Below are 124,644 nucleotides of genomic sequence, written 5' to 3'. Positions count from 1 at the left end.
CTATGTACCAGATACATACCCAGTGCCCATGGAAGTCAGATTCCTTGGGATGAGCTACAGATTTTTGTAAGCTTCATGTGGGTTCTTGGAATAGAACCTGAGTTCTGGAGGAACAGCCAGTGATCTTAACCACTGAGCCATCTCTCCAGCCCTCTATGGAGTGGTTTTTAAGTTAACATTTCATTTTTTATTTTCCTGAAATGATCTCACTCTAACACTGTTCACTAACTAGACCAGGCTTGTCTCAGTAGAGATCCTCCTGCCTCTTGATGGTGCTGGAATTAAAGGTATACACTACCGTGCTTGGAGGCATTTGACTTTTTTTAAATTTTTTTTATTGATATTTATTAAGCTCTTCATTTTTCTCTGCTCCCCTCCCTGCCTCTCCCCTCCCCTCTTCAACCCTTCCCCAAGGTCCCCATGCTCCCAATTTACTCAGGGGATCTTGTCTTTTTGTACTTTGTACTTCTCATGTAGATTATATCTATGTAAGTCTCTCTTAGTATCTGCATTGTTGTCTTAAGTTCTCTGGGATTGTGGTTTGTAGGCTGGTTTTCTTTGCCTTGTGTTTAAAAACCACCTATGAGTGAGTACATGTGATAATTGTCTTTTTGTGTCTGGGTTTCCTCACTCAAAATAATTTTCTAGCTCCATCCATTTTCATGCAAAATTCAAAATGTCATTTTTTTCTGCTGTGTAGTACTCCATTGTGTAAATGTACCATATTTTCCTTATCCATTCTTTGGTCAAGGAACATTTAGGTTGTTTCCAGGTTCTGGCTATGACAAACAAAGCTGCTATGAACATAGTTGAGCACATGTCCTTGTGGCACGATTGAGCATCCTTTGGATATATACCCAAAAGTGATATTATTGGGTCTTGAGGTAGGTTGTTTCCTAATTATCTGAGACATCGCCACATTGACATCCAAAGGGGTTGTACCAGCTTGCATTCCCACCAGCAATGCAGAAGTGTTCCTTTTTCCCCACAACCTCTCCAGCATAAGTTGTCATCAGTGTTTTTTATCTTGGCCATCATTACATGTGTAAGATAGAATCTCAGAGTTGTTTTGATTTGCATTTCTCTGATGGCTAAGGATGTTGAACATTTCCTTAAGTGTCTTTCAGCCATTTTAGATTCCTCTGTTGAGAGTTCTCTGTTTAGGTCTGTACTCCATTTTTTTTATTGGATTATGTATTCTTTTGGTGTCCAATTTCTTGAGTTCTTTGTATATTTTGAAGATCAGACCTCTGTCTGATGTGGGGTTAGTGAAGATCTTTTCCCATTCTGTAGGCTGTTGTTTTGTCTTGTTGACTGTGTCCTTTGCTTTACAGAAGCTTTTCAATTTTAGGAGGTTCCATTTATTAATTGTTTCTCTCAGTGTCTGTGCTGCTGGGGTTATATTTAGGAAGTGGTCTCCTATGCCAATGCATTCACATGTACTTCCCCCTTTCTCTTCTATAAGGTTCAGTGGCTTTATTTTGAGTCTTTGATCCATTTGGACTTGAGTTTTGTACATGGTGATAGATATGGGTCTATTTTCATTTTTATACATGTTGATATACAGTTATGCCACACCACTTGTTAAATATGCTTTCTTTTTTCCATTTGATATTTTTTGCTTTCTTGTCAAAACTCAGGTGTTGGAAGATGTGTGGATTGATATGCAGGTCTTCTGTTCGGTTCCATTGGTTATCTTGTCTGTTCTTCTGCCAATACCAGGCTGTTTTCAGTACTGTAGCTCCATAGTAGAGTTTGAAGTCCGGGATTGTGATGCCTTCAGAAGTTCTTTTATTGCCCAGGATTGTTTTGGCTATTCTGTTTTTTTTTCCTTTTCCATTTGAAGTTGAGTACCATTCTTTCGAGGTCTTTGAAGAATTTTGCTGGGATTTTGATGGGCATTGTGTTGAATCTGTAGATTGCTTTTGGTAAGATTGCCATTTTTACTATATTCTGCTTCTCCAAGAGCATGGGAGATCTTTCCACTTTCTGGTGTCTTCTTCAATTTCTTTCTTCAAAGATTTAAAGTTCTTGTCATACAAGTCTTCCACTTGTTTGGTAAGAGTTACTCCAAGATATTTTATGCTATTGGTGGCTATTGTGAAGGGTGTTGACTCTCTGATTTCTTCCCCAGCCCTTTTATCATCTGTGTACAGGAGGGCTACTGATTTTTTGAGTTAATCTTGTATCCTGCTGCATTGCTGAAAGTGTTTATGAGTTGTAGAAGTTCCTTGGTAGAATTTTTGGGGTCACTTATGTAAATTATTATATCATCAGCCAACAGTGAGAGTTTGACCTCTTCTTTTCTGATTTGCATTCCTTTGATCTCCTTTTGGTGTCTTATTGCTCTAGCTAGAACCTCAAGAACTATATTGAATAGATATGGAGAGGGTGAACAACCTTGTCTTGTTTCTGATTTCAGTGGAATTGCTGGCAGTTTCTCTCCATTTATTTTGATGTTGGCTGTTGGCTTACTGTATATTGCCTTAATTATGTTTAGGAGTGTTCCTTGTATCCCTGCTCTCTCCAAGACCGTTATCATGAAGGGATGTTGTATTTTGTCAAAAGCTTTTTCGGCATCTAATGAGATGATTGTGTGGTTTTTATTTTTCAGCTTGTTTATATGGTAGATTACATTGGCAGATTTTTGTATGTTGAACCATCCCTGCATCTGTGGGATGAAGCCGACTTGATCATGGTGGATGATGGTTCTGATGTGTTCTTGGATTCAATTTGCCAGTATTTTGTTTAGTATTTTTGCATCAATGTTCATGAGTGAGATTGGTCTGTAATTCTCTTTCTTAGTAATGTCTTTCTGTGGTTTGGGTATCAGGGTAATTGTAGCCTCAGAAAAAGAGTTTGGCAATGTTCCTTCTGTTTCCCTTGTGTGGAATAATTTGAGGAATATTGGTATTAGTTCTTCTTTGAAAGTCTTGTAGAATTCTGAGCTGAAACCATCTGGTCCTGGGTTTTTTTTTTTGGTTGGGAGACTTTTGATGACTGTTTCTATTTCTTCAGCAGTTATAGGTGTGTTCTATTTGTTTATCTGGTCTTGATTTAATTTTGGTAAGTGATATTTATCCAGAAAGTTGTCCATATCCTTTAAGTTTTCTAATTTTGAGAAGTACAAGTTTTCAAAATATGACTTGATGATTTTCTGTGTTTCCTCCGTGTCTGTTGTTATGTGCCCCTTTTCATTTCTGCTTTTGTTAATTTGGATATTCTCTCTTTGCCTTTTGGTTAGTTTTGATAAAGGTTTGTGTATTTTGTTGATTTTCTCGAAGAACCAGCTCTTTGTCTCATTGATTCTTTATATTGCTTTCTTTATATTTTGTCGATTTCAGCTCTCACTTTGATTAAGTGATTTCCTGCCAATTAGTTCTCTTAGGTGAGTTTGCTTTCTTTTGTTCTAAAGTTTTCAAATGTTCTGTTAATTCACTAATGTGGGATTTTTCCAGCCTTTTTATGTAGGCATTTAATGCTATGAACTTTTCTCTTAATACTGCTTTCATTGTGTCCCATAAATTTGGGTATGTTGTGTGGTCATTTTCATTGAATTTTATGAAGTCTTTCTCCCTTTATTTCTTCCTTGAACCATTGATGATTCAGGTGAACATTATTAAATTTCCATGTGTTTGTGGATTTTCTGGAATTAGTATTGCTGTTGACTTCTAGTTTTATACCATGGTGAGCATTCGACTTTTAATTAAAAGTTTTGGGTATTGGGGATAGAACCAAAAGCCTCAAACATGCTAGGCTAGTTCCACTTCCCCACCACATTTACACAAAGGTTTTAAGTATATGTATGTATATGTATGTATCTGTGGGTGTGTACATGTACCCTTGGAGGACATCGGATAACCTGGAGCTGGAATTAAAGGCAATTGGGAACCACACTCCTAACTACTGAGCCACATCCCCAGCCTCAACCAGGGCCTTTTTTATTTTGAAATAGGGAAATTGCCCAGGTTGGCCTTGAACTCTGTGTGTAGTCTTGGGACACATGGTACTCCTGTCTTTTTTGGAGTAGTTGGGATCACAGTTGTGTGCCACTAGGCCTGGCTTAGAAAATTACTTATGCACTATTCATAATATAAACCACTTTTTGGGAAAAATTAAGATACTTTACTCTGTAGTGTGTGAAGTTTTATTCTTTTGACCTTTTGGGGGCCCACCACCCAGCTCCCAAATAAGTCATAGAGGCTTATTCTTAGTTGTGAATGCCTGGTCTTAGCTTGGCTTGCTTTTTGCCTGCTTTTCTTAAATTATCCCATCTACCTTATACCTCTGGGCTTTTATCTTTCTAACTTCTATATATCTGACTTTCTTTATTACCCTGTGGCTGACTGCATAGGTGACCTCTGATGTCTTCGTCTCCTCTTGCTGTTTGCTCTTCCACTTGGATCTCCTATGTATACTCTCTCCCTGCCAGCCCCTCTTCTCCTTATTCCTGCCTCGCTATTGGCCATTCAACTCTTTATTAGGACCATCAGGTGTTTTAGACAGGCAAAGAATCACAGCTTCACAGTTAATCAAATGCAGCGTAAACAAAATTCCCCAACACTGTAGCCTAGGCTGGCCTCAGCATTTTTAGTGCTGGGATAAGTGTGAGCTAGACACCATGTCCAATTTTGTAATATTTTACTTATCTAAAATTCATACTTTTGCCGGGCAATGGTGGCGCATGCTTTTAATCCCAGCACTCGGGAGGCAGAGGCAGGCGGATCTCTGTGAGTTCGAGACCAGCCTGGTCTACAGAGCTAGTTCCAGGACAGGCTCCAAAGCCACAGAGAAACCCTGTCTCGAAAAAACCAAAAAAAAAAAATAAAATTCATACTTTTTAAATATTTATTTATTTATTACGTATACAATATTCTTTCTGCGTGTATGCCTGAAGGCCAGAAGAGGGCACCAGACCTCATTACAGATGGTTGTCAGCCACCATGTGGTTGCTGGGAATTGAACTCAGGACCTTTGGAAGAGCAGGCAATGCTCTTAACCGCTGAGCCATCTCTCCAGCCCCTAAAATTCGTACTTTTTATGCAGTGTATTTCTCAAATCTTCTGACCCCCTTTGCCTCCCAAGCCATAATCACGAACCTGCTTTTGTCTCTGAATTTGCCCATCAAACATGTTTCATAGAAATGCCACCATACTGGTGAATGCAATTATTTTATCATTTATCTGTACTTAGGGTTTCTCTTGCTGTGATGAACAACATGAACAAAAGGTGCTTGGGAGGACAGGATTTATTTTGTTTACACTTTCTCATCACAATCCATTATTGAAGGAAGTCAAGGTAGGAGCCTGGAAACAGGAGCTGAAGCAGAAGCCAAACAAGAATGGGGCTTATTGCTTCATGTCTCTTGGCTAGCTTGTTTTTTTTTTTCTTATAGAATCCAAGACCAGCTGCGCAGGGACAGCATTGTCTCTTTGTGGGTTTACCCTTATCAGTCTTTAATTATGAGAATGCCCCATAGGCATTCCAACAGCTGGATTTTTTTTTTTTAACTGAGACAGGGCTTCTCTGTGTAACAGTTCTAGCTGGTCCTGGAACTAGTGTTTGTAGACCAGGCTGGCCTCGAACTCACAGAGATCCACCTGCCTCTGCCTCCCGAGTGCTGGGATTAAAGGCTTGTGCCATCACCGCCTGGCTCCAACAGCTGGATCTTAAGGAGACATTTTTCAATTCAGAATCCCTTCTCAGATGACTCTAGGTTGTGTCAAGTTGACAAAAAACTTATCAGGATGGTAGTCCATCCCTTCTGTGGCCAAATAGTATTTTATTGTGCAAACTACATGTTAATAATGGACATGTGGGTTGTTTCCACTGCTCCCCTATCATGTCTGCACACATTACATGTGAACTTTTGTGCCTCTAGTTTCACTCCATCTCTCCGGGAGTAGTCTGAGTTGGCTGCAGTGAACCTGTCTGTCTGTCCTAGAGTAGTCTGAGGTGGCTGCAGTGAACCTGTCCGTCTGTCCTGGAGTAGTCTGAGGTGGCTGCAGTGAACCTCTCCATCTGTCCTGGAGTAGTCTGAGGTGGCTGCAGTGAACCTGTCCGTCTGTCCTGGAGTAGTTTGAGTGGCTGCAGTGAACCTGTCTGTCTGTCCTGGAGTAGTCTGAGTGGCTGCAGTGAACCTGTCCATCTGTCCTGGAGTAGTCTGAATGGCTGCAGTGAACCTCTCCATCTGTCCTGGAGTAGTCTGAGGTGGCTGCAGTGAACCTGTCCATCTGTCCTGGAGTAGTCTGAGTGGCTGCAGTGAACCTGTCCATCTGTCCTGGAGTAGTCTGAGGTGGCTGCAGTGAACCTGTCCATCTGTCCTGGAGTAGTCTGAGTGGCTGCAGTGAACCTGTCCGTCTGTCCTGGAGTAGTCTGAGTGGCTGCAGTGAACCTGTCCATCTGTCCTGGAGTAGTCTGAGTGGCTGCAGTGAACCTGTCCATCTGTCCTGGAGTAGTCTGAGTGGCTGCAGTGAACCTGTCCGTCTGTCCTGGAGTAGTCTGAGGTGGCTGCAGTGAACCTGTCCGTCTGTCCTGGAGTAGTCTGAGTGGCTGCAGTGAACCTCTCCATCTGTCCTGGAGTAGTCTGAGGTGGCTGCAGTGAACCTGTCCATCTGTCCTGGAGTAGTCTGAGGTGGCTGCAGTGAACCTCTCCATCTGTCCTGGAGTAGTCTGAGGTGGCTGCAGTGAACCTGTCTGTCTGTCCTGGAGTAGTCTGAGTGGCTGCAGTGAACCTGTCCGTCTGTCCTGGAGTAGTCTGAGTGGCTGCAGTGAACCTGTCTGTCTGTCCTGGAGTAGTCTGAGTGGCTGCAGTGAACCTCTCCATCTGTCCTGGAGTAGTCTGAGTGGCTGCAGTGAACCTGTCCGTCTGTCCTGGAGTAGTCTGAGTGGCTGCAGTGAACCTGTCCGTCTGTCCTGGAGTAGTCTGAGTGGCTGCAGTGAACCTGTCCGTCTGTCCTGGAGTAGTCTGAGTGGCTGCAGTGAACCTGTCCGTCTGTCCTGGAGTAGTCTGAGGTGGCTGCAGTGAACCTGTCCATCTGTCCTGGAGTAGTCTGAGTGGCTGCAGTGAACCTGTCCGTCTGTCCTGGAGTAGTCTGAGTGGCTGCAGTGAACCTGTCTGTCTGTCCTGGAGTAGTCTGAGGTGGCTGCAGTGAACCTGTCCGTCTGTCCTGGAGTAGTCTGAGGTGGCTGCAGGTTGAGGCCCTCCTACCTCAGGGACTTCCCTTTGGCCCAGTTGCTCCTACCCTGTGACTTAGGTACCCTGGGTTGCACAGCTACATTCTCAATCCTTTTTTCCCCCCAAGGCTGCTTGTCCTTTGGGAACCTATTATTGCATGACACCCTCACTGTTGAGACTGAGGTCCAAGGACTACAATCCATTGAGAAATGAAAAGGCAGTATTCCCCAAGAATTGGTACAGCTTACAGACATCCTTTTAGCTAGAGACTGGAGTCCAGACTTCTTGGGTTAGTTATAAGGCATGCATGCCAATCTGTAGGGTCATGATACAAAGTCTTTATGAGTTGGACATAGAGCCTGAGGCAGGAGAATGGCTGTCTCAGAAAAACAAACGAAGGGACTGGGAAGATGATTCAGTATATACGATACTTGTCACACAGTTATGTGTGGACTTGAGATTGAAGCTCCAATACCCCCATTAAAAAGGTGACTCCAATAATGGGGAGGCAGATCCCTGGAGTTTGCTGACCAGCACAGCTGAATTACTGAGCACTAAGGTCCCAAAGCTGATAGAGGCCATGGGTAGGATCACCTCAACATTGGGCTCTTAGCCACAGTTTAGTCTGTGTATGTGTGTTCACACTTGTGCACATGAGGGAGCCAGAGGTGCCCTCACCACTCTTTGCCCTTTGCCTTATTTTTTTTTTAAATTTATTTATTTATTTATTTATTTATTTATTTATTTATTTATTTATTTATTATGTATACAAAGCATTCCTTCCATGTATGCCTGCAGGCCAGAAGAGGGCACCAGACCCCATTACAGATGGTTGTGAGCCACCATATGGTTGCTGGGAATTGAACTCAGGACCTTTGGAAGAGCAGACAATGCTCTTAACCTCTGAGCCATCTCTCCAGCCCCTTTGCCTTATTTCTTTAAGGTAGGTTCTCACCTTGAACTTGTAGCTGGATTTTTTTTTTCCAGCTAATAGAAGCCAGGCAACTTCAGTGATTCTGTCTCCAGAGTACTGGGTTACAGGTGTTTGCAAGACCAGGCCTGGCTTAGTATGTGGGTGTGAAATCTGAACTTAGGTCCTGATGTTTGCACAGTACAGCACAGCAGTGCACTCTACTGAGCTGTCTGCAGGTCACAAGAGGGAACCTGATCGAATTACAGATGGTTGTGAGCCACAGATGGTTGCTGGGAATTGAACTCAAGACCTATGGAAGAGCAGCCAGTGCTCTTAACCTGAGCCATCTCTCCAGCCCCAAGCCCTCAGTTTTTTGTATACATCATATGGCCATAATATTTTTCTCTTTTAGTCAAGACAAGGTTTCATATTATAGTCCAGGTCTTAATCAAACTCTAGGCAATTCTCCTGATGCAGCCTTCAAGTGCTGGACTTTCAGATATGAGCCATTATACCCAACTTCTCTCAAATTGTTTTTTGCTTGTACATCATTACTGCTACCACGGAGCACAGTGGATTGCTAGGTCCCTCAGTTGAAGCCGGTCTTGGGTTAGAATTTTTCACTAACTTGCTGACCTTGGCCAAGTGAGTTTTCTAAGCCTGTCATTCCACCTGTAAACGAGTGTGGACCAGTAGGGTCAAGGTAAGGTCAAGAGAGGCAGTACCCGGACACATTGTAGTTACCGGAAAGTGTGATAGCTAAGGAAAGCTCTAGTGCGTGACAAGCACCCAGCAACTCTCCTTGTCTTGCTCCCGGAATTGTTTGTCAACTGCTGTGAGCCAATTAACTGCTTGCTCAGGCTTTTGTAAACCCGCTTATGGTAATGTAACAGGGAGTAAAAAGGACAGCTCTTCACTAGCTGAGGGGAGTGAAGCAGTTTCTCATTCAGGTGCACGTTACGGAAAAACACGGTAATTGTGGTCTCCACTTTCCAAAAACCGTTCCTCTACCCCCTCTTGCGCCGCAGGGCGGCACGCCTCCGATTCGGCGTTGAGGCCGTCGCCCTGCTAGCAGCAAATAATAAGCTCATTTAATTATAATTTGGGCGAGTCTGTCATCTTTCCCCAGTGGATTCAAGCTCTGGAACGTAACTAAAACGGACTCATCACTTTTTATGAGTCGCTTCATCCAATCCTGATAGCGGAAGCGCCGTTATTACAGCGCAAGCCGGCCCCCGTCTCTTTCCTGAGTCCTCTCCACGCCCACCCCCTTTCTGAAAAGCAGAGACAGTGAACTGCATCTATGCTCTGCAGGGTCTGCAGGTCATAGCATTAGGGATGGTCTCGACCCCGAAATCTCGGAAGAGAAGCGCAGCAACAGTACACGAAAAGACTGACCAACCGAAGACCCGCTAGGACTCAACACCAATTGGCTTCTGGGAACGAGGCTGCAGCGCCTGCGCAGTCGCCGGATGAGGGTGGGGTCGAGTTTGAATGACTGCTAGACTGCGCTGTCCGTACAAGTGGGGCGGGGTCTGCAAAAGGATGACGCGACCGCGAGTGCTGCGAGCAGCCGCGCAGACTCTGTAAGCCCGGGGGCGTGGCCCAAGGGGCGTGGCTTTCGGGGGCGGGGGAGCGTGCGTTCGCGCAGACTCTGAGACGGTGGGCGGGGCGTCCCGAAGTGTCGCTGACGTGGAGGGTCCGGGTTAGCGGGCGCCGCCGCCTGCGAGGTCCGGGAGCGACGTGCGGGGCCGGCTCTCCGGGCCCGAGGCGACTGCAGCGGCAGTATAAAGCCGGCGACGGGGAGCATGTAATGTCGGAATGCAGAGTCTGCGGCGGCGGCGGCGGGAGCAGCAGCAGCGACGACACCGAGGACGAGGGTGGCGGCGGCGGCCGCAAGGGCTCCGGCTCCGTCAGCCCGCCTGGGGCGGCGGCCTCTTCGGAAGGCCGGCTCCGCCGCGGATTGCGCGGCATCTCGCTCATGGCGCGCCGGCGGCCGGAGCTGCTGTGCGGGGCCGTGGCGCTTGGCTGCGCCCTGCTCTTCGCCCTCAAGTTCACCTGCAGGTGAGGCTGCCGGGTCTCTGGCTTCATGGCCGGAGCTCTGCCAGCCCGGCAGCGCGGGGTCAGCTCGGGGTCTCCGGGTCGGAGGTCATAGGTCTCCCGCGGGGAAGTCTGACTGGTCTGCGGCGACAGGCTTGACTCCCTGTGGGCCGCAGTCTCCCGCTGTCCCTGTTCTGCATGGGGGCTTTTCAGGGTGCTGCCCCTTATCAGTTTTGTACCGAGGGCGTTTGGCCGTGTTCCTGAACTGCTTCTCACCTGTTGGGGTCTGTCGGGGTGCACATGTCAATTCTTGCCGAGGCTATACTGTTTCCTCGTCAGTTCCATTTCCCTTAATGAATGCTTGCTGTGTAATGAGTTGCAAGCCACTTAGGAGTCTTAGTCGCTTTGGGGAATCCAGGCACGCATTTAACGTAATGACAATCAATTCTCACTTTCTACTCAGTACTTGTTAATGCGGAAGACAAAAATCCCTGTTCCCTTGAGTATTTTCATTGAGGTGATATACAGTAAACAAGCACTTCAGAGACCTTAGTAAGTGCTGTGCAGGAAATAGAAGGATGAGGGTAGAAAGGGCAGAGAGGCTTTCGTAAGAAAGTGGCATTCGAAGCTTGTACGAAGGAAAGGAAGGGACCAGTGCTGGAAGAGACTTTCTGTTACCGTACAGTTAAGTGCAGAGATCTGGAATCTGCACAGAGTTGGTATTTTCGGAAACTTGGGAGAAGCCCTAGTAGGCTGGAGTTAAGTGTAGGAAGAATGGACGCTAATGTTCCTCTTCTATGTTCCCATAGAACAGAATACATAAATAAAGAGTTTATATTTCAATTATACTTCTCGACAACAATTTCAGTTTATAAAATCTGTTGTCACTTAACATATCCTCTTGACCCTTCTGTCCAGTGGGTGTCTTATCTGGGCCCATATTGAGTGTAATGAACACAAGATGAGGTCCCTGTGGTCAAGGGTCAAAGGATTGAGGTTTTAGTGGAAAGAGACTAATTTTTCAGTGTTTGCCGTGGGCCAGGTGCTGTGCTACTGCGGGACTAAAGGTATGCGTCACCATGCCTGGCCTGGAGTTCGATTTTTTTGTTTTGAGATGTTATTTTTATTGTCTTTAGAAGGAAATACAGAAAGTATTTTACAAAGTGGAATATTGCAAGTTGGCACTAGGATTCAAATTAGGAAAACAGTCCTTCTCCCACTTCAAGGAGTTGATTCACTTCAGTTTGTCCAGCTGTGAAAACAGTGCTCAGTGTTTGATCTGACACAGCATATGACTTTAATGATCTTTAATGAGGACAGACTTAAGGAAGAATAGGATCTTTTTTTTAAATTTAATTTTATTTGTCGTCCAGGTCTGAAATAAATGACTGTCTTCTTCAGCTGAGTTTAGAGTGGATGGTATATAAAAAAGTAGATTTGGAGTTGAACCACAATGAATTGTGCATTTCTGAGCGTCTTATCTTTGCCCATATCTATTTATAGGCATTCAGTCTCCATGCATCCATTCTGCTTGCTTTCCTTGTATCCTGACTTTAAGGGAGAGATGTGTATGTGTGTAAAATAAAACTGCATGCTTGTATATATGCCTTTTGGAAGGGAGGCTAAGGTATAAGTTTCATATAAGATTGAGTTTGTAAGGTGGCAATAAGGCTTAGTGGCAAAGCACTTACTGCACAAGCCTAATAAGTGAGTTTGACCCTGGGACTCATAGAGGAAGGAGAGAACAGTTTTGAGAAGTTGTCTTCTGACTTCCTTGGGAATCCCTACACATGCACACAGACACAGTAAAGTTCATCTTCTTTGTAAACAGGCCTTTATTGTTCACAACCAACTCTTGATTTTTGTATCTGCTTTGAAAGATTAATATCTTAGGAAATCTCTTATTTAAATATAAGTTTTGAAAAAATGTAAAGCAAATTTTGAGAGAGACACGAAAACTAGAGGGACTGTGATAGAGCAGAGGGCCATGTTTCTCTTTCCTGTTTGTTTGGTTTGTGTTTTATCTGGATTTTAACTTTACTCTACACCTGTGAAAAATAATAAGTTGATGTCACATATTTCCTTCAGATTGCATTATTTTATGCTAAATACAGTTTTTTCTTTTGTTTTTGAGACTGGATCCCATTTAGTTCAGGATGATTTCTTTCTTTCTTTTTTTTTTTTTATAGATAAGGCCAGCCAATCTTACCTCTCATTCCCTTTTATTCATTTATTTATTATGTATACAGTGTTCTGCCTGCATACAGGCATCAGATCTCACTACAGATGGTTGTGAGCCACCATGTGGTTGCTGGGAATTGGACTCAGGACCTCTGGAAGAGCAGCCAGTGCTCTTAACCTCTGAGCCATCTCTCCAGCACGTTCAGGATGATTTCAAACTACTTTTACCTCTTAAATGCTGGGGTTTCAGATGTCTATAATCATGCCTGGCTTTAAAAAAAAATCTACATTATGTGTATGTGTATATGTATATGTGTGCATCTGTGTGGGTTTGTGTACATGAGAGCAAGTGCTCACAGAGCTCAGCGGCATTGGATACCCTGGAACTTGAGTTACAGGTGTCTCTGAGCCACCCAATATGAGGATATGGGTGCTGGGAAGCGAACTTGGATCCTTTGCAAGAACAGTGCCCATTCTTAACTGGAGAGCTCTTAACAAGCCCTGGCTTTGTATTTGAGTCAGGGTCTTGCTTTAACCCAGGCTGACCTGAACCTAACTGTTCTGCTTATCCCATCTGAATGCTGGGATGATAAGTGTGCTGCCATGCCCAGTTCATCACTTGATGAGTCATGCATTTGAATGGTAAGAACATCCACCAGTGAACAGTCTTTCGGATCGCTTCAGAATGTGCCACTTTTCTTCACAGGACCCTGTTCACCTCTGTATGGCTATCTACCTGCTTGTCATTCAGGCCGTAGCTTGAGAGGTACTTGATTACCACCTTGTCAGAGTCTGTGGTGTCCACATCTCCATACTGAGTTCTCCCACAGCAGTGTTCATTTTGTGTAGCTTTTATTACTAATTGTTTATATGCCTGTTTCTTTGCCATCTTCTTCCTCTAGGAAGGAAGTACCTTGGCAGCAGCCTTTGCTTGTGTTGGAAGGACAAGAGCAGTTGCTCAGGCAGATTTTTGAATAGTTGTGCAAGGATTGTACTTCTCATATTAGGGAAGTATCCTCCACAGGCAGAAAGCTCTGCAGAGGCCACAGTGAGGAAATGTTTCAATAAGTAAGTTTGAAGTCTTTTTTTTGGCATTCCATTATGGCCTCTGATATCTAGCTTTTTTTTTTTTACTTGGCATAATTATTTTGAGATTCAGTCAGGTTATGTATTAGGTTTTGTTTGCTCTTTCAAAAACAGATTTATTTATATTTTATGTGTATGAGTGTTTTCCTGCATGTATATAAGTGCACTGTGTGTGTGCATGGTATCTGTAGAGGCCAGAAGAAAACATTGAATCCCCTGAGACTGAGTTACATACAGATGGTTGTAAGCCAGCATGTGTGTCCTTTGCAAGAGCAGCCAGTGCTTTTCACCATGGAGCCTTCTCTCCGGTTCCTTCTTGTATTTTTTAAGTTACTACTACCTCAACATTATTTATTTATGTGGGAGAATGCATGACTGTCAGAGAACGTGCCAGAAGTTGGTTCTGTCCTACCATGTGAATTTCAAATTTTGAACCCAGGCCCTTAGCCTGGGTGACAGGTACCTTTACCTGCTAACCCATCTTGTTGGCTTTTGTTTTTGTTTCTCAGTTTTTAGTAATATTTAATTGTAAGAATATTTACCTGATGAATCACTTCAGCCCTTCTTTTTTTTTTCAAGACAGGGTTTCTTTGTGGATCTTTAGACCTTTGGCTGTCTTGGAACTCACTCTGTAGACCAGGCTGGCCTTGAGCTCACAGAGATCCGCCTACCTCTGCCTTGAGTGCTGGAATTAAAGGTGTGTGCCACCACATCTGACCGAATCATACCAACCTTTATGCTTACTACTGACATTCATTTATTTGGTTTTTGAAATTAGGTATCCTTATGTAGTCCAGCCTGGCACTTGTTCCTGCCTGTGCTTTCTGATATATTTTAAAAAAATATCTCTTTTAGGACTTTATTTTGTACTGGCAATCACTTTTTAGTTGAGTGACTTAATCTATTTTTAATTAATTGTGATTATTGATATGGTTGATTTTTCCTTGCTTCCTGTTTTCATTTGTGCCTTCTGTGTTGTTGTTGTTATTCCTTCTTTAGTCTTTTACTTTGTTTTGGGTTACTGTATTGTTTTAGAGCACTGTGCTCAGGGTTTTATGCTCTAGCATTGTACCCATGTGCCTGGTGGGAGAGTTGTGACCCTTCTGATTGGGAAGCTTCCTAGGTAAGGCTCTTGCTTTGTTCTTCATTCTTCGTCTTTCCTACCATTGGGTTATTATTTGTATGTGGAAGTCTATGTTAGTGTTTCTTTTCCCTGAATGCTTAGATATGTTTAGGCCAACTTCACTTAATAAATGATGTTTTCTAAAAGTGGACTCAACAGTAAGTGTCTGCTATAGGAACTGACTAGTGATGTTCTATTTGTTCTTTATACAACCAAATACCACTGCCTGCAGGAAGTAACCCAAAGGGTACTCACAGGAAGTAACCCAAAGAGTACTCAAATGAGTGAAATCTGGCAGACGGATGTGTTCCATTTTGTAGAATTTGGAAAACTAAAATATGTCCTCCACATCATTGATCCCTATTCAGGTTTTCAATGGGCAACTGCTTTGAGTTCTGCAAAGACTGATTCGCTAATCACACATATACTAAAAGTTTTGGCCATCATGGGTATACCGCACAAATACAGATAGCTCCAGCCTGTCTCTATGGATTCCTCACTTTTGAGCATTAGAGCAGGTAGCAGCAACGCTTGGAGATAAGTGACTTTTGTGGAAAGTCACGCTGCAAAGAGGCTGAACTTGGGGTTATGGGTAATGAGACCATAGATCATTCTTCTCTTAGCCCACACCTGCACGACAATACCCAACATCTGCACTGTCCCAGCCAGGTGTTTCCTTAGTGTAATGTATTGCTTTTTGTTTCAGAGCAGTGACTTTCAAACTTATTTTCTTACTCAAAAGAGGCCTTTAAGGGGAAAAAAAAAAGGCCGGGTGGTGGTGGTGTACTTAGAAGGCAGAGACAGGCAGATCTCTTGAGTCTGAGGCCAGCCAGGTCTAGAGAGTGAGTTCCAGGACAGCCAGGGCTGCATAGGGATACCTTGTCTTGGAACACGCTCCCAAAACAAAACAAAACAAGTCTTTGTCCTTCCACACAAAGCTATAATGGAAGACAAAAATAAGCTGACAAATCTTGTTTGTGTTTACTCTTTTTTAGTCGAGCAAAAGATGTGATAATACCAGCCAAGCCGCCTGTCAGCTTTTTCTCCTCGAGGTCCCCAGTCCTTGACCTCTTCCAGGGGCAGCTGGACTATGCAGAGCATGTTCGCCGGGATTCTGAAGTAGTTCTGCTGTTCTTCTATGCTCCATGGTGTGGCCAGTCCATCGCTGCCAGGGCAGAAATTGAACAGGCAGCCAGCCGGCTTTCAGATGAGGTAATGCATACCTTCTACCCAAGCAGCAAGTGACTGTCAAGTCTGTGTATCAGAGAGTATGGCCCCTCAGAGAAATTGTGCCAGACTGGCAGTGATGTCCAGGTGAACTCCAGGAGACCTTGTCAGGTAAAAAGCCTATGAAGACGCAGGAAGGGTCCTGTCATGATGGTCAGAGTGGCAAGAATGGGAATCAGTTCTTTGGCTTCAGAAGGAGTTGTATGCTCACCCACTATACCAGTCTGCATATTATAGCACACACTGAGACGGTAGAGTAGAGCCCAGGAGTCCTAGTAGAGCTCTCTGATGACTAGCTTATGTGGCTTGTTATCTCTTTTATGTTGTAAGTGGTTTAAGGTCACGGTGCAAATTTGGAGGTTAGAGGACAACTTGCAGGAGTCAATTCTCTCTTCCCTTGTAGCCAACTACTTAAATATTTATACAGGAAAATTTTATGTGTAATAAGACTAACAGTTGCTAGATGTGGTGGCACATACCTTTAATCCCAGCACTTGGGAGGGAGAGGCAGGCAGATAGATCCTTGAGTTCCAAGACAGCAAGGACTACTCAGAAAAATCATCTTGAAAAACAAAAACAAACACACAAACAAAAAAGACTAAAGGTACGTTTCACCAAGTTTGATGACTTGAGTTCAACTTCTGCCTTTCTGTGGTTTCTAGAAATTAAACACAAGTCACCAAGTTTTGTGGCAAGTGCCTTTATTTGCTGATCCATCTCACTGGTCCCTTGATTAATTAAAAAAAATGTACACACACATATATAAAATTTTATGTTTATGAGTGTTTTGTCTGCATGTGTATGGAGGTCAGAAGATGGAGTCATATCTCCTATAACTAGAGTTAGAGATGGATGGCTGTGAGCTACCAGGCGGGTGTTGGGAGCTGAATCCCCATCCTCTGAAAGGGCAGCAAGCGCTTCTAACTGCTGAGCCAGTTGTCAGCCCTACTTAGTTTTTGAGATGGTGTTTTGAGTGGTGAAGGCTGGCCTTGAATTTCTGATACTTGTGCCTCATTCTCCCAAGTGCTAAGATTAGAGGTGTGTGCCACTGCACACAGACTGAAAATGATATTTTATGATGCCCCTTCTGCCTGTGAGGCAGCTCATATTTGACAAAGCTTCCCTATTCATAGAATTTTAAAGTAATTTAGTGTACTAATTGTAACAGAGGTAGTGGGAAAATGGAAAAGTAACTTCTAGCTAAATCTTAGGTATTTTAGTTGTGGCTACATGGGCAAAGCATTATGCTTTATGTAGTCACTGTGACTGAGACAGTTACAGAAGTAGACCTGTGGTGAGAAGTGATGAGCTGGTGACTCCGATCCCACATTGACGTGATGACTGACTGTCCACAATAGGAGGCAGCCCCTGAAGTTCTGAACTAGATAGAGAGCTTTCTGCCTCAGTTTCATTCCTGAGACCTTCCATGAACATAACAGCCATCTTCACATGCAAGATGGGCTTAGACTCTGGGTTTGAAATGTAACAAACCAGACATTCCAGTATCAGTGCTAGGCAGGCATTTGAAAATACTGTAAGCTAACAGGTTGACTCTGGCACACATAGAGCAGTTGTGAATATTGCAGGACATCTCTCAGGAGGTTTGCCTAACTACTGTAGCAAGCAAAAAGCCCCGTAGTAGAAAAGCATGATTTGAGCTAACTTGGGTGGGTGAGCCACTGCGTTGCAAAATTCATTCAGAACTCTCAGTTGTTATTCCTAGAAACAAGAAATATTACAGATAGTGCCTAGGTGCCCTGTCTAGTAGTTCCATGAAGCCTTTAAAAAAAATTTTTTTCTTTCTTTTTTTTTTTTTGAGACAGATTTTTCCAGTAGCTATATATCTAGTCCTGGAACTCGCTTTGTAGACCAGGCTGGCCTCGAACTCACAGAGATCTGCTTGCCTCTACCTCCCGATTGCTGGGATTAAAGGTGTGTGCCACCACCGCCTGACTTAAAACTATTTTATACCTTAAAGTATACCATGTACATTTCTTACACTGTTCATATTTAGAGGTAGCGACAGGAGCATCTGGATAAAAATATCAATTTTTCAGAGAGGAAGCAGGAATTCTAAGGGAGCCCGGGGCAAGAATGCAGTTTATAAGCATGAAAGAAAGCACCACTTTCCCCATCACTCCCCAGCTCTCTGAATCGGAGAGCAGGGGTCTGTCTCCCTGTAGGAAGCAAAGGGGAAATCTGTTGAGTTTCATGTTAAAGTGGTGTTGTTTGTGGTTGGTTTAAGCAGTGTGTCCCGAATCATGAAATAGTAACAGCACCATTCTTGTGTGCCAGGTACCATGCTCATCTTTACAACAGGTTTTTTTTTTTTTTTTAACTCGTGCTTTTCTTAAACAGGGCCTCTGGCTTTCAAGGGCTTAGCAGTCTGTTAAGCTCCCACAGTGACACAGTGACCAGATGTGTTCTTTTCAGTTCCTCCTAAATTGAGAGCTTGTGGTTCTGTGTGCACAGTAGGGAAAAGACAGTGAGTTTATTTTTAGAAACAAGCAAAAATCATTTGAGCCATATTGCTTAGTCAAATTAGCAGATGGTAGATTGTGCCCTATTTTTAAGTGAAGAAAATGAGACGCCAGCCACAGGTAATAAATGTTGCTTTTTGTCCCTTAGAAATGGACTAATGGGCCAGAGAGGTGAGTCAGTGGTTAAGGGAACTAACTGGCTGATCTTCCAGAGGACCCTAGTTTGGTTCCCAGGGCTCATATCAGTTCTGTAAGTCACAATTGCCTGTACTGGCCTTCAGAGGGGCGTGCACACACATACACAAAACATACACTTACACAGACATAAATACATACATAAAAACTAAAAATTTAAAAAAAAGAAATGGGCCCTAAAAACACTGAAGTGTCTTACTAAGTCCCTACTTAGAAGTCCCTACTAAGTTGAGCACTTGGGCTGAATTTGTAGGCAGAAATAAGCAAAGTATTTTTGTTTTATGTGTATGCAGTGTTTTCCCTGTGAGTACCCTGTGTTCATAGAAGCCATAGGGCATTGGATCTCCTGGAACTGCTTGCAGATCTTGTGAGCTGCCATGTGAGTGCTAGGAACCAAACCTGGGTCCTCTGGAAGAGCAGTTAACTGCTGAGTCATTTCTCCAGGCCTAATTCTGCTTTTTGGCTTTTCAAGATATGGTTTCTCTGTAACCGTGCCTATCTTGGAACTCATTCTGTAGATCAGGCTGGCCTTGAACTCAGAGATCCGCCTGCCTCTGCCTCTCAAGTGCTGGGATTAAAGGCGTGTGCCACCACCGCCCTGCTCAACATCTACTTTTAAATGTATATTTAATCCATGTTTTTACTGTTTAGTACTAACCTTCTAGAACATGGCCCAAATGTTATCTTTATTACCCTTTAAAATAGTCATTGGCCTGGGCCTGAAGAGGTTGCTTAGTGGGTAAAGAAAGGCACCAAGCCTAAGGACTTGAGTTTAATCCCCAGGGCCTATGCGACGGGAGAACAGGTTATCCTCTGACTCCTCTGTCCTCTACAAGTATGCCTGTGTGCGTGTGTATCTCCACTCAAGGTCTTTCAAATGTTAGGCTAATGCCCTAACACTGAACAACATCCCTAGCTCCCACCTAAGATATTTCCTTCAGCTAGGCATGGTATGGACATGTATGTCTATATACCACATGCCTTATGCCCTAGGAGAGAGCACTGGGGTGGAGGTACTGGAGTTACAGATAGTTGTAAGCCACCATGTGGGTGCTGGGAATCAAATCCATGTACTCTGGAAGAGCAGCTACTACCCTTATGAGTCATCTCTCCAGCCCCCATTTCTCGTATTTGACATAAGATCTCATTCTGTAGACCAAGTTAGCCCATATGTAACTCATGACAATTCACCTGAGTCAGTTCCCTCACCCCCACCCCTCATTCCTATGCCCCAGTGTTGGTATTATAGTTATGAGCTACCACTTAGGCCTATGTTTTATTTTATTGGTAAATGTCACCTTAGAAAGCTTGAAACAGTCGGGCCTTGGTGGCGCATACCTTTAATGCTTGTAGTCAGGAGGCAGAGGCACACAGGTCTTTGTGAGTTCAAGACCAACCTGGTTTACAGAGCTAGTTCCAGGACAGCCAGAGCTACCCTGTCTTGAAACTGCACACCCTCCTCCAAAAAAAAAAAAAAACCAAACCAAAAACAAAAAAACCTGAAACAGAGCCTTGCGGTATATACCTTTTATTCCAGCACTAGGGAGGCAGTTTTAGGCCAGCCTGGTCTACAAAGCAAGTTCAGGACAAACAGAACAGTATACAGAGAAACCCTGTCTTGAAAAACTAAAAGCAAAACAAAAGTTTGAAACAGGGTTGGCTTGTTTTTTGTTTAATATTTTCTGTTCTGTTTCTACAGTTGTAAGGCTTGGTAACTGTTGAGTTGCTATTCATAGTCATATGAAACCTTTGCCTTTGCAGGTGTTGTTTGTTGCAATTAATTGTTGGTGGAACCAGGGAAAATGCAGAAAACAGAAGCATTTCTTTTACTTTCCTGTAATACATCTGTATCATCGAAGGTAAGGTATTGACTGAGTTTTCTGTCTTGCCCTGTTCCCACAGTCGTTTAGTCCCAAATAAACACACAGAGGTCTACATTAAATATAAACTGATTGGCCTATTAGCCCAGGCTTCTTATTAACTCTTATAACTTAGCCCATAATTCTTGTCTATGTTAGCCATGTGGCTTGGTACCTTTTTTGGCAAGGGAATCACACCTTGCCTCCACTCTAGACTGAGCTTTCCTCTCCCAGAATTCTCGTTGCCCCGACTCTACTTCCTGCCTGGCTACTGGCCAATCAGCGTTTTATTAAAATATGATTGACAGGGTAGAAACCATTGTCCCACAGTAGTAAGGACTTGCAATGGTATTTTCAGCCCCACTTATACTTATCAGTTTATCAGTGCACTTTGGTTAATTTTATGTATCTGTCTGTCTATCTATCTATCTATCTATCTATCTATCTATCTATCTATCTATCATTAGATAGTCAATGTAGAAAATTGAGAAAATACAGATAGGCAAAAATAAATTTTAAAAAATGTAAAGGGATTTGATAATTGTGTCAGCCATGAGCAAGCAGTGTGTTTTGATTGTCTTTTTCTGTGAATATGTATGTCAGCCCTCTAGTTGTAATGTTCTTTCCTAAATTGTTCTTTCACACTTTTGTGAGCATCAGTGTATGTTATAGCAATGTTTTTAAAAGTATGAATTATTCCATTGTATGGCTGTCCATTTTAGCTATCCAAAAGTGTTATGCAGTGTGGAAGTACACCCTGTCCCTCATTCTGTTAACCTGGGAGTGTAGCATGCTCAAGATAATAGCTTTCGCCATGTATGTGGTGGCGCATGCCTATAATCTAAGCTACTTGGGAGGCTGAGCAGGATGATTTTTTGAGACCAACTTGGACAATTTGAACCCTATTTCAATCAGCCATCTAAATAGCTGGGAATATTAATTCAGTAGTAAAGTGATTTTCTAACATAGGTGACCTGGGTTTAGTCCCTAGTACTGCAGCAAAAGGGGAGGGAATGTTGTACCAATTCTTTCAGTTAGAAAGAGAATTACTAGTACTCCATAATTTTATGTCTGCAACTCAGAAGTGACAGAGGGTAGAAACTCTAAAGAAAGTTTCAGCATTTTTTGATCTCCAGTTACGTTAATTTTGCTAAAAATGACAAATTACCTATGGTTTTTAGAATTTATTTATTTATTTTGTTTTTTGAGGCAAGGTTTCTCCGTGTAACAGCACAGGCTGTCCTAGAACTCACTTTGTAGGCCAGGCTGGCCTCAAACTCACAGAGATCTGCTTGCCTCTGCCCACTGTGTGCTAGGATTAAAGGTGTGTGTCACTGCCGCCTGGTGGTTTTTATTTTAAGCTATCTCTTGTTGTTTTTTAATCTTTATCTTTAGTTATGTATGTATGTGTGTGTGCCCTTCTATTGGTATGAGTGTATGTAAGTGCAGGTGTTCACCTAGAACAGTAGAGGGTGTCGATTCTCTGGATCTGCAGTTTTAGACAGTTATAAATTGCCAAACATGGGTACTGGAAACCAAACTCTGATCCTTTGCAAAAGCAGTTACATCTTAGCTGCAGAACCATCTCTTTAGGCCTAAGACTGACCTACTTACCTACCTACCTACCTGTCCGTCCATCCCATCGATCCATTGTGTGTGTGTGTTTGTGTGTGTGTGCATTTGAGTCTTTGTGTATGTACCATGTGCATACAGGAGCTCAAGGTAGTCAAAAGGAAAGCATCAGATTCCCTGGAACTACAGGACATTCTGGACCACCATGTTGGTGCTGGGAATAAAATCTAGCGAGGGAAGACTAGACAGTGCTCTTAACCATGATCCATCTCTCCAACCCATTTATTTATTTATTCATTTATTCATTAATTTATTTGTGGGGTGTAACAGGATCTCAATGTGCAGCCCTGACTTGTCTTAGAACTCACCATGTAGACCAGGGTTGCCTGGAACTCAGAGATCTACCTGCGTCTACCTCCCTAGTACTGGGGCTAAATAAAGGTGTTCGCCACCATGATTTGCTTTGTCGGATAAGGGGTCTCATGCTGTAGTATAGGCTGGCCTTATAGTCACTGTATAACCCAGTAACCCTGCTTCAGCTTCTCCTAAGTGCTCATGTAATAGATATATGTCACACATTTGGCTTTAAGCTGTTTGCTTTTACCATATATATGTTAATGTTTGGTTTTGCAGACATACTCAGACCCTAATATGGAAGTTAAGTGATGTTTGAAAAAATCTGAGTTTGGGCTATTTATTTAGAGGCAGGGTCCCATTATGCAGCCCTGGCTGTTCTGGAAATTAACTATGTAGACCAAGCTGGCCTTGAATTTAAAGACTGTCCTGCTTCTGCCTCCTTAGTGCTGGGATTTAAGGCATGCGCCACCACACCTAGTTATAAATTTAAATTTTTGAGACGGTCTCAATCTGTATCCCAGGCTAGCCTCGAATTGATGATCTTCTAATTTTAGCCTCCTAGGGCAGAAGATGGAATTTAGGTTTCATTCTCTGTGATTGGCTTAAAGTCTGAAAGGACAAGTGGGAATTGACTAGTGAGAGCTTTATTTTTAGGGTTTCCCTCCCTTCCACATGTCCCTCCTGGTCTTAGTAGGTCTCACAGCAATCATCAGCAAACTGGTCTCTATCCCATTCCATCCCAGTTCCACTGCTTTAACATAAACTGTTGTCACACAGGGTTTTATTGGAACAATTGATGTTATTTAGTCAAGACTACCTTTTCTGTCCTCAAATTTTCCATTGTATATCAAATGATTGTGGTTTAATGTTCACCTAAGGAACAAGCTATCTTCTCTTGGTAGCCATTTAAATTGCTTTGGATTTCTCCACTCTGCTTCTTGTCCAGTGGTTTCTTCCTCTTAAACATAAGGGACACTCCCAGTGACCATCTCAGGCCTGCTTCTTTCCTTGTAGAGGTCAGTAGAAACCATTGTGCTGCAGGGGATGGTACACTTGTTCTACTTAGGTCCCTCTGTCACTCTTTGGCTTTGGAAAAAGGACACAGATGCCCAGTGGGGTGGTTAAAAAACTTGGAGGGTGCCCGAGGTAGATATAACTTGATGTGACATTAAAATGAGCAGTCCCTTGAATTAGGATGGTCATTTTGAGATGTGTGATGAAAACACATGATAACACATGAGCTGTCTGTGTCCTCAACTTCTGTAGCCGTTAAAGTCAAAAAGTCCAAGCTAGGTGTTGTGCTGCATGCTTTTAAACTCAGAACTATTTAGGCCGAGAGGCAGATTGCTGTGAGTGTGAAGCTACCCTCAGCTACTATGTGAGATTCTGTTTAAAAAGGTGGGTACCTACCCAGTACCTTGGTATTCTGCATAGGGGCTTTGAAATGCTCACCCTTCATCTTAGCCTGATGCTTTGCCTTTCTGTTCATTTCATCATTTAGTATCCAGTGTACAGCAGTGCTCAGCCACAGGAACTTCCCAGATATACTTTTCCATGTTCTGAGAGTCTAGAGGCCTCAGTTTTATACATGTGCATACATCCTTATATGATTCGTCCATCAGCTGAATGCTCTTGGGCTCTCCTAGTATTCAAAAGCTTTTTCTGCTTACAGTGCCTGCACATGTCCCGTTGGGTCTCATGGCTGAGCAGATTCTGTTGCTGTTCATGTCCTTTGTTGCTGTTTGTTCTCACTTGCTGTAATGCTTCATCTTGTAGCTACTTAAACTAATGGTTTCTGCTTTGTGGGACAGACTTTTGGGGTTTGTATTGATGTCCTCCCAGGTTTGATGAAACAGAGTTTGGAGCATGGAAATGGGTTCTCACCCTGCTCACACAGGAGCTCTAGACCTGCTCATTCTACGCTGATGGCTGTAGTTTCTCTTTCTTCACTTTATGCCTTAAATAGATGAGATTTCTACATGGATTGGCTCTTTTTTGTTTTGTTTTATGAGACAGGGTTTCTCTGGATAACAGTCCTTACTGTTCTGAAACCTGTTTTGTAGACCAGGCTGACCTCAGACTTACAGAGATCCACCTGCCTCTGCCTCCTGAGTGCTGGGATTAAAGGCGTGTGCCACCAACTCCCAGCAGATGGGCTCCTTTTTGCTGGACAAAACATGTTATCAAATGATTTCTTTTTTTTTCTTTTCTTTTTTTTTAAATATTCACTTATTTATCATGTATACAATATTCTCTCTGCGTTGTACCTGAAGGCCAGAAGAGGGCACCAGACCTCACCACAGATGGTTGTGAGCCACCATGTGGTTGCTGGGAATTGAACTCAGGACCTTTGGAAGAGCAGGCAATGCTCTTAACCACTGAGCCATCTCTCCAGCCCCTATCAAATGATTTCTTGATTTTTTTTCCTCATTCATTCATTCCCTCATTCATTCTTTCATAGTATGTTTGAGACAGGTTCTAATGTAGTTGAGGATAGCCTTAGATTTGATACAGATATATAGATTACCTTGCCCTCCTCCGCTTTCTGAGTCCTGGGATTAAAGGTGTGCACTACCATATATGGCCTTATTATTTTTGTTTTTCAAATTAAAATATGTTGATAATTGATAGTTATGGTAGCAATTAAATTTATTTTTTAATTAAAAAATATTTTCTATTCAGCCCTGGCTGGCCTGGAACTCACTATGTAGAACAGGCTGGCCTCAAACTTATCTACCTGTCTGTGCCTCCCAAATTCTGTTTTGTTTTTGTTTTTTTTAAATATATATATATATTTATTATGTATACAATATTCTCTCTGCATTATGCCTGAAGCACTAGACCTCATTACAGATGGTTGTGAGCCACCATGTGGTTGCTGGGAATTGAACTCAGGACCTTTGGAAGAGCAGGTAATGCTCTTAACCGCTGAGCCATCTCTCCATCCCCCAAATTCTGGTATTAAAGGTGTGCTCCACAATGCCTGGCCTCTTGAGTTGGTGGAATTCTTACTTCTGTTTCCCTGCTGTGCTTACCTTACTATTTTCACACTTCTATTTCTTTGATATCATATTCTGTAGTGTGCACTGAAGAATTATGTTTATCTCATGTGTTTGAGTTTTTTTTAATTATGTTACACCATTGTGAGTACAGCATATATGTAATTCTTTCCTGAGCTCTGTGTATTGCTGCTGTGAACAGTAAACTTAATGTCAGTCTCTGTAGAGAAAAGAAAGGTGATGGAATTTCTGAATTTCACATGCCCCTCCCCCATCGTTCAGTAACATTTGTATTTATTGTGGGTCACTGAGAGACTTGAGAGACTTTTGATGAGGCTATTGAGGCAGCCAGGTGAAATTCTGATTAGCTCAGGAGGATACCCAAGTGGTGTTACTGTTTTGAGAGCCGGACCAGGCTCCTATTCATGCTGAGGCATAGCCATAAGGGACACCTGACTTCACCCTTGCCATTTTGTTCCTGTTGTAATGATACTTTAAACAGGTGTCAGATTTGCTTAGTGATCCCTTGTTTGTGTGCCTTTGGGAATACTAGTAATTACTTTTTAGTAGGGAGAGGGTCAGCTGCCAAAGTTTCTTATTTCAGTTTCTTTGAAAAGGGCATCTGCCTATGTGTGTTGAGTGTTATAGCAAAGATCCTGAAATTCTTTATCATGTGCTTAGTTTCCAAACCACCTTTTTCTTTTTTTAGTAGAAACTAAGTTTTTCTTCTGGAGAAGAGAATGATTTTAATTTGCAGTGGATTAAAGTTGACAGCATAGATGTGCTTGTTTCTTCCCCACCTAAAATGCTGGTTCTCTTTTCACCTTCTGAGCAAAGCAGGCTGCTTGCCTCTGAACCAGTTGTTAAAGCAAAGATGTTTTCATTGTGTGGTGTTGATGATTTTAATGCGTGGTGTATTGTTTTTATTTATTTGCTTGTTTGTTTTTTGGTACTAGTTTTGGACCAATCGAATACAAAGGCCCCATGAGTGCTGTTTACATTGAGAAGTTTGTTCGCCGGGTGATGAAACCACTTCTCTACATCCCATCTCAATCAGAATTGCTAGATTTTCTCTCAAACTATGAGGTACCTTTCTTTCTTATCTCCTCTGTTCCTGAGACCTTTTACTTGGTTGAACTGGATTGTTTATACTAAGTGGTTTTTAGTTTTTGTTTTATTTTGGTGTATATTAATTGTACAAGATAGTGGGTTTCATTATGACATTTTCATACTTTTAAAAAATATGCCTCCTGGATTTCAGCAGTTAAAAAAATTACATTGGGGGCTGGAGAGATGGCTCAGAGGTTAAGAGCACTGATTGCTCTTCCAGGGGTCCTGAGTTCAATTCCCAGCAACCACATGGTGGCTCACAACCATCTACAATAACATCTGGTGTTCTCTTCTGGCATGCTGAAGAACACTATATATGTAATAAATAAATAAAATAAAAATAAAAAAAATTACATTGGTGGCTAAAGAGCTGGCTTAGGGGTTAAGAACATGTAGCACGATTCTTTCAGAGGACCCAAGTTTAATTCCCTGCACCCTCCTCAGGTGGCTTGAAGCTGCCTGTAAGTCCAGTCCTGGGAGATTTCATGCTTCTGGGTTCCTCAGGCAACTGCACACACATGCACATATACTTCCTCCCATTAAAAATAATTTTTAGCCGGGCGATGGTGGCACACGCCTTTAATCCCAGCACTCGGGAGGCAGAGGCAGGCGGATCTCTGTGAGTTCGAGACCAGCCTGGTCTACAGAGCTAGTTCCAGGACAGGCTCCAAAGCCACAGAGAAACCCTGTCTCGAAAAACCAAAAAAATAATAATAATAATTTTTAAAAAATTACCTTATAGAGAAGCCCCGGCTAAAGTGCATCTTGAGATGCTAGTTATAAAGGTGGCTGCCAGGTGAGCTTTAAAAGACTCGAATACTTGGAAAATCTTGTCTGTGTTTTGTTTGGTGATTTTTAAACAAGTACTGGCCTTGTCTCATAGTTTACTCAAATATACAATTAGCTCATAGTTTCTGTGCAACTACTCATTTCTTTTTTTTTTTTAAAGATTTATTTATTTAGTATGTATACAACATTCTGCCTCCATGTACGCCTGCTGGCCAGAAGAGGGCACCAGATCTCATTACAGATGGCTGTGAGCCACCATGTGGTTGCTGGGAATTGAACTCAGGACCTCTGGAAGAGCAGTCAGTGCTCTTAACCTCTGAGCCATCTCTCCAGCCCTCATTTCTTTTTTTTTTTAAAGATTTTTTTTTTATTATGTATATGGTGTTCTGCCTATATGTCTGCCTGCACACCAGAAGAGGGCACCAAATCTTATTATAGTTGGTTGTGAGCCACCATATTGTTGTGGAAGAACAACCAGTGCTCTTAACTGTTGAGCCATCTGTCCAGCCCCTGCAGTTACTCATTTCTAAGAATATTCTTTGACCCTATAGTATTGCACTTTGAGGTACCTGGATTTTCTTGTCTGTTTTAGTTTAGCCCTTTTAAAACCAGCAAATATTGGGGGCTGAAGAGATGGCTCAGTGGTTAAGAGTACTGGCTGCTCTTCCAGAGGTCCTGAGTTCGATTCCCAGCAACCACATGGTGGCTGACAACCATCTGTAATGAGATTTGGCACCCTCCTCTGGCGTGCGGGCATACATGGAGGCAGAATGTTGTATACTTAATAAATAAATAAATAAATCTTAAAAAAAAAAAAAAAAGAAACCCAGAAAATATTGCCAGAAGGCGGCACTGAATTCCCTGGAGCTAGAGTTATAGGTGGTTGTGAATGTCCATCTGGGTGCTGGGACCAAGCTTTGGTCTTTTGCAAGTAGCAAGTGCTTTTAACTTCTGAGCCTTCTCTCTAGTGCCTAGGTTTTCTTTTTTTGCGGCAGGATTTCATGTATCCCAGCTGGATTTCGATCTCCTGAAACAGACACAGCTGAGTCTGACCTAGGGCTAGTGATTTCTTTTCTTAACCTCCCAAGCTGTTTTAGGATTTGAGATGGTGTCAGTGTTTTTATTTTCATTTTAAGGCAGAGTCTTGGTAGTAGGGTTAACAGTTACTTCTGACTGGCCTAGTAGTTATTTGCCAAGTAAGCCCAAGCTGTCCTCAAACCCACAGCTGTCTTTCTTCTTCAGCACTCCCCTAGGTTAGCACCTGGAGTCACTGGAGGGAGTTCTCCAAAATAGTGAAAATTTGATACCATGCTTAAGTCAAAGCTTGGGCTGATAGCTTAATTCCTTTAAGCCTTAATTTTTCTCATTTATAAAATAGAAATAGTCTAGATGAGACAACATCTCTAAAATTATACTAAAATTAAGTAAAAAAAAAATCTTTGGGAGCTGGGCTGTGATGGGGCACACCTTTAACACCAGCACTCTGGAGGCAGAGGCAGGTGGATCTCTGTGTTTCGAGGCCATTCTGGTCTATAGAGTGAGTTCCAGGACAGCCAAGGCTACACAGAGAAACCCTGTCTCCAACCCCCGCAATACACACACACACACACACACACACACACACACACGGGGGAGGGGAGGCGGAGAGAAACACTCTCAAAATATTATGGAGAGAGGGGAGAAAGTGGAAATTTTGAATGGTATTATTTATAAAGCAATAAAAATAAAAAATATGGAGAAAATTCTGAGCATTAGGATTGTTGTCAAGACTTTAAATGTCATACTAATAATACTGGGATTTCTTATTCATGTTTAAGAAATTGTTTTTATAATTAAGATGATAAAGTGATCTGCAAAGACTGACTCACACAGTCCTTCAGTTTTTCTCTATCGGGATGTTTGTAGAGTACTTTGCCCAATTTTTTATTCATATTTTCACTCTTTAAAGAGAAAGAAATGAGAGAGTAGCAACACATAGCATAAAGTTCCTGTGAACCTTCCAATACATATGTGGCAGACACTGATCATTTCTGCACCTGATAATAGGGGAGGAGGAAGGCAGTTTTGTCAGAGACTTATATCCAAAGGAAAGTTTTGTTTGTTTGCTTTTTGTTGTTGTTTATTTTGAGGCAGAATTTGACTCTAACCCAGGCTGGCTTCAGACTTTCTGTGTAACAAAAGATGACTTTGAATTTATGATCCTCCTGCCTCTACCTTCTTAGTTCTGGGCTTACAGGCATGCCTCAAAATTTTTTACATGTTTAATTACAGGATTTACCCAAGGCAAGCAATCTGCCAACTAAGTTACATCTCCAGCTTTCTGCTGCATTGATTGTATTTTTCTTTTAAAATGTTTCATGAGCCAGGCATGGTGGCACAAACCTTGCCGTGAGAAGCAGTGGCAGGTGGATCTCTTGAGTTCAAGGCCAACCTGATCTGCTGAGTAGTAGTGCCACTCCCTATGCGCCTATGAGGGACATTTTTATTCAAACCATCACATTGAGTTCTCAGCATTTATTCTGAGAATGGAGAATGGCCCATGTATGATAATTAACAAGAATGAGATGATGGGATCTAGGATTTTCTTCCTAGATAAACACTAGCACAATGCTGACTTATACCTTATGTGTGTAGCTAGAAGCTGCAGTGAACTTACCCAGGGACACTAGAGAGGAATAAGAGAGCTTTATTCATGTCCTTGCAAGCCTGTTAGATTGAGCTTCCTGAAGCTATTCCTACTTATTCTCAGATAGCTCTTCCTGCCTTTTTGTTTACAGACAGATGTGGTTTATTACTATGGACAACATAGTCAAACAGAAAGTGGGTCATAGTTATTTTGGTGCCTTGAAGTTGATTGAAAAAGGAGTAGGATGAAATTTTAACTGGTTTTATGTCTTCTAATTTTAGCGTTTCTTTTCTTTTTTTTTTTTTTAAGGTATCATCTCTCAGGTATTGGTCGCCTCCATATCAAGTACTTTATTTTTAAAGCTCATGAACAAAATAATTCGATTTTACCTTACAACCTTCCTACCAAATACCAACAGTATTGTTATTTAGCACTTTTATATTCTTCCCAAAAGAGTTTCTAAACCTTTTAGTGAATTTCTGTAATTAACTTAAGATGAATTATTTAGCATGTCTATTAATTTTATTTTGTGTTTTTTGGTTTTTTTGAGACAGGGTTTTCTGTATAGCCTTGGCTGTCCTGGAACTAGCTCTTGTAGACCGGTTGGCCTTGAACTCACAGAGATCCGCCTGCCTCTTCCTCCCAAGTGCTGGGATTAAAGGCATAAGCCACCACCGCCTGGCTCTTATTCTTAGAAGTTCAAAAAACTAAATTGTTTTAAAATTAAGTGGGATGATAAGAGGCCTAGGAATCTTTGGGGGTTTGTGTAGTAGGAGCAGCGGGCTGCGTTCCTGCCCAGCTCCCGCACGGCTAGCTTTATACCCGAAATAACAACACACAAATTGTATTTATTTAAACACTGCTTGGCCCATTAGCTCTGGCCTCTTACTGGCTAACTCACATCTTGATTAACCCATTTCTAATAATCTGTGTAGCACCATGAGGTGGTGGCTTACAGGAAGATTCTAACCTCCATCCATCACGGAGAGGAGAGCTATGGTGTCTGCCTCACTTCCCTTCTTCCCAGCATTCTGTTCTGTCTACTCCACCCACCTATGTTCTGACTTATCAGGCCAAGCAGTTTCTTTATTAATTAACCAATGAAAGCAACACATAGAAAGAAGACCCACCTACATCATTTCCCCTTTTTCTGTTAAAAAAAGGCTTTCACTTTAACATAGTAAAATTACATATAGCAAAACAGTTTTCAAGCAAGAATTACAGTTGCAATATTTATATCTATTTTATCTTTTATCATAACTAAGGAAAACTATAACTATCCATTCTTCAAGTCCATCAAAGACTCCAGAAGGATATAATATTACCTAAGTAAACAAGAAATAAGCAATTTCCAAAACTCTAGAAATGACAGCTTGCTGTCTGGACAGTCACCCAAAGTTTTTTTTTTGTACTGTTGGGGCATCTATCTTCAGCCTACAGGCCCATAGTATCCAGCAGACATTTCCATGAAGCAGGAAAATTCAAAGACAGTTCAGTCAATTTCCTTTGTGTCCTGCAGAATGTCTCGCAGACTCTTATGAATCAGGAACCCCAAAAGACCATCTCACCTTTAGGCAAGTTCAGCAGTCCTCTCTCTGCGGGTTCTTTGTATCCAGTTTATACAACAGTCCAGGCAAGAGCAGTTTCTTGCCCAAATGACTAACCAACTCCATAAGGAGCCTCTTCAATGCCCATCTTCCTCTCGAAGTAGATTGGTGCTGCCAGGAGCAGACGTGTCTCATTGTCATGAAAAGCCTAAGTTAATAAAACATTAAATGTCATATTCTGTAGTCTTTGAAAGATATGAAGAATGCCTATCTGAAATAAATCTATGTGCATCTAGAAAATCTAACTAACATGACTACAAGCTTGACTATTATTAATGATTATCCATTAACAACCTGTATACATTACATTTTTAAATGAACTACACAACCACAATCCCTTAATCAAGATTAGAAATATGCATACACATATAACAAAAGATCTTAAAATTTATATCAATAGAGTAAAATTTATACCGATGTAAATATTCATATCTATATTATTTTCCACTTTAAAAGAACATTTATAAACAATATTTGGGAATATGGACATAGTTATTTCTCTCCAAACTGCTTTGTGCTGATTGGGGCGCTGTTAATCAGATCTTTCATGGTGTAACCTGTGTGCCAGGTTCATATCAGTCGGCAGTTGAGTGAAGTAATTTTTTGAGGGTGTTCACAGCAACCTTTCAGGAGGGCGTGGTCTATCATACCATACTGGGATAGAAGCAATCCACAGGGTCTCATCCTCTGTGAAAACAAAAGAAGACCTTTTCCAAAGCATCATATCCTTAGATGTAGTAATAGGAGCGGCGGCGGGGCTGCGTCCCCAACACCCCAGCCGCCTGCTAGCTTATGCCCGAAATAACAACACACAAACTGTATTCATTTAAACACTGCTTGGCCCATTTCTATCTAGCCTCTTCTAGGCTAACTCTCGCACCTGGACTAGCCCATTTCTAGTATTCTATGTAGCACAGCTAGGTGCGCTTACCGGGAAGATTCTAGCCTACGTCCATCCTGGGTCGGAGCTTCATCACGTGTGTCTGCCCAGGAGCCAGGAGCATGGCGTCTTTCTGAGGCGTCTACTCCCGAGAGGAGAGCTGTCGAGTCTGAGCTCACTTCCTCTTCCTCCCAGCATTCTGTTCTGTTTACTCCTCCCACCTATGTTTTAACCTATGAGGGCCAGCCAAGCAGTTTCTTTATTTCTTAACCAATGAAATCAACAGATTGGTATATGACACTCCCACATCACTTAGACCCAAATTTGGAAGTCATGATACCTTTAGAACATTCATGTTGGATCAGCTTAGCAGCCCACACAATGAAATGTGTCTCTGTATTTAGCTCCTTCACAGTCAAAAAGTTCAAAGAAAATACAATATACAGAATCCAAACTCTCTGCGAATTTTCCATTTTTACGTGGCTTATTTTTCATTTCTTTTAATCTATAGCTGTCTGTACTCTGTCTCTTTAAAGACTTTACCCTTTTTTAAGGCATTTCTTTATTCTCTATATTCTTTTCTTCTCTCTCCCAAGCCTATCTACACTCATCCAACATTGTGATCCATTTAGAGGTCTTCTATGTCTGAATCTGTCCTATTGTGAATCTGTAATTTTTTACTATCCAGGAGCATTTTTGCTTTGCAGTTTTAAATCACTAAGCACTTAAGAATCTAAGCTGTGACATTCCTAGGTCAAAAACAGGCTTGCCCTGCCCAGTCCAACATGGCTGAGCCGTTTGTGCCTCTGAGCCTTGCACATTGCACCACTAGCATGGCAGAGCTGCTTGTGCCTCTGAGCTGCAGCACGCAATGTCCCCCTTTTAGGCACACAACGAGTGTAGTTGCCATCAAACAAATCGTAGCACTTTACTCCAAAACTCCATTCAAGTGCTATCTCCCGCAGGAGCCAGACAGAGAATGCGATGGTGGCACAGCCCAGAAATTCAAAACTGCCACTTTCTAGTAGACCTGATCCCACCCAGGCAGGAAGAGCTGAGCCACGGGCATGGTCTCAGCTACTTTGTTCCCAACCCCGAGTGGGCACACAAATGTCCAGGCCCAGAAATGCTTCATTGCCAGAGTTTGCTCCGGCAGCAGGGCCCAGGAAGGCGTGTTTAAAAAGGTGCGGCTTTTTTTCTGCCGCTATTGCTGAAACAGGAAATTTCTCTACAGCACGCCCTAGCAAACAACAAAAAGCTGTGTTAAACTCTTTGTGTATAGAATTACTTTTTAAGCCCTCTTAGGTTTTACGTGTAGTTAACCACGTTGGAGCGCCACTCTGTAGTGAGGAGCTGCGGGCTGCGTCCCGCCACTTAGCTAGCTTTACACCTGAAATAATTACATGGAAACTGTATTCATTTAAACACTGCCTGGCCCATTAGTTTCAGCCTCTTCCTGGCTAACTCTCACATCTTGATTAACCCATTTCTATTAATGTGTGTAGCACCATGAGGTGGTGGCTTACAGGAAGATTCTAACCTGCGTTCATCACGGAGAGGAGAGCTATGGTGTCTGCCTCACTTCCCTTCTTCCCAGCATTCTGTTCTGTCTACTCCACCCACCTATGTTCTGACTTATCAGGCCAAGCAGTTTCTTTATTAATTAACCAATGAAAGCAACACATAGAAAGAAGATCCACCTACATCAGGTTTGTATGAGTAGGGTGTTGACAAATTGCTGGGTGAGAGAAAACCTGAGCATTTTGCAGAAAAGCTTGAATGCCCAGCTCCTAATAATATCATACTGTTTTTGTTTTGTTTTGTTTCTTTGTTTTCTCTACACAGAGTTTCTCTGTGTAGCTTTGGTGCCTCTTTTGCAACTAGCTCTTGTAGACCAGGCTGGCCTTGAACTCACAAAGACCTCCCTTTGCTTCTGTCTCCTGAGTGCTGGGAATAAAGGCGTGTGCCACTATTGCCCAGCTAATATCAAATCTGAGTGTTGAGCAAGTATGCAGCATTTCTGTCAGTTCAGAGTGTTATACTACTATGAGTAGGGTAGTTTTACAATGAATTAACCTCAAGGCAGAAATGATTCAAGTGCCAGCGAGGCAGGGGAGCTGGAGAGTTGGTGTAGAAGGTAAAGGCACTGGCTGTTCTTGAGGACCCAGGTTCCATTCTCAGCATCCATGTGGTGGTTCACAACCCATCTGTGCTGTACCAGTTCCAGGGCATCCAACCCCTTCAGGCACCAGGCATGTATGTGGTTCACATACACACATGTATGCACTTAACAGACACACACACACACACATATGTAAGTCTAAAAAAGGGGGAAAAGGACTTTTAAAAAGCACATCAGGGTAATTGTTCATAAGGCCACTAGAGGGTGTGTGCTATCTGCCAAAACTTACACCATTCTGCAAATGATGCCTGCTTCCTTAACAGAAGTGTTACAGGAGGTATTTGCTGGCCATCTGTAAGTAGCTGGTTTCTGCCTCCTTACTAAAATGACTACTAACCATCTGTACATCATGGAATGGGGTTATATCACACAAAGTAGGTCAAGGGATAACCTGACACTCATTGTGTGTTGTTTTGCTAAATTATAAAGTTTGTCAAATGCGTATTTTTTGCCTTGTGCTAGGCACTCTGAGATGGAAGTATAATTATGAAGAAGAGAGGACTGTTTCATAGATTGACAGCAAATGGGGGTATGCTAAGCAAGCTTCAGAAAACAAATGAACAAGAGGCACTAGTCTGACCTGTGTCCTCCTAATATGCATGTCTTTGTGGAACTTTAGAATGTAATCTTACTTGAAAATAGGGTCTTTGGAGCTGGGCATGGGTACACCTTTAATACCAGCACTTGGGAGATAGAGATAGGTGGCTCTTTATGAGTTCTAGGCTAGCCTGGTCTACATAGCAAGTTTTAGGGCAACCAAGGCTACTTGGAAAGACCCTTCCTCTCTCCCTCCACCCCCCCCAAAAAAAACCCCAAAACACAAAAGTGTCTTTGTAGATGTAATTTATCAAGGATCTTGTGATTAAATCACCAAGAATTTAGTGTGAAATCCTAAACCCCTGTGACTGGTTGGGTAACAGAATAGCAGCTGCTATGGAGGGGGACTGAAGGCTGCGGCCCTGGAGCATTGCAGTCTCAAAGCAAGCCGGGTCTGGAGCGATCTGAAGCTGGAAGAAGCAGGAAAGATATCCCTTCCAACCTCCCCAATTCTCTAGAGAGTAGAGAATGGTTGCTGTGATTCTGTACCACGTGTTTGTGGTAATTTGTCAGGACAACCTTAGGGAATGAGGCCATTTGAGATTGTAAGTGCTGTGATGTGAGAGTGGTGATCTGGGGACGGGGAAGGCTGTAGCTAATTTGGAAGGCAGGAAGTCCTCACTGGGAAATGATTACCTACACAAGATGAAGCCTGTGTGATCTGGCCAGACCAGACCTGAGGAAGCTGGAAAAAGTACAGAGCCCCCAAGGAGGACTGGGATTGTTCAGGCCAAAGAAAGAGGGCCGTGGGAGGAGATAAAGCTTCAGGGCTGTGTTCTGTTCCCATTGTGTCTCCAGAGGACACTCAGTTGACTGAATAAGAAACAGACTGTGGCTTGTTCACTGGGGCCTGGTTAAGCTTCTAGGAACAGGGAGAGACAACAGGACATCCTAAGCCTGCTGCCTGCTGCCCGCTACCCAGTACCAGGTTGGCCCCAGTCCTCAGCTTTTTTCTCCAGAAGCGTCTCTGTGAGGGTGTTAAGTACAGGCTTAGAGTTGTCTGCTTCAAGCTAGCTCATGGATGTGTTTGTAGCTGAGTTCACAAAAGCTCAAGTCTAGTAAAATCTATTAGGAGATATATTTGCTCCTCACTCTTGTTTTCTCAGATTTGAACAAGACATGTGGAAGGAATTGAAATATGTGTAATTAATTTATGTTATTTGTTGAATAATGACATGACTTCTGTTGGAGAGACTTTAGAATTTTGGGGAAATCTTTGTAGATTTTGCTTTACTTATGACATAACCAGAGTTGCTTTTATATTTAATCTGCAGTAGAAGTGAACAGCTCACTATTACCCCACCATACTACCCTCTTTGTGTTATTTATTAATTAATGTTGATTGTGTTATCAAATGCCTGCTCTCAGAACTTAGTACAGACTGCTGCAGTATTGCATCTATCAGCTAGCACTTAGGATGCCTGTTATTTCTTAATGTGTTAAGCTTTTTATTTTTAATTATATGAATTTGGGGGATGTATGCATACAAATATAGGTGCCCTTGGATGCCAAAAGAGATGTTGGAGCTCTTGGAGCTCTTGGAGCTTGAGTTGAAGGCAGTTATAAATAGTGCCCAATATAGTTGCTGGAAATTGAATTCAGGTCCTCTACAAGAATAGTATATGCTTTTAACTACTAAACAGTCTTTTTAGTCCAACCTGTTGTATTTTAAATAGGTAATATTTTACAGTTTACACAGGTTTTTTTTATCTAACATGTTATATTGACCATTTGGGAGTTTCACACAATGTACCCTATCATATTCTCTTCCAAGTCCTCCTAGGTCTACATTCCCATCCCTGCCCCAAGAGACAAAGAACAGAAGAACAACAACAAAAATAAAGTCCAATTTTTGTTGAGCATGGTCAAACTCCCCATGGCCAGTGCCTTAAAACCGAGTCCTTTTCCACCCCCACCAGAAGCTATCTACTCTGAAGAGCTACACTTCTGGATCCCTGTCATAGTTTTTAAGAGTTCTCTTCAATGGCTTCCTGTCTAGACTGTTTCTTTTTTTGTGACTACGGGAGGAGAGGTTGTCACAGATGCCTTTTATGTCTCTCATTGTCAACTGTGAGTCTGCGGCCATCAATACCACTGCAAAAGAAGTTTCCTTGTCATTTTCCAGCCTTAGCAGCACAGATCATAGATCATGGACATCACATGGTTTCTGGCCACAGCATAGACCACAGACCTCAGCATGGTCTCCAGTGGTAGTATAGACCAAAAATCAACACGGTCCTCAGTTGTAGTACAGGCCCCAGACATCATCAGCATTAACATAGTCTCTGGCAGCATCACAGACCACAGACATCAGCACGACTCTCAGCTGTAGCACAGACCATGGAACCATCATGGCCCTCAGTGGCAGCACAGGCCACAGACATGGCTTCAGGTGGTGGCAGGGACTATGGATACTAGCACATCCCCTGGCTGTAGCACACGTCACAAATATGAAGATGGCTTCTGGAAGTAGCATGAACTCTGGAGATCTTTGGAGGAGGCCCAATTCAGAAAATGAAACACTGTCTCCTGTCTGTGCACGGTTTCATTTCCCCATAGTTCCCACCTCTCCAGCACATATTTGTTCATCAGAGTGCTATTGCAAACTTCAGTGTGTCACACATTTATGGTTATTTTTTGTTTTTGCTTTTTTTTGGCCCAAACAGTTTTACTTGCAAAAATACTTATTGCAAAAAGTCACTGGTCTGGTTCAAGGTTTCCTGTTTTTAATAAATACTGGACCATTGCCAAAGCTCATCTTGGATTGCTCACTATGCCCAGAGTCAGGGTGATCTTGCAACTAGGCAGAGCATCTGGGGGCAGGATTCGTGTGAGCTCCTGGTGACTGCATATCTCTTCACCCTTGGTGTCAGCCACCCTGAGTTGTGCTTGCAGCCTGCCAGGAGTGAATGTTGCTGCCCCAAGTTCTCCTCCTCTCATCAAGGCAAGTAGAGTGGGTTGCAGCAGAGGAGATTCTATGCTGTGGGCTGGCACAATTGGCTATGTCATGTTCTTTGCTGCAGCTGCACTCCCCCACACTGTTCCCATACCCTTCATTCCTCAGTTCCTCCATGGCAGTTGATAGGCTGACAGCCAAGGCGGGAGGGGGCACCAGCTCAGCAGCAGCATCTCTCATCCGTGTACCAAGCTCCACATGGCTGCTGTGGATTGTCAGTGTGGTCTGTTACAGGATACCAGGAGTAGTTTCTATAACTTTTACTCATTTTGTACAGTCAGGGTGAAGCTTCTGTTCTTCATTCCTTTGGTGGTGAAGAATGAAAATGATTTTGCTGTGTATTGCATTGCACTGCTTGGGTTTCTTGTATTCTGTGGGACACATATTGTGGGGTACCCTGAAGTTTGCAGTGCCACTCTGATGAACATGTAGCTCAAACTACTTGACAGTTTCCATACCAGTTTCTCTGAAGATAAAGACTCCTTCATCTATATAGTATGTGCTGCAGCAGTAAGGCTGGGAGTGTCAGTGTGAGTTAGGGGATTTGCCTAGAACACACAAAAACTCTGGGTTTGATTGCCCACCACTGGCAAAAACTAAAAACTGCTACAGTGAGAACAGACTTTATACTTAAGTGTTCTCAAAGGGTACTGCAAATAGTCTAAGTGTTTTTCATTTTCAAAGATATAATATGGAAGTCTGTAAAGGTTGTTAAGTGGGCAAAGGCACTTGTCCTCAAGCCTGACAACCTGAATTTGATCTCCAGTACCCACATAGCAAGAGGAGAGAACTGACTCCTTAACATGCACCGTGGCATGTGTGTATCGACACACACAAATTTTGATTTGGATTTCTCTTGGGGAATCAGAATTTGTATTCATTTTACTTTCAGTTTGTGCATGTGTGCCTATATATATATATATATATATATATATATATATATATATATGCAATTTTATGTATGCATGGGTATGAATAAATGTATATCTGTGGATAATATACATATCCATTTTCTTGAATCCCTCTGCTGTGGGATAATACTTTTGTACACTGTAAAGATTTATCACTCATATTGGTTTAATAAAACACTGATTGGCCAGTAGCTAGGCAGGAAATATAGGCAGGGCAACCAGAGTAAGAGAATTCTGGGAAGTGGAAAGGCAGAGGCACAGTCATTAGTCAGATGCAGGGGAAACAAGATGAGAATGCCTTATTGAGAAAAGGTACCAAGCCACATGGCTAAACACAGACAAGAATTGGGAGTTTAAGTTGTAAGAACTAGTTAATAATAAGCCTGAGTCAATAGGCCAAACAGTTTATAATTAATATAAAATGTGTGGGTTTTTTGGGGACTGAATAGCTGCAGAACTGGGTGGGAGAGTAACTTCTTTTTGTACCTTCCTAAGGTAATGTGATGTGGAAAGAGAAATAAAATTCACATGGGACGTTTCTTTATTTTTATTTAGAACTATTTTACTCCATTGACTTTGGTTTAGGAGAGTGATCAGAAATTTAAAAAAAAAATTTAAATATTTTTATTTATTTTGTATATAGAGTTCTTCCTGCATGTATCCTACAGTAAAGAAGAGGGTACCAGATCTCATTACAGATGGTTGTGAGCCACCATGTGGTTGCTGGGAATTGAACTCAGGACCTATGGAAGAGCAACCAGTGCTCTTTACCTCTGAGCCATCTCTCCAGCCCCCTCCTTTTTTTTAAAAAAAATTATTTATTATGTATACAACATTCCTTCCATGTGTGCTTGCATGCCAGAAGAGGGCATCAGATCTCCTTATAGATGTCTGTGAGCCTCCATTTGGTTGCTGGGGATTGAACTCCGGACCTCTGGAAGAGCAGTCAGTGCTCTTAACCTCTGAGCCATCTCTCCAGCCCCAAATTAAAAAAATTTAAATGAGTCATTATCTTTCTATTTTCATACAGTATTAACAGTTTCTAGAATTTCTGACGGTTCTGTCTTTTGTTCATGGTAGCAAAGCTTATTCTTTTTTGTTTTGTTTTAAAGATTTATTTATTATGTATACAACATTCTGCCTCCATGTATGCCTGCACGCTAAAAGAGGGTGCTAGATCTCATTACAGATGTTTGTGAGCCACCATGTGATTGCTGGGAATTGAACTCAGGACCTCTGAAAGAGCAGCCAGTGCTCTTAACCATTGAGCCATGTCCCCAGCCCGCAAAGCTTATTCTTTTATGGAATGGCTGGCCACCTTATTAAGCAAACACATTGTGTTGTAAGTTCACTGTAGGCTGGCTTGTTAAGGAGTTCTGAAGAAGCAGGACAAAAGTTTTCAGTGTTTGCCTTTGTACTGGGGCTGGGATTAAATGGGAGAATGTGTTAAGAGGCCCTGGGTTCCATTCCCCAGAACTGCAAATTACATGAAAAATAGCTTTAATTTTTCCTCAGTTTGAGAAAGTGGCTGTTTTTGCTAGATTTTTTTAGATGTTAATATTAAACTTTTCATCTCAGTTTTTTCCTTCAGAATGAAGACCAGTTGAATTAATTGAATCTGAAGAGTTAACCAGATAGTTTAGATTGAAAAGAGACTCTTCCAGTATAGATCAGAAATGTCCTCTTTTGTGCAGTATACTGATTTTGGTAGGGAAAGGACTTTTGTTGTCTAAAACAGGATTTCATGCAGCCCAGGCTGGTCTCAAAGTCATATAACAACTTTGAATTTTTTTAACAATTTATTTAATTTTTTTTATGTGTATTAATATGAGAGTGTCAGATCCCCTGGAACTGGAATTACAGACATTGAGCTGCCATGTGGGTGGGTACTAGGAATTGAATCCAGGTCTTCTAAAAGAGCAGTCAGTGTGCTCTCTTAACCACTGAGCCATCTCTCAACTTTGAACTCTTGATCCTCCTGTTTTTACCTGCCAAGTGTGGGGTGTGTATCGGTACCACTGTGCTGGGTCTTTTTTTTTTTTAATTATTTTTGTGACAAGGTCTCATTGTGTAATCCTGTGTAGAACAGGCTGGCCTACTGTCTCCGCCTTCTAAAAACTGGAATTATGGACTTGAGCCACCATTGCTGGTTAACACTGGTTTTAAATGTTATCAACATATGTAATTTCTGTCTTAATTTTTTTGAATCCAGTTTTGTCCCAAGGATCTGCCTTTTCAAGTTACCTAGTAGGAACATGAGGCTGAGGGCGTCAGCTAGAACGGGGCTCGACTCCATAAGACTAACACCTTATGTTGTAAGACTCTCTTCACTGTTACCATGTGAAGAGTTGGCCCTGATGCCAGTATGCAACGATTGCTTACGTGAAGATCACCCTGAGGCCATATAGTTAGCTCCTGAAGTTTTGGCTTGAGCTTGGCTCTTCTCACTCTAGCCTCACCATTGCTTCCTTAGGGATCTCAGAGCTGCTGGGCTTTTTAAACAGGTGTGATTGCCACAGAACCAGTCCAGACAGGGGTGCCATGGGACTTTCTTTCTTTTTTTTTTTTTTTGGTTTTTTTCGAGACAGGGTTTCTCTGTGGCTTTGGAGCCTGTCTTGGAACTAGCTCTGTAGACCAGGCTGGTCTCGAACTCACAGAGATCCGCCTGTCTCTGCCTCCCGAGTGCTGGGATTAAAGGCGTGCGCCACCACCGCCCGGCTGCCATGGGACTTTCAAAGAGGGAGCAAGCAAAGCAGATGTGTTGGGGGAGCAGTTAACTGTAGTTTGGCATGTTGAAGGTCTGTGCTGTGCTAAGTTAACTGTAGCTTGGCATGTTGAAGGACTGTGCTGTGCTAAGTTGATTGTAGTTTAGCATGTTGAAGGACTGTGCTGTGCTAAGCTTAGAGGAGTAGATTAAGCAGGTGGCATTGAGTTTGAGGATGAGGGGGAAAGAGCGCCAGAGTTGGGTTTCTGTAACTAACCTGACCAGAAAGGGACCTTGCCATCAGTGGTATTGGGTGTGGGAAAAAAGAAGAGACCTGGTTATGGGGAAGCCAGCAGATAGAAATTTACCAAAGGGGGTAAATTTGGAGAGGAAGTTGATTGAAAGAGAAACCCAAGAAAAGTACAGTGATGTTACTACTGATACAGTTTACCCAGAATGGTTGAACCACAAAGAATGAAAATCTGAATGTGGTGAAGTTTGGTGCCAGGGCTTTCTGCTGCCAACAGAAATGGAGAAATTCACTGCAGCCCAGTCTTCCTCAGGTGGTCAAGGTTAGAAAATGAGATGCAGCAATACATTCTTACCACCCATGTCTCACAGGAATGATAGGACTGGCAATGCCTCTGTCACCTAATGTGCTCTTATCCTTGCAGCCTGGCGTACTCGGCTATTTTGAGTTCAATGGCTCGCCCCAGCCCCCTGGCTACTTGACCTTCTTCACCTCAGCATTGCACTCTTTAAAGAAAGGTAAACCTGATGTGTGTTAAGACATTGGCACTTTAGCAGAGATGTACTATTTTGATATGTTTTGGCTTATAGTATCTTTATGATTATATTTTCTAATTTGCTAGGTTCCTTTTCTCAATGTATTTTTTAATAAATATCTTGTTTAATTTTCATTAACAAAGCATTGTGCTATTCCAAATATATTCTCTTGCTGGACATGGTGGCACATGCCTTTAATCCTAACACTTGGGAAGCAGAGGCAGGTGAATCTTTGTGAGTTCCAGGTCAGTCTGGTCTACCTAGTGAGAACTTGCCTAAAAATTAATTAATAAAATAATCAAATATATTCTTTATTATATTATAAAAATAGTTTGACCCTCTAATGACAAAACTATGTTCTGTGCTTTAAAATGTGTTTGTTAATGTTGTTGTCATCTGTTAAGTGTGAAGTTGACAGGGTTTGGTCTGACTCGGTGCTTACCTTAAGCTGGCTATGGCATAGCTTAGTAGGACCCGTCCTTCACAGGATGGCTTCTAAAGGTCGCAGGTACATCATGAGCCTGTGCCAGTTTCGCTCCTCTCAGGTCCATGTCGTATGTACAAATTCTATATTCCCCTCCTCTTTCCATATTGTTTTGTGTTCTCTCAAGGTCATGGCTGAGTCTGTCAGTCCTATTGGCTACATTCATCTATGCACTTGTCTCCAACTCTTGTTACCACTGGTGCTTTACCCACACCTGGACTAGACAGTGGACACTTAGCTGTTTCCAGCTTCTGTCTTCCTACTCCCATGACACCTTGATTTCAAGTGTTAGTCTTGTCTTGAAGGTAAAGTGCCCCAAACCCTCTACCTGTCAAACTCCTATTCATCCTTCATGGTCTCGCTCAAATATCACTCTTACAATTCAGTGACTAATAAGCCCCTCTCCCTATCTAAATTGAGTTCTTTGTTATTTCTCTCTACTTAACACATGCATGGATGCACTTATGAATCTAATTATAAAATAATTTGTTTAATGTTTTCAACTTTCCCATACTCTGGTTTCTGAGGGTAGGGATCATGTGTTTTTCTCCAGTGGCTGGCATGCAGCAGGGTATTTGCCAAGTGAGAGATAATGTTAATGGCCATACCATGTTACCCTGATAGATTAACCATCTGGGTTTTTTGTTTGTTTGTTTCATTTGTTTGGTTTTTGATACAAGGTCTCAATAAGTAGCCCTGGCTGTCCTGGAACTCAGTCTGTACACCAGGCTGGCCTTGAACTCAAAGATCCTCCTGCTTCTCCCTCCTGAGTGCTGGGATTAAAGGCATCACCACCAGTGTCCAGTTAAGCCATCTGTTTTTTACTGGGTGTTAGATTACTTCAGGTTTAAAAACTTATAACAGCATATCATTATTATATCAAACAGTTACTTACCATTTTAACATGCGCATTGTCTTGGGGTTTTATGCACAGAGAGTTGACTATGTTCACATTTTCTTGTCTGGGAGATAATGGGAGAGAAAAAACGGATTGTTATGTGCCTCCTGTCTACCTGAAAGACTGAGCCTCACAGCCTCAGGTGACTAAGACTTAGTGAAATTTTCCCTCTCTGCCTTATGCTCTTTTACTGAGCTCCCTCCCGATTCTCTCTTTTCATCTTGAGACAAGGTCTCACTAAGGTGTCCAGGTTGGCTTTGAACTTTAAGTTCTTATGCCTGAGCCTGTTAAACAGTTGCGATTGTAGGACTGTACCACTAGGTTTAAACTCTAGGTTTAAACTTTCAAAACAAAATACAACTTAAATAGTTTAAGAAGCACACATTCAGAGCTCTTCATGGAAGACCATAAACAAAGTTATATATGAAAGGGAACCCAGTGATCCCTAAAAGGAAGACAGCATTCAAATTCTTGAGCTGAAGGGGCTATTTTAAGATCATGAAAGGTCGTTTGGTTGCTTGTATTGTATGTAGCTATGCCACGTTAGTGAGATGAGCCTTTCATCTTAAACTGTTTTTTCATTTGGAGTTTTTCAGATAGAAAGCCTTTCCAGACACAACAGCCTTCCTTCCTTCCCCTTTCTTTCTTAAAGCTAGAACAACAACAACAACAAAGCTTAAAGCAAAACAGAGATAAATAACATGGGGTGCTCAAGAGAGATAGAAGACTTAGAATTACTCCACAGTCATGTTGGTAGCACCTACAGTCCTGGCTACTCAGGAGTCTGAGGGTGCATGATCATTTGAGGCCAGACCTGAAAACATAGCAGGACCCATTCCCCAGGACAAAAAGGATACAAAAATCTGAGAGAAAAGTATAGCTTGGTGGTAGAGCCTTCCCTCTAGTTTACACAGGGGCCCTGGGTTCTATTCTCAGTACATCTGAAGCAAACAAAACCAAACCGTCCAGAAGTGAACTCACACAAAATGAGTGTGCTGGGTAATTTGAAACTTTTTTCCTGATACATGTGGTCTGATTTATCTTTTCTGTGTTCCCCCACAGTGTTGTGATTCTAGCTTAAGATCCTGCTGCATACACTAGTATGTGGGAGCTGAGGTTCATGCTAATTAATTCTAGTTTACCCTACTGATGGTGACTGAGTTCCCACTTAAGCTTATTGAACCATGTTTTTTAAAGATTTATTTACTAGTTGGGAAGTGGTGGCTTTAATCCCAGCACTTGGGCGGCAGAGGCAGGTTCAAGGCCAGCCTGGTCTACTAGAGCTAGTTCCAGGACGTCCAGAGCTGTTACACAGATAAACCCAGTCTTGAAAAACCAGTATTCTGCTGCATGTATGCCCGCACGTCAGAAGAGGGCACCAGATCTCATTATAGATGGTTGTGAGTCACCTTGTGGTTGCTGGGAATTGAACGCAGGTCCTCTGGAAGAGGAGCCAGTGTTCTTAACCTCTGAGCCATCTCTCCAGCACCATGAACAATTTTCTTTAGAAAAAGACACGTTTGAAATTATTTTTTTCCCTAATTCTGAAGGATTACCTAAGATGAGTCTTGCCTTGAACATCTGGATTTCTTCCCCCTTTTCTCTCTCTTGCTCAAAAGGACAGTTATTTTTCTTATTGTTAATAGTAGAAGCATGTAAGAGAAAGAGAAGCACGTGCTTACTTTTTTTTTTTAATGGGACAGTTTCAAATGTAGATTGTAGGTTACTGTCTGTCCTGTTTAGAGGCCTGGGTCAGGTGAGTTGAAGTGCATAGACTGTTGTGTAGGGAACAGATGCTCCAGACATGTGTCTTCTCAACCTCGATGGTTTTTTTTTGTGTGTGTGTGGGGGGGGGGGAGCCTAGGACTCAGAAGTAGAGACTTACTCTTGATAAACCTGTCTTAATAATTTTTTAATTGTCTTAGCTGTGGTGACACACAGCTCTAATCAGTACTCTGGAGGTAGAGATAGCAGGATCTCTGGTTTCAAGGCCAGTCTGGACTAAGTATAGGACTACATAGAGAGATCCTGTCTCAAAATACAGACAAATGCAACCAAAATAAATAAAATAAAATTATCTTAGAAATAAGATACTGAGTTCTGACTTGCTGAGGCCCTGCTAGAGGAGAGCTCACAGTTGCCTCTGGGGAGTGAGGGTAGAATTGCAAGGTCATCTTTACCACAGCCAAACAGCTGTTGTTTGATGTCGTCTTTACACATTAGGGTAAAGGAAATTAGGGGAAGTTTGTATACTGTCTTAGCCCTGTAATTTGGTCTGCTACTCCTCTTTACTGTTTGAACTTTCTCCTTTTGCATGTCCTGTTTTTCTGAGGTTTGCTCAGCCTTGGTGCTACTGTGTCAGCTATTGTAATTTGCCTGCTAACAGGTATGGGCAGGAATCTGTTGTTATATTTCTGCCCATTACTTTCCCAGTCTCCTTACTGCTAGGAAATAATGCTAACAGTGTCACCTATTTGATATTCATGTGTATGTATGTGTGTCATGTGTGCACAGTGCCAACAGAGACCAGAAGAGGGTCTTGGAGCCCATGGAGCTGGAGTTACAGGTGGTTATGAGCCATCTAAAGTGAGTCCTCTGGACAAGTAATAAATACATACTTCGAACTGCCAAGCTGTCTTTCTAGCACCACTAGCATTATTTTTGATGTGGTTAAATCTTAGATTCTGAGCCAGGCATCGTGTTGCACACCTACAAATACCAGCACTTGGGAGGCAGAGGCAGAAAGAAAGATCCTAAATTGGAACTCTGTTTAGGCTGTATTGCAAGATCTTGTCTTAAACAAACATACCCATTGACTCTTTTTCTTGATTTATTTCTTTCTGAAAATCCTATTAGTAGACTTTTTAAAAAAATTTAAATTATTTATTTAACGTTTTTCACTACTTGATTTTACTTTGTGGAACACAGTTGATATTTCCCCTTTCATTGGCTAATTTGTTGTACCATTTACAACTTTTCTCTGTCAGAGTAGTGGCTGCATTAGCCCACACTGCAAGCTCTAGTGCTTACGGATCTGTTTTGGTGTTTTCTTTTACTCTAGATTTCTACTTTGTGCTACTATTTGATTGGTTGGTCCATTAGTTTTTGTCACACAGTCACACTGTGTATCTCATGTTGGCCTAGAACTTCCTTTGTAGCTAGCCCTGGCTGTCCTGGAACCCCCTCTGTAGTTCACACTGACCTTGAACTCACAGAACTCCCAAGTGCTGGGGTTAAAGGCAATATGCTGCCCCGCCCAATTGTGGTAACTTTCTTTTTTTTTTTTAAAGATTTATTTATTTATTACATACACAGCGTTCTGTTTGCACACCAGAAGAGGGCACCAGATCTCATTACAGATGGTTGTGAGCCACCATGTGGTTGCTGGGAATTGAACTCAGTATCTCTGGAAGAACAGCCAGTGCTCTTAACCTCTGAACCATCTCTCCAGCCCTGTGGTAACTTTTTAAAAAGAGATATGCAATGGTTTTTGTTTTTTCCAGGGCTAGGGATGGAAATCAGGGCCTTCTGTGTGCTGGGCAAGAGCTCTTCTTTCAAGAAAAATAAAAGTGTGGTTTTTTGTTTGGTTGGTTTTTTTTCCCACCCTTTCGTTTTTTTCAAGACAGGATTTCTTTGTAACTTTAGAGCCTGTCCTGGAATTAGCTCTGTAGACCACGCTGGTCTTGAACTCACAGAGATCCACCTGTTTCTACCTCCCGAGTGCTGGGATTAAAAAGGTGTGTACCACCACAGCCTGGCATAAAAATGGTTTTTTTGAGACTGTCTCCATTCTGTAGTCCAGATTGACATAAAATACAGGGAAAACCTCACAAGTGCTTAGACAAGAGTCCTTACCCCTTGCAGCAAATTTTGGATTTTCATTCCATCTGATTGACAAAAAGAGATATCAGTGTGGGGAAGAGGAGAAGCAGTGAACTGGAAGCTGCCAGTGTCTCACCCTAGAATAAGATCATTAATTTTTCTTTGATTGAGTTCACCTGTATGGAAATTTGGAAGTTGGAGATGGAGGGCTGGAGCTTATTTTATAAGTCTAGGTTGTTTATGTGTGAATAAAGAATATCGTAAAGTCTGTAGTTCTTCAGGAACTACACCCCTGTTTAGAAGTGTCCAGATAAGCATAGTTTGTGCTTTTGAAAGACTATCTGCAGGAATTCTGTCACCTGACTGGCCTTAGGTGTGTCCACCTGGGTGTGCTTGTACAGGTGTGCATCTGCTTGTAGAAGCCAGCGGTTGGTGTCAGGTATCTTCCTCAGTTGCTCTCTATCTTTTGAGACAGGGTTTCTCTCTGAACCTGGTACTCCCCAATTGTCTAGATTGGCTGGCCAGTGATCTCTAGGGATTCACCGCACCTATCATCCAGGAGTTACAGACATATGTTGTAACCATGGTTGGCTTTTTTATGTGGGTACTGGGGATCTGAACTGTAGTTGTCACTCTTGTGCATCAGGCTGATGACTGAGCCATCTCTTTAGACCAAGTAAGATTTGAAAGTCCTGCGACTTTTGTCCCATCGCTGCTTCTCATGCCGTGCTTTCGGATTGTAGCTTTGTGTAGAGCAGTCACTGTGACAGTCTTCCTGGAGCCCCTTCCTGTCTCTTCCTACTTTTTTCTCCCTGGTTTATCACCGTCCTGATACAAGAAACCTGATGAACTGAATTAAAATTTACACGGTACCTAAATGCTACCTTAAAATATACTGATATTAATGTCAATAATTTCCATTCCTTTCTGTTACTTTGCATTAGCTTTATTGATCTGCAGATTCAATTGAGTATTAAAAATGGTCTGTTCAATAAGCTGAGATAGAATTACCTGAGCCCAGGAGTTTAAGACCAGCCAAGATAACATATTGATATCCTTTTTTCTCTTAAAAAATAGTCTTTCTTGAACACTTACAGATTTTAAAAAGCGTGTGTATGTTCAGGTACCCACAGAGGCCAGAAGAGAGTATTAAATTTCCTTGAGTTGTAGTTAGGGGTGCTGGAAATTGAGCTCTGGGCTTCTGCAAGAGCAGTAAGTGCTTGTAATCACTGAACTCTGTCTCCAGCACCACGTGTACAGATTTTTTTTTTTTCGAGACAGGGTTTCTCTGTAGCTTTGGTGCCTGTCCTGGAACTAGCTCTTGTAGACCAGGCTGGCCTTGAACTCCCAGAGATCCGCCTGCCTCTGCCTCCCAAGTGCTGGGATTAAAGGCATGCGCCACCACCGCCCAGCACGTGTACAGATTTTTAAATAGCCATTCCTTAAAGAATATGGTATAAGACCTGTATTATGTAGAGTGGGTTAAAGCACACAGGCAGATGCAAAGGTAATATGAAAATGCTGTGCTATTTTGTGTAAGGAACCTTAGTTGTTGGCCCCTCAGGACGACTGTACTGTTCTTTTTTTTCTTCTGTTTCCCCAAGGCCTGGGGGATTCTGTTTTAATGGTTGTTTTTAGAAGAAACAGAGGAGGACCTTTTGATTGCAGTATAGGTCCTCTCTTCTAAGTGGTGGCACCTGGTAGAACTGAGTGGGGAACCATGGTTTGCTGATAAAAGTGAGTTTTTTGCACAGGAAAAATCCCTTCTCTATGTGCTTAGTTGTAAAAAAAGCTTCTCTTGAGTACTTTTAGGGGGGCTAAGATATGCTTCAGGTGGTAGAGAGCTTGCCTCACATGCGCAAAGCCTTGGCTTCGATTCTTAGCACTGTGTAAATCTTGTGTAATGGTGCGTGCATGTAGTTTCAGCACTTTGGAAGTATAGGCAGGAGTTCAAGATCATCCTTAACTACTACATATGTCTGTCTATCTATCTACCTGTCTACCTGTCTGTCTGACTGTCTGTCTGTCTATCTATCTATCTATTGATTGTAAGTGTGAGGCTAGCCTAGGCTATATGAGACAGTTTCTTAATTTTTATTTTATGTAAACAAGTGTGCCTGATACTCACAGAGTCAGAAGTAGTTTACATTTCTAGGGGAGCATAGGAGTACTGGCAATAGTTTATACATAGGAAACAGGCATTTCTGCAATGTGTCCATTTCTTTGAAGGATTTTCATTTAATAGACTTGTTTATCATTGGAGTCTAAAGTCATCATCAGAAGTACACTGGGGCGGGGGGAGATACCAGCTACACTGGAAGAATTGTTACACTTTAAACAGTTCTCTTATTCTCCTTTTCCCAAGTAATCTAAAACCTGGGGGGAAATTAAAAGTTAATGAGAATAAAATAAGAGTTGTTTCCAGGCCATACTGATTTGCCTATTGGAATGTCACTGTTTCCCAATGTAAAGAAGAAAAATTTGTTCAGAAGAGAAATTTCCCTAGAGGTAAATTGCACCTTAGTCATACTGATTAAATGTCATGTAGCTTAATCTGGTGATACTTAGTTATGAGGTAGACCATGACATACTTATCATTAGGTGTCTGTATGCTATGTCTCTTGACACAATATTCTTCTTTGATATCCCTGAGAAATTAGCTCACATAGAGGTCTCCTGGAGGTCTAAGAGCTCTGCCTTGTTCATTTATGTCCTGTTTGTTTTGGGGGGATCCTTGGGTACAGTACTCCTAGCACACCAAGTGCTGTAGGCCTCTGAGACAGTTAAATCATATAAGCTGAGTTTTTAGTTAGGGTGTCACAACTCTTTCTGAAGGGGGGGTATCTTTGATGGTAATTATCCCGATGTTGGAGGGGTTCTGATGGGGAAGTTCAGGAGGCCCTGTCCTGTGTCCTTCAAAGATAGCTGGCCATTGCTAAGACTCGTTTGCTGCTGCATGAATCATCAGACTAAAATAGGTTTAATTCCTCATAGCTAGCGTTTCAAGTGTACATTAGCCACATTGGACATGCACTGTTGCCAGATACCTCCAAGTGAAAAGCCCTTGTTGAAGGATATGGTATCTCCTGAAAGTTTTTTTAGGGGTGATGTTCAAGACAGGGTTTCTCTGTGTGACTCTGGCTGTATTGGAACTTTTTCTGTAAACGAGGTTGGCTTTGAACTCAGATCTGCCTGCCCCTGCCTCCCAAGTGCTAGGATCAAAGGCCAGTGCCCGCATGCCTGGTCCTCTAGTCTATTTTCTAATAAAAGTAGCTATGTTTACTCTTTCTTCAGCATTTGAAAGGTTAGTATTTTGCCTTATTTATGTGGTTCATGGCTCAGGAAGGTATGTGCTCTTCCTAATAATAAGCTGAAGTTTTAATATTGAATTTGATACTTAACAAAACAGACTGAGATGAGAACATTAAGAAAGCCCCTAACAAAATCCTTGATGCAAGCATGAGAGTCCAGATTGACGTGAATGGAAACCATTGAGAATTTCACCTTTTTCATTCTCCTCGCACTCTTGGTGAGCTAAATGGTGGGTGGTGACAAACATGTGTACAAGAAACAGGAAGAGTGACTGAAGTTGTCCCAGGGTATGTGGGAATTGGAGTGGGGTAGTCTGTTACTGGCAAAGAGCCCCAATCCTTTAACAGATGGCCAGGAGCTGAGACTGAGGAGTCAAAGCAAGATGGCTGACCACTCAAAGCCCACCAGACTGCACAAGCACCGGTGCCTTCTGTTGCTTCCCCTCACATCATGTCATGAAGCATATCTTATTGTGCACTTAAGAGTGTTCCCGTGAGCTCTAGGGACACAGGGCCCATTACTTATCACTTACAAGAAGCACCAGACAAGCCAACTGTCTGTCCATGTATTCTACATTTTGGGCTCTGATCCCCTTTATATTATTAGCTATTGGCGCATACCGCTGTTTCTTTACTGAGATATTCCTCCAGGAGCTTGGCACATCTGTAGTCCTCTTTGTTACCATTTGCCACTGTGTGGTTTAGAGATCTGAAACTGACTGGTGACCAAGCTAATGGACTTCATTAATTTTTTTTTTCGGTTTTTCAAGATAGATTTCTCTAAGAAGCCTTGGAACTAGATATGTAGACTAGGCTGGCATCGAACTCAGACCGCTTGCCTTTGCCTGGATTAAAAGCATGTGCTGCCACACTTGGCTTTTTTTTGTTTTTGAGGGGATTCATTTTAAATTCTTCAAAAAAGTTTTGTTTGTTTGTTTGTTTCCTTAAACTCTCATGGAGCCTACGCTAACCTCAAATTCCCTACATAGCTGAAGATGACCATGAACTTCTGCCTCCTGTTATGCGTGGCTTTCATAGTTCTTAATTAAAATATTGGAACTTACTACTTTTAGAACAAAAAAATTCATTCTGTAAGTGACAAAGAATACTGTTGTAGAACATGCTGGTGCTTGCTTTAGCAGGGTGCATATTATCATTTATAGAGAGGTGATAGGGGACCCAAGGGGTGGGGATGGGTCCCCTGGCAGGTGGCCTGAGGCCTTAGTGGGAGACAGACAGATGAGAGAGAGAGCTGGAGTATAGAGTTTATTTAGTGGGTTATGGAGGGGGAAGGGAAGAGGGAAGGAAAAAGTGGGGGGAGAGGAGAGAGAAGAGGGGAGGTCAGAGAGAGAGAGAGAGAGAGAGTTTGTTTGCTTGCTTGCCTTGGTGGAAGGGGGAGGTTGGGAGTGGACAGGGCTCTTCTCTTAGAGGGACAGGGTACCCAGGTGACAGAGCAGGCCAGAAGATTACAACATTCCCATCTTTTCTTATAATAAAAAGGCGGGGAGTCAGGCACAGCAGGTTGAAGGAATTGAGATGGCAGATTCTCAATTCTGCTTCTTGCTTATTTGTAGGTGTTGAAGTTTTTCTTGGGGGCCTGAGAAAGCTGGGTGTTGGTCACATCCTGGGGTAGCTGGTCGCTTTACTCCTGTTCATGATTCATGGTGTGGAACTGTCCGGTGTCTCTTGGACCTGGTAAGGGGTTGGCAGAGCAGAGGACAAAGTTAAGTTTAGGAAGGAAAAATAAAATTTTAGGACCAGGGAATTGAGAGGGATGTATCTGACCTGTTTAAGGTGGATCCTTTAATTTGACTCCCTGGAACTTATAAGAATTTTTAAGTTTGCGAAAACATAAGTTTTAGACACATACATTGTATACACTGCAGCATATTTATGTTAGAATGATTGTGACAGATGTTTTTGTACAATGAAAAGCATTTTTAAGACTATGAAAGGCAGTGAGAGAGAAATTTGATAACTTGCATTTGTCCTCACACCTTTATAACTTGCAGGTACACATTTTAATAACTTGAATTTGTATATCTTAAGATTATGAAATTTGTTTGGTGAGGCTGTCTTTTTAAACTGACAAAACCTCTCAGCTGTCAAACTGTATCAGAGACCTTTGAGAAGGATAAAATTTTACTTGAGTTATTGATTAAAAAATGACAGAGAACTTACTCTATTGGCTACCTAGAGCCACTCCTCAGCATCCTCCATGGTTGTTGAGGGTCGTATTTGCCTTTTGTTGTTTAATGCCGGGCTGCCAGGTTTTGAAAGATCCTGTGGGTTGATAAATCTGTAGGTAGACAAGCCTACGTTGACCTGAGCAGCTAGGCAAGTTGATTTCATTTGATTCTTTGTCCACATCTAAAGAGCTTCAGTTTAGATGAAAGGCAGTTCTTCCCAGTGGTTAGTGCTTTCACCTGATGAAGCGAATTGCAGATGGACATTGTTCTGTGCCCACATGTCGTCTGTCTTCTTTGGAGGAAGTAGAGTGCTGCTGCTAGGAGCCAGCCTGTCTCTGTTATGAAAAGTCTCTTAATAATTAACCATTTAAATGCCATATTCCTCAGATCTCTGAACATTCGAGGGCTGTATATCGGGTATAGATAAGTTATGACTACAGCATAGGATCTGCCTGGACAGCTGGGTCCAAGCTTGACTGTACTGGCTCTCAGCTTAACAGGTACGATATATACTTGTGAAAGACAAAGAAGAAAAAACTTTGCAGTAGAAGCTTAGCGGTAGAACTGACAATAGTGGAGAACAGCTCAGTATATTTTAAAGCAGAATTGAATCACATACACAGTATTTTTGTAAGAGAGTTAAGAGTACATACCAATTTAAAATATGAGGCTTACTGCTTTTTTAGTCTGGAATGAGATATAATAAACAGATTATTTAAAACATTTTAACAGTAATATATGTACATTATACCCAGTTGAATTTAAGTTTTATACACATGCACACAGAGTTAAAACTAATTTATGATTATTCATAGTTAACTTGAGTCACATGCATGTGCATGCACACACACATATATATTAAACAGGAATTGGGTGAAGTGGATGTTTTGGTGGGTCCTACAAAAAGCATGCCACTGCACAAAACACACTTGTAGCAAAGTTAGTAAGAGGAATTTAAGGACAAGTAAACCGCAAGACTAGGCAAGGAATACCTCAGTAAAGATGGTGGGACTTGGTCACCTGACCTGCCATTAGTCAGAATGTCGGTGGTCATGTGTTGCACAGAGAAACCACATTTTTAGAGCTAACAGTGCACTCAGATTATTCTTAGACTGTAAACTTCTTATGTTGATCCAAGTATTAATTATTCACATGGGATTGCAAACTTCCTGGAAAATTTCCATCATGTACAGGAGCTACGCCAGAAGTATGATCTTTATAAATGCCTTTATGTATGAAAAGTAAAGTTTTAGAATTGCAGTATGTTGGCATTGCTAGGCTCTGCTCTGTTCAGGCAACCTGTCCTTTCACACCGATGCAGTTAGACTGGCTTTTGAATGGCCCCATTCAGTCCCTGGGTCAGGCTGTCAGTTTTTATTTTTCTGCTGCAGCATATTCTGATGACTTTGGTGACTACCAAATAAGTGTCCTTATTGGCTAATTTTCCTGTTCTTCTAACTACAGCTGTTCTCCATGATTCACCTTTTCATGTGTACTGTGTCATTTATGGGCTTGCAGTTCATACTTTATCTTAGGTGCTGTTTTTTTTTTCCACTGATATTTTCATTATCTGAATTTTACCTTTTAAATTTTTTAAAAAGGACTTGGGGAGTGGCTCAGTGATGGAGTATTTGTTAGCATGTGGAAGACCTAGGGTCCATCCCTAGGACTGGAACACACATATTTCTTTTCCTTTCTCATCAACCTCTTCTTTAAGAACCTGGTACCTTTCAGCCGGGATTGACACTTGGAGATGAAGATCTCAGTGCTGGTGTACAATAATATATTATTTGTGTTTTAATAAATAAATCTTGCCTGAGGGTCAGTACAAAACAGCCACACTGGTGAGCCATACAGGCCAGGCAGTGGTGACACACACCTTTAATCCCAGCAGCCACACTAGTTAGTAGTAGAGGCTGGGCAGTGGTGGTGCATGCCTTTAATCTCACACTAGAGAGGAATGTAAGATGGGAGGAGACAGGTCTCATGCTCAGTCTTATTCTGAGGATTGATGGAGGCAAGATTGCCATTTCGGTTTGAGGTAGAAGTAAGAGCCTGTGGCTGCTTGCTTTGCTTTTCTAATCTTTAGGTTGAGCCCCATTATCTGCCTCTAGGTTTTTATTATTCATGTTATAGTTGGCGCCCAATGTTTGGGCTATGAATTCATGAAAAAGCCATTTGTTTGCCTGTGGCTTTTTAGCCACTGGCAGAGGCTAAAGCAGCATGTGAAGCTCCAGCCCCACTGGCTAGGCTTTCTTTTCTTTTTATTTTCAAGCCTCTAAATGAGTTTGGGATTTTTCTGTTGTAGCCTCTCTGAAACAGTCTCTAGCTACCACCCAAACCCCAGAAGCACCTGGGCTCCAAACACCAAAGGACTCACCAGCCTTAGACTGACTGGTTCTGCCTTCAGGCAGACCCCTGCCACACATGGCTTTTTCTGAACCCCGGTGCATTTTTCAGACAGCTGACACACACACTCTTTCGCTCCCCCTCACTGTGAGTTGAGGGCTTTCCCTGAACCCCCTTCTCAGGCTGCTGCCAAACTAGGTAGCTGCCTTGATATCCAGTCAGGCTTTTACTGTTCTATACAGCAGCAAATAGGCTACATACCTTCATCAACATTGTCGGTAGATTTGGTAAGACAATTGGGAATTCTTAAAGGGAGGAATTAGTTAAAAAAGAGAGTTTTCCCCCCCACATTAAAAATGGGAAACACTATGACATTGGAGGAATTTGGATCTCTGTATGAAATATGCTGGACAGTTTGAAAATGGAATGATTAGATGAGAGGATAACTAATTTAGAAGGGATTTATGTAATGTCAGTTGTAAACTTATCCACTTTATCATTTTTGTCTTATCACTAAAAATGTTTATTAATCTGAGTGCTAGGATACATACCTTAGAAGAAAAAAAATCATGAAACAGATCACAGAGATATTCAAATCCAGACAGTGGAAAACCAATTCAGTGTTGCATTATAAGAATAGAGAGGAGCAGCATAAAGTTTTCAGACAACCAGCCTTAATATATCCAATTACAGGAATTGCCAAATGGCAGAGGCTCTGTTACAGCTAACTAACTCCTTGCCAATGTTAGATTTAAAGAGATTAAAGGAAGCAACAGTCTCATGGCATTCATTCACCTGTTGTGAAGCAAATGATAAACTTGTGGTCAGATTCCTCACTGTCCTTCTGGCCCTATACATTTGAAATCTGGCAGATGGATGTGTTTCATTTTGTAGAATTTGAAAACCTAAAATATGTATACCACACCATTAGTACATATTCAGGTTTTCAATGGGAAACTGTTTTGAGTTCGGAAAAGCCTGATTGATTAATCACATATCTGCTAGAAGTCATGGCTATCACAAATAAAGACAGACAGTGCTCCAGCATATGTCTCTAAGAAAAGTGAAACAGTTTTTTGCTTATTATATTTGTAGTGATAGGAGTGGCAACCTGCGGCCCGGCTCCCGGCTAGCTTTACATGAAATAATTACATGGAAACTGTATTCTTTTAAACACTGCCTGGCCCATTAGTTCTAGCATCTTATTGGCTAACTCTCACATCTTGATTAACCCATTTCTAATAATCTGTGTAGAACCATGAGGTGATGGCTTACCGGGAAAGATTCAGCATGTCTGACCTGGTGGCTGGCTCCATGGCGTCTGACTCACTTTTCTTCTTCCCAGCATTCTGTTCTGTCTACTCCACCCACCTATGTTCTGACCTATCAGGCCAAGCAGTTTCTTTATTAATTAACCAATAAAAGCAACACATAGAAAGAAGACCCACCTATATCATTTCCCCTTTTTCTGTTTAAAATAAAGAAAGGCTTTCACTTTAACATAGTAAAATCACATATAACAAAACCATTATCAAGCAAGAATTACAGTTACAATATTTATGTCTATTTTATCTTTTATCATAACTAAGGAAAACTATAACCATCCATTCTTCAACTCCATCAAAGACTCTAGAAGGATACAATATTACCTAAGTAAACAAGAAATAAGCAACTTCTAAAACTCTAGAAATGACAGAGACATCTTGCTGCCTGGACAGTCACCCAAAGTTCCTCTGTACCATTGGGGCATCCATCTTCAGCCTACAGGCCCATAGTATCCAGCAGACATTTCCATGAAGCAGGAAATTTCAAAGACAATTCAGTCACTTTCCTTTGTGTCCTGCAGAATGTCTCGCAGACTCTTTCATGAGTTAGGAACTCCAAAGGATGATCTCACCTTTAGGCAAGTTCAGTAGTCCTCTCTCTGAGGGTTCTCTGTGTCCAGTTTATACAACAGTCCAGGCAAAAGCAGTTTCTTGCCCAAATGGCTATCAAACTCCATAAGGAGCCTCTTCAATGCCCATCTTCCTCTCGAAGTAGATTGGTGCTGCCAGGAGCAGACGTGTCTCATTGTCATGAAAAATGCTAAGTTATTAAAACATTAAATGCCATATTCTGTAGTCTTTGAAAGATATGAAAAATGCCTATTTAACTGAAATATATCTCTATATATCTAGAAAATCTAACTAACATGACTACAAGCTTGACTATTGATGATTATCCATTAACAACCTATATTTCCTAATTATACATTACATTTTAAAAATGAACTACACAATCACAATACCTTAATCAATATTAGAAATACATATAACAAAATTGACCTTAAAATCCATACCAGTGCAAATATTCATATCTATATCATATCCCCCTTTAAATATAAAAGATCGGTAGAGCATGAGACTCTTAATCTCAGGGTTGTGGGTTTGAGCCCACGTTGGGCACCACTCTGTAGTGATGAGGTGAGCAGGCCTCCTTTTTGTCCTGCCCAGCTCCCGCACGGCTAGCTTTACACCCCAAATAACAACACACAAATTGTATTCATTTAAACACTGCTTGGCCCATTAGCTCTAGTCTCTTACTGGCTAACTCTCACATCTTTTTTTTTTTTTTTTTTTTTGATTTTTCGAGACAGGGTTTCTCCGTAGCTTTTGGTTCCTGTCCTGGAACTAGCTCTTGTAGATCAGGCTGGCCTTGAACTCACAGAGATTCGCCTGGCTCTGCCTCCCGAGTGCTGGGATTAAAGGCGTGCGCCACCACCGCCCGGCTAACTCTCACATCTTGATTAACCCATTTTTAATAATCTGTGTAGCACCACGGGGTGGTGGTTTACCAGGAAAGATTCTAGCCTACGTCTGTCTCGGGTCGGAGAAGCATGGCGTCTGCCTCACTTCCTTTCTTCCCAGCATTCTGTTCTGTCTACTCCACCCACCTATGTTCTGACCTATCAGGCCAAACAGTTTCTTTATTAATTAACCCATGAAAGCAACACATAGAAAGAAGACTCACCTACATCATATCTTAATCATATTGCAGGCATACCACACAATTCTACAAGTCAGACAGTTATAAAAATATCCAAAACCACAGAGAAACCCTGTCTTGAAAAACCAAAAAAAAAAAATATCAAATCGAACTCTAAAGTATATGTTAAACAGGAAAGGATGAAAAATACCCACAGAAATTGATTGCATAATGCTTTATTAACTTTGAATTTTCTAAATGCTAATGAGAAAGGAACTGCAGCTGTGGAGAAACTTTGGAGAAAAGAAAAAAACACTACAGAATTAAGCTAGCTGATATACCTTAAAGATACACTGACCTCAGAATGGAAACTAGGACGTGTTACGTTGGAGAAGGGGTTTTGCTTTTGTTTCTACAGGAGAAGAAAAGCTATGGATACCAGAAAAATTGATAAGGGTTCTATTTGAACAAGAGACACCTCTTATTTAGAACAGATGATAGTTCGTTAAGCCCCATGGCTGTTTAATATAAACTAACCTATAAAATCAACATATGCTTTTCATTTGATCAGAGATAACTTGCCAAAAGAGAATCTCCCAAAGTTATGGTTGGGGAAGGGTTCTGTTTCTGTCTTTTCAGGAGAATGAAGACATCCAGGTAAGGAATCTGAAGACCATTAGAAAATTGAGACATCTGAAGAAAAAGTACAAATTATCCAGAAACAATGAAACATCAAGAAAAGGAATAAATTGGCTATTGGTATATCACAATTCCAACAGGATAAAATTTCATAAATCTTCCCAAATGTTTGTTTCTGCTGTTCTCTACAGACATATAATGCAAATAATCTTTTTGTAGTCCTGGTTAAATTAAAATTAAATTGCCTTTGAGTTGGAGTGTGGCTCTCTCCTCTAAACCCAAGCATGCTTATTTAATTGAAATCTAAAATCTCTGTCTTATGTCAGAAGACCCTCCTAATATGGGACAGAAGAGAAAGAAAAATTTAAGGACTATTTTATTGCTACTAATCTCATAATCCTTTGGCTTTATATTAACTCTTTAACAACTTTTCTTTTTCTTTTTAGTTTTTTTTTAAGGTTTATTTAACTTTTTATTTTATGTGCATTGGTGTGAAGGTGTCAGATCCCCTGCAACTGGATCTTTAGACAGTTGTGAGCTGCCATGTAGGTGCTGGGAATTGAACCCAGGTCCTCTGGAAAAGCAGTCAGTGCTCTTAACTGCTGAGCCACCTCTCCAGCCCCCCTTTTTTTAGTTTTTCAAGACAGGGTTTCTATGTGGTGTAACTGTAGCTGTCCTGGAACAGCTGTCTTGTAGACCAGGCTGGCCTTGAACTCTCAAGAGATTCTGCCTCTTCCTCCCAAGTGCTGGGATTAAAGGTGTGCACCACCACCACCACTGCCCAGCTTTTAACAGCTTTTCGTCCCCCCCCCCCCCCCGAGACAGCGTTTCTCTGTGGCTTTGGAGCCTATCCTGGGACTAGCTTTTGTAAACCAGGCTGGCCTCAAAATCAGAGATCCCTCTGCCTCAGCCTCACGAGCACTGGGATTAAAGGTGTGTACCACCACTGCCCGGCCTTAACAGCTTTTCTTAAGGTATAAAATTTATAAGATTAATTAATATATTTTAATTTTTTTGTCATATTAATGTTCATACAGAGTACTAACTAATTTTAGAAAAAGTTTCATCTGTCTTCCTATACATGATTTCGGGTTCAAGTATCCAAAAGAAACCTGGGGCCCAACGACTATAATCCTCCAAGACTGTAATAACAACACTAAGCTGAAAAACATCACCTAGAGATCGGCTTTGGACTACAAACTTCTCAGAACAATTTTGAGGTGGCTAGCTGAGATGATCTACCCAGGACTTGAGACAAACCCTGCACTTTCCTATTACACAGAGTCTGGACAACAAACGATACAGCTACCTCTCTCAGGACTTGACAATTAACCCCAATTTTTCTTTTCAGGATCCCCTAAAGATGCCATTGCCCCTAGATAGACAGCAGGAAGTAAATTTAAGAATTATAACACACACGTTCCCAAGAGGGGGTGGGTGTTTTTTTTTTTTGTTTTTTTTTTAGTCACTCAATGGGTAATGGATATTGTCATTATTTGGGGGGTTGGTTACAAGTTGTTATTGGTTACGATCAGGAGGAAAGTTGAACAAAGGAGATTAGATTCAGGGTTCTTGTTTTGAAAAAAGGGGGATATAAATATAGGATAAAAGGGTAGATTATTGAATCTACTCTGAGAAGAAAAAGGGGAGGCTATAGATAAAAAGAAAAATTATTGAAGCATCTACTAGTTTTAAATATTTTACAATGGATTGTTCTTTTGTATATTGTATTAAAATTTTGTATATTGATACAAATTTGATATTAATTTTGTTAATATATGTTTCTAATCTTGTTCAGTACACCTGTTTTAACAATGTAATACAGATTTCTAGTCCTTGAAAATCATTATTACCAAGTGTTTGGATAATAAAGAAGTGCAGGTTAATAATTAGTCATGTAATATAATCAAACTTATAGTTACATTAGATATGTTTTCAAGATCAGACAGAGATATATTTTAAATAGACAGGTGATCTTCAAACACTGCAGAATATGGCATTTAAGATGTTTTAATAGCATAGTTTCTTTTTTCTCTTTTTATGACAATGAGACATGTCTGCTCCTGGCAGCACCAATCTACTTGAGAGAAGACAATGGGCATGGAAGAAACTCCACATTGAAGTTGAAGACCAGCTACATATAGTTTTTCTTGCTTACCAGATTCAGAAAGCAAGTTATGATAGAAAGTAAATTAGGTACAAAGCTTGGACTCATAGGATACATAATGGAGTATTTTCTCCGACTTTGTCAAATGCAAATAGACTAGACATTGTTGGTGTATTTATTGCCTGTATATAGTTATTGTACTAATTGTATATAGTTTTTCTTATTTCTTTCTTATTTTAGACAAAAAGGGAAATATAGTGGTATATTTGTGTTTTAATAAATCTTGCCTGAAGGTCAGTGCAAAGCAACCACATTAGTCAGCCATACAGGCCAGACAGTGGTTGCACACCCCTTCAATCCTAGCAGCCATACTAGTTAGCCATTGAGGCTGGGCAGTGGTGGTACATGCCTTTAATCCTAGCACTATAGAGGAATATAAAATGGGAGGAGATAGGTCTCATGCTTAGTGTCATTCTGAGAATTTGTGGAAGCAGGATCTCCATTTTGGTTTGAGGTAGAGGTAATAACCAGTGCCTGGCTGCTTTGATTTCTGATCTTCTTGTTGAACCTCAGTATCTGTCTCTGGGTTTTTATTACCCGTGCTACCAGGGTGTGCTCTGCAGCAGTGTCAGCGAGACCTCACTTACAGTCTAGCAGATAGAGCCAGGAAGCGCTTGTGTTTATACTCTCACGATATTTTATATTACATACTTAACATGCAAATTAAAAGCCAGCTTATACAATGTCCTCTGATTCCAGTGTAACACATTTTAGCTTCCCCTCCTTCTTACCCTTCTAGTAAATATCCTGGTGCCCAAGGTTTACAATGTGCTTACAGAATTGCTGTTTATAGCCTTGTGGGAAACATTACTTCCTTCCTTCCTTCCTTCCTTCCTTCCTTCCTTCCTTCCTTCCTTCCTTCCTTCCTTCCTTCCTTTCTTCCTTCCTTCCTTCTTTCCTTCCTTCTGATTTTATTGAGTTATACATTTTTCTGGGATTGTGATTTGTAGGCTGGCTTTCTTTGCTTTATGCTTAAAAACCACTTATGAGTGAGTACATACAACAATTGTCTTTCTGGGTCTGGGTTACCTCACTCAATATAATGTTTTCTAGCTCCAACCATTTGCCTGCAAGTTTCAAGATGTCATTATTTTTCTCTGCTGTGTAGTATTCCTCTGTGTAAACTTACCACATTTTCCTTATCCATTCTTCAGTCAAAGGTCATTTAGGTTGTTTCCAGGTTCTGGCTATGACAAACAATGCTGCTATAAACATAGGAACACAGTCCTTGTGGTACAATTGAGCATCCTTTGAATATATACCCAAAAATGGTATTACTGGGTCTTGAGGAAGGTTGTTTCCTAATTTTCTGAGAAATGACCATACAGATATCCAAAGCGGCTGTACCAGTTTGCACTCCCACCAGCAAGGAGTGTTCCCTTTACCCCACAACCTCTCCAGCATAAGTTGTCATCAATGTTTTTGATCTTGGCCATTCTTGGAATCTCAGAGTTGTTTTTTGATTTGCATTTCTTTGATGACTAAGGATGTTGAGTATTTCCTTAAGTGTCTTTCAGCCATTTTAGATTCCCGTGTTGAGAGTTTTCTGTTTAGATCTGTACTCCATTTTTTTGATTGGATTATTTGTTCTTTTGATGATCAATTCCTTGAGTTCTTTGTATATTTTGGAGATCAGCCAATATGGGGTTGGTGAGGATCTTTTCCCATTCTGTAGGCTATCGTTTTGTCTTGTTAACCATGTCCTTTGCTTTACCAGAAGCTTTTTAGTTTCAGGAGTCCCCATTTGTTAATTGTTTCTCTCACTGTCTATGCTACTGGGGTTATATTTTGGAAGTGGTCTCCTGTGCCAATGCATTCAAGTGTACTTCCCACTTTGTCTTCTATGATGTTCAGTGTGGCTGGCTTTATATTGAGGTCTTTGATCCATTTGGACTTGAGTTTTGTGCATGGTGATAGATATGGGTCTATTTTCATTCTTCTACATATTGATATCCAGTTATGCCAGTACCATTTGCTAAATATGCTTTCTTTTTTCCATTTGATATTTTTTGCTTCTTTGTCAACAATCAGGTGTTCGTAGGTGTGTGGATTAATATTTGAGTCTTCTATTTGGTTCCATTGGTCCTCCTGTCTGTTCTTATGCCTATACCAGGCTGTTTTCAATACTGTAGCTCTGTAATAGAGTTTGAAGTCAGGGATTGTGATGTCTCCAGAAGTTCCTTTATTGTACAGGATTGGGAAACGTATTTCATTCATTTATTTATTTATTTATTTATTTATTTATTTATTTATTTATTTATTTATTTATTATGTATACAATGTTCTGCCTGTGTGTATGCCTGCAGGCCAAAAGAGGGCACCAGACCCATTACAGATGGTTGTGAACCACCATGTAGTTGCTGGGAATTGAACTCAGGACCTTTGGAAGAGCAGGCAATGCTCTTAACCACTGAGCCATCTCTCCAGCCCCCGGAAACATATTTCTTAATGAGATTTATGGACGTGGTCCAGTTCTCTTTGCTCTAAATTGTGCAGTTCTGTAGTTACTAAGGTTGGCTCTTCCTCCTCCACCCCTCGCTGTGGTGTTAATCATTTGCAGTTGTATTTGCTAGTGGTAGTATTCTACAGTAGTTTCCCTCCATTTCCTTTGGCTTCTTTTGGATTATGTGAACATGACCGTGGCTCTGAGTCAAGTGCAGACAGCCTTACTTGGGTATGCAGGCCTCCTCACAGACCACTCTTTTACTTTTTGGTTTAGTCTTTGTGCTTTTCTCTTGTGTCCTGTTAGACTTGTCAGGTTTTTGTGTAAATTGATTACTGTGGTAAGGAGGCATTCCTGCTGTTCTGCTTAGCTGTCCTCACTTGGCAATGCTGGAGTGTAGGGTTTGAAATTGAAGAACACTTTTTGTTGTTTGTGAGACAGGATCTCAGTATGTGACAGTTCAAGCTGTCCTGGAACTCTGCCTGCCTCTGCTTCCAAGTGTTGATACTAAAGGTGTGCACCACCACACCTGGCTGAGGGTGACACTTTGTGTGGAATGCCTTCATATTTTTATACTTTGGTTATTTGGATGTAAGTTGCTAAAATTTGAAGTTTAAGATCTTATTTAGTATCTGTAATAAGGCAAGAAAGTAGGACACAGTCTTCCCTGTGCCACCTTACTCATCCCCTTTATTTTAGAATTGTTTGAACACTATAGTATTGCATGGTCCTTGAAGAATAGTGAAGACTAAGTAGATAACTGTACTTGCTACCAAGCCTGACAACCTAAATTTTATCCCTAGAACTTATACCATACTCATGATATAGCAGGTCCACACACCGTAAATTTAAATTTAGTATCTGTTTACTTTTAGTAATAGAAGCCTCGCATGTGAGGATATCTTTCTTGTTCCAATAACAAACCAGTTTTATTCTCCTTTCAGAGGCAGGTCTCCATATTTTGCCCAGCTTGGTCTTAAGCTCCTCCTAGGCTCAGGCATTCTTCTTGCCCCAGTTTCAGAGTGTCTGGGACTACTGTGTGCAGCTGTACCCCCTTTCAAGGTTGTTTATACACTGCTACTCTCCTATGTGCCCATAAGAAAAGAATACCTACTGTTTTTCAAGTATGAGGTCGTTTTCTGTTTCTTTAAACAAAAGTTCTGCTGTCTTGGGGATGTTTCTCTGCTTTATGGTAGTTCTGCTTCATCCTCCCTTACAGTATCTGCTAGCTAGTGTCCCTGAATGTGACTCCTCATACACATGTGAGATTGCTAGTGGTATTCCTTCTTTGTTCCTAGCAGTCCACAAACTTCTTTGTCAAGTGCCAAATTTTACCTTCTCTGCTAGTGTTGTATCATAGCTCCCATTGCTCTTAAGCCTTAAATTTCAGGCAGTTTGGCAAAAGTGGTATTGTTTTCTTTACTCAGAGTGAGGTTGAGTATTTTTCATTGTAATGATTAGCCAGGTCCATTCCCTTTCTGTGGTGTGCCCATTTTAATCATTTTTAAATGTCAGTTTGTGTGACTTCTTTGTATATGCCAAATCCATTCATTTTACTTATATTTATTGGCATGCAATGCCTCTCAGTTGGAATAGCGCTTGCCTAGCATGCATAAAACCATGGGTTTGATCTCTAGCATCCCATAAACTGTTTGTGATGACACAGTCCCACAGTACTGGGAAGGTGGAGGCAGGAAGATCAGAAGCTCATAATCATCTTCATCCAACTAATGTACCAGCAATAAATAATAACTTGAATTTCTAAGAGGAATTTGGATGAAGGAAAGTCTAAATTAATAAGTAAGACAACATAGGTTCTTAAAGGTACCATCAACATAGAATAGAGTCCCAACATCTCCCTGAGCTTCTGTCTACTGGGTCCTTACTATTGGGTGGGTAGTCAGAGAAGTTGAGAACAAGATGTGTGATGAGAAGGAGCTGGCCATGTCCAGAGACACCAGCTTATGCCTTGGCCCAGTGATAGGTTTGTTTGAGAAAGGGGAATAGGGTGGCAAAGCAGACACTTAAGCTCACTGCAGGTGGTTGTAGTCTCCTCAGCCTAAGTGATTGGAACAAAGAGGCCATTGTCAGCAGCTGCTCTTCCTAGGGCCAGGCCAGGTTAGCAACAGCCTTGCCTTAGGGGATAAGCACATTAGGACTGCATCAATGGGTTTGTGATTGTTTTAAGGCCTAGGCCTCCTCTTTAATAAAGGAAAATTTTCTGTTTCAGATTACCTAGGAACAGTACGATTTGGGGTTATCACAAATAAACATCTTGCGAAACTGGTATCCTTAGTACACTCTGGAAGTGTGTATTTACATAGACATTTCAACACATCACTTGTAAGTATTTTCAAATCACATTTGTATTAGTGCAGTGGTTTTTAACCTTATGTAGGTCACAGACTCAATTGAGAACTGGATGAAATATATGGACCTCTCCCTAGAAAAGAGCACATTATTTTATGTGCACATTGAGAATTCCTATAAGCCTACCCTAGAGCTCAGACCCTAGTAAGTATCTTTGCATTAGAGGGCTCTTGAATGCAGTCTAGAACTTGTTTGTTTAGAGTCTTACATTGTGATACAGTTTTGTTAGTTGCCCTTCTTGAGTGAAACTGTGGTTATTCAGTTGATTTCTTACTCTAGGCCCAGGTTCTCTGAGATTAGCTTCCACTGGGCAGTGTTGTTCATTTATTCTTGTGAAGAGCAGGAATGTGAAAGGGCTTTTCTCCTACAATAACAGTGGAGTGTTGAAGTTCTTGTCAAGACATAGGTAGACGTTGATAGCGTTTCACCTCAGAGATCCTAGGCTTTCATTGTCTCCTTTGTTCCCTGATTTATTTGCTTTTTTGCTGGGACCGCTGCCACTTCCCTACTTCTGAGCATTAAGCTTCACATCTGTGCCCTTGCTACTTCCACAGTTATTGCTGACAGGCTATTTTTCTGAAGTATTTTATTTTTAGTTACATTTATTAATTTTATCACACGTGCACACACAGACACACAGACATACACACACGGAGGACCAAGGACAGTTTGCAGGACCTGATTCTCTCCTTCCACCATATATGTTCTAAGAGTGGAACACAGGTTGTTAGGCTTGGCAGCAAGTGCCCTTATCCAGTGAGCCGTCTCACTGGACCTCTGAGTTGTATTCATTTTGACAGGATTGCTAGCTCTCAGCAGAACCACTGACTTTCAGATACAGTGACAATCTCTGCCCTTAGCTCAGGTCAAAGATCTTTCCAAGTGCTATTGAGTACTCTCAGAGTGCCCTGGTTTGCCAGTCATTTCAACATCTGTCTATCTCTCATATCACAGATATTGTGCTTTTCTTCTTGCTATTTCTATTCCTATGTGTATTTTGTGTTTTCCAGGTGGGAATGTTCCTGGTGTGTTTTAAGCCCTCACTGTTGCACTCTGAGCATCACTGCTGTGATTGCTTCTCCCACTGCCTGCCCACTTTCCTTGTGCCTGACTAGCTTTTCACTTCATCTGCTTTGCTAGCTCTCATTTTCTTATACCATTGTTTTAGCCTACATGTATTTATAGCATAGGGCAGCGCAGAAGAGTAAATGGAGGAAAGGAGACCTGTGAAGTAATTATGAAACTGTCCAGGCTTGCTGCCTCAGTTGGGTACTTTCAGTTGTTTATCAGCTAATGCCTTTTATCAAATGAAGCGTCATTGGAATAGCAGTGGGCACACTCATTGTAAGGTCATTTAAATCTCATTTCTAGTGGTACCAAATGCTTCATCTTGTGAAACCTTCCACTCTGGAAATATCTGAAGCTCTGATTTATGTCATTGGACTTTGAAAGATACTTTCATGTTACAGAAAAAGAAAGCAAAAATACGAAATGTCTCTTTCCTTCCTGCTACACATAAAGTACGATCTGGGGCCTTGTGTAAGCTTAGGCCACTCACTGATTTGCTCCAGTGTTTGCTGAGTCCCTGTTCTGTCCAGGAATTTGTCCAGTTACTGGGGGTAACCGTGAACAAAGTCTTTTGTAGCCTCTGCCTAGTGGAAATTTGACTCTGGCCGGTAGGCCTAGATTCTTTTATAAACACCTTGTGGTGCTCTCTTTAGATGACAGGGTATTAGAGGTCATTACAGCCACCTGAGGGCAGGGAGAATATCTGTGGATAGTGAGTCTCTCAGCAAAAGGTGAACCCAGTGATATGAAAGTGGCCTGCTGCCATGGTGGCATTCTCCCACATGTTGAGGATACGTGTGGAGGGGGCGAGGGCTGGCTTTGCAGCCAGCAATGGTGCCTTTTCTCCCTCAGTGCAGCTTGGTCAGGCGTCTGGATGACAGTGCTGGCACTCTGGCTCTGCCTTGTCTGCTCACCTTTGTTTCATTCTCACATTTATCCTTGGCAGGTCTTCCCAAGGGAGGTCATGAACTTCACTGCTGAGAACATCTATAAATGGGCCTCAGAAAACCAGGAGACCCTCTTCCGATGGCTACAGCCCCATGGAGGCAAGAGTCTGCTGTTGAACAATGAGCTGAAGAAGGGACCAGCACTCTTCCTGTTCATACCTTTTGATCCCTTAGCTGAGAGCCATCCTCTCCTGGATGAGGTAGGACTTGAAGGTCATCTCATGGCTCTTCTTCCGCATTTGGGGCACTAACCTATCATCAGAGTGGCCATCAGGAATAGGAGCTATGGCTCAGTGGTCTCTGTTTATGTCAGGAATTCCCCCAGATTCTCTGACCATCTTTATTTGTTGCTCTGGTCATGGGTGACTAGAGAAGGGAAATGAAATTGCCTCCCTGACACAGACCAAATGCCCTCTTCCTCAGGTGACTGCACTGATGTTCCTGTTTAGACGGTATTGGGAATACAAACAAGCTGATAAGGCCTAGGAAATGCCACTGTTATGGCACCTGGCCAAGCCTCCAGCCTTGGCCGCCTTGGGGGCAGCAACATAGTGGCCAGGTGCAGCTACAGTGATGGCCTTTTTCTCTAGACTTTTCTTGTTGTACAGATAGATAGGTTTTCAGAGACAGGTACTGCCTGGAGTCTTTCTTCCTTCCTCCTCTACTTTCTGGAACATCCATTCTCTCTAGACGTGAGTTTTATACATGGATTATTTGGAGGCACTTAGAGGGAGCAATAATAATCAGCAGAGAGCCTGGGATTGCTAAATTGGATTTACTAGGGTTTTATTTTTTTTTCTTTCCCTCAAGGATCCATTGAGAATCAGACAGCCAGCCAGTCTAGCAGAGACTGACAGTGCCTGTCCCTGGGCCCCTCAGCACTGCTCTGAAGGCTGGAGCAGAACTTTTCACCAGCCAGACTCAATCTGCTGTTCTTCAGCATTTGATTCAAGTTGTTATCCCCACTGCGAGTCTTCTCACTGATGCCACAGTCTGGCTTTAAAGGAGGAAAGGAAAGAACAATGAAGTAGTTCTGTTCCTTCCTCTGCACTGGTCTTACAGCTTCGTTTCTTTGGATAATGTGTGCTGCCTGAATGTTTTATGATCCAAGAATCTCTTTTCCATGCCCATGCCTCTGCTATTTAGATTAAGGTCTTTGCAGGAAAGACAAGGTTTCAGCCTTGTTGGTAGCTGTGGCTTTTTACTTCTGGGACATTGTCTTCCTTGACTTGCGCATGCAGAGTGGCCAGTAGTTGGCATGGGTCCAGACCTTCGCTCCAGATGGTTGAGGTTGAGTTTGGCCCCAGAGGGAGGCCTTGCTTTCAGCCTTTTGTCCTCACATGAGCATCTCCCCACATCTTCTGTTTCTAGCATCTACCAACAGGCCTTTTAAAATGAGTTACCTGGGCTCCTAGGGTGCTCTGTAGCAGGTGGGGTTTGTTACCCTACATCCACATATAGGTGGGATGACCCATCATAATACTGTGTATTCTTGAGACAAGCAACAACGTCTGCCCAGGACTTCCCTCCATGTGTCAGTTCAGTCTGGCCAGTGTTCATTGAGTCCTGGGAACTCGTGGGGAAAGAAGTATGTGGCAACTGTAGGCATCTGGTCTCAGAAGCTGGTTCAGTTGGGAACTAAGAGCCTGCTCTACTCAGAGGACAGTTGGACCCTAGCCAGAATGCGGTCAGGAAGTAGCAGAAGAGGAAAATGATGTTCCTGAGAGCAGGAGCTCAGCAGAAGAGGGGAGGAGAGGCTTGGCAGGAAGAGTGTCACACTTGGGTAAGGAGAGCTGTCAGCTCAATAGAGAGTTCAGGGCAGCTTTGTTTTTCATTGTGGGCCTAGGTCTGAGCAAAAAATGGAAAGAACTTACACTTTTGAGGGCATAGTAGGCAAGGGCCCTGGTGACAGCTGTGGGCTTCATGTAGGTCAGAAGTGGCCAAGTGGTGGCTGTACCAACCTAGGAATGGGCAACTGTTCTACATATACACCAACCATCAGCATGTATACCCCATATCTATCTGCACGTGTGCACACAAAGAAAACATGGATGCTGACACCAGGGTCACTGTTCCCTAGTGTGCCTCGAGCATTTCTAAGACATCATGCAACACACTAGTAGTCAAAGTTTCTGTTTCGGCCTGCAGTGTCCTTTTGACTTGTTCTCCACTCTGAACAGTCTTTCAGGCATTCACAGCATGAGTCAAGTAAGCAGAGGCATCTAGATTTATGAATGTCTTTGATAGAAGAGAACAGAAGTGTTGACAGCACGGACATTTACACTTGTTTCCCAAGTTTTTAATTATTTACATTAATTAAATATGACACAGATTCAAACACATTAACAGGATGTACCATGAATTTTGCTTTCAAAACTGTTCTTTAAGAGGGTTATGATGTGAAAAACCAACATAGTTCACAGAAGAGATATGAAACACAACAAATAAAAACTCAGAGACAGAAATTGGGGTTCAACCTGAAGGTCAGAAAAGCAAAGCAGCTAGCCACTGACTCTTACCTCTACCTAAGTCCGAAAATGGCGATCCTGCCTCCAGGAATCTCAGAATAATACTAATACTGAGATCTGTCTTCTCCTAATCTTTTCTGGGGCTGAGATTAAAGGTGTGCACCACTGGGATTAAATGCATGTACTGCCTGGTTTTTCTGGCAAGCTAGTGTGGCTCCTGGGATTAAAAGCGTGTGTTATCACTACCTGGTCTGTAAGGCTGACCAGTGAGGCTGGTTCATTCTCCAATCTTGAGGCAAGCTTTATTTATTAAAATGCAAATGAAATGCCACTACATTTTCCCCTTTTGTCTAAAATAAAAAGAAGGCTATAACGAATATAAGAAAAACTATATACAATAAGTATAATAACTATATATAATATATACAGGCAATAAATACATCAACAATGTCTAGTTCATTTGCATTTGACAAATTTAGAGAAAATACTCCATTTCTATCTTATTTTGGTGATTCCAAAATCTAGTACCTAATTTACTTTCTATCATAACTTGCTTTCTGTATCAGTAAACAAGGGAAACTATAACTGTTACTGTCTAGTCTTCAACACTCTCAGAGACCCAAAAGGGAATAATAAATTAACTGAGTAAGCAGGAAGTGCCAGCAAGCAACTTCCAAAAAATGTGAGAAATTACAGAAACAGCTGGCTACCTGGACAGTCACGCAAAGTTCCTCTGCAACATTGGGGCATCCATTTTTGGCCCACAGGCCTAGCATATCCAACAGATTTTTTTGTGTCTGGCTTGTCTAATTAGGACAGCATACTGTCAACAGTCAAGGCAGGGACATTTTCTTGCCCACTGGCTTACTTTTGCCACAAAGAAAGTAAACTCCATATGGAGTATAATATTGCCCCACAGAAATGTATATACAGTATGTTTTAGCAAAATTAGTCTCAATATACAAAATTTGTATACAATATACTAAAGTCCAATCCAGTGTAAAACATTTAAAACTAGTAGTTGCTTTTTAAGATTCAATGATCTACCTTTTTATCTTAATATCTATATCCTCCCCTTTTTTCAGAGTAGATTCAATAATCTACCTTTTATCCTATCTATATTCCCCCTTTTTTTTTTACAAAACAAAATCATATCTATATTTATCCCTTTTTTGAACGTTGAATCTGATTTCCTCTGTTTAGCTTTTTTCCTGACCATTATTCCTAACAACTTATAGCCAAGACACTAAACAAAGACAAACATCCATAACCCATATTTTGGAAATGTGGGCATAATTTTCTAGGCTACTTCCTGTTGATTGAGGGGTGCTTGATAATCTCATGGGTACCCCCACAAAATTTAGGATTATGGTCAAGTCCTGACTGTAGTATTCTGTGATGCTGGACCATCTCAGACAGCAATCTTGAAACTGTGCTGGATGTCCAACTCAGATGAAACTGCAACAGAGGTGTGCTAAAATGGTGGATCATCTGGGCTATCTGCTCCTATCAGAGATTTTCAGGGGGTCTTCCTTGATCAAACCATAACCTCTCATTTCCTGTGGAAACAAGAGCAAAACCTCTTTTCCAAAGTAACATATATTTTGACTTAAATTTTGAAGTCAAGGCATTTTCAAAATGTATAGGTTGTATTAATCCAGCGACATTTATAATCAAATGTCTTTTAGGAGCTGTTGCTCCCTCAGCAGTCAAACAATTCAAAGACAGCACAATAATGTACAGTATCCAGGCTCTGTGTATTTTCCATCTTTATGTGGAAGCTAAGCCAGGTGGATGGGAGCTGGGAGCGCTAGGTTTTTCTCCCAAACTCAGGTTCATACATACGTACACACTTCTTTGAAAGATTTTTATGTAGCCCAGGCTAGCTTCATTAAGTAGCTGAAGATGACCTTAAACTTGAGAGTAAGGTGGTTACTCTCTTCAAGAAAAGATACTGTGCACATTTCTCTGAAATGCCAATTGTTCGCCTGTGCCCAAACTTGGTCCTATCAGTGAGGGCATAAAACCTGTAAAGAAAAAGGATGTTGTGGCAGAAGTTTTTGAGGCTGTGGGAGGGTGTCAAGGACTAGAAGTACAGAAGCTAGTTCAGAGTGGGATTGCCTTTTCCTGAGCAGCCTCCCTTTTTGAGGGTCATAGGAACAGCTGGAGGAAAAGGCAGGGTCCTGGGCCAGGCATCAGAAAGATGCAGCATTATAAGAGGGCCTGGTCTGGTCTAAATGGGGGTGGCACAAGCCTGGAAAGGCAAACCAAACCAACAGTAAAGGCAAATGTATTTGTCCTACAGGTAATAGAAAGCCTCCAAATATCACCTACCCAGGGAGTATCCATTATGCTTGAGAAAGAAACATCAGCATGGAAAGTTCAATTGTTAGGAAGAGGAGGGTGGTGGCCTGAGGAGACTGAGCAGAAATAGAGGATGAGCTGTTCTCTAGCCTGATGATGCTGAGACCTAGCCACAGTGGTGAGGGAGGGGAAGAGGTGCTTTAGAAAGGGAAGATGGGTATGGATAGTTGGGAGTGGGCTAGATTGGTGATCTCCTGGAAGGCATGAATATATTTGCGAGAATAGATGCTGTAAATTTACTTAAATCTGTACATGTGTTTGGGAAGTTTTCAGACTTATTAAAGATGGAGAAAATGGCAGCACAGGGGAGTATTAAAGGTGTAAGTAAAGAAAGTACACTCACTTGGAAGGCAAGAGGGTTCAAGTCTGTTCTGATTCTTTAATGGTCTGGACACATACCTGAGCTGAACAGTTTTATGGGCTGGACTTCATTTATCTGTGGTGGGCAGACATTTCCAGAACCTTCTAACTCAGAGCAATGGTTTCGTGCTTGCAGAGAGAGGGGCGTGTTGCAAGACATAGACCTGTGGCACACACCTTTGATTCCAGCACTTAGGAGGCAGGTGCTGGCACATCTCTGTGAGTTCAAGGCCAGCCTCGTCTACAGAATGAGTTCCAGGGTAGCTAGAGCAGAAGAGTTTTGGTGTGACCACTTCTCCTTTGAGGCAGCCTATGTCTGGGCTCCTGCCTGTGACTCAGGGATGCCATTCAGGTAGCACAGCTGCCTTCTCTACATCCATAATCCTTGTCTCTTACCAGCTCTGCCCTGTTTTTCAGATCACCGAAGTGGCCTTGGAGTACAATAACTGTCATGGGGATCAGGTGGTGGAGCGCCTTCTTCAGCACCTTCGGCGGGTGGAGGCACCTGTGTTCCAGTCCTTGGCACCAGAGCTGCCAGCCCCAATGCCTGATGTTCAGCTGATGGCAGCGTCCCCTTGCTGTAACACAGTGGTGCTGCCCCAGGGTCCAGCCTTCTCCAGAACCCACAATGTCTGTGAGCTGTGTGTCAACCAGACAGTAGGTGGTACCAAGCCGAGCTCAGTGAGTGTGCCACAGTGCAGCTTCTTTGAGATGGCAGCCGCTCTGGATTCTTTCTACCTCAAGGAGCAGACTTTTTATCACGTGGTGTCGGGCAGCATAGAATGCAGCAATTTTTTAATCTCTTACAGTCCTTTCAGCTACTACACTGCATGTTGCAGGACCATATCCCGGGGCATGGCAAGCTTCACTGGCTCTGAACAGGATGTCTTTACAGCCCCGGCCATTGCATTCTCTTCCCTAGAGAAGAGCTGTGAGGCCACTGCCCCGAGCTCCATTCCTCACATTGAGGAGAACAGGTACCACTTTCCTGAAGTGGGCCTCACTAGCACAACCTTCACAGGCCTGAGCTGCAGAACCAACAAGACCCTGAATATCTACCTTTTGGATTCCAATTTATTTTGGTTATATGCAGAAAGACTGGGTGCCCCAAGCTCTGCTCCCGTGAAGGAGTTTGCAACAATTGTTGATGTGAAAGAAGAGTCGCACTATATCTTGGATCCCAATCAAGCCCTCATGAAGTTCACTCTAGGTACTGTAGGTGGTGTGTCTCCCTGAGCATGATAAGCTTTGCTAGCTTAAGAGCTGTAACTTACATTGATGGTCTCATTATTCCTGGTCGTGGGGTGATGCCAGCTTCATTGCTCATTTGAAGTCTTCAGACAACCGACCATAAAGTTGTCTTTGTCTGTTGGTCAGTTTGAAAAGAAGCCAGTTCGCCTAGTAAAAAGAGTAGAAGCTTCCAGCTGCCAAATTCTGGTTGAGTTTGTCAGCTAACCCATGGGAGCTAAGGGACCAAGACTGGCAACTTCTGACACATTTCCAAGGTTGAACAACATTAATCCCAGGAACCTGGCTCCCATGCCAGACAGAGTGGCAAGAGCCTTTCTAGTGGGATGTGCAGGGGCTGATGAACATGGCCATTAGTAGCACCAGTAATGAGAAGGAACTGAAGCAGAATGGAGTGAGCTTAGACTTTGTTGCTCATTCTTGCTTAACAGGGTTGAATGTAGAAGTGTCAGGGCCAGTGGGCCCCATTTGTTCTACTGAAGTTTTACTGCATGTTGGGGAAGCCTACCTTTACCTGCCCCCCATTGCAACGCACAAGTGTTGAGAGTAGATTGCAAACCAGTGAAATCCACTTGGGATGACCTAAGGCTTTACTGTGGGAAAGTTCCCCAGAGCTGGCTCCTGGGCCTTGGCAACAACAGCAGCAGATGGACTCATGCTGTCCTATTCCCAGGACTCTGCTGAATGAAGTGAAGGCCCTGACATACAACACAGGAAAGTAAGAATTCAAAAGTCTTGTTAGGTCAGCATCACTGGAAGTACAGGGAGAGCCAATGTCAAATGGAGAGAAGAGGAATTTAATAGCCGGCTCCCTAGGTACTAGTCCTTTTGGCTATGCTTTCATCAGTCTAGGTGAATCCTTCACATTAGCCACCTTTGTGAAAGGAGTCACGTAACGTTGGCTCTTCTGTATCAGATTCTAATGATTACAAGAGCTCCTCAATGCTCAAAGTAAACATGTGATCAGTTGTCACTTTATAGAGTCCAGTTACTCCCAACTCATGATATGTTGGTGTAGTAGACGTTCATAAAATGAACAACTGTGTAGTTATTTTGTTTTGACATTTATGTATTTTTATTTTATGTACATGGGTGTTTTGCTTCTTATATGTCTGTATACCAACACGTGTGCAGTATCTGCAGAGGCCATAAGAGGATGTCAGATTCCTGAGCCACCATGTAGCTGCTAGGAATCAAACCTAGGTCACTGGAAGAACAGTCAGTCAGTGCTCTTAACTGCTGAGCTATTTCTCTATCTCCCCAAGCCATGTAGCTTAAAATTTTATTTTTATTTTTTTATGTGTATGGTGTTTTGCCTGCATGTATAGAAGGAGCGGTGGGCTGCATCCCGCCACCCAGCTAGCTTTACACCCGAAATTAAACACTGCCTGGCCCATTAGTTTCAGCCTCTTATTGGCTAATTCTCACATCTTGCTTAACCCATTTCTAAAAATCTGTGTAGCACCACGAGGTGGTGGCTTACCAGGAAGGGTTCAGCATGTCTGGCCCCATGGTGTCTGGCTCCCTGCCTTCTTCCTCCCAGCATTCTGTTCTGTTTACTCCGCCTACCTAATTTTCTGTCCTATCAAAGGGCCAAAGCAGTTTCTTTATTAACCAATGAAAGTAACACATAGACAGATGACTCTCCTACATCATTTTGCCTGCATGCATGCCTGGTACCTAGAGAGGTTAGAAGAGGGCAGTGGATCTCCTGGAACTGGAATTGTAGGCAAATTGTGAGCTACTAGGTAGATGCTGAAAATTGGACCTCTGGAGGAGCGGCTGATGCTTTTTACTAATAGGCTGTCTTTCCACACCCCTCAACCATGTTTTTGTTACTGTTATTTGGCTTTTTTTTTTCTTCTTTGAGATAGGGTCTCTCTCTCTATATAGTCCTGACTATCCTAGAATTCACTATGTAGACCATGCTGGCTTCAAACTCAGAAAGATCCACCTGCCTCTGCCTCTCAAACATGGAATTAAAGGTGTGCACCATCACCTCCAAGTGAGCGTATAAGTTTTAAAGTAAATGGTGATTGGCTTCTCTGGATTCTGTGAGTAATACTCAGCTCAGAGAAGCTCAGACACATTATTTTAATTTACAGGTTTCTTGAAAGAAGCCGTCTTCGGGTTCATTTTATCTTCTGTATCAATTATTTATCTTCGATTTTCTATATTCTTTTTTTTTTTTTTTTGGTTTTTCGAGACAGGGTTTCTTTGTAGCTTTGGTGCCTGTCCCGGAACTAGCTCTTGTAGACCAGGCTGGCCTCGAACTCCCAGAGATCCGCCTGCCTCTGCCTCTCGAGTGCTGGGATTAAAGGCGTGAGCCACCACCGCCTGGCTATTTTCTATATTCTGTATCAGCTGTTTATCTTCTGTGTCAGCTAGTGTCTGTTGGGCCAGCTATTCTATACTTGGTAGCAGTTTTGAGAATCTTTGTAAAATAAACAAATACTTAGGGGGTTAACTCCTAAGTCAACTGTCCCTAGAGTGGCTTTAGAATTTAAGCCTCATTCAGATTGGGCAATCTTGGTTTCACAGTCCAAAACTATAGCCAACTAAGTGTTCAGCTGTGATAAGAACATGTCTTTAATGTTCACATGATATTCTTCACTTCCTCCTGCTTCTGCAGAGCGAGTCATTGTTAAGACTTCCCATTGGAGGGAATTGGAAGAGATAAGCAAAGATCAGACTAGTGTTGTTGCTTCACTGAGGCAGAAGATTCTGAGATGGTTCCATTGGTGGGAAGGGTGAGATTGTTGGGTTAAGTTAGGGCTTTTATTTCTTGGTTTATTTATGTATTTTTCCACTATGTATAATTGTTTATTTTTGTTAGCTTTTAAAAAAGGAAACTTGAAGAACTTCAATAAAGGAAACAAAAAGGCTCCTTGGTCTCACATTAATGATCATTAAAAACCTTCACTTTGTAATGCCACTGTATTTGTAGTGATGCTTATGAGCTACTATAGTGTTCAAGGTTGCCTTTCTTGCAAAAGGTACAACGTGTGGCTGTGTGCATCCTCATGTTGTGTATGTGTGGCATTCTCTTTGGAAAAGAGCAGGATGGAATCCACAGTTGTACTGAGCATCTCACCTACGTGGTGTTTTGTTAAAGGACTGTCCTCTGAATTAGCACTACCAAAGTCAAGCAGAATGGCAACCTGGTCACCTTTCTGCCAGGGTTTGCTTAGTTGAGGTGATAAAAAAAAAAAACATAAGCACAGAGCTAGTTGTGGTGGTGCAAGCCTTTGAACCTATTACTACCTATTACTACCTATTAGTCAAGAGGTAGCGGCAGGTGGATCTGAGTTCAAGGCCAGACTGGACTACATAGCAAGTTCCAGGTCAGTTGGAGCTACAAAGTAAGACACTTTTGTTTCAAAACAAAAACCCCAAATAACAACAATAAAAAGAAGCATGGGAGAGCATTTCAGTTTTAAAGTAGGTGAGCTATTCTGCTTGTACCTAGAGCAAAGATGATCTCATTTTCTCTTTATTTTTAGAGTCTTTTATTCAAAACTTCAGTGTTCTCTACAGTCCCTTGAAAAGGCATCTTACTGGGAGTGATTCTGCTCAGTTCCTGTCTCAACATTTAATCACTGAAGTGACAACTGATACCTTCTGGGAAGTAACCCTTCGGAAACAGGTATGGGACTGGAGAGATGAGTTCATGGTAGAGCACTTGAGCATTACGAGGCCCTGATCACTATAAGAAACAGGTTTAGGGGCTCAAGGGTGGGCAAAATTTTCTAGAGCTGTAGTCATTTGGGGGAAAACAGTCTATTTCTGATATGCACGTTAGTCTAGTGGTGAAATATGAGCAGATTGCATGGTACTCTTCTAACTGCATGGATTGTAATGAAAACACATAATTAGAAGTAAAGATGAGAAAAATCTCACCATAATTCCTGCAGTCAATGACTCAATGCCTTCAGGCCTCTGAGCACAGCAGGAAATGAGGTCCAGGACCAGGTGTGACTGTCTCCCCTTTCCACAGGATGTTCTGCTGCTCTATTACACACCGTGGTGTGGCTTTTGCCCATCTCTCAATCACATCTTCATCCAGCTAGCTCGGCTTCTTCCAGAAGACACATTTACTGTGGCTAGGTAAGGACACCATTTCTGCCACCCAGCCCATGGGAGGTAGGCTTGAATCTGATAATGAAGATGTTTATTGCTGATTGGATTAATAGGAAAACAGGTACAGGTTTGTGTAACATGAGGGCCTGCTAGTGGGGGTTTCTGTCCTGCCCAGATGCAGTTATCCACGTTGGGTGCCATTCTGTAACATGAAGGCTTGCTTGTTGGGGTTTCCATCCTCCCCAGTTCCCACAGCAGGCAAGTCCCAAAGAAAATCACACAGAGGTCTCCATAAAATTTTAAACTGATTGGCCCATTAGTTCAGGCTTATTATTAGCTCTTGTAGCTTATATTAACCCATTATTCTTACCCATGTTAGCCACATGGCTCGGTACCTTTTTCAGCTGGGCAGGTCACATCCTGCTTCTTAAGTGGTCTGGGCAGGACTGGGAGGAATGAGCTTCCTCCTTCCCAGCATTCTCCTGTTCTCATTGCCCCGCCTCTACTTTCTGTCTAGTTGACCCGCTTATACTTCCTGCCTGGCCAATCAGCGTTTATTTAAAACATGATCGACAGAATACAGACAATTCTCCTGCACCAGGTTTGGCTGCTTGGAGGTCTTGGAAAAGGGAATGCCCAGCCCTGGGGCTCAGAGCCTCTGCCCTTCTTTTTCTCTTCATCAGTGAGATTAAGAGGAAGATTTTGTTAAAAGCCATGTGTCTAGTTTTGTGATTCTATGGCTACTTTATGTGGGCTTTTGTATAAGCACATGTTGAATCCTTTGTTTTGAGACAGGCTCTCAGTCTATAGTTCAGGATGGTGTGAACTTGCTATGTAGCCCACGTTGGTCTTTAATTCCTGGAAGTCCTTCTGCCTTGGTCTATCAAGAGCTAAGGTTACAGTTGTAAGCTACCATATCTGCCTTCAAATACCAGTTTAATTACACATATTCCTCGACAGTTGTGTACATGGGTATGTTTGCTTTGTTTTATTTTGAGACAGGGTCTACTATGTAGTCTAGGATGGCCTAGAACTCAGAACCATCTACCTCTGCCTCTTGAGTGCAGATGCTGAAGATGTACACCACCATACCCAGCTCCTTGACAGTTTTATATGTATATACACTATATTCTGGTTACACTCATTGCCCATCTTTGCCTTTCCACCCCTGCTAAGCCTTTCACTTTTCTCCCCATCCTGATTTCACGTTGTTTAGTAATCGAGTTTAACCAGAGTCACTCATATGCTCATGGTGTGGAGCCACACACTGGAGCATAGAGGACATGTCAGTGGCTACACTACTGAAGATCAGTACTTCCCCTCCCCCAGCATCCATCAGTATCAATGGCCATCCCTCCCCCCAATCATCAGTTCTTAAATCTTTCCATCTCCCTGAGTTTCTCCACTCACAGATATTGGCTGCAGACAGAAGCTTCTCTGATAAAAGCTGAGAGCAGCATTTGCCTATGGGTATAAGCATAAATATTTAGAAAGCAGTCTGACACCATGTACATTTAGTAAAAATGTTCACTCTTTTGATGAGTTTTATAGTACCAGTAAAACTCCCATTCCTTCCTATCCCTCAGATTCAGTCAGAAAATACTCATGCCACTGTTGTACCTGTGGGCACATCTTGCATGGAGGTCAGCATTATAACGTGCAAGGTCTACTACTACTGGGTGACATTATTGGTGACTTTTCTTTCTCAGCTGCCTGATACTATATTATGGTTAGAAGGGGAAGTCCTTCCAATACTTCCAGCTTGATTTCTTTGTCCTGTAGCCAGGATGTGTGGTGTCTGAAATTGGGTCTTACTTTTCTGGTCAGCAATAGCATTAGCTTGTGCTGTTTGGAGGACCTTTGGGGCTTTCTTGGCTAACAGATGGGGTGGTATTACCTGCCCCCCCCCTTCTGTTTTTTTTAAGACAGGGTTTCTCTGTAGTTTTAGAGAGCCTGTCCTGGAAACTAGCTAGCTCTTGTAGACCAGGCTGGACAGGGAGGCTGCACCTGCCTCCCAAGTGCTGGAATTAAAGGTGTGCGCCACCACTGCTCGGAGGTATACCTTATTTTTATAAAATCAGGGTCTCTCAGCGAACCTGGAACTCAACAGTTGGCTAGCTTGGCTGACGATTGGGTCCTGGAATCTTACTATTGTTTGCTCCTAGCACAAGTGTGCACCACCATAGATGGCTTTCTATGTGTTTTAGGGATCTAACTCAGGTTCTTATGCTTATACAATAAGTGCTTTACCAAGCCCTCAAATCCAGTTTGTAAGGTCAGGAAGTGAGCAGTTTAGCTTCAAGGTATATCTTTTCCATCCTTGGCACTAAATGTGAGTCACCAGGATATGGGGAAAAAATAGCTGAAGATATAGATACAATCTCTCTGAGGAAAAGATAACAAAAGAGGAACATATTCTGGGCTAGAGAGTTGGCTCAGTGGTTAAGAGCACTGACTGCTCTTCCAGAGGACCTGGGTTCAATTCCCAGCAACCACATGACAGCTCACAGCTGTCTATAACCCAGCACCCATGGAAAAACATCAATGCATATAAAAAAATAAAAAAGATGAACATATTCCACTACAAGTGAAAACAACATACTTGATGCTTTCTTTTTTCTTCTCTCTCTCCTTTTTTTTTTTTTTTTTGTTAGTAGCAGTATTGAACCCGGGACCTCATGCATGCAAAGCAAGTGCTCTACTCCTGAGCTACAATCCCTAGTCCCAATTTAAAAAAAAATGCTTTAAAAGGTAGTCATAAGATGTGTATGTTTGTATTTCACCTGCTGCCTGCTATGTATTTTCAGTAATGATCAGAGCCAAATTTGAGAGGTTACTGTGCTGAGAGATTGTTACATACATAGAGGCTTAAACCTCAGAACACCAAGTGAAGCTGCTGTATCTGTCCATCGTTTTCTTAAAAATTAATCTGAGGCACAGATAGGCAACTTGCCCAGAATTACGGAACATGTAAATTAGAGATCAGTATTCAGAATCAGGAGTTCATACTCTAGATACGCCACACTTAAAATGGGATAGGGCTGTAGCTCAGGTGATAGAGTGCTGTCTGGTATATACAAAGCCTTGATTCAGTCCACAGCTCTTCATAAACCAGGTGAACTAGGTGGTGGCTCATGCTGGTAATTCTAGCATTCAGGAGGTGGAGGCAGAAGTTCAAAGTCATTTCAGCTGCATAGTGAATTAGAGACCAGCCTAGACTACAAGGCATCCTGTCTCAGAATAGTAAAGGAATTTTTGAAATAATTAAAAATTTAGCTAGGTGGTGGTAGCGCACATCTTTAATCCCAACACTTGGGAAGCAGGGGCAGGTGGATCTCTGTGAGTTCGAGGCCAGCCTGGTCTACAGAGAGTTCCAGGACAGCCAGGTGCTACACAAAGAAACCCTGTCTGGAAACACACCACATACACAGAGCTTAAGGACAGGTAAACGCTAGTGTAGACAAAGAATACAGCATAAACAAACAACTGGAAAATTATAACCTGAGAAATGCAAATTAAAACACCAATAAAGTCATAACAGTTACTAAATTTATAAATGCTTTCAAGTGACAGAATCTTGAATTGATAAAGTTGTTATACTCAGACATAGCTAATGGAATTGACATTTGCAAGAAGTTACAAAAAACAGTTGTAGGTTTCTGACTCATTTAATTTCACTTTGGGACTTAGGAAGATAGGGATTGCAGAGATGTGTGGGCCAGCTCTGAGAGCATTCTTTACAGCAACAGAAAAGTGTGTGCAGTAGTGTTGTTATAATGGACAGTAATAGAATATGAGTTGTGTAAAGCCACACCTGAAAGGATCCCAGGAAGGAAGCCTGAGTGGCCCAGTGCAGTGCCCATGAGTTTTACAGTCTTTTCACTTCACAGTTGACTCTTCATTGAAGTACACATTAGGAGAGAAAAAGGATTCAGTTATAAAGTATGATGGCCAGTACTCCTTAGCTGAAAGGGGCACTAGTGTTTAGACAGGCTTTCACAAGCAGAAGTAGATGTGACATTTTGTTAGAAGATGTGGGGGGAAATTGCATGTGGTTGTGCCAGTTTTGGAGTTTTCTGTGTATATTTGAGACAGGGTCTCCTGTTTCCCAGGCTGGCCTCCATCTGCCTGAAGCCCAGGATAACCTTGTGACCCTCTTGCTTCTGTCTCTTGAGTGCTGTGACTGTAGGTGTGCACCATCATGTCAGGTTTAAGGGCTTTGCTTTAAATAATGCTGAGCACTCTACCAGCTCAGCTACATTCCTTGCCCATATGCCAGTTTAAGCAAATACACAACACTAGTTTATACTGCTTGATCATCTCACACCATTTATACTTTTTTTTTTCCAAGACAGGGTTTCTCTATGTAGCTTTGGTGCCTGTCCTGGAACTCACTCTTGTAGACCAGGCTGGCCTCAAACTCACAGAGATCCACCTGTCTCTGCCTCCCGAGTGCTGGAATTAAAGGCATGCACCACTGCCTAGCCCCATTTATACTTTTTGAAAACCCCCACTAAATTAATAGGTCCAGACATTATCATCTTCCATATCACTGCTCATGAATATCCCTCACTTAAAGGATGCCATCAGCCAGATGTATGGGTCAGCACATGTGGATCCTCAGCACCTGCTAGGTCAGTCCCTACTGCTGGAGGGCCATTCCCCAGGGCAGTTGTCGATTACACCAACAGTAACTGACCAAAAGATGGGCGATTTAGTAGATGCCATTTTTTATATTCATAAATCAATCTGCTGACCTTGGTGGTCCACTGCCAGTAATCCCAGCACTAGGGATGATGAGGCAAGATGGCTGCTGAGAGCTTGATGCCCTCCTGGGCTAAACAATGAGAATTAAACTAGCTGCAGCAGCCCGGCTCCATGATGGGGAAAATACAAACTTAAAAAGGGAGAAGAATTGGCACTCTGTTAAGAAAGTTTACAGACTATAAAGTGTAATCTTCAAAGAGATCTGTTGTGTGTCCTGTGCTCAATAGCTTTCTTTTTCTAGAACTAATACACCAGTTAAAATGCTTGCCAGATCCTGTTGGCAGATGGAGTGCTGCTTCACTGAGGCAGCTTGGGAGATTTATGTTTAATTTCAGGTTCTCGTATAACGCAGGGTGGACAGTTGGCACATGTTCTTAAAGTGTAGGTGCCTGAGTAAGGGGTTTGGTCTACCCTGAGGCATAGAAATATTCCAGAGTCTTCAGATTTGGCCAGTCACTTCTTACCTAAGTCATTTCCTTTGCCTCTGCCAGGATCGATGTGTCTCAGAATGATCTTCCTTGGGAATTCATGGTTGACCGCCTTCCTACTGTTTTGTTTTTTCCCTGCAATAGGTAAGGCTGAATTTTTTTCAGTATTGGGCAGGTGGGATTTTCTTGTTGAGGCCTAAAAATGAAATGTGCTTCTGCTGTAAACCCTTCACTATGTTCTAAACTATTGTTAAAACCGTGCCGTTAGGGACATGGAGCAGAACTCTAGTGCGGAAATGTCATGTGCTGTGATTTTTTTTTCTGTTGTTTTTTTTGTTTGTCTTTTGAACAGGGTCTCACTGTGTACCTCTGGGTGTCCTAGAACTCACTGTGTAGACCAGGCTGGCCTCAAACTCAGCCTCCCTAAGGTGCTGGGATAAAAGGCATATGTTAACAAACATGCCCAGCATGTGCTGGTTTTCTTTGATGCTTGCTCTTCCCTAAGTCTTTCTTACACAAGTGTCCATGTTGCCCTGAGAACTAGTTAGGTTTCATACTTGTGTGAACCTACAATTGACAAAAAGTGTTCATGTTTGTATGGGATGAGTCCTGCTGATACCCGAGGGAATACTGGCAGTTCCCCACCCACTGCTCCATTCTTAGGGAGCTCTCTGCATGTGTAGTCTGCCCTGAGGTTGTCTGTCACCCAGTTGTGCTGAAAGCTACAGTAAGGAGGGGTGGGACCCTTAGCAAAGAGAGCTGGACTTGGCAATGAGTGGAGGCCCAAATGTTTCCAAAAAAAAAAAAAAAAGGAAATGATCCCTCAAAGCCAAATAAGATGAATGCTGACCCCTTTGATTGTAGAATAGGTCCACAAGGGAATCCACTCACATCCCCTGTGGGAAATGGCAGGATCCTTTAGGAAGGCCTGGCCTGTGTTTCAGTCACTTGTTTTAACTTCTTGCATTTTACAATCACTGCACTGTTGTAAGGGAGAGTTGCTTGTTCATCCCAGCCACCCAGCTAGCTTAGCCCCGAAATAACCACACAGAAATTGTATTAATTAAATCACTGCTTGCCCATTAGTTCTACCCTCTTATTGGCTAACTCTCACATCTTGATTTAATCCATTCCTATTAATCTGTGTATCGCCACGTGGCAGTAGCTTGCCGGGAAAGATTGTAACCAGCATCCGTCTCAGGCGGAGGATCCATGGCTTTTCTCTGACTCTGTTTTCTTCCTCCCAGAATTCAGTTATGTCTTCTCCACCTACCTTAGTTCTTCTGCCCTTTCAACTAGGCCAAGGCAGTTTCTTTATTCATTAACCAGTGAAAGCAACATATATACAGAAGGAACTCCTACATCACTGCACAACAGCAGTGTTTATCAGGCTTCTCTGGGAGAGGGCTTCCTTGCACTTTGTCAAGTCATTGCCTCTATTTCGTTCTTTATCCCAAAGAATGTGTGCTAGAATACTTCCCATGGTAGCAAGGGCTTGCCAGGTCACACTAAGAACAGTGTGGCTCAGTCTGTTCCACTGCTGGCTCTGCCATTGTCTTTCTAAGACAAATTAAATTGCCATATAATCAAGAAATCATGGACACTAACACCAGCAATTTCATCTGAATGAGACACAAGTTGGGCATGTAGTGTAATGATATGTAATTTTTGAATTCCAAATATACTTTTAAAAATGTTAAAGTTACAGCACACAATAAATACCTTAGCAGGCAAAGGCTCTCACAATGTGGACTAATGAGTGTGTGTACTTGGAAGGAAAGACATCTGCAGGGCAGGTGCACAAGAGGGACATGCTTGGCCAGCATTCCACTTCCGGAGCTGCCTTGTATCATAAAAGAATGAGTGCAGGCCAGGTATGGTGGCATACACCTTTAATTCCAGCTTGAAAGGCTCCGAGCTCTTTGAGTTGAAAGTCAGCAGGAGTTATAAAATGAGACCCTGCATTCGAAAAAAAAAAGTGAATTCACCAGGTCCTGCAGCCCCTCCTGTGTCCCTAGATACTGAAGAGTAGAAGACTGCCCATGTTTGTTAAACACAGAGGGTCTGGTGAATCAAAGCCTTTATTGCTTTGGAATGGGATTTTTCTCATTTCCTAAAAACAGATGGTAGGCACAAGTGGAGGGAACTCACATTGGCTGGTCCAGAGAGCATTTGGCTTACCCAGAAGGTGGAATAGAAAATTATAATGTGACTCTTGCCTGGATAACCATAAATAAAAGGGGGCAGAGATGTATTGGCCCAGCAAGAAGCAGTCAGCTGAGTGAGGACTCTGAGGGCTACTAGGCAGCTCTGAGAACTAAAAGCAGCTCATGACTATCAGCTATCGAGTACAAAGGCTCACAGAAGGGGAAATGAAACACTGTTGTAACATGTAATAAGAGGGTTTTTCATGCTTCACCTGCTCCTGCTATTTTTAGTGAAAGTATACAGCTGTACATGCAGTATGGAAAATGCAAACCCTATACAAGGTGGTGCTATGCAGAGGGAAATGCTAAGGTGTAACATGGCTGCTTCTGAGATGTGAAGGCTGTATGCACTGGAAGAGAGTGTATGATTTTTACATCCCTGCAAACTACATTGCTTGTGCCCTATTGCAGTCAGAGGCCTGTCCTCCACCCACAGTGTAGCCTGCCTAGCTTCTTTCTCTCTTCTTCATAAGTGGAGGCTGGGATGTGGACCCTTACCTTCTTACACAGGGCTATCTTAGAGCCAGTCCCCAAATCAGCAGTCTGCCCTACTCTGGGCCAGAGGGTGCAGGTACATGCTCCACAAGGATGTTCCAGTGTTGCACCAGGAAGAACCTCACTGCTTCTGAGGAGCTCTAACTAGATGTGGGACCTCTTTTTTTTTTTGTTGTTGTTGTTGTTACTTTTTGAGACCAGAGGCTCACATTGTTCTCAAGCTGCTCTAAAACTCAGTATGTAATCCTGAGCCACCATTCCCAGATTAAAAGGACTACTTTTTGGAAGTAACCATAAACTCTGTGTCCTAGCTACTTTTTTTAAATGTATGGAAAAAAAAAACAAAAACGACCAACATTGACCTTTAAAATATATAGATATGGCAATGAAGGTATGTGCCTTTAATCCCAGCACTTGGAAGCAGAAGCAGGAGGATCTCTGAGTTTGAGGCTAGCCTGGTCTACAGAATCAGTTCTAGGATGGCCAGGGCTACTCAGAGAAACCCTGAGTCAAAACTAGAAAAAGAAAAAAAGTAGCCAAGCACGTCACTCTTATGATCCCAGCAGAGGAGACAGAGATGAAGATTACAAGTTCAGAGTCAGCCTGAACCACATATTGAGTGAGACTCTGTCTAAAACAAAACAGCTGACAAGATGGCTTAGCTGGTAAGAGTTCTGAAAATCCAGATGGTAGAAGAGAACCCACTCCCATAACTTCTCCCTTGACCTCCACAGGGTCACCACTGCAACTGTAACAAACACAAAATAAATGTGATTTATAAAAAGGTGGATTTTCTTATTAATTAATTAATTTATTTATTTATTCATTTATTTTTGGTTTTTCGAGACAGGGTTTCTCTGTAGTTTTGAAGCCTGTCCTGGAACTAGTTCTTTTTTTTAAAAAAAAACATCTATCTATCTATCTATCTATCTATCTATCTATCTATCTATCTATCTATTTATTATGTATACGATATTCTGTCTGTCAGGCCAGAAGAGGGCACCAGACCCCATTACAGATGGTTGTGAGCCACCATGTGGTTGCTGGGAATTGAACTCAGGACCTTTGGTAGAGCAGGCAACGCTCTTAACCTCTGAGCCATCTCTCCAGCCCCCTGGAACTAGTTCTTGTAGACCAGGTTGCCCTCGAACTCACAAAGATCCGCCTGCCTCTGCCTCTGAGTGCTGGGATTAAAGGCATGCCACCATCGCCTAGCTGGATTTTTCTTTTGTGGTGCACACCTTTAATCCAATACTCAAGAGGCAGAAGCAGGCAGATCTCTGAGTTTATGACCAGTCTGGCCAGCCAAGGCTACAGAATGTAATCCTGTCTCTAAAACCAAAACATAACAACAACAAAATAATAAAATAAAAGATATGAAAACATTTTTAGTATTGCCCCAAGACTTCAAAAAAGCATTCTGCTTATCAGTCTCATTCTGTAAATGTCTCTAGAGACATACTAAGGTGTCTCACAGTTCTTCACTGGGATGGTGCATCTACATTTGGGCCTAGAAAAGACAGGTCCATTGTTGCTTGATAGAGTGGCAGGCCCAAGTACCCACTCTGCAGTCATGTACCCCAGGGAAAAAACATTGTAAAGTGCACTTAGAAGATTATTGATAAAAACAGCTGACATTGCAAGCTTTGAAGTTCTGTTTTCTGTTACTTGAAAGTTTTTATTCTTTCCCCTCCCCCATAAACATTACGTAGAGGGACATAATCTGGTTTCTTTTTTGTTGTGAGACAAGATCTCACAGTGTAGTCTAAGCTAGCTTCAAACTTTTGGTTATACTCTTGCCTCAGCCCCAACCAATTCCTGGAGACAAGATTTCTTTGTGTAGCCCTGGCTATCATGAAACTCGATTTGTAGATCATTTGTCTAAGAATACCTAGCACTGAGCGAGCGCATCGTGGGACCCTGCCTTTGGAGCCCTGCCAGCTCCATTTCTTTACTCTGAGGATGTTTATTCCTGTCTGTTGACTAACCTCAGACAGAACTGTACAAAGTAGTGCTTTGAGTTATGGTGGCTAGATTGTGTGTACACAGGTAAACATACCTGTGGGAGAAACTTTGGTGGCTGGACAGTAAAATGATACGTTCTGAAAAGGGCCTTTCTGAATAGAGAACAATAAGGAACAAAGATGTAGAAACCCCTTTGAATGTCACTATCCTCACTTCTGTGCTGTCAGGGCTGAGTGGCCCTAATTCATCTTCACCTTGTAAACCAGGATGTATCTGTACCCTGGTTGGTCCATTTGACAGTAGCACCTGTCCAGGTGTGAGCCCAGTGTCCCCAGCCTGGGATACAGTTCCTCTCAGCCAAGAACACTTTTTGCTATAGATATTAAGTGTATGCTGTTACTGGCTTTTTGTTTATTTTTTCAGTTTTATGAGTACTGTTAAAAGCTATGGTAACTGAGGACAGCCCTGTTACTGTGATCACCAGCCCATGTAGCTCAGACAGAGTGGCCACATTCTTCCTCCTCCCTAATTCACTGGCTTTGGGCTTAGGCATGAGCGAGCTTGTCTGAAAATTGAGTACAGACACTTGAGTTCTATCCTTAGGAACAGATAGATACTTTGTTTAAGTCAAATTGCATTACAGTTGCAGTGCAAGTCTGTGGGGTACCTCAACTCCACAGAGAACTGCTTGCCTGGTCATCACTTCTTTTCAGTAAAAACTCAGGATCTTTTCTTGGTCAGGGTGACCTATTTGTCTCTACATTGTGCTTCAGATCCTCACTTTTGACTTTCCCTTCCTCTCCAGAAAGGACCTAAGTGTGAAATACCCTGGAGACCTCCCCATCACCCTTCCAAACCTGCTGAGGTTCATTCTGCATCACTCAGACCCTGCCTCTGCCCCTCAGGACCTTGGCATCAGCCCTCCTACCCAAGAATGTGTCCAGAACAAGGCAGTCCTGCAGCGTGAACACATCTCTCACGTGGAGAGTGCCATGCAGAAGCTGAGGTCTGAGATGAGCAGCCTACGCCGTACACAGGAGAAGGTGGAGGGTCGGCTCTTTAGTGCCCGCAGGGATGGACACCGCCTGCTACTCCGGCAGCGTGCTTTAGAGCAACAGCACAGGTTGCTCCGTCGCCACAGCCAGAAACTGCAGGCCCTGTATGTGCAGAAGGCCCGTGAACTCCAAGAGTTGGCCAGTGCCTCAGAGACCCCCCTCCCTGAGCACACATGGCTCAAGATCCTTGTAGCCACTATGGAGAAGGAGCTGGAAGGCCAGGGTGGAGCTAAGGAACCAGCCCCTCTGGAGAAGGCTCGCCCCAACCACTCAAAGCCCATGGGTGCTACCCAGTTACCTGGTGGCACCCTTCCATCTTCTGCCACCAGCTCCACTCTGACATCAGAGAGGAAGCATGAGAACAGGACAGATTAACTTTTCAAAGAGATGAAGAAATCAGAGGTGAAATCTGTACATTGAGAATATATTTATGCAAATTTTATTGAAATTTATTGTAAATAAAGATTTTCTCAGTGGTCTAGAAAATGAACTTGAATGTCATTCAGCATTTATTGATCAGGAATAGCATCCCTTCCCTTCCCTTATTGCACAAACTTGGTAGCTTTGAGACACAACAGTAGCACAGTCCATTTGAAGATTAATCTAGGAAATTCAGTCCTTGCTTCAGTGGCTGAGCCTCGGTGTTCTTGCCTGCTCCCCAGGATGAAAGGCTAACTAACTTCTTACTCATCAGAAGACTTCCCCACAAAGGTTTGCACGATTGAGAAAGAATCTGAAGAGAGGGTTATAACTTATTAACCACTGGAGTGTAAAATAAAAAGGTAGCCAGTGATAAACAAGGACAGGGAAGACTATTGTGTGGTTGTTCACTAGTTCTATAGGTGTTTCATTTTTCTCCCTAAGACCTCTACCAGTGCCCCACAGTGTCTGAACTTATTCAGCAATTCATCCCAGTCTCGATGGGTTGACTAAAATGCCAAAGACATCCCTGGTAACTGGGGAGGAGACAGGAAGCTCCCAACAAGTATAACTGATAAGAAGAAACGTCATTGGCATAGTAAAAGATGCGACCTGTGTCTGACAGTGGAGTGATATGAGCATTTCCAGGAGCCAGGCTCACACTGAAAATGTAGATCCAAGCTGTTTTCGGGTCAGCAGGGTATAGGCCGCTGCTGCAAGAATTAGAGGTAGAAAGCTGGGATGGGGATGGGCCAAAACCCTCAGCCTCTGCCAGCTCCAGGGCAGAGCCTTTCATACATTCTGTCCTCCTCCTTGACCCGAAGAGTCACTGCTGCCAGGTCCAACATACATCCGAGCCAGCCAAAGTAGCCTCTGCCGATGTCCAGTCTACCCCTTTCTATGTCTTCCATGACTTAGCTTTCTATCTCACCAGGGTCCAAGAGTTTCTTAAGCTGTTTTTACTGCAGCATCCCACCATACATGTCTTATTCCTACCCTCACAAATGGCCTTAGAGCTGTCCCTCCTCACCTAGAGCTGTTCCTTAACTCTGACACCACACACACACCATGTGTAGATATACACTGCTAAAAAGAAGTGCTCCCTACGGCTCTTTCCTTGGGATTTAGAGAATGGATTCGTTTTACATCCTTTTTAAAGCTGTCTCCAGCCTGGTCTGAAGTTCTCTGCTTCCTGCCCATGCTGCTCTCAAGTGTGCCGCCCAAGCCAGGGCCAGCCACCTAGTCATTATCAAAGGTGCCCATACACTGGTGTTCTAATCAGAATGGTTTAGAATGGACTTATAGTGGTGGGATTAACATCCAAACAAGCTTATAGGCATGGACTCAAAGGATATCTCGGAGACACATGCTGCTGGCTCCCTTTCCTGTGAGAGCCAGGCCCTGAATTTGAACTCCTGGTGGCTCTGTTGAAAATACATATGTGCACACTAGAAACGATCTTCTATAGCACACAGGCACCTTTAGAGCTGGGGCCAGGGGCTCTGTACAAAGCTCCGAGGACTAAAGTGAAACCCAATACTCAGCCAGTGGGCAGTCATTGGAGAGGAAAGGAAGCTCACTTGTGAAAAGATGGGAGGAAAAAAAAATTCATCCCCTACTCCACCCCTACTCCAGTGCAGAAAATATTAAATATAAAAACAAAACCTTGCTTGCTTGGGCTGACTAGGTTTCAGACTTCAAGTAGTTGCCGCAGCCTCTGGTGTTTCTGCAAGGCCTGTGCTGAAGGGATGTACTGGGCATGCTCAAGACCAAAGGGCAAGACACTGCTCCGCTAAGCTGCCTGGCAGCCCTCAGGACTCATAGGGACTTGTCCGTCATAGGCTTCAAAACAAGTACAGCAGCTTCCTTGCAGTGACTGCCATCTGCACACATTGCTACGTAACAAAGCTGAAGCTCTCCGAAGGGAGGGGTGTGGTTTTTCTTCTACTCATTACTAACCAAGCAGAAATCACCCCAGCACCCCAGCTGCTTAGCCTTTCACTTCCTTTCCATACACACAGATCAGACCTCAGTGAGACCTGCCAAGGGCAATTGGGGCCTGACCAGTCAAAGACCCTCCATGGTCATGCTGCTGTAGCTCACCACGAGTACAGTCATCAAGCCAGTCCCATGGGCTCTATGTGGTAATTTTAAAAATCAGCAAAAAGGCTTAAGCACGTGCTTCTGGGTCTATTTACAGTTCACAGGTTGGTTAGTTCACGCATTACAGTAGTAGCTCCATCAAAAACAGGCTCAGCTAAAACATTCAAGTAACAAAAGCGCTAAGGGGCCATGAGCCCCAGCAAGGTCAGGCCTGCCCACTGCCTGCAATGGGCAGCCCCACCAGGAGGCTGAGGGGGAATGCCAGGACAGCCGGGACCCGCAAGTCAGTGCATGCGATGATGAAGCCCGAAGAGACCATGCCAGCAAGTGTCAACCTCTCTCACACAGCATCCATCATGTCTGCTTCAGCCCTCTCAGTGCTTCTGGGCTGGCTGCAAACGGAACCAGGGCCTTCCCAGCCCAGCTCAGCCATGCACTTCTGGGCCATTGGCGGTCATCAACTTGGTCTTTCTTTCCACACATGGCCCCTTGGCAGAGTACTGCACTAGGAGAAAGGGCTCCTTTGTCTCGCCATCACCCACGATGCTCTCCTCGTCCTCTGACTGGCTGATGCGCTGCAGCCGCAGGTAGCACCAGCAGCCCAGGATCAAGGCCCCCAGGGCAGCAATGGCGATGAGGATGACAATGACCGTGACCACCCCCGTAGTGGGGCTGTGGTCCATGATAGACATGGTCAGTACTTGGAAGTGCTCTTCTGGTGGAAAGTTCTTGGTGTGGCTGGCTCAACGAGGCTGGAATTTGGGCTGCACAGTACAATCCTGAAAGACAAAGCCAGGAAAGACTATACCAGGAGCTCGGTAGGGAACTCAGCCACCCAGCTGGCCCTTGCTGGGTCTGTTTTTAAGTTCTTGAGCTCAACCCAGTGTGATAAGCGTGGGGTTGCCTTTCGACTGTGTCTGCCCAGATGCTCACCCACCCTACTTCCCCCAACTACTTCTGACAACCAGGTGTTTCCGCTATCAGTCAGTCACTCTGATGGGAGGGGAACTGGGCACCTTGACAGTTGTCAAGAGGCTGCAAAAAGACTGGCCACTAATCTGGGTCTTCTGTTGAAGGCATATGCTGTCTTTTTGTTTGTCTTTAAGAAAGTCTCACTCTGTAGCCCAGGCTATCTCAAACTCATGATTCTCTGGCTTTAGCCTCCAGAGCCTTAGGATCACAGGCCTGTGCTACAGCGCCTAGCTGGAGGTGGACACTTTAGAAGATACCAGTATGTGTCCAGGAAGCTAGAGAGGAAGGATCCAAAAGTAGAGAAAGAGCCTCAGCTCCTGTGGGGGTGAGGGTGGTCAGGTAACACATAATGTCTCAACCTTCAAGGTCTCCAGGGTCTGAGCCAACAGCTTTCGCCCTATGGAGCCAGGATCTTGAAGACTCTGGTTCTCAGGAAGCCCGTGGATGTAGGGCGGGCAAGCAAAAGTAAAGGAAGTCCTGGAAGACATGGGTACTGGGGAAAGCTTCAGAGGAGGCAGGAGGGGTGGGGTAGCTGGCTTCTGACTGTACATAACTTGCCATCTGGTACAGGAGCCAAATCACCAAGAGGTCGACACCCCTAAATGTCTGTCCAAGTATGGTGACATCAGATGCACAAGGGACCAGGTGCTGTGATGCTAACTGGATGGGTGGGTGAGCTTCTGGGAGGCCACACTGGCAGGACAGGGCATTCACGGTAGGGGGACAGTACTGCTAGGCTCGGAAGGCAGGAGGGAGAGCCACCTGGGTTCTCCACGTCACAGAGCCCAGTCCTCATCTGTAGACAAGTTTCAAGTGCAAAGGAGAAGGAGGCAGTGGGATACATGGTAGAATCTGCCCCAGTCTCCCTCTCAAACCTCCAGGGCTTACTCTAGGCAGTACCCCAAAGCCCAGCCCACCACCACCTCCCAGGATCAGGGCTTTGCCATTATGGCCTTCCAACCACCGAATGCAGCAGATTGTTCCAGTGTCTCGGGGTTCCTCACTTTCTTACTAATGCCAATCACTAATGAACATCAATGTGGTTCCAGGAATGAAGATGCCAGGAATGTCTGCACAGGCCAGGCACAACCTACACTGAGTAAGACCTGAATGTTCAAAGTCTTCCCATCCATGTATTCGTACAGGAAGATTCTCCCTCCAAACAGGATGGGACTTGCTGCAACCTGGAGCAATAATCCCTTTAATCAGAAATGACTCTCACTCAACCAAGGAGGCTGCCAGGGCTGACCCTGAAGGTCACAGGCAGCCAAATCAATGCCCCAGAGTGCCACCCTCATCACCTGTGCCGACTCTACAGGAAAGCTCCAGGCAGGGAGGGGCAGCACCCTTGGGTCTCTCAACCTTGTGGTCTCCTAAGTCTGAGCTGCGGGGGGTCCCACTTAGCTGGCTCCTTGTCCACTCTTGCAGTCAGAGCACACAGGATGTGCTCAAGTACTTATAGTGACTGACAGTGTCCCCATTCCTGCTCAGAGCTCCCCAGCCTTGTGCCCTCCAGGATCTCCCAGAGCCCAGTTCCTTCTGCCCAGGATGACCCATTCCCTGACTTTTGATCACTAGGTCTCAACTGGGGGCAACCGTGCACCTGACCACATCTGCTCGGCGCTTTTTAAGGTAGAGGACAGTTCCCAAAGCCTCAATGGAGAACAGCCTGGCCCCAAATGGCACCCACATGGAGGTGGAGGAAGAAACTCTGACTCAGTTTACACCAACTCCGGGAAAGAAGCCTCTCCAACCAGAAGGCCAGGGAAGCTCCCTCCCCTGGCATGGCGACCTAGCTCCTGGCCTTCCCTCATCTCCAGAGCTGCATGTCCCAAGAGTGCTCTGCTTGCTCCTTAGCCTAGTACCTACCCTGTCAACATCAGTTCCCCCCGCCCACGCAGCCAGACCACACAGGACACCCATGGTTCTGCCTCCACCTGCCTTTCCTCCCGTTGTCTTCTGGACAGGAAGGGGAAGTGTGTGTTTGGGGTCTGGGGTGGTTCTGGGATAGCAAGTGGAAAATCAAACAATGGTACCGGGATCTGAGGGAAACAGCTGTCCTGGGAGTAATGAGGAAACTGAGGCCAAGCAGCTCCAGCCCAGAGAGACCCCAGGAGAGCAAGGACGACCACAGACTCCTGTCTATGCTTGCCCCAGGTCTGGAGGTAGACAGTCAGGTATATGGCTCTGACCTCTGAGCATAAAGACTCGTGACATGCCTGGCCTGTGGCCTCCACTTAGCCCTGATGGGCTTCTTTTTTGTTCATTTACCAAATGTTTCCTGAGAAGTAATCCCAAACCTGTCATTGTGGCCTCAGAAGGGGGGACTCTTAAGGTTGCCTCACCCTCTGCTGGAAGCGTGGCTACCACTCATGCCTCCTAAACTGTCCTGCCGTTGCCTCCTCCCTTAGTACTGAACTGGGAACTTTTCCAGAGGTGACCCTTGGGGCTGCCTCTTCCCACACAGCCCAGCCTGCACCCCCTGCACCCCAGTCTTGTCTCAGTTCTCTGCTATCTGCAGTTTCCTGGTTTAGGGATTATTTCCCTGGCTGTTACTTCCTGGCCTGTGGCCTCTAGAGGGTCTAAGAAAAGGTTACTGTCCCTCACGTTCACGGTCATGCTCCACTGTGGATGGCACGTGACACACAGTGGGTACTCAGGAAAGGCTGGCTGCGTGGTTCCAGACCTGGGGACCAATCAGAACACACTAGTCCGAGCCAACTCCCTAACTCCAGACTACTCCCAGGTTCCTAAGCACAGGTCCCCATGCTGCCAACAGTCTTTGAAAAAAGAGGATATAAGCCAAGTTCAGGCATGGCAGTGGTGCCTAACAGGTCTGAGCCCAAACAGAAACAGCTAACTTAGTGGTTCTCAACCTTCCCAATGCTGTGATCCTCATGTTGTGGGGATAACAACCATAAAATTATTTTCATCGCTACTTCAAAACTAAAGTTTGCCATTGTTATAGATTGTGAATATAGTCTTAGGTGATCCCCATGGAAGGGCCATTTGAACCCCAAGAGTCACGACCTACAAATTAAGAACTACCAGGCAAACTGTCCATGCTTGGGGCAGGGAAGGGCGGCAGCAGAGAAGCAGAGTCCAGAGGAAGCTGGGACACCCTGCAACTGGCTAGTACACCCCTCTGCACACCACTGAGCTCCACTCATCCACCGAGGCCCGTGGGTCTGGGCATAATGCAGCCCAGTTGAGGGCAATCCCAGGACCACCTCAGAGCCATCACACACACCCCCAATCCACCTCATCTCCTCTTTACTGCCTTGATCATCCTACTCTGCAGATGCAGAAACTGAGACTCGGTGTCATCTAGAGCACAGGTCACACCACATACCATGTCCTTGTTGGAAGCAACAGCAGGGACAAGTTCCAGGTGAGCACTGGTCAGATGGGCCTGGGCACTCCGCAGCCACCCCAGTTTGCAATGCTTGAGAATTGCTGAGTCTGGTTTCTCAAGACCCAGAGCACACGGGTCTCAAAATAACACAGTACACTCTGGGCAGGGGTCTCCTAAAATTCAGACTCTCCTCTAGATCTTCCGTGGTGAGGGCCTCTGTTACCCTCTTCATGGGATCCCCAAACTCACCCTTCATCCCATCATTCATGCTCAGATCCCAGAGGGTACACCCTCTCTACCCCACGGACTGTTCCTAATGACCTCCCTTTCCTTCTGTGACCCTTGCACCCCAAGGCACAGAGTCTAGCCTGGACCCAATGTCACAAATGACCTCTTCTCTGGGGATACCCCACTGCCTGCTCCTCACTTAGTGCTGCTGAACTCAGCTCTGCCACCTCACCTTAAGCCTCTACCTCCTGGGGCACTCCAAGGGAGTCAGAAACACTGCCCTGTTTTTAGGGCCAGCTAAAAATTTTTTTTTAATGTTTTTAATGCTCAGGAGCTTCCAGCACTGTCCTACCCTCCAACAAAGCCACCTGCCAAGTCTCCTCTTTGGGGACTCCAGGCCAGAAGTATTTCCTGCCGCAGGTTCTGTTCTGCCATACTCCAACAGGCACCATCACCGAGGGCTTCTGCTGTCCAAGAGCTTAGATAAGGATAACAGCATCCAAAGGAGAGCTAACATCCAGCATGGCCGTGTCTACTGCCACCCCCCCATTCTAGAAGAGAAACCTGCTCCCAGAGCCAGCTCACTGCCAGATCTCACGGCACAAGAGGAAGCTAGGAGGACTGAGGAGTTCCAGGGACTGCCCCAAGGTCAGCTCCGGTCTCACAGTCCAGGCCTGAGTCCTGGCCCTCCTGTGTAAGTCCCTTGCCGCACTCTTCAGGATCCCATTTGGCCATACAACTTTGGTATAGTAGATCCTGAAAAAGTTCCTTGGTGTCGAACTCTTGAGCTCAACATCTCAGTAGATCTCCCCAAAATCTCTGCCTCAAAACAATCCTAGAGTCGAGGTATTATTCTTCCCACTTGACTAAATAAATACAGCTTAGAGAAGTTAAGTCAGCAGCCCAAGGTCACACATCTTAAAAGTGGATCTGCGGTTATTCAATCCTAGCAGTCTGGATCCTAAATTAACGATTTCAAACCTGATTCTAAAACGTCATTTACCTGACCTGTCTCTCTTCTGGAGGCTGAGGGCACTGAATCGGTGTCTGGCCCCCTCCTAGGAGCTAGTCTAGGTGACCTGGGCCGAGGACTAGACACTGACGGCAAGCACCCCAGCAGCTCCCGCGTGCAAAGCGCGGGCGGCGTGCAGGCGCTGTGCCAGGCGACGCCGAGTCTCCCCCACTCTACAGAAGGAGCAAGGCGAAGCGTGAGGGAAGCAGGGGCCCGTTCAGGGGGCGACAGCTGAGAAAGAAACGACAGCTGAAGAGAAAAATCAAGTCTTCCTGACCCGGATTTTCTTTTTGCGGGGAGGGGGGGGGGGGAGGACCAGGACGGACCAGCCCACACCGCGCAATCACTGCCAGCCGGATCGGGAACAAACGCTGCGGCTTGGCCTCAGTTTCCCCACCGAAGAAACGGACGCCAGATGTTCCTTGGGCTCCCATCCCCCTTGATCCCATCTTGACCACTCTGGGATGCTGCCAGGAATCCTGTCGGTGCTAAGAGTGAGTGTTCGGGCAGCCCGGAGGATCCGCGCAGGGCGCAGAACCGCGGGTCGCCGAGAGGGACAGACGCCCCGCCGAGCAGCCTCCGCCCCCCACCGCCTCCTTTGTCCCGACCGCACCGCCGAGGACAAAGAGCCCCCGCCCGCGCACGGCGTCCGCGGAGCCGACCCGCCAGCGCCGCACCCCGGCTCATCCGGCGCAATCCTTCCCCCTTATCCGGCCGCCATGCCCGGTCCTGCTCACCATGTCGCGGCCCGCAGTCCGGCACGATCCGCCAGCAGCAGCCTCGCCGCCCGGCTCCGCCCGCACACTAGCCGGGTCGGGCGGCCGTGCACTAGCCAGACTCCAGAGCCAGATCTGCGGCGGGCGGGGTGCTTCGGCTCCGCCCAGGCCGGGGGCGGGATGCTCCGATACGGCCAACGGGAGATTGCGCTGGGACGACGGGGCGGGGCGAGACGGGGGAGGTGAAATCACACGCGTTGGGGGTGGGGCGCGGTGCGTGGGTTTGGGGTAAGCGGGGCGGGGAGCGTTAGCCGCGAAGGGAATGAGGGAGGATGCTGGGTGGCTAGCGGGTCCCGGCTAGCGGGTCCCGGAGCTGGGGCGGGCGGTGGGTGGCTGGGCTTCCGTGTGCGCCTTTTGGGTGCCGGCGGTACTGGGCTTGCTCCTGGCATCCTTTCTGTGAGCGTAGTTTCAGCACAACGACAGAAGGGAAACTGAGGCACTCAACAGGTGTGAGTGGCACACAGCCCCAAAGTTGCAGGCACGGGCAGAGTTGAATGACTGTGCTTTGGAAAGAAGCTGGCCGTTCTTTTTTTTTTTTTTTTTTGGTTAATTTCATCATCATCTAGCCATACATTCATCCACCCACCTATCTGCACCCATCACGTATCTTGCTGAGCCACAAGTCAGCCATAAGCCAGACAAACAAGGTCCCTGCCCCCAGAGCTGCGGACTGGGGTGCGTTATTTTAACACAATCTCTTAGTTAAGACTTCACCAAGTACCATTCTCTGTTCAGACTGCTCAACAAATCAAAATAACCCCAAATAAAAATGTATCATCTCATTTGACATTAGGAACTGAAGGCTCGTTGCAAAGGTCTTAAATGCTACCCAGGTGCTCTCGCAGAGGTAGGATGTCAGGCTAGACATAATTGGCTAGGAACACAGAGGTGGTAGCTGGTGTGGTGAATGCCCCCAAGAAGAGAGTCCAGGAAGAGACAGGACACTCCATGGTGGCCACCTGAAACTCCCAAGAGGCTCAAGACCTTTGAGGCCCAAGGTACTCCCGAAGATAGGAAGGGACAACGTGGTTGAGATCTGGGAGGCCAGGGGCTGCTAACTTTCTTTCTCAGACTCACACAGAATGTCCTAGACACAAGCTGAGGTAACTAAACTGTTTCTTACCTCCCATCTTTGGCCCATGCCATTCTTTCATCTTGAACATTCTTCCACATCATCTTCGAGATCTCAGCTTCCATGCCCTTGCTCTGGAGGCTTTTATTTCGCCACTCTCCCGTCCATTGTGAAATTGTGTTTTTCAAGGGTCTCACTAACTTTTTGGTTTCTATTTCAGTACTAAGACCGGACCATCCACTGATGGGTCTACAGTTGGTGTATAGTAGGCTCTGCCGTTTTGTTTTTCTGAGACAGGGTCTCACTGTGTGGCTCTGGCCATCCTGCGACTCGCTTTGTAGACCAGGCTGGCCCTGAACTCAGAAACCTGACTTCCTCTGTCTCCTGAGTGCTGGGATTAAAGACATGCACCACCACCACCTGGCTACAGTAGGCTCTTGATAAAATACATTGACTGAGCCAGGCGGTGGTGGCGCACACCTTTAATCCCAGCAGTTGGGAGGCAGAGGTAGGTGGATCTCGGTGAGTTAGAGGCCAGCATGGTCTACAGAGCTAGTTCCAGGACAGCCAAGGCTACACAGAGAAACCCTGTCTCTGGGGGTGGGGTGGGGGGAGGTCCTGAAGAAGACCAGGCTGAGGAGGTGTGCTGGGTTCAGAGGCAGAAGGAAGCAGGGTTCTGGGCCAGCTGCCTCCAGACCAGAGCCAGGTGGTTCTGAGCAGCTCCTGCATATAGATCTTCCCATTGCTGTCCTCAGCGCTCCTGCTGGGAGTGCAGACTGGAAGGAAGGGTTCTTTCCCCAAGCCAGCCCAGTGCCTGCAGTTTGGGCCTCAGGTGGCCAAGAGCTCATTAGTGGTCTAGGCCTGGAAGATGTCGGCTCAGAACTCCAGAGCTGGGATTGGCAGGGAGATGAACAGGGAGGCAGAGACGTGACAGAGGACATGTTGAGCGGTGGGCAGAAATGATGTGGTCCTCCCTGCTTCAAATCTAACCTTGCTTCCTGGAGGGCTTTGGAAAAGCAGCCCAAGCTCTGTGTGCCTCACTTTTCCTCATCTGAAAAATGGGGACACCAGCAAGGTAGACCTCTCAGAGTTGGGAACAGGGGGAGACCTCCTACCTGCTCCCTGGTCATCGTAGTAACAGTTTAGGCTTAGAGAAGACACAGACGTCCCCATTTGGATCTTGGGCCAGTGACTGCACCTCTCTGAGCAATGGCTTCCTCATCTTCATGGTGGGTCTCATGCTTCCCAGTACCGGAGATGGTGAGAAAGGCAGTGGCTGGCAGGAGCCCAGAACTGCTCTGAATGCTTCCCTGATGGGAACAGTGGTAGGCATGGGAGTTTAAAGGTGGCAGGCTGGAGATGGGGCTCAGCTAGCAGTGTGCTTGCCTAGCATGCAGGAAGCCTGGGTTCTATCCCCAGCACTGCATAAAGAGATCACAGTGGCAAACACCTGTAATCCCAGCTTGTGGGAGTCATCCTCAGCTGAATGTTAGTTTGAGGCCAGCCTGGGCTACATGAAACCCTGCCTCAAAAAAAAGTGGTAAACTCTTAGGTAGGTAGCCCCATTGCAGAGATGAAGAAACGAAGGCTCTTACAAGTGCATGCCTCTAAGTCACCCAGTAGAGAGTGTCCCAGTACAGGTTCTTCAGTAGCTGGTTTGAACCCGAGACTCTGCTTTATTTGTTTGTCTTTGTTCCCAAGACAGGGTCTCACTACGTAGCTCTGGCTGTCCTGTAACAACTCACTACGTAGATCAGGCTGTCCTTGAATTTACAGAGATCTACCTCTCAAATGCTGGGATTATAAGTGTGGGCCCGTCTGATATTCTGATTTTCCTATGAGCTCCTAGGAAGTGTTGATCATGTGGGAACCACACTTTGAGCAGTCAGGGGCTGTGAGCTACTGAAGGTGACAGGCAGCAGGCATCTGGCCTGTGGTTGAGTTCACATGGCCCATTGGGAGCCCTGCACTTGTAACTGTGAACCTAACTGCTTATCTCGTGCCCTGACTTTCTCTCCCCTACAAATAGGCAGGAAGTCTTGCTCTGCCCCCGCACCCTTTTCCTCTGTTCCTTCCTCCTTCATGGTAACATCCGACCCAGGGTCTTCCCAGTGCAGCTGGCTGGAGGTTCTCAGATTTTCATTAACAAGAAAGATAATTAAGGGCTTGCTAGAGCCCAGCTGGGCCTGCTGTGGGCCAGTCTGGCCCTCTGCCCACTTCTCCAGTGTGCCAGAGGCATTGGGACAAGAAGGGGCTTGCTGGGCCTGGGAGTAGGGAGTCCTCAACTAGCCTCAGAGGAGACACCCTGCAACTGGGCCTCTCTGTAGAGCCAGCGGTTACCAGTCTGAGCCGGTCAGCTGTTTCCCAGGCATTCCCAGGAGCGGTTCAGGCTTAAAAACAAAGTGAATATTACTCGGCCACAGGGGAGTTTCCTGATGGGTGACTGGGAACCACTGGTGAATTCTCCAGAATGAGTCTCTGTGGAACACAGAGAGCTTCCCCTTGCTCCGAAGAACACAGTTTCTCTCTCAGGGAGAGGTACCTCACTGGCTGATGGCTTTGTTGCTTTATCTATGTCTGGTTCAACCCCTTAGAGCCAGAGAGAAGGCTTGCCAGCCTATTTCAGGTGGCTGACACTCCCCAGCTAATGTGTTATTTTCTATGCATTTATGTCGCAGTTCCCTTTGATTTATGAGCCTGATGTTGCTTTTTGTTTTTGATAGTAACACACATTTTCCTTTTCTTTTTCTTTCTTTGTTTTCAAGACAGGGTTTCTCTGTGTAGCCCTAGCTGTCCTGGAACTCACTCTGCAGACTAGGCTGGCCTCGAACTCACAGAGATCAGCTTGCCTTCTGCCTCCCAAGTGCTGGGAATAAAGATGTGTGCCATTGTGCCTGGCTCTTCCTTTTTCAATAGAACTGTTTAGGACTAAGAAACATTGAATGTTCAAACATGTATGAGCTACTTTCCCCCTCCTTGCTCAAGTGCTGGGATGACAGGCATGCACCACAGGGCCTCGTTTCTGTGATGTCCAACATAGATGGAACCCAGGGGTTTGCGCATACTAGGTGGGCCTCCGCTGACTGCCCTGCAGCCCCGGCTATATTCTCTCATGTTTCTCACAAAGGACGCTAAGCCCTGCATTTGTCCTCCAAAGGCCAGAACCCTAGCTAATGGGAGCAGGAGGGCATCCTAGCCCACACCTGTCGTCTTTGTACTTAGGAGACAGAGACCAGGAGAGTTGAGTGTTCTGGACCATTCTAGACTCTGCCTAAAGGGAAAGAGGAGGAACGAAAGGAAGGAGGGAGAGAAGGGAAGAACAGAAAAGAAAAGAAGACCTCCTCATCCTCAGACAACTGTCCAATCACAGAGGCGATGACTCCCCAGGGTCCCTGGGCGTGGTGGACTGCCGTCCTCCAAGCACGGTAGCCATTGCCATCTTTATCAGAGCAGCTTGTTACTATCCACAAGAGACATTCAAGAAGGGGCCTGTGACCTTTTATAGATGGAAGGATCATTAGACTCTCATCTGAGGCCCCGGCCACTCTGTCCTGCTCCTCCCTTCCAGGCGTATGTTATTCTGCCCCGACTGTTCCTGATCCTCCGGAGGAACTAGAGTGTAGAGAAGATGGGAGGTTGCCTGAGGGGGATCCCAGCTGAGCAGCCACTGGAAAGCACATCCAGGCTGCCCTGAGACTTTTCTGTGATAAGTATTTGGGGATCGTGATCACCTGCGCTCCTATAAGCAGTTCCACCATGGTTCTGTCAGGAAGCTAAATAAACTCCTTAGTTCACAAGCTGGACCTGCAGGGAACCAGTCTATCCCATGCCGGAGGCAAGTAGGCCTTGCTTACAGCTCCCCAGGAAAGGCTAATGCAAGGACTTTGGGCGGCGCTCAGTCGTGCCCTGTTCACACCACCATCGTATTGGGCTTCGAGGTCTGGCAGGAGCCGTTCCCCAGGCCCACCTCAGGGCTTTTATCTAAGGCTGAGCCCAGCACAGCATGTCCTCTTCTCTGGACTGAAGCCTCCAGCAGAGAGGGGATGGAGAAGCCAGAGGTAGCCAGAGCTGGTGGACCACTGAGGACACACCCATACAGGACTGGGAGCTGCGGAAGAGCCCAGCACTGCCATTTCACTAACCTTCTCTGAGCTGGAATCCCCTTATCTATAAAATGTAGATACCTGGGCTGGAGAGATGGCTCAGAGGGTAAGAGCATTGCCTGCTCTTCCAAAGGTCCTGAGTTCAATTCCCAGCAACCACATGGTGGCTCACAACCATCTGTAATGAGATCTGGTGCCCTCTTCTGGCCTGCAGGCATACATGGAAGGAATGCTGTATACATAATAAATAAATAAATATTAAAAAAAAAAGAAAAAAAATGTAGATACCTGTCTTGGCCAAGACCTTTCCACAGACTCCACACACGAGCCTGGAGCAGCTATGCTGGGCTTGGCCACAGGACTTTTACACTCACATGCTATCTGCCTTGGCCAAGACCTTTCCACAGACTCCACACACAAGCCTGGAACAGCTATGCTGGGCTTGGCCACAGGATTTTTACACTCATGTGCTTTTTAAAAGTTTTGAATTTTTAATTTTTTTGAGACATGATCTCATGTAGCCAAAACTTGCCTTGAACTTCTAATCTTCCTGCCTCTATGTCCAGAGTGTTTTGATTATCGGCACGTGCCAACATTTCTGGTGACATATGCACTTACATCTTCCAAAATGGCTCATTCATTGGGCTATGCGTGGGCCTCAGATCTTTGCTGGGCTGCTTCAGTGTCTTGACTACGTAGTGACTGACTTCCCTAGGGTAATTCCCAACAGAACACAAGGATGCCTTGTGACCTAGTCCATCATCTCCACCTCATTCTGTTCCTTAAAAGTGAGGAACCAAACCACACAGGCAAAGGAAGGGTCTATTTTTTGTTTTTGGTGTGTGTGTGATGTGTGCATGCATGTTCTCATGTGTCTCTGTGTGTATGTGGTGTGCATGCATGTTCTCGTGTGTGCGTGCGTGTGTATGGTGTGATCACATTCTTGTGTGTGTGGTGTGTGCATGCACATTCTCGTGTATAGCCAACAGTGTGTGTGGCTGTGTGTGTGCATGCAAGCGGAGGCCCGAGTTGCTGTCAAGTGTCTTCCTGCATTGTGCTCCCCTTTATGATTGCAGCAGAGTCTCTCACAGTCTCTGCCCCCTGTTCATCTGGAGATGCAAACTCCTGTACTCACACTTGCTCAACAAGTGCTTTACCCACAGAGCATCCCCCAGACCCTGAGTTCTACTTATTTTTTTGAGGCAGGGTCTCTCTGTGTAACCCTGGCTGGTCTTTAATTCCAGATGTAGATTAAACTGGACTTGAACTCACAGAGATTCTCTTGCCTCTTCCTCCTGAGTGTTGGGATTAAATATAGATAAGTAATATGGTGGGTATTAGTGGGACAAGGGAAGCTTCTGAAATATTCTAAAATTTATGCCAAAGAGATTTGAGGTACAAACCAATCTTAGGCCTGATTTGGACACTAATTATATATATATTATTCAGGGTTACTATTGCTGTGATAAAATACCATGACCAAAAGCAAGTTGGGTAGGAAAGGGTTTATTTGGCTTAAGCTTCCATATTACTGGTCATCATTGAAGGAACATAAGCAGGGCAGAAACTTGGAGGCAGGAGCTGATGCAGAGGCCATGGAGGATGCTGTTCACTGACTTGCTCATCATGGCTTGCTCAGCCTGATTTCTTACAGAAAGAACCCAGGACCACCAGCCCAGGGATGACACCACCCACAATGACTTGGACCCTCCCCATCAGTCACTAATAAAGAAAATGCCCTACAGGCTTATCTGCAGCCCAATCTTACGAAAGTACTTTTTCTTTTTAAAAATAACTTGTTGAACTTTTATTTTATGTACATTGATGTGAAGGTGTCATATCCCCTGAAACTGGAGTTACAGTTGTGAGCTGCCATGAGGGTGCTGGGACTTGAATCTGTATCCTCTTGAAGAGCAGACAGTGCTCTTAACTACTGAGCCATCTCTCCAGCCCCTGGAAGGATTTTTTTTTTTTTTTTGGATTTTAGAGACAGGGTTTCTCCGTAGCTTTTTTGGTTCCTGTCCTGGAACTAGCTCTTGTAGACCAGGCTGGCCTCGAACTCACAGAGATCCGCCTGCCTCTGCCTCCCGAGTGCTGGGATTAAAGGTGTGCGCCATCACCACCCGGCTGGAAGGATTTTCTTAATTGAAGTTCTCATCTCTCACATGACTATAGTTTGTCATTGACACAAAACTAGCCAGCACAACACACACACACACACACACACACACACACACACACACACACACACACTTCTTTAGTTAATCAAGTCAAAGACTTTTGTTATCAGCAATGCACTGAAGAAGAGTCAGGGTCATAAAAATAAAAATCCATGTTTTCACACATCGCTGCTCAGATGTGCACCCAGGGAAGCCCCACACCAGTGCAGCTGCTGCTTTTGTCAGATGTGCAGCCCCAGGTGCATTCACACAGTCCCTGTGGCCAACAGCAGGAGCAAATGCATCAATGGCGCAGATGCAGTTGGTGTCCATAGAGAGTAGAAGCATCAGTTGGAGTCCCCCTTTGGGGCTGGGGAGATGGCGCAGCAGTTAAGAAGACCCCTACTCTTGAGGAGCACCTTGTCCCCAGCACACATGGTAGCTCCAGTTCCAGGGAACCTAGTGCCCGCTTCTGACCTCTGAGGGTAATAGGCATGCATGGGGGGAGCACACACATATGCAGGCAAATACTCATACACATACAATTAAAAAAATCTTTAAGACAGGCATTTTTACAGATAATCTGTTCAAACACTTACATTTGAAGTGAAATGCTTTTATTAGAGATTTGCTTCAAAATAATCCGCATAGAATGTGTAAAACGGAATGACTGGCCACAGACTAATGGTTGCTGGGAGTTTTGGGGGGACAGTGTGTATGGACTGTGTTTTAGTGTATTTTGAAACACGGGCAAGGCAACCCCATGAAGTGAATAGGAGGGTCAGAAGGATGGGGATACAAAGCTGTAGACACTGAGGTACTCCCTGGACCGCTTTGTAGTTTGTTCATCTTGCATGGGGTAAGAGACCATGCCTGGGGCATGGAGGAGGATCACCCCTGGTGTTGGCAGAGTCAGTGCTCAGGCTGGCACACATACATCTGAGGTGACCTGGTGGCTATTATGCTCTGACTTATGACACGTGACTTCTAAGTCTATGAGTGGGGCTGTCATTTTATCTTAATATAGAAGCCATTACAGTGGGTGTTTTATTGTATTTTATTTTAGATCTTTCTCTTTCAAAGAAGATACTTACTCACAATGAATATGATCCAATTCATTTTGAAATCAAAGTCTATAGCATTCCTGTCCTGCTGTCATTTCCCAAAGACAGTCACTTCATTTTTAAGTGGCAGAGATTAGGAAAATATTTTATTAGCTAAAGAACTGATTTATTTTGAAGACAGGAGCCCCAGATGGCCTCAAGCTTTCAATCCTCCTGTCTCAGCCTCTTAAGTGCTAAGGCTGCAGGCATCCTCCACCAGGTTCAGCTCACTGGCTCCTTCATTCCCTCCTTATCTCTTTATTTATTTCTGTGCTAAAGCTGCAGCCAGTGTCTGGAAAGACTGAGGAAAATGCTCTAGCCCTAAGCTCTATCCTCACATCTGTTCAGCGCGCGCGCGCGCACACACACACACACACACACACACACACACACACACACTGTTTTTTAAGACAGGTTTCCCTATGTAGTTGTGGCCAGATCAGCTGAGGTATGTGGATGGCATTGTGAACAAGTAGATGTCTTAGGGGTTCTATTGCTATGAAGAGACACCATGACCACAGCAACTCTAATAAAGGAAACAGTTGTGGGTGGCTTACAGTTCAGAGGTTTAGTCCCTTGTCACCATGGGGCAGGACATGGCAGCATGCAGGCAGACATGGTGCTGGAGAAGGAGCTGAGAGCCCTATGTCTTGACTCACAGGCAGCAGGAAGTGAACTGTGTGTCATGCTGAGAGTAGCTTGAACAAAGGAGGCCTCAAAGTCCACCCCCACAGTGACACACTGCTTCTGAAAAGGCCACACCCACTTCAACAAAGCCACCCCTCCTAATAGTGCTACTCCCTATGGGGACCATTTTCTTTCAAACCACCACAACTACTCACTTCAAAGAACTGTCAAGCTCAGGATTCAGTACTAGCAAATGGTTGTGTTTGAGAGATCTTGTCATAAGAAAGACTAATACAGTATTATAACGTATAGTATTAATATGTAATAGAATATATTAGCATAATGTGTTTAATATATAATAAATATATAAGCAAGGACTAATGATATGTTATAAGTTTTATGTGATATATATATATATATATATATATATATGAAAATATGTGAGATCATAGAATAACAGGAAATTAAATAATTAAGGAAAATTACTGGGAAAAGAGCCAAACTAGGTAGAACTAATAGCTCCCTCAATCAGACACTGAAGGGTGGCACAACAGGTCCCAGTGGTAGCTCTAGGCTGTTTGGGGGGCCAAGGGTGGAGGCTGGCCCTGTTTTCAGGCGGAAGGAAGCTTCCAGAAGTGAAGTGGTATCTGGAATGAGGGTAGCCCTCCTACTGGCCTAGGTGCCTAGAGATGAGAGGCAGCACATTCCTGTGATGGTGTACCCCAGCCCAGAGCCCTAAACCCTCTGCCCTCTAGGCAGACGTTTCCTCCTGTATGCGGTGTCCTGCCCGGTGCTCTGCTGGCTAGGCTCCTGTCAGCCAGGATGGTGGATAGTCAGGTGACCATGCAGTAGCCGGATGCGGTCCCAGAACTGCCGGCCTCATCTGGTCAGGCGAGATTATCAGACCACATATGTGAAGTGTCACCGCAGGTCCCACTGCTGCTGCTGCTGCCCTCTGTGTCCTCAGAGGCCCCGAAAATTCTAAGGAAGCACCCTGTGCCTCAGGCCAGACTGCTCAGCTGGGGTGGGCCCTGCAAGACACTGACTCAGCACGGTTTTTCTGAGCCCTAGTTTCTCTGTGTACAGCATGGGCTTGGGACACTGGCCACTGAGTAATTGCTTAGAGTCCTGCCTGGGTGGTGCCCAGAATGGCAGGATGCAGAGGGCAAGGGTGCAGTCTGTATTTGTCACCCATGTAAAAACCCAGATGTGGCGGCAGAGATGGGATTCTCTGGGCTCACTGGCCGGCTAGTCTTACTGAACTAGTGAGGTTCAGCTCCAGGGAGATACCCTATCTCAACAACCAGGTAGAATGGGATAGTGGAAGACATCCCATGTTGACCTTTGGCCTTCACATACATGTGCACACACGACCGTTAGTATACCACACACGAAAATAAAGAAAACGGGGATGACTCTTGTGTGGACTGAAGCTCCCGGGGCTCATCTCAGAGCTGCCTGTGCCGCCCTGGGCTTCCACCAAGCCTGTCTGTACTGCTGCTCTGCTTCTCGGGGAGAGGAGGCGGTGAGAGCAGGTTTCAGCCCCAGGTCTCCAGTTTCTCCTCAAACTACTGAAGCTGCAGAGCTCATCCTCAACATCCATCCTGATGTCCCCTCTCCCCTGTCCCTCCCCTGCAGCCACGCCTCCTCTAACTTCTGTCTTCTCCATCTCCCCACCCTTCCACAAGCTGCTTATGAGCCTGGGATGCTATGCTTCTCTCTGCTAGCTCCTCCCTTCCACTCAAGACTCCAGTCCGGTAAGCATGCCCACACCCTACCCTTTCTCCACACTTTTATGTGCCTTATCCGATGGTCCCCACCAGACCCTGAAACCTCTCAAGAACAAAAGCCCATGAGTTCCATCTGGGTAACCAGGGACAGTAGTTTCTCTGTTTATCCTAGCAAATGAATGGATACAGGCCAGCAGACAAACAGGACCAGGGGAATGAAAGAGCAAGCATGGCCCCACCAAGCCTCAGTCTCAAGGCTGAGAGGCTATTTACCTGCCTCCAAGATGTCCAGATTGGGTGCTTAGTAATTGTAGACCGGTATTTAGCAATCTGGCCTGACCACACCCAAGAAGGCATAGCTCCTCCCCGTGATGTGACTGGACTATTGGACCTTTGGGAAGTTCTTTCAAAAGGCAGTGGGACAGGCAGGGTCCCGAGCGGTGGATAAGTGAATAAGCCCAGCCAGGGTGTTAATGGGCAGGACAGGACAGGTCTTGGCTCTCTGGCTCAGTCATTTCTGCTATGCCCTTTCACCTCTAGCTTCTGCCAATCAGGAAACTTCACCCATCCTGTCTCCTGCCTTGGGAGTTGCCAAGCAGGAACCAGGTTACGTGGAAGCAGCTGAACCCAGGAGCTGCAGACAACAGAGTGTGTACACAAGAATACATTACAGCAAGTTTCACACTCCCTCCTGGACAGTGACCTTCCCTGTTTGCAGTGCCCGAGGGACCATCTGTCAAGACCCCCAGGGCCCTCAGGAGATCTCCTCCCAAGAAACCTAACCCAGAGACAGCCTTGTTCCACTGAATCTCCACCTAGCCATTTAGGAGGCATATGCCAAGTTGTGGAGACAGATTCTAGTCACCATGGCTGCCCTTCTAAAGGGGAAGGACATGAATAAATGAGCCATATAGTGTCATTGTAGGGAGGGATAGAGAGATTCTGAAGTGGCAGGGGCTGGAGATGGACTTAGACCAGGGAAGTCCCCTCTAGACTCATGTAGCTTGGACCTAATAAATGCCAAGAAAGCAGTCCTCAAACACCGTGAGCAACGGAACCACCAGTGTACGCGAGTAGAGGAATTGCACTCATCCCTCCAGAGGTGTGAGAGAAGGGGCTGGAGGAGGGGAGTCAGCAGGCCAGGCTCATAGGTGAGAAGAGCCCTAGAGAGTATGGCCTGAGAGGTGTCTAGGGTTCTGGCTTGAGAGCTGTGTTCTTTCCCCACCACTTCCAGGGTCTTTCTTCTCCCTAGAGCTAGGAAGCCCCTTACCCTGCTGCCCTGCTTCACCCCTGCACTTCCAAGGGCCTTTCCTTTCTTCTCCATTTGAGGTCTGGTGCTCTCTGAGCTAGACTTTCCCTATGGGTGACAGCCCAGGGGACTTGCATTCCAAAAGGTCCATGAGTGAGATCTCTACCTCCTGTGTGCCTCTGAGTGGTGGGGATGACGTGAGACCTTCACAGTCCCCCTGTTAAAGCCTCTTCTACAGAGCAGGGCATTAGGTTCAGAGCGAGTCTGTTGAAACCACGGGGCTTGGGAGGCAGAGTGTTCCCAGAACAGTTACTCCAGGCCTCGCTAAGCCTTCCAGGGATTGGAGGAGCACTGGGGACTCTCAGCTCCTTTTCTACCTGCCCCAGTTCAGCTCTCTGGGCTGGGCCTGACACCCTAGAACTATTCCCGTGTCCTTTCCTCCGCAGGCCTGCTAGCAGCCTTCACTCTGGCTATAAATACACATGCAGCGTCCCCTCCCTCTGGAGGAGGAAGGAGGACATAAACTGACAGGTTGATCTGAGAGAGCCACGGCGAGGCCTGTGGGCGCCACAGACTAAAGATACACGTCACGTGACCGCACTGAAGGCAGTGTCTAGAAGCTGGGCCAGCTGGTGCCTCCTGGTGCCAGTGACAGCTCAAGGCTGCCTGGCACCCCACCCTTGTGGAGCACCAGGAAGGAGGCAGCCCCCACTGGCAGACGTCTTAGGAAAGCCGTAAGCAGGTTCAGGGCCTCTCTAGCCGTGCCCTGTGTGTGGGTAATGATCCAGACTTTGCTGTAGTCATGGCCACCCACCGAATCCTATGGGATGTGACCCACACCTAAATGAGTCCATTAAACACTATGAGTGGAGCGGAGCGATATGGCCATGATTCCAGCACTGGGGATGCTGACTCAGGGGGTTCTTAATTCCACGTGAGCCCAGATGCTGTTCTAATTTCCTTTCTGTTGCTGTATAAACGCTCTGACGAAAAGCATCTGAGGGAAGGAAAGGGTTTGTTTCAGCTTACACTGATGGGTCACAGTCCATCACTGAGGAAGTCGGGGCAGGACCTTGAAGAAGACGCCGCTGAGAAATGGCGCTCTTTGGTTCCCGCTCAGCTTTCTTCCGAACAGCCGCAGCGAGCAGGGCCCGCTTCCATCAATCAGCAGTCAAGACAATCCCTGTTAGACCGGCCTGCAGGCCCATCTGTTCTAGGCGGTTCTTCTGACTTTCCTTTTGGAGAGCTCTAGGCTGTGTCAAGTTGTAAGTGCGGCTATCTATCCCAGCTGCATAGTAAGACCTTTCTCACAAATGCAGGTGTGGTGGCACCGAGAGGCCGAGGCAGGGGACTTATCCAGAGTTCAAGTCTATCTCGGGTTACATAGTGAGGACCCCTGTCCCCTCCCCCCAAACTTGATTTGGGCTCTGCATAGTGGCACACAACTTTAATTCCGGTCCTTGGGAAGCAGAAACAGATGGATCTCTGTGAGTTTGAAGCCAACCTGGTCTACAAAACAAGTTCTAGGACAGTTGGGGCCGTTATATAGAGAAACCCTGCCTTAAAAAAAAGTAATTTGCAGGGCCTTGTAACAAAACAACCAAACAATATAGAAAACACCCCAGACACCCTACACACTTCCCCCAAAACACAAGAGTCCAGATTTGCTCAGATAAACAAAGTTAAAATTTACCATAAAGCCTTCCTGCTTCAGAAATAATTACCTCAGTCACGGTAAGTGGAGCTATAGCTCCCTGAATGCTCGGGATATGCTGGACTTTGTTCTAAGTGTATAACATGGGGGTGCTTAACTTGGGGAGGGTGTACAAATGGGGTTGCTTCCTGGGGAGGGTGTACAAATGGGGGTGCTTCCTGGGGAGGGTGTACAAATGGGGGTGCTTACTGGGGAGGGGGATATAACATGGGCTATGTGGGAGTTTGAATGTAATTGGCCGCCATAAGCTCATAGAGAGTGGCACTATTAAGAAGTGTGGCTTTGTTGGAGTGTGTCACTGTAAGGGGGAAGGGAAGGTTTCCTACGCTCAGAAAAAGCATATGACACCCAGTGTCTCACTCGACTTTCTGTTGCCTGAAAGATGCAGGACTCTCAGCAACTCCTCCAGCACCACGGTGGTGAAACACTACCATGTTCCTCACCATGATGATAACGACTGAACCTCTGAAACTGTGAGCAAGACACCCAAATAAATGTTTTCCTTTATAAGAGTTGCCATGGTCTTGGTGTCTCTCCACAGCAACAGAAGCCCTAAGTGAGGGCTTGTAACACGGGGAGTGTGTGTAACATGGGAGGAGTGCCTGAGGAGGTCAGAGTTTCCAGGAGTTCTTTCCTTCCACCGTGTAGGTGGTGTGGCAGGCAGACTTGACGGTAGGCGTCTTCACCACTGAGTCCTCTCGCCAGCTCCCGTCATAGCCTTCACTGACATCAGGAGCCACTACTGGCCAAGTCCTATACATTGTCTATTCATTGTGATATTGTAAAGTAAATCGTTTGTTTTTAGCAAAGGTCTCACTATATAGGGCAGGGTGGCCTGGAGTTAATTGATGTGGTCAGGACTCATATTCTCCTGCCTCAGCCTCCGGAGCACTGCCATGAATGGCATGTACTACGCATGGCTGTCTAAGTATGTTTTGTTGATTGACTGGCTCAAGCATAGAGACAAAAGCTGCTGTATTTGGTTGGTCTGTTTCTCACACCCCTTTTAATCTAGGAGGGGTCCCACCTCCAGTTCCTTGCCTTTGTCCCTGCAGACCCTCTTTCAGTCATGGATTCCCTGCCCCCAAATGGTCTCCAGCTGAAGTCAGCAAGGTTTCTCCAGCTTTGACCTTGAATGTGGGGCAGGCATTGTATTGGTTATTTTAAAAGTCAGCAAGAAAGCTACACCTGGGCAGAAAGGGGACTTGCATAACTTCTTGCCAGCTGCTAAATTAGTCATTGCTCCATTTTGTCAAAAGCCCTGTGTGCTTGAAGCATGTCTGTGCTCTGCTTGCACTTGTAGATAATGGACTGAGGGAAACGAGGGAGGAAATAGGTGCCGGGCCTTCTGCTCACCCCTGGTGGCCTGTCCCGGAGGTAGACAAGGCCAGAGGCTCTCTGGTGGGGCGAGGCCCAGGGCAGGACACAGCATGGTTCTCTTGGGGGTCTGTGCCCTTCTCTTCTCACTTCTAGCTCATCCTGCCTTTGCTCTCCCCAGATGCAGCTACGGGGATGGCACACACAGAATGAGGGTGATCCACTCTTCCTTGCAGACCCCAGCACTCCTACCCTCCCTGTAAAGGCAAATTTTTCTGTCTTTTTCTTGTAAATGTATAGTGAAGAAACAATCTTTTAAGTCAATAACTATGAGATCATCCTTTAGGCAATATGGAAGGCAAAGGAATGCCAAACTTCAGAGAGCCCATTGGCTGAATCACCTTATTAACAGCTCTTAGGTCTTTTACCATTTTCTATTTTCCAGGTTCTTTTTTTTAATAACAAATACAGGAGAATTCCAAGGGCTGGTTGATTCTTCAGTATGCTGAGCATCTAGTTGCTCTTGTGCCAGCTGTTCTAAAACCTGCAGTTTCTCTATTGCTAAAGGCCATTGCTTAACCCATACAGGTTTGTGTGTCAACCATTTTAAGGGTAGGGCTGTAGGTTCCTTTGAAAGATCAGCTGTACCCTGTTCTTGTGCAACCTGAATGGTCAGTGACTGTACTTTATAAAATCTTTTAAAATTTTTCCCAGAAATGTACGTTAACTTATGTTCCCCCCCCCTAAGATTGGGGCAATGTTAACCCGAGTGTCTATTGCTGTAACAAATCACCACTCCACAAATTCACTGCTATGTTAGCCACATAGGGCTTTAATTTTCCTCTCTGTCCTTCTGGCCCTATGCATTCAATAGATCTCATGCTCTTCTTTATCTGAGATAAAGTTCTGATCCCTAAAACCTGAACATTTTCATCCTGAAGAGGCCAATTTTGATGCCAAGATTTTGATGAAATTATTGTTACATCTGTACCTGTGTCTACCAGACCTTCAATAACAATGACATTTATTCATATTTTTTAATTTTGGTCTTTGTTCATTTATAGAAGTTTGCCATAATACTTGCTTTATGGTTTCTCCTGAATCTTTTGTTCTCTCTTCTATAGCTGTTCTATTATCCAGGGCGGTATGATTTCTTACAATAGGCATTAGGTTCCTTAATTGCTCTGGGAAGGAGTTTCCTCTATGATGACAGGAAATGATTGAACCAGATTTGGCGTAGGGAGTTTGAGGCCTACCATGGAGTTTCCTGACAGCACAGGATTACCTTGAATATTCCTCGGTGACCTACGCTCATTAGTCAATGCCTGCCTTTGCCACACCTTCCTCATAGTCCAGAAGGGAGGGGTGTTCTGAATGGATTACTCTTAGAAAAAACATTGTTTCTAGGAATTCCCTATCTACAGTCTCTTTTAAGGTGACCTTGTTTGCCATAATTATAACATTTGACATTTCAATTTTCTCTCAAACCTTTGAAAATCACCTCTCCTATCGATGCACCATCATGGTCATAAGATTCAATATTAATTTGATCTCGAATTCATTCCTGCAGAGGTGCTGCTAACCTTGCCCTTAATGGCCTAATTAGGCAAACTACTTTTTCACGAATCATACCCCAAACGTCAGGAGCCAATGCAGCATGAATAATAAAAACACAGAGACAGATATTGTGGGTCAACCTGAGGATCAAAAAAGCAAAGCAGCCAAGCCACTAGAGAGCTCTTGCCTCCATGAAATCTTCAGACTGAGAAAGAGTGAGTTCCTGTCTCATCCCGCCTTATACTCCTCTCTAGTGCTGGTATTAAAGTCGTGCACTGCTTTTTCAGACCCAGGCCAGCTGGCCTTGGTGAGTTCCCGATAGAACATCCCCATTGTCTCAGTGTGTGGGTGCACCCCTCACGGTCCTGAGGTCCTTGCTCGTGCTCCGTCTCCTTCTGCTCCTGATTTGGACCTTGAGATTTCTGTCCCGTGCTCCTCTGTCTCTGTCTCCTTTCATCGCCTGATGAAGGTTAATATTCATGAGGATGCCTATGTGTTTGTCTTTGGGTTCACCTTCTTACTTAGCATCTCTAGGAACATGCATTATAAGCTCATTGTCCTTTATTTATGGCTAGAAACCAAATATGAGTGAGTACATCCCATGTTCCTCTTTTTGGGTCTGGCTTACCTCACTCAGGATAGTGTTTTCTATTTCCATCCATTTGTATGCAAAATTCAAGAAGTCCTTGTTTTTTACTGCTGAGTAATACTCTAATATGTATATTAGAGTATTACTAATATATTAGAGTATTACTATATATTAGAGTATATATATATATATATATATATATATATATATATATATATACTTTCTTCATCCATTCTTCCGTTGAAGGGCATCTAGGTTGCTTCCAGGTTCTGGCTATTACAAACAATGCTGCCATGAACATAGTTGAGCATATACTTTTGTTGTATGATAGGGCCTCTCTTGGGTATGGGATAAATCCGGACTAGCTGAACATAGAGGACAATGAGGAATACTGAGAACTCAGGAACAATCGCAGTGGGTTTTTGATCCTACTGCACGTACTGGCTTTGGGGGAGCCTAGGCAGTTTGGATGCTCACCTTAGGAGACCTGGATAGAGGTGGGCGGTCCTTGGGCTTCCCACAGGTCAGGGAACCCTGATTGCTCTTCGAGCAGATGAGGGAGGGTGGCTTGATTGGGGGAGGGGGAGGGAAATGGGAGGCGGTTGCGGGGAGGAGGCAGAAATCCTTAATAAATAAATTAAAAAAAATAAAGTATCTTTATTTGAATCAGAAAAAAAAAATAAATAAAGTCGTGCACTGCCATCCCCGGGCCTCTATGGCTAACTAGTGTGGCTAATGAGGTTAAAGGTGTGTGTCTCCACTGCCTGGCCTGCATGGCTGACTAATGTGGCTGCTTTGCACTGACCTTCAGGCAAGCTTTATTTATTAAAACACAAATAATATCCCACTATTGATGGCTGTGAGTCTTTGTGACTTCCTGTATTTCCCATTTCTCTCTTGATCCTGAAGACCCTGTTTTATGGAAGACATATCTCAGAAGATTCCAGAGGCACACTTCCTGGGTTAGAATTCTGTCCCAAATTCTGAACTGGCCCCATACCAGCTGCAGGACTCTGGGCAATTTTCTTAGCTATCACCCAGTGACAAAGGCTTTTCATCCATCAGCAGACATAGCCCTTTTTCCAGGCTTGTGGTAGAGGCTGTGGCCCTTTTCCTAGTCTGAGTTAACACCTTAAAGTGCTCAGGCCTGCCCATCACAAGCAGTGTGGAGTTCCTTGCTCTGGGTCTCCTCTGCTAAGACACAACCTCATTGTCCATCAGTGTCTTTCTTCTCTGCATGATAACTCATGACAGATGTGTCTTACACATTTTCCACACAGAACCACCTGTTTCTTCCAAGAAGCAGCGCTCCTCTCAGTGACAAGAGGGAGCTGGGGACATCAGCACTACTGGTGCCACTGTGAGTGGACTTGAAAACAGAAAAACCTATTTTTTTGTTTGTTGTTTGTTCAATTGTAGATAGCGTTTAATTAGGTTGATGATCTAACAATTCAGGAATTAAAGAGACAGTGCTTATTCCTTTTAGAAATAAAAAATCACAATTTTTTTTATTTTTTTAGTTTTGGAAACAGGGTTTCCCTGTGTAACAGTCCTAGCTGTCCCGGAACTAGCTCTTGTAGACCAGGTTGGCCTCGAATTCACAGAGATTCACCTGCCTCTGCCTCCTGAGTGCTGGGATTAAAGGTGTGCGCCACCACCCGACTGAAAATTCACAATTGTTAACACTGTCAGTACTCTGTGGTTATGTGACATGTACTAAGACAACCCATTGAATCTTTGCCCCTGTGACATCTACAACTAATATAAGCATTATCTAATTAAAATACCAAGCTAAGAATGTTAAGAAACTTTGCATAGAAAACCTTAAAAGAGAAAAAAGGCCCGTTGGGTTGGATGGATAATGGTCTTTCCTTACAAGTTATTGGCAGAAAGGGGCAGAACTTTGAACAACTTTAACGCAGAGCACTGCAGCTGACCCATCAGTTTGGACAAGTCCATTCTCCGTGTGCATGTAACAGTCCAGATGTGCAACATGAATCTGCATGTGCAGTGTCCTTTATGGAGGACAGTGCTCATCTTTCAGGCGGGTTTAAAACATATAAATACAGGGGAAAGGAAAGCACTCATTAAAAACTGATTAAACAGAAAGTATTTTAATTATGAATTTGTTCTTCCTGGAAATAATCCAGGCCCAGTGAAATCCAGAAGCTGGAGTAGCAGTTCCACTCCCTGTGGGAATAGAGAGTTACAGCCACCGTCTTCTTACGGCCATTTTCAGGTTGTCAACTGCTCTGAACTTACTGTGAGACGTCGTCAAAGTCGGAAGAGAAACTGGGGACAGTATCCCTCCAGAACTGTCATGGGGAAGTAAACATCCTGTAGATTCTAGGTGACAGAACAAGTAATGTCGATTGTCATCTACGGACAGTGTTGATCCTGGGGTTGTTTCCCCTATCTTCTTGCCTCTTCTCCATTGTCTTCACCTGTCACCTCTCCCACCATTCCCAGCCCGATCTCTTCTGCATCTCTTGGGATGCGCAGGCCTAACTCTGTGTCATTTACACTCATAGAATCGTCACCCTTACCACCTGTCCCCTGAATGTAGCAGGTACCATCTGCTTCCTCCTCCTCCTCCTCATTGACCAGTTTGGGACCAAATTCAAACACCTCACAACCACTGGTCACTACCGCTTTCTCTGCCTTGATGTCAGCTTCCCGTCTCTCCATGTTTTGTTCCAGTGTATTAACCTTTTCTTGTCTTTCCCGTTTCTTCCACTTGAGAAAATATTCTACAGTGATTTTGATAACATTTGGACATAAGGCAGACTGCTCTTACAATTAAATCTTCTAATGAAATTTCATTGTTCTCTTTTCTTTTTGTCTTTTTTCAGCACAAATCCCAAAGGAAGTGTTTGGTGAGGCTTGTGACTGTCCCCACCTCCAGGACACCCAAACCCGCCACACTTGCTATTTCCAATAATTTCAAGGATATTTCTGCACACTATGTGAGATTTTGTTTTTTCTTTTCTGCCTCACCAAGCTTCTCGTTCACTACTTCCTTCACCTTTTCCCATCCTACCTATTGCCCATTACAGTATATTTTTCAAGTTCTTCATCTCTTGCATCAGCGTAAACACTTGGTTTTTCACATCTTCTCTCTGAAATGAGGCCATGAGAACTCACATTTCTCTCCGTCAGTCCACTCTCCTTGTCTGAGGAATGCTTACACTACAGATTTGGGATCTGCACCTTTACTTATTTTTTTGTGTGTGCAGCAACTGCAGGTTTAAGAATTCACTTAGTTCTTGCAGTTCTTTCTTCTTGACAGTGTCTTTCCAGCTTCACTCTGTGTCTCTTCGATGTTGACCAAATCTCTTGCTTTATTCCTTTTTTATTCTTAGACGGAAAATTTTGTCCTCTGTGATCTTCTTCTGCTTCTCTGTCTTCTTGTTGCCCCAGCCTGAGTCTGGGAAAACTTATTCTTTAAGACATTTTTTCTTTTGTTTGACTATTTTTGTTTGTTGAGTCATTTGTTTTGAGACAGGCTTTTGCTATGTAGTCCTGGCTGGCTTTAAACTCATGACCCTCTCGCCTCAGTGTCCTGAGTGTTGTGGTTATTGGTCCTCATTGTCTTTATCCTGTGTGATAAAAACTGCCGTTGCAAACAGGACATCCCAGCATCATCTTCACCACCAAGAGATCTAAGTGATGTTTGGGATTTTGTTGTGGTTCTTTTTCCTGGATAGCTATGATCCATAGAGCTGAGCACACCAGGAATGTGTAGCAAAATTTTGTTTTAGGAGCTAGAGAGATTACTCAGCAATTAAGAACACTGACTGCTCTTCCAGAGGACCCAGGTTTGGTTCCTAGCATCCATGTTCCAGTCACAACCATCTGTAACTCCAGTTTTAGGGGATCCAATGCCTTCTTCTCACCTCTGTGAGCACATGTGGTTCTCATACACACATGGAGGCAAAAGACCCATACACATAAATAAGAATAAATTAATCTTGGGGTTTGAGAGTTGTCTTAGCAGTTAAGAGCACTTGTTTCTCTTCCAGAGGACCCTGGTTTGGTTCCCAGTGCCTACACGATGGCTCATAACCATCAGTAACTCCAGTTCCAGGAACTCTGACACCTTCCTCTGACCTCCGCAGGTACCAGGCCTGCACATAGCATATATACATGCATGTAGAAATAACATATACACATATGATAAGTTCATTCCTATTAGTTATTTTTAAATTAATTGAAAGCTTCATTAATCACTTAAAATATAAATTAATTTAATTAAACAATCTAAAATACTGTTTTAAGCAAGGTGTGGTGACACACATCTCTAATCCCAGCACTTGGAAGACAGAGATAGAAGGATTTGGAGTTCAAGGGCAGCCTTGGCTACACAGTGAATTCCAAGCCATTCTTAGGTGCATTAGTGAAACCATTTGGGGCTGGAGAGGTGGCTCAGAGGTGAACAGCACTGGTTGCTCTTTCAGAGGTCCTGAGTTCAATTCCCGACAATCACAACCATCTGTAATGAGATCTGGTGCCCTCTTCTGGCCCACAGGCATACATGCAGACAGAATGCTGTATATATAATAAATAAATCTTAAAAAAGAAATGTAATAAAAATACTTAACAATAATAAAATCAAACAATTAAAAAACTCCCCCCCCCCAAAGCTCTCTTTTAAAGTCACCTTCAATATTCCCTCATGTTGTTATGGCAGAATAACTTAGAGTCAAGTTTACTGACTGAATTTTAACTTTAGAGGTTGCCATTTTAGAAATCTTTGGCTTTACTTTGTAAAACATTTACATTTCTAAAATAAAAATGAAACAAAATGTACTTAGAGGCCTGTGTCACCTCAGAACTGTCGGCTATTAACTGGTTACTGTTATCTGGCTGCTGGTTACTGTCTATTATCCATGGCTACTGGTCTATTAACTGGTTAATGTTATCTGGCCGCTGGTTACTATCTATTATCCATGGCTACTGGTCTATTAACTGGTTACTGTTATCTGGCTGCTGGTTACTGTCTATTATCCACGGCTACTGATCTATTAACTGGTTACTGTTATCTGGCCGCTGGTTACTATCTATTATCCACGGCTACTGGTCTATTAACTGGTTACTGTTATCTGGCTGCTGGTTACTGTCTATTATCCACGGCTACTGGTCTATTAACTGGTTGCTGTTATCTGGCTGCTGGTTACTGTCTATTATCCACGGCTACTGGTCTATTAACTGGTTGCTGTTATCTGGCTGCTGGTTACTGTCTATTATCCACGGCTACTGGTCTATTAACTGGTTGCTGTTATCTGGCCGCTGGTTACTGTCTATTATCCATGGCTACTGGTCTATTAACTGGTTACTGTTATCTGGCCACTGGTTACTGTCTATTAGCCATGGCTACTTTGAGATCCCCACATTGGTTTAAGCAAAGATAGCTGCTCTCACCTTGTTGAGTTTTGCTGCATTTTCTTTGGTGCTAGCATGGAATATGGGGCCCTAATCATGACAGGAAGAGCCATTGCTGAGCCCCACCAGATCTGCTTTTCCTTTCTCTTTATGTTTAGTGTGTATGTGTGTGTATACGTGCCCACATGCCATGGCATGCATGTAGTCCTCAGGCGACCACTTCTAGGAGTCGAAGCAGAGCCCAGATCATCAGCCTTGACATTTGGTGGCAAATGCTTCTACCTGCTGAGCCGTTCCACCGGCCTGATTTCTCTGTAGCACCCAGTCGTGTTAAACAAAGGTTCTGGTTTGGTTTGACAGTTTGCCCAGAGGGGCTCAGACTCTTTCTATCTTACTGTTCCATCACTACACTACTGCCTGCTCTTAGGGACCAAAGCTGATCATAAACATGTCCCGCACTCCAGCTGCCAAAGTCTGGGCAGAAAGGAGGGGAAAACAAAGCAAGAGGACAACAGGGAAGTTGTGAGCACTGTGCTCATCTGCCATTGGTCAGAGTTTAACCATCTGGTTCCCACATAGCTGCAGAGGAAGCTGGGACATGTAGTGTGCATTCTAGGTGGCATGCTCAGCTAGATTTCAGAAATTCTGATGCATTGGAAGAAGGCAAAAATAGATACTGAGGCCACTGTGAGCATTTTGAAGAGGTGGGGCAAGAAATGGGAGTTCTAAGGTTCCTTTTATGGTCCTAGCTGGCACACACTGGGTAAAAGTGCTGCTGTCTGAGGCAGGAACACAGGCTGTCTATTTCTAACCTGCACTAGCTACTGATCTGGCCTCCACATATGGTGAAGAGAGTAGGGATCCATCCCTAAGAACTGAGGCCAAGATATAGTGAAGCTATATAGCTCATCAGGAAGACATGGTGGCCCCCAAACTGACTTTGGAGAAGTGAGCAGGAATGGGCCTGGTACTGTGCCCTCTGTAACAGCTTTGGCTTCATCTCTAGGAAGGAAGCAAGACGTCATTGTCATCTTTAGTTGAGGCTTAACTGGGATGAGAATGTCTAGAAAGGCAGCCCAAGTCTGGCTGGGACCTGAGAGATACTGGATCAGGTCTAATGTCCAACTGTCCCGTATGAACCTGGACAAGTTGCTTAATGTCCCTTAGCCTCAGCTTCCTACGTGACCTGCCTTTATGGTGAGGCTCCCATTCAGTAGGTACACAGGAAGAAGTTGACTTCCTATAGGGCAATGGTTCTCAACCTCTGGAAGTTGGATGACCCTTTCACAGGGGCTGCCCAAGACCACAGGAAAACATATATTTACATTAAAATTCATAACAGTAGCATATGAAGTAATAATGAAAATAATTTTATGGCTGGGGATCACCACAACATGAAGAACTGTATTAAAAGTCGCATTAGGAAGGTTGAGACTGCAGTTAAAGACATCTTCCCTGCTGCCCCATGACAGCATGAGGGCTCTGAGCTGGACAGTAAGGCCAGCCATTCCCAGTGTAGGGTTGTTTGAAGGCAAGGCTGGCTGGAGAAGAGTCGGTCATACCATGTTATGCCCAAAGTCCAGATCCCCAAAACATCACCACGAGACCGTATCTGAATCAAAGCAGAGCCTTTATTGCGAGTTAACTCGGGTCCCTCTGTCCATCTGAAGTGGCAATGGCTGCAATGACAGCAACAGCATCAACAGGAACAGGGCAGGAGAGGCCCTGAGAAATGAAAAGAGGAGGTTTATATAGGGAATCCCAAACCTCTGGGCTTGGGATTGGCTGCCCAACTGCCAGTCATTGCCTAAGGGGAATTCCAAGTCTCTAGGGGCTCAGTGATCCATTTTCCCTTCCCAGGGATTGGTTGGTTTGGTGTCAGGGGCAGAGATGGCTCTGATTCTGGGGCCAAACTGTGTTTCTTTCTTGGGTTCTTTTTTACCTTTTTAATTCTAATTTTGGAACCAGGACGAATATCTTTGCTACACTCTGGATCTAGGGGCTGAGTGCTATCCCTGCTGCAACACACGAGTCCCCACCCTCCTCTGCCCAACAACATCCTGCTCACCTCCAAGCCCCTCTCTGAGCTGGGGTCCTTTTGTCTAGAAGACTTACTTTGGCCTCCTTCTGAGTGTTGGCTAGGAAGTGGATGGGCTCTCGTGGGCTAATCTGGTTTAATTCCACCCTGTACTTTGGAGACTTGAGCCTCAGTCTTCCTGTAAAGTGACAGCCAACCTCACAGAATATTATCTCAATTAGGCTCTTAAGATTAACTTGCCAGATGGTGGTGACACAGACCTTTAAACCAAGCAGAGGCAGGTGGATCTCTGTGAGTTCAAGGCCAGACTGGTCTACAAAGCTAGTTCCACAACAGCCAGGGCTGTTACACAGAGAAATGAAGGCGTAAGTCATAAACAATGCCACACCAGTTTGGAATTATGATTAATAGGGTGGTATTTATTTAAAGGGGAAAAAAACTTACAGATCACCATCAGCCCTCTGCGCAACCAGGAAGGAAGTCTAGTCGCCAGCAGAGCAGGAAGTGAAGAGAGAGAGGAGAGGGAAGTGGCCGCTTTTTTAAAGGGAGAGAGACCACACCCCAATGGGCTGGTATCTCAGCAGTGATAGGCTGGAGGAGTGGGAGGACCTCCCGTAACAGAGAAACCCTATTTTGAAAAACCAAAACCAAACAAAAACAAAAAAACAAAACCCCAAACCAAAACCAAATAAAAGATTAAGTTATCAGAGTTATCAGAGATTGGGGAAGGAAGTCAGGGACTGGGGATGTGACTCAGTCGGTAGAGTGCTTGCCTAACAAAGACCTGGGTTCAGTCCCCAGCACCTCGGTGTGATCATCTACTGTAATCTCACAATCAGGAGATAGAGGCTGGAGGATCATAAACTCAAGGTCATCCTCAGTTTGAGTTTAATGCCAACCCGGAATACCTGAAGCCCTGCCTCAAAAGAAAAAACAAAGAGGTCAGCTGTTTCTGGCTTTAACCTATGTCTCATGGGATTCTGGACCTCACGGCTGCAGCTGGGCTACCGCCTGCATGTCCTGAGGCTGTGGTGATGGATTGGGCTCAGCTGCCAGAAGGAGGCTGCTTGGGAGGCAGCTGGCCATGGATGGTGCGGGCTGCCTGTGTGTGGAGGACAGAAGGTTAGCGACAGGAAGAATAGCTTTGCCAGATAATGGGTGTTCACCAAAACCTCACAGCCAGATAACCTTGGGCACAGCATGTCCTAGACCCCCCTTCCCTGTATCCTATCACACGGATAGTCCTTCAACATCCCATGAACATGGACGTAGAACCTGGGGAGCAAGCTGTGTGGCCATGGTCAAGTTACTTTGCCTCTGTGGGCCTCTGATTTCTTCAGATGTAAAACAAGTCTTCCACATGGCTCAGCCTCCTAGGATATGTGCTGGTTAATTTGAGTGTCTGCCCAACTGGGCTAGTTACGCCCTGGTAGCTGGTAGAAGTGGTTTCTGTTGCATGTGTGAGGGCTTTTGAAAGGGAGATTAAGACTTGAGCTGGTGCTCTGAGTACCGACTACCTGCGTCATTGGCCACATCAGCTCTTCCCAGAGTCAGGTGGTAAGAATGCCACCAAGTCTGACAACCTGAGTTTGATCTCTGGGACACACAGTGGAAGGAAAGAATTGACTCCAGTGTGTAAGCTGTCCTCTGACCTCCACGTGCACCATAACACACATACACACACACACACACA

At 44.1% G+C, this 124,644-nt stretch overlaps 2 protein-coding genes and 1 pseudogene across 6 annotated transcripts; 1 reads left to right on the top strand and 2 right to left on the bottom strand.

Moving 5' to 3' along the window:
* The first annotated feature begins 9,782 nt into the window (after positions 1–9,782).
* Txndc11 (thioredoxin domain containing 11) lies at positions 9,783–89,935 on the top strand. 5 transcript variants are annotated; one of them, XM_075942038.1, is made up of 12 exons: positions 9,783–10,154; positions 15,516–15,732; positions 20,184–20,281; positions 26,166–26,295; positions 42,246–42,339; positions 65,854–65,966; positions 68,008–68,208; positions 73,618–74,410; positions 77,952–78,094; positions 78,446–78,555; positions 83,787–83,867; positions 89,196–89,935. In XM_075942038.1, the coding sequence occupies exons 1-12, from the start codon at positions 9,904–9,906 to the stop codon at positions 89,818–89,820; spliced, it is 2,856 nt and encodes a 951-aa protein (XP_075798153.1). In that variant the 5' UTR covers positions 9,783–9,903; the 3' UTR covers positions 89,821–89,935. The 5 variants fall into 5 exon arrangements, with proteins under 5 accessions (XP_075798153.1, XP_075798155.1, XP_075798156.1 ...); XM_075942040.1 differs by lacking the exon at positions 83,787–83,867; XM_075942041.1 differs by lacking the exons at positions 42,246–42,339; positions 65,854–65,966.
* Snn (stannin) lies at positions 89,869–98,411 on the bottom strand. Its single transcript, XM_075942044.1, has 2 exons — positions 98,273–98,411; positions 89,869–92,747 (listed from the first exon to the last, which is right to left on the bottom strand). Exon 2 carries the CDS (start codon positions 92,658–92,660, stop codon positions 92,394–92,396), a length of 267 nt encoding a protein of 88 aa, XP_075798159.1. The 5' UTR covers positions 92,661–92,747; positions 98,273–98,411; the 3' UTR covers positions 89,869–92,393.
* Positions 98,412–117,943: 19,532 nt separating this feature from the next.
* LOC142831657 (zinc finger CCCH domain-containing protein 15 pseudogene) lies at positions 117,944–124,037 on the bottom strand (annotated as a pseudogene).
* Between the last annotated feature and the right edge of the window lie 607 nt (positions 124,038–124,644).

Source organism: Microtus pennsylvanicus, chromosome 11 (assembly GCF_037038515.1).
Source record: "Microtus pennsylvanicus isolate mMicPen1 chromosome 11, mMicPen1.hap1, whole genome shotgun sequence".
NCBI classification, from domain to species: domain Eukaryota; kingdom Metazoa; phylum Chordata; class Mammalia; order Rodentia; family Cricetidae; genus Microtus; species Microtus pennsylvanicus.
This window is presented reverse-complemented; position numbering and strand designations above follow the sequence as displayed.

Coding starts and splice junctions, on each gene's coding strand:
- Snn (XM_075942044.1), bottom strand. CDS start 92,660: ATGTCTATCATGGACCACAGCCCCACTACGGGGGTGGTCACGGTCATT.
- Txndc11 (XM_075942038.1), top strand. CDS start 9,904: ATGTCGGAATGCAGAGTCTGCGGCGGCGGCGGCGGGAGCAGCAGCAGC. Junction 15,733..20,183: donor CCAGCCGGCTTTCAGATGAG/GTAATGCATACC, acceptor TTGCCTTTGCAG/GTGTTGTTTGTTGCAATTAA. Junction 68,209..73,617: donor GCCATCCTCTCCTGGATGAG/GTAGGACTTGAA, acceptor CCTGTTTTTCAG/ATCACCGAAGTGGCCTTGGA.